The 110,650-nt window shown below is 38.2% G+C and overlaps 10 protein-coding genes, 1 long non-coding RNA gene and 4 other non-coding genes across 33 annotated transcripts; 6 read left to right on the forward strand and 9 right to left on the reverse strand.

Moving 5' to 3' along the window:
* Positions 1–2,563: 2,563 nt before the first annotated feature.
* LOC131330632 (uncharacterized) lies at positions 2,564–7,278 on the reverse strand. 3 transcript variants are annotated; one of them, XR_009201161.1, is made up of 5 exons: positions 6,845–7,263; positions 6,088–6,464; positions 4,143–4,676; positions 3,820–4,024; positions 2,564–2,732 (listed from the first exon to the last, which is right to left on the reverse strand). XR_009201161.1 is itself a non-coding variant. In XM_058364269.1 (4 exons), the coding sequence occupies exons 1-4, from the start codon at positions 7,230–7,232 to the stop codon at positions 3,914–3,916; spliced, it is 1,410 nt and encodes a 469-aa protein (XP_058220252.1). In that variant the 5' UTR covers positions 7,233–7,278; the 3' UTR covers positions 2,896–3,913. The 3 variants fall into 3 exon arrangements, 1 of the variants encoding a protein (XP_058220252.1); XR_009201160.1 differs by having other exon boundaries at positions 2,564–2,796; XM_058364269.1 differs by lacking the exon at positions 2,564–2,732 and having other exon boundaries at positions 2,896–4,024; positions 6,845–7,278.
* A 13,967-nt stretch (positions 7,279–21,245) lies between these two features.
* Positions 21,246–26,853, reverse strand: LOC131330633 (putative zinc finger protein CONSTANS-LIKE 11). Of its 11 annotated transcripts, none has more exons than XM_058364279.1 (7): positions 25,493–26,845; positions 24,842–25,066; positions 23,356–23,627; positions 22,699–22,900; positions 21,991–22,123; positions 21,740–21,866; positions 21,246–21,658 (listed from the first exon to the last, which is right to left on the reverse strand). In XM_058364279.1, the coding sequence occupies exons 1-4, from the start codon at positions 26,075–26,077 to the stop codon at positions 22,717–22,719; spliced, it is 1,266 nt and encodes a 421-aa protein (XP_058220262.1). In that variant the 5' UTR covers positions 26,078–26,845; the 3' UTR covers positions 21,246–21,658; positions 21,740–21,866; positions 21,991–22,123; positions 22,699–22,716. The 11 variants fall into 11 exon arrangements, with proteins under 11 accessions (XP_058220262.1, XP_058220255.1, XP_058220257.1 ...); XM_058364272.1 differs by having other exon boundaries at positions 21,991–22,097; positions 23,356–23,702; positions 25,493–26,843; XM_058364274.1 differs by having other exon boundaries at positions 21,754–21,866; positions 23,356–23,702; positions 25,493–26,842.
* An 883-nt stretch (positions 26,854–27,736) lies between these two features.
* Positions 27,737–30,632, forward strand: LOC131330634 (cyclin-U1-1). The gene is made up of 2 exons (XM_058364281.1): positions 27,737–28,238; positions 29,779–30,632. The coding sequence occupies exons 1-2, from the start codon at positions 27,832–27,834 to the stop codon at positions 30,026–30,028; spliced, it is 657 nt and encodes a 218-aa protein (XP_058220264.1). The 5' UTR covers positions 27,737–27,831; the 3' UTR covers positions 30,029–30,632.
* A 5,374-nt stretch (positions 30,633–36,006) lies between these two features.
* LOC131330635 (peroxisome biogenesis protein 22) lies at positions 36,007–45,594 on the forward strand. 4 transcript variants are annotated; one of them, XM_058364283.1, is made up of 9 exons: positions 36,007–36,315; positions 38,178–38,396; positions 38,481–38,528; positions 39,857–39,913; positions 39,991–40,092; positions 40,832–40,897; positions 44,015–44,116; positions 44,926–45,054; positions 45,154–45,594. In XM_058364283.1, the coding sequence occupies exons 1-8, from the start codon at positions 36,211–36,213 to the stop codon at positions 45,028–45,030; spliced, it is 804 nt and encodes a 267-aa protein (XP_058220266.1). In that variant the 5' UTR covers positions 36,007–36,210; the 3' UTR covers positions 45,031–45,054; positions 45,154–45,594. The 4 variants fall into 4 exon arrangements, with proteins under 4 accessions (XP_058220266.1, XP_058220268.1, XP_058220267.1 ...); XM_058364285.1 differs by having other exon boundaries at positions 44,926–45,050; positions 45,127–45,594; XM_058364284.1 differs by having other exon boundaries at positions 44,926–45,050.
* A 2,745-nt stretch (positions 45,595–48,339) lies between these two features.
* On the forward strand, positions 48,340–60,276 carry LOC131330636 (histone-lysine N-methyltransferase ATXR2). 4 transcript variants are annotated; one of them, XR_009201163.1, is made up of 16 exons: positions 48,340–48,522; positions 48,609–48,684; positions 50,206–50,291; positions 50,391–50,758; positions 51,854–51,966; positions 52,062–52,093; positions 52,756–52,895; positions 54,649–54,736; positions 55,599–55,647; positions 55,794–55,848; positions 56,038–56,107; positions 56,191–56,260; positions 57,076–57,242; positions 57,352–57,486; positions 57,890–57,966; positions 59,544–59,604. XR_009201163.1 is itself a non-coding variant. In XM_058364286.1 (15 exons), exons 1-15 carry the CDS (start codon positions 48,436–48,438, stop codon positions 59,861–59,863), a joined length of 1,479 nt encoding a protein of 492 aa, XP_058220269.1. In that variant the 5' UTR covers positions 48,342–48,435; the 3' UTR covers positions 59,864–60,276. The 4 variants fall into 4 exon arrangements, 2 of the variants coding, with proteins under 2 accessions (XP_058220270.1, XP_058220269.1); XR_009201162.1 differs by having other exon boundaries at positions 57,076–57,486; XM_058364286.1 differs by lacking the exons at positions 57,076–57,242; positions 57,352–57,486 and adding an exon at positions 59,753–60,276 and having other exon boundaries at positions 48,342–48,522; positions 59,544–59,600.
* A 537-nt stretch (positions 60,277–60,813) lies between these two features.
* On the reverse strand, positions 60,814–69,425 carry LOC131330638 (zinc finger CCCH domain-containing protein 13). Its single transcript, XM_058364288.1, has 11 exons — positions 68,991–69,425; positions 66,544–66,654; positions 65,662–65,695; positions 64,011–64,152; positions 63,826–63,882; positions 63,143–63,240; positions 62,891–62,962; positions 62,540–62,751; positions 62,212–62,384; positions 61,313–61,525; positions 60,814–61,131 (listed from the first exon to the last, which is right to left on the reverse strand). The coding sequence occupies exons 1-11, from the start codon at positions 69,115–69,117 to the stop codon at positions 61,072–61,074; spliced, it is 1,299 nt and encodes a 432-aa protein (XP_058220271.1). The 5' UTR covers positions 69,118–69,425; the 3' UTR covers positions 60,814–61,071.
* A 1,329-nt stretch (positions 69,426–70,754) lies between these two features.
* LOC131330639 (uncharacterized) lies at positions 70,755–74,701 on the reverse strand. Its single transcript, XR_009201164.1, has 2 exons — positions 72,583–74,701; positions 70,755–72,464 (listed from the first exon to the last, which is right to left on the reverse strand). It is a non-coding gene; the product is annotated as an uncharacterized LOC131330639 (long non-coding RNA).
* Positions 73,522–73,645, reverse strand: LOC131331666 (small nucleolar RNA snoR80). Its single transcript, XR_009201468.1, has one exon. It is a non-coding gene; the product is annotated as a small nucleolar RNA snoR80 (small nucleolar RNA).
* On the reverse strand, positions 73,822–73,931 carry LOC131331588 (small nucleolar RNA Z152/R70/R12). The gene has a single exon (XR_009201403.1). It is a non-coding gene; the product is annotated as a small nucleolar RNA Z152/R70/R12 (small nucleolar RNA).
* Positions 74,032–74,120, reverse strand: LOC131331587 (small nucleolar RNA R11/Z151). The gene has a single exon (XR_009201402.1). It is a non-coding gene; the product is annotated as a small nucleolar RNA R11/Z151 (small nucleolar RNA).
* On the reverse strand, positions 74,244–74,342 carry LOC131331716 (small nucleolar RNA Z157/R69/R10). The gene has a single exon (XR_009201515.1). It is a non-coding gene; the product is annotated as a small nucleolar RNA Z157/R69/R10 (small nucleolar RNA).
* Positions 74,702–75,685: 984 nt separating the features above from the next.
* Positions 75,686–76,450, forward strand: LOC131330640 (polyubiquitin 8). Its single transcript, XM_058364290.1, has one exon. It carries the CDS (start codon positions 75,686–75,688, stop codon positions 76,448–76,450), a length of 765 nt encoding a protein of 254 aa, XP_058220273.1.
* A 4,342-nt stretch (positions 76,451–80,792) lies between these two features.
* LOC131330641 (APO protein 4, mitochondrial) lies at positions 80,793–86,186 on the reverse strand. The gene is made up of 2 exons (XM_058364291.1): positions 85,858–86,186; positions 80,793–82,293 (listed from the first exon to the last, which is right to left on the reverse strand). Exons 1-2 carry the CDS (start codon positions 86,106–86,108, stop codon positions 81,567–81,569), a joined length of 978 nt encoding a protein of 325 aa, XP_058220274.1. The 5' UTR covers positions 86,109–86,186; the 3' UTR covers positions 80,793–81,566.
* Positions 86,187–89,307: 3,121 nt separating this feature from the next.
* LOC131330642 (protein translation factor SUI1 homolog) lies at positions 89,308–94,761 on the forward strand. Its single transcript, XM_058364292.1, has 5 exons — positions 89,308–89,479; positions 93,323–93,436; positions 93,537–93,742; positions 94,279–94,332; positions 94,470–94,761. The coding sequence occupies exons 2-5, from the start codon at positions 93,400–93,402 to the stop codon at positions 94,512–94,514; spliced, it is 342 nt and encodes a 113-aa protein (XP_058220275.1). The 5' UTR covers positions 89,308–89,479; positions 93,323–93,399; the 3' UTR covers positions 94,515–94,761.
* A 1,091-nt stretch (positions 94,762–95,852) lies between these two features.
* LOC131330643 (MYB-like transcription factor ETC1) lies at positions 95,853–97,306 on the forward strand. The gene is made up of 3 exons (XM_058364293.1): positions 95,853–96,388; positions 96,738–96,825; positions 96,997–97,306. Exons 1-3 carry the CDS (start codon positions 96,217–96,219, stop codon positions 97,082–97,084), a joined length of 348 nt encoding a protein of 115 aa, XP_058220276.1. The 5' UTR covers positions 95,853–96,216; the 3' UTR covers positions 97,085–97,306.
* Positions 97,307–110,650: the final 13,344 nt, after the last annotated feature.

Consider the following 110,650-nt stretch of genomic DNA (forward strand, 5'->3'; position numbering starts at 1 on the left):
ATTACTTCTCAACTTCTAGCAAAAAAAAAAAAAATTTGCCCACCTCATGGCCACATTACTGACGACTACGGCCACTTCAAGTGCTCTGGCACCAAAATAATTTGGAGAAAATCATGGTCACTACACCCAATTCTCGCTACATATCATTCAATTCCCGATATGTGATCCGCTACCGCTATTTAAAACATAACATTGGATGATAGTCGTTTAATCGGGTTCGAGTCAATGGCTTAGGTGGAGCTATTTTCAATAACGTGCAATAATGAAAACGATGAAAGCTGGGACTTGCGTGAAGTGAAAGTATTTGTGTCGTCTTTTTGTACCGAGTCTGTCACGGGTTGCGACCAAGAACATGAATTTAGACTTGGAGACTTTCCCTGTTTGGTTGCCAACTTGCCATCATATCATGTGGAAATCAGATGCTCTGATATTGAACTCTGTGAAACTTTGAAGACCCACCAGAAAGTACTTAACTCTTGTGGGTTACCAAGCCAGGCTGAAAGTAAGCAAGATTGAAAAACTAAAAGGCTCGATGAAAGGTTCAACTATTAGCTGCACAGACATCTATTCAAAATTCAAATCAAAGAGGTCCAAAATTTGTAGAAAAACATATTGCTGGAGAGATGAAAATGATTGATGATCAAAGATGTATTAGATGAAGGGATACAGGACAAAACAAACAGTAGAGAAGAAAAGAGTGTCTTAACAGGATACTGGATCTTCTGCTAAATGAGTTGCCTCTAATTGAACCCACGCCCATTAAGAAATCCAAACCTATCTATTAAAAAATAGACCCAACCCAACCCATTTATTGGTTGAGTTAGAATAAGTCCAAACCCATCTAACCCATTTATTATTGGGTCTTAATTAGATTTCAATTTGGTCAACTTAAATATCCAATGGATCATGAACATTACCCAACAAAAAAACAGAACTACCACATAAATGAATAAAACAAAAGTAAACATGTTACGTGAAGCGAACCTTTTTCTTGGTCAAATCAGGTGACTCAATTTGAACGGTTTCATGTTACGAATTTCAGTTACAGTACAAGCCGAGTCGAGAGCCGAGTTTTGTAGTGAACTCGTACACTAAACGAACCAAAAATTCGAACTCAAACTACGTTTGTTTGTAAACAAGCCGAGCTTATACAAAACGAGCCTATAATTTTGAGCCGGAACGTGGAACACCGAGATGGAGTATGTCGGGCGGTTCGGCAAAAGTTCCAATGATAACATACGACAATATTCAGTCGAAAGTTGAGAGAGAGCGAGAGGCGTACCAGGTGAGGGAGATGATTGACGGGGGAGACTAAAAATTCTGAACCAAAAGTCCAACAAATGACTGAACCAAAATTTATTTGACAACGAAAAGTTGTTTTGTGACACGACAAAAACTCGTGTTTATTCTGTATCTTTATCTTCTGCAAAGTATGAAGTAATTATTCCACACCAAAACTCTGAACTGTTAAGTTCAAAAATTTCTAAAATTTCAGCAGAATTTTCATTCGGTTCAATAATTTTAATATACAATGATAATTTGGTCATTTTAATATATAAGGGTATTATGATAATTTTAATATGCAAGGGTAATTTGGTCATTTACATGTACAAGGGTGATATGATCATTTCAGTGTATTTAGGTATTTTAATCATTATTAACTTTAATTGGATTAATGGGCAGGCTAAGTTTGATTTTAAATAAATGGGTTGGATTGGATTGGGTATAGGTAATTGGACTCCTAACTAATTGGGTCTAGTGGGTCACTAATCTATTAAAAACTCAACCCACTTGCAACTTATCTAATTTGGCCCAAATCCGCCCATTTGACATCTCTACCTCTGTGTGAGGTAGGCTCTTATAAAATCCCGAAGTACTATAGAAGAAGGAATGTTCTCTATTTGTAAGCGAACTACACCAATATCTGCATCCAAGCGAACCAATAAAATCTCAAACACATGCTGATACAAAATTCCTTCTGTAGCTTGTGACGCGATCTGTCACAAACACTACCTCCTTTCCTCCGAGTTTTGGGCCTCTGAGGAGGGTTCGGCTCCCATCCAGTGACGAATATGATCATTGAAAGAACTCGACGTTTGCCCGAAAAAGGCCGACTGGATGGTAACTGTCACTGGACGAGAGCCCTTAGTGTTACGGGTTCAGCTCCCGTCCAGTGACGGTTACCGTCCAGTCTGGGCCAGTCGGCCTTTTTCCGACAAACGTCGAGTTCTTTCAATGATCAGATTCGTCCATATTATAGATCTCGTTGAGACGAATAACTGTGTCAAAAATCATGTCCATCCGATATCGTTTAATATGCTATTGTAATCAATTTATTTTTAAAAAAAAACATACCTACACTGGATTGGAACCCCTTTCATCTATTTCTCAAAAATAAATGTGTTCCTATTGGGTATTGAACGATATCGGATGGACATGATTTTTGACACAGTTATGTGTCTCGACGAGATCTACAATATGGACAAATCTGATCATTGAAAGAACTCGACGTTTGCCGGAAAAAGGCCGACTGGCCCGGACTGGACGGTAACTGTTACTAGACGGGAGCCCTTGGTGTTACCTGCTAAAGCTGCAACGCCTAGGACCGCATGGGACTCGGTTGCTACTGCCCCGGGCATTAGGACCCTCTCTCACAAATGTGACGCTGGCACGTGTTTATGGCCAAAAAATCCGTGTGCCCACTCAGGAGGTGGCACGTGGCGGTCGTCAATCTGGCCCAACATCAAGTAATTAGATGACTAACAACAAGGGATTGCAACCCGGGAAGATTCAAAACTGTAAAATAGTGTTTAAAAAAACGGAATATAAGCAGTTGCTACTGTAAAAAATCTCCAACTGACTCAAATAAAAATTGGACCCTACGAACAGGATATAAAAGAACAAAATCCTGAGAATTCCCATCTTACACAATGTACACCAATTAACCCCACTACAAAAAAGTTCAATGACAGCTGAAAACCAGGAAAACCTTTCAGTTCGGGACATGTTTCCAAATGTTAGCATCATCGCGGAAAAAGAGTGTATCCCACTACACTGGTTTTGCACTCAAAATCAAATCCTTCCTAGGTTGTGGCAATAGTTATCAGCTGGGCACAAGATATGGAGTCTGTTTGTGTCTACCTATCTTCAAATTCCTCAATTGAATGAAAGAAGAACAAGGCTTTTGCAGTTGCAATGGAAGAAAGATACAGCTTCACTTGACCCAAGTATGACTGGAGAGGAGGGGTTCCTCTAAAGTTCTACTCTTAAGCCCAAACAATCCTAACCCAAGATATGTGATGGCTTCAGGCTTCACCCAACAATCCATCATCATCTTCAAGCTAGTAAAGACAACTGGAAGGATGCGGAGAAACTTTAGACCACCTTAACAAACCACAGGGGCCTCGGTGCAAACTTAAGATGACAACAGGTTCATCCAAAAGGTTTTTGGACAATAACTTTATCTATCGACAATTCCAGAGTGTACAAAAGACAAAGCTAAGTAAGTAGTAACCCACCCAAGTTAAATAAGACGAAATTTTGTGATAAATTTAACCAACACCACCTGTCCTCCCAGGATAAAAGGGAAAACGTGTGCAAAATAGAAAATGACAAAATCAAAAGCGAGTGAACAGGATGCCATACTACCCTTTTACAGCAGAAAAAAAAAAAAAGAAATGTCTCTCCTGTACTCGGCCCAGAAAGGCATCAAAATACAAAAAATGCACTGAAAAGGCCACAGTTTCAGACAACCCAGCATACTCTTGGAAGCAAAACAAAAGGCAGTAACTAGATCAGTTCGGTATTATAAGAAATTACCTTTGTGTTTATGTAAAGCAGTATCAGCAAGAGGCTAAAGTGGAAAACAACTCCAAGTTTCTTAGTCTAGTTAGCAGCAATTCCAACAGAGTTTCTATGTCTGCATTGATACCAATTCATCGACTCCGCATTGTCTGATATTAATAACCATCGATTTACGGAAAGATGGTAAAATATCACAGCATTGACGACGGAGAACCTTCACCTGAAACCGAATATTAGACAGCACTGACAATGAGTAAACAAGAAAGAAATGCATATGCATCTCCAACAAAAACTAGTCAAAGAACTTGAGACGTATGTCCCAGCCACTGAAGGAGTACCTCTCCAACATCCAAATCTAGCTTTTGCGAGAACACTCTGATCTGTTTCAAATCATTCACTGCCCTGGTTCTAGAGCAATTTCCAACAACGCGCCTGCTGTAGTCAGTATAGACATGCTTTGAACGAGAAACAGCACTTTTCAGAAAGAAGACAACAGGTCTTTTGCATGGATCACTAACATACTCACTCGTATCGAACATATAAAGTTTTGATAAAATATCCTTATTCCTTCTCCATGGACTAAATGTCCTCTGCTTACGAAGAAGATCCGGAAGATAATAATTGCCTTCAAACACCTGAATGGCATAACCCCATGCTACTGAAACTGTCAATGAGTTTGACCGATCGTAACAGACAGTTTGCTGCAAAACTCTGCCAGGATCAACGTTCACAGCTTTGAAAAGGTGTCCCAAAGCATTAGTCCTGGTCATGTTAGGAAAAATGGGGTCCACGTGATCTACGTGATGAAGAGACAACAAAGGTGATAGCGGATGGGCTGAAAGCATTCCAAAGATGTCTCCTCGAGCATCAACCTGATATTGGTAAAACAAAATATTGGAAAATAGGAAAATAAATTCACAGTATGTTCAATAAGGATGTAGCTTGTAAAACAAGCCAACACTACGGACAGGGTGAATATAAGGATAAAAAGACATCCTGCAACGGGAATTACGGTCCAACTTTCGATTCTCAAGTCTAAATGCCTCAGCAGTCAGCACAAAGATGAAAACATCAGCTTATTTTCCAAGGATTTATTTGCCGGTTGAACATGACTGAGTTAGAACAAACATATTTTCGAAAGATGTACACTAGTTTAATCATATGACATATGGTAAAACAAATTCCATGCAACTGTCTCACATAGCATAAAATATATCCCGTGATTCCCAGTATAAATGTGAACAATTTAAGCTATACGAGTACAACTGTATAAACTATGGAGCTAATATGTAGCCAGTCAACTGTCAAGGAATGAAATTGCAAAGAAGAAAAAGAAATCTATCGAATTTAAGCTCCAATTGCAGCCCAAAATCATGTGTAGTTGTCTTTTTTTGTTTCTAAAAATGGGATAAACGACAGAATCCATAAGAGCATCTCCCGTAAACTTTAAGCTAATCTTCTTAAAACCAACTCCAATCTTTGACTCAATCTTATACTCCTATGAAATTGAACTTCCACGAAATTTTAACTCCAATCAAGGAAGACTCAAATTTACAACTATGCCCCGCAAATTTACAACGATGCCATTAATAGATCATTCACTCAAATTTATGCTTAGGCTAAATTACAAAGTTTCATCACTCAAATTTATGCTCTATCAATAGAAGACACGTGAATTATTTCAAATCAGAACCATTGATCCCAAGGTTGAAATTTGAGTTTGCCCATTGGAGTACACTTTATACCAAGGAAGCTTTTACTCAAAATTTAACTAAATTTAATTTAAGGCTTTGAGATGCTCTAACAATATACGTCCTCCGTCAATTCTGTTTGTTCATTTTCGATCTCCGTGCCATTTTATCATTGTTGATTAATTTTAAAAACTTTGTATTATAGTTTTAATCGAGAACTATCAAACAGTATCCATATTGTAAGATACAAACGATTGAAAATAGACACGAACACCAAATAGACATACAAATTGGGATTGATGGAATATGAGAGAGGAATAATATCATATCCAATCTCAGTATCGTTGATACCAAGGTTGCATTTTTTAACAGCAGAATAACAAAACAATTCCTCAAAATTTCTAACCCCGATGGATTGACCTGGTAGTAGTCAAGGCCTGGGATTTAAGGATTTAAGAATTTAAGAGTTTGCTCTTCTAAGGTCTTAGGTCCGAAACTTCACTCCTTAGGAGTCAATACATACGAAGCAATTGCTTCAGCTTTAATTAGGCTCCCTATAAGTGGGCAGTGGGACTGAGCTCCAAATTTGTACCTGATGAAACCCTGGTTCACGCGTCAACTCCACGCCGAGCTCCGCCAAGCAGGAGAAAACCCTAGCATCACTCCCGTACAAGTGCGAGTACCTCATCAAACACGAGTCCAAGACCCCAGCCAAAACCCTCGCCAGCGACGCGCTGATCGCGAACCCTCCCCCTCCGAACGCCATCCCGAACGAGTTGTTCACGTTCGGCTCGTACCCCTCCGACCCGCTCCCGATGTAGTACCACTCCTCGTGGTCGTACTTCGACAGGGTCCGCACCAGATTGTCGGTGAAGAAGACCGTGTCGTCGTCGCCGAACACGAACCACCGCACGCCGGAGGTGTCGAGGCGGGAGACGGATTCCTTGACGATGCGAGCGATTCGGACGGCTGTGGAACAAGACGTTAGTTTTTGAGCAATTTCATTGTCTAAGATAGTGATTACGAACAAGATTTTTTTTTTAAAAAAATATTGAATTAAGCGAGATAGCTTTTTACAACCACCAACAAAGAGTCATTTTTAGAGAAAGTTTTTTTCTTTTTTTTTTTTTTTGGGTGCCGAAGGCCCTCGGCAGGGCCACTAACTGGAGCCGCCCATATAGCGTAACCCTCCCAGCGGCTGAAGCATACCACCGCCCCAACCGCCATGTACATTCTGGGTACCACCCGGCGAACCCTGCCATTTTTCCACATTATATGAATAACTAAATTCAAGTACGGTTAATTAATTAGACAAGGAATATTCGGAGGAGGAGGAGAGATGACTATACCGGAGCGGGAGCCGCGGGGGAAGGAGTAGGGGAAGGAGGAGGTGGGGGAGGAGACTAGGGTTGGGGGGAGGGTGGGGTCGGGGTGGGGATTGGGTACTGTGGGTTGGTCTAGGAAGAGGTAGGTGCGGGTGGTGTTAGGGGAGTGCCAGAGGCGGAGGAAGGGGGAGCGGGAGGGGAGGGAGCGGGATGAGGAGGCGATGGAGAAGAGGAGGTGGTGGAGGGAGGTGGGAGGGGTGGGTCCGGTGGGAGGGGAGGTGGGGAGTTGGAGGAGAGAGGGGGTAGGGGGGGTGGGGCGGTGCAGGAGGTAGAGGATGAGGAGAGAGGAGAGGAGTAAGAAGAGGTCCTTGATGCGGGTGGGAGTTCTTGGGCAGAATTTGGAGATCAACATGTTTCGGAGAGAGAGAGAGAGAAGGATGAGAATTTACGAGGACTACAGAGGAGAGGAGGAGGGGGAAGAAGAAGTAAAAAGAAGATGGGAAATTTCAAAATATCTCTCAATTCTTACACCAAAATTCAATTAGACTCCCAATTTTTTAAAAACTTCAATTTTACTCCCATTGTCATCTTTCGTTAATCAAAACGTCACCTTCTGTCCGAATGACTAACGGATTCCGTTAAATAGCGTCCCAATTGAATTTCGATGATCTGAGCCGCTCAATGTGTTCAAAACGTGATTTTAAGGGTACCCAAAAAAAAATAACACGAAAGGGCTTCATCTGAATAGTTTTTTATTAAATAATTCGATAAAAAAAATATTCAGATGAAGCCCTTCCCGATCATTTTTTTTGTTGATTTCTCACGGGTACCCTTAAAATCACTTTTGAATCATATTGAGCGGCTCGGATCATTGAAATTCGATTGGGAAATGGGAGGTGCCGATCGATCTAGATTTTGTTCAAGTTCGGATGTCCGGATTTTGCTTCAGTATGCACCTCCCATTTTCCGATCAAATTTCGATGATCCGAGCCACTCAATGTAATTATAACGTGATTTTAAGGGTACAAGCGAGAAATCAACAAAAAAAAAATGGTAAGGAATGGCTTCATTTGAGCAGTTTTTTATTGAACAATTCAATAAAAACTATTCAGATGAAGCCCTTCCCGGTCATTTTTTTTGCTGATTCTCTTCGGTATTTTTAAAATCTCGTTTTGAACATATTGAGCAGCTCGGATCATCGAAATTTGATCGGGACGTTATTTAACAAAACTTTTAACGGAATCAGTTAGTCATTCGGATGGAAGGGAGCGTTTTGATTAACGGAAGATAACGTTGAGAGTAAAATTGAAGTTTTTAAAAGATTGGATGTCTAATTGAATTTTGGTGTAAAGATTGGGGGTATTTTGAAATTTTCCCAAAGAAGAAAGACAGTGACGAGTGACGAGTGACGACATTGGTTACTGGTACCCGGCGACCACTTCATAATTGATGAATTCTGTAGTGCGTCAAACCCAAGGCAGCATTTTTGTTTCTTTGAATAGAGTATAATTTTGGAACTTCAACACAAACTTGGTATAACTGCGACTTGGTATAACTGCGACTTTAAGGTTCAAATGGAAAATAAGTATTTATTTTTTAAAAAAATAATTTTAAGTTTAAAAATTATATGCTTACATAAATAATTTTTTTATTAATATGAATCTTGTTTGATAGATTTTATTGTGATTTTTAATACGGTACAAAAAAATTAAAAATTTATTTTTCATTTACAGTATATTATTTTTGAGTTTGAAAATACGAAATAAATATTTATTTTTTAAGAAGATGTTCAAGAACGGGGCCTAATAGTATTGCTCTTGTCTTTTTAAGCTATGTGTATTTTGAATGTTAAAAAATAAATAGTAAAGTATAATTTTCAACTAGGGAAGTACCGAAATCAATCACGTGGGTGTTTATGAAAAAATTTTTTTTTTTATTTTGAAGTTCTAGCTTTTCAAAATCGATCTTGGAGTACTTATCAAAAAATCTAGATAACAAAAAAAAATTGAATTTTACAGATTTTGAATATCTAAAAAAAATGAAATTTTGAAAATTTCAAAATTGAATTTGGGTGGCTTCCAGTGGGGTGGAGCCCGTGGAGGTAGACTTCACAGAGTGGGTGGAGGTCTTGAAAAAAGATGCTCCTGACATTGCAGCCGTCGGTTTAAATTTTGTTATCTATATAAATCCACATGTCAATTTGGGTCTAGTGCGTTGTTGTGTTTGTTTTTTGTGTTTTTTTTCCCTGCAACAATACAATAATACAATTCAGATTTTAAAACCTATGAAATTTCTTTTCTTTCAAACTTAAGTCATACCACAGCGAAATAAACAATCTGAAAACAACAACACGTATAACGTTCTAATTGATTGACCTGTATCTATAAATTTTTAAAGAATTCTAGAACCTGTGGAATTTCTTTTCTTTCAAACCTAAGTCATACCACAGCGAAATAAACAAACTGAAAACAACACATATAACGCCCTAATTGACCTGTATCTATAAACTTTTAAAGAATTCTCAAAACCTATGGAACTTTATTTTCTTTCAAACCTAAGTTGTACCACAGTGAAATAAACAAACTGAAAACAATAACACGTATAAAACCCTAATTGACCTGTATCTATAATCTTGTAAAGAATTCTCAATATGATATTTGTATCCGTATGCATATATTCACAATAGAGTTCCAGAAACCACATTGAAAGCAACAAATATTATTTGAAATAATGAGTGATCTTATAACGGGGCCGGAATCATTATGAGGAGAAAAGAAAGGCAACCTTGTATTTTGACAGTAAATTGCTAATCCCCCCTGACACAAACCACCACCACCACCCCCCGGCCCCACCGCCCTTTCCCGAAATTACCCCCCCTCTCTCTCTCCCCCTCTCTCTCTTCCTTTTCTTTCTTTCTTTCTTTCCTTCCTTCCTTCCTTCCAGTTTCTTCTTTCTTTCTTTTTTTTCCCTTTTCTTTCTGGTTTGATTTTTATTTTTTTTTTCATTTTCTTTCTTTCTAGTTTGAATTTTGTTCTCTTTAATAATAGATTCAAGTCTAATTCTAGGCTTTGTAAAGTAATTGAGAAAAAAAAAGTGTTTCAATTGATCATGTTTATCCGACTTTTTTATTTTTATTTTTTTGTCCTTTATAGATTAAAAAATATAGTTACTAAAATAAGTATTTCAATTTTCAATCCGTTTGAACCAGTGCAAAGTTGTTATTTTTCTTATCATTTCATCCTAAATGATCCTAATAAATTTTTGGCTCCAAGGCCTTTCAATGGACAAATTTTTGGGAAAGAGTAGTTTTGCGTAGTACTACTAAACAAGTAGTAGAGAGATTAATTAGGATTAGTTCGTGTTCTTGTAAATTTTTTTATGCCATTTGGTTACTGTGATGCCCTTTATTTATAGGTGAGAGTCGTGTGACTTCTCGGACTCTAATCAGTATGAACAAAGATAGAGACAAGGGTACACGCGATGAATGGTTTCAAAAAATGTTCTTAATCTACTAGAATTATTTTGAAAACTTATTACTAGAAATCCATCAAAACATCCTTTACCAATCATAGCTTGTAATTCATCAATATTTTAGTAAGAGCTACTATTGGATTTCTAGTATTAAATAAAATTAAGGGTGACAAATTAAACCCAAACTCATTCATTAAAAATTAGAACGGTAGAGGTTAGTGGCCATACATCCTTCACATGCTTGTCCAAGTTCATCTACTACTCCTAATTGATTCTGTCAATCACATCACATCATATTGTTCCTTGTAGGTTTTTGTTTATTTAAAATTGATCTAAAAAAGTCTTACCATAATCCTTCCTAGCATTCTCATTTCCGATATATTTATTTTATTTGCATGTTTTTTTTTTTTTTTAGTAAACCAACACTTCTTGCCCTATTCTGTAATCAGTAAATTTGTTACTCTAGAAGGAGGGATTTAGAATGGATCGAACAAGTGTTTTGGGACGTTTGGAGTCATTAACCCAGAACTGAGGGACTACATTGTTAACACTAACAAATAAACTTGTATATGAAATGGGAATAGGAGGGGTGGTGGTGTCCCCCTCCTGTTTATTTTTAATTTTTCGGTGTTCATTTTGTAGAGTTTGGCGAGAACATTAATCTTGCCAAAAATCATGTTCATTGGATTTTAGTAGATACATTATTGGCACACATAAAAATTGAAGAAAAACAAAAATTGGATAAAAAACACACTAAATCGGAACCCAGTTTTTGTTTTTTTTGCAATTTTTACGTATGCTGATCATATATCTATGTACTAAAGTTTGATAAACATGATTTTTGGCAAGATCTATATTTTTGCAGAACTCTATAAAATGAACAAAGCCGATCATCAAAGTGTGCTCAGAAAATGGCCGAAAATTTGAAAACGGACCTGAGAGGGACACCACCACCCCTCCTATCCTCGTTTCATATAAAAGTTTTTCTAAATTAACATGCAACTACATAACATAGCCGGCTCAATTTTCTATATCTATAACGACCATCAGTATTGATAGATTTTTTGGGAAAAAAATACATTATTTGAAGGAGTGTCAACCGTGTTGATTTAATATATAGAATAAACAAGCGCGTAATGCGGCATGATCTTCCGTAAGCACCAAGACGTAGAATTGTTGGACTTAAATTTTTTTTCTTTCAAACAAAAAATCTTCAACAACAGCTATTTTAATCAAATATTCATGATTTTGAATCAAATTTTCTGAGCAGCTATTTCATCACAATATTTTAATCAAAATGTTTCTAAAAATGAGAAATTCTTGAATTCTTCACTATGTATATATACGTTCCCTAAAACGGTGGTATGATTACTTTTTTTTTTAACTATAGTACAATTTTATAAATTTGTTAACCATTATTTAGCATAGATCCTCCTCTTAACTGATTCAGTAGTATGTTGCTTCAAATCACGTTTATACTCCATAGGATTACAAATGGATGGTTTCTATTTTTTTTTTTTACTAAAATGGAAACATTTTAGGGGCTACTATGTCAATAGGGGCAGCAGAGCCCCCGGGTCTCCCATAGTTTTTAATTTATTTTTTTATTTAAGTACTTATATCTTATTTATTTAATTTCTATAAATACACTCTTTGTATATTTAAAAATTTAATTCAAGAATTAAGTGCTTTAATTCTCAATTCAATTAAATCAGAGCAAAGATCATTTTTTTTATTATTTTATTTTAAATGGTCATAATGAATTTTTTGATTTAAGGCTTTTCAACAAACACCCTAAGACTCATTATTTAGTTTCAAGACTCTTTTAGGGTGTCCATTGAAAGGTCTTGGAGCCAAAAATTTATTATGACCATTTAGGATGAAATGATCAGAAAAATAACAACTTTGCACCGGTTCAAACAGATTGAAAATTGAAACACTTATTTTCGTAACTATATTTTTTAATCTATAAAGGACAAAAAAAGAAAAAGAAAATAATGGGATAAACATGATCAATTGAAACACTTTTTTTTCTCTCAATTACTTTATAAAGCTTAGAATTAGACTTGAACCTATTATTAAAAAAAGAAAAAAATTCAAACTGGAAAGAAAGAAAATGAAATAAAATGAAAAAAAACTGGAAAAGAAAAGAAAAAAAAAGAACAGAAGAAGGAACGGTGGAACGAAAGAGAAGAGAGAGAGAGGGAGAGAGAGAGAGAGAGGGAGGGGAGGGGAGGGGGGTAAACTGGGAAAAGGGAGGTGGGGCCATGGGGGGGGGGGGATAGCAGGTCTCTCATTTTGACATAGGAATGAAGTGTGACTAGTTTTTGTTGCCAAAAAGCAAAAACACAAGAAGTGAATGCTGAGCTCTCTACCTGAGGTGCTACCGTGCTAGTCACTTGGTTGGTATTCAGTCAATTTTTGTAAGAAGCATTGTTAATAAGGGGACTACCGTGACAGCAATTTATTTATTACTTGCATGCGTTTTTCTAACAAGCAATCGTTTAATCAACTTACCACTGGTTAAACTTTCATGTCATTTGGATGTATTATTTGTCTCATCAATGTGCAACAATTCTTTTTTTCAGGTCTATTAGATACACACAGAGTCGGCTCTAAGCTAAAAAAAGTGTTGTGGTCGCTTTAGGCCTCCTAAAAAATGCGAATTTTAAGGGCCCCTCGTATTTTAGTACCCCTAGGTATCTTGAAATATTTGGTTATTGTTGTAGGTTATTTCATATTGATGAATATTAGTATTTGTTCTTGGAAGGGTAATTTACCTACTTACATTTTGTTCATTAAGATTTCAAAAAGGGCTTCCATTTAGTTTTCGCTTTAAGCCTCCAAAAAGTCAGGACCGGCTCTGGATACACACGTGGGTGATCCAAAACCTGAGGCACCAACCGCAACTTTATAAGCTCGCTTGACTGAATCATGAACCAAAACTTCGTTTCACAGCTATTTTGCACAAAAACCTTTTTTATTTTGGCAAAGTAAATTGGGTGCCCCAAAGAATTTTCCTCGTAATGGAACACCGAACACAATTAGATAATCTTTTTAACCCCTTCGCTAACTATTTTCTAATTGCAAAACCTAGTGACGACAATATTAATTATGTTCTCCTTAATTACACAATTAGAGATGGCCCCGATATAACTCTTTAGCTAACAGGTCAATCGGCATACACAATGGCTTCAATGAGCAGGATTGCTTCTTTTGGATTTTCTTAATCTTGCTTTACATAATATATTTTTGTTTGAATAAATTAATCAATAGATTACAAGATCCATTTCCGGATCGATCATGACATATTATATTATATCCTATAACTGGGACATCTAAGTCAAGTGCATATTTGTGAGACCCATGTCTTTATTTAGTAGTTAATTAAAAGTATTGATGGTAGGTGTTGATTTTGCAAAATTTACCAATACGAGGGGCAAAGAGCAGCTTGAAAAAGAGCTAAATTTTTCTAGTAGGAAAATAAAATTGCATGCAAGGCGTGGCATCTTTTGGGTGGTATATGCACGTGAGAGATTTGTGTGAGGTGTATGCATATACGTTGTACTTTTTCTATACTATTTTAAATGTCTCCCACAGAAATTCGTGCATTTTTTAACCCAAAAAAAAATTTATTTTCACATATTGTTTACACTTAATTAAAGTACTCATTGAATACTTTAATTTAGAGTAAAAAAGGAAATAATATAAAAATATAATTTTTTGGGGTTTAAAAATGCACGAATTTCAGGGGATGTTTAAAGTGGGATAGATGGAAGATATATGTGAAGGACATGCACAGTTCAAGGGAAAAAAAAAAAAAAAAAAGAAGACATGCTCAAATAGTAATTATAGGAATATGTTTATAAAAGGCCTTTATATCAAGGAAAAAGAAAAAAGGGGTCTGGTGGTGGGGAAAAGGGGAAATCCCTCACGAAGCTAAAACAATTATGGAGGCGGCAAAAAGAGAAGTTCTTAATTAATAAAGCTTATCAAGGTTCAACCAAGCGCTAAAAGCTAGCTACTGTAGTTTTCATATGCCCACTTCCAACCATACCAACTCTACATGTGCAAATGAAAAGAAATTATGAATCATTCTTGTAAGGACATACTCCGGAATCTTTTTGAATTGGCGATTCCGTATGACAAAACACATACTACTAATTAAATTGGGTTGTAATTTTATTATTTTTTAAAATGTCTATTTTGGGAGTAGAATGAAATCAATAATTTTTATAATGAGCAAATGAGAGTTTGGTGTTAGCCAAGAGATTCGACAAGCAAAGGCAAGTGTGCAAGTTTCCAGAAAGTGGCTTGAGTCACTGCTGAGCCAATTGTCCAGCCTACAGTTTGATTGGAAGATACTCAACGAATGGCTTGAGCCAATTCTGATCGTGTTGGATGGCTTGAGCGAAAATAGTGGTGAAAAGTGTTAGTTTTGTGAATTCCCATGGACACACAACTCATACATTTATGAATATATATATATATAAATAGAACCTAAACAATTGCCTTGGGTTGGGGATACCTATTAGCAGGACCGCTTTATAAATTAGTAGTGTTTACATTATTACAGCAGAAGACAGGCCCAATTAGCCTAATTAAAGCGGCCTTTTTCTTTGGGTCACTGAGTAGAGGGCTGATGAAAGAACTTGGGTGTCGCATTTGTTGAAGCCCAAATCATGTTTATAGAAACTTGTGGTTTCCCACTGGAGACCACTCCAAAATGACGGCCTAGGACGTGTTTTGATAATTAATACTCGTTAAGGACAAGCTAAGAATATTTATTAATACTGAAAATGTCCTTAGCGGTTATTAATTATCAAAACACGTCATTGACCGTCATTTTCCATGGCCGGTCCCATTTTTTGCTTGGAGTTCTATGCAAATCCCTTTTTATAGAGCTATCTCATCCAACCCTTTTTAAAGATGCTTCTTACTATTTTACCTTTGGCACTTTTCAACACTCCTAGAATTCACACCCCACAAAATTTATACTCCAAAAATTCACACATCATAGAATTCACACATTCAAGAATTCACACCCCTTTACAGAATTCACATCTCATTTTTATTATTCATTCCCTTTTGCAGAATTCACACCCATTTACAAGTATTCACACCCCCGAATTGACACTTCTTTGCAAGAATTCACACCCATTTGCACTATTCACGCCCTCAAAATTTTGGTGTGAATTCTAGATGTGTGAATTTTGCAAAAAATGTGAAATTTGACTTTTTCAAAGGTGTGAATTTTGCAAAAAAGTGTGAATTCTTACTTTTTCGAAAATGCGAATTCTTCATTTTGGTGTGAATTCTGTATTTTTCGAACGTGTGAATTGAATTCTTGGAGGTGTGAATATTATAGATGGAGTGTGAATTTTGCAAATGAGTGAATTCTAAACAAGTGTGAATCCACACCCTCAAGAATTTACCTTCAAAAAGACACAAATGAAGAATTCGCAAGTTCGATAAAAACAGAATTCACACGCAAATAAAGAATTCACACCTAAATGAAATTTGAACCAAATCATCAAACATCGCTTTAAAAAAAAATTATATAAAAATTGCTTTAGTAGCTTTCGGCTTTTCAAAGAAAAAAAAAAGCAAAAAATACATGCACCTTATACAATCATCTCAATTACAGCCTTACAGGATCGGTCATGGGGTAAGCCCCGCAAGCCTTTGGGCTTGGGCAACCAAAAAAAATACTCCTTCTGTTTCAAAAAGAATGATAATTTTTAAAATCCGTGTCATTTTTCATCAACTATATCTTTTAATCCATAATAACACGAATTTTGTTTCCACCTTCGAACAACCACTTTGAAAGAGAGGTTAATTAGTTTGGCTATGATCTCAATTGAAAATGAGGCGCCGTTCCACTAAAAGCATTTTTGGAGATTTGGGGCTTTTTTAACTTTTTTCGCTTTTCAAGATGGACTATTCTCTTCACATATATGATATATCAACTAGACAACCACTGCCCAGCGCAGTTGGTTTGTCATCTCTCCCCTAAGGGGGAGGTCCTGGGTTCGACCCCTACTGGGGCAATACCCTGGGGTCCCAAGCTATGGATAGCTTCTGGACCCCTGTGCTACTCTAACACCTCTCACTAACCCCGCTGATGTATGACGATTGTAAAAATAAAAAATAAAAAAAATAATATATCAACTAAAAAGCCCAAAAAATCAAGTAATAAAAAATTAGCGGAACAGGCCCCGAGTTCTTGGATAAGTAGAGTAGAACAATTGAATTGACAAATTTACTTCAAAAAATGCAAGGAAAATTTATTTTCTTCGAATCGGATCGTGCTAATTACAAAGTACTATAATTGGAGTTACATTACGAATTGATTTTTTTGATGTTATTCAAGCAAAAGGAACATTGAAAATTTGATGTTATTTTTTGTACTTATATTTTTATTTTATTTTGTGTGACTTAATAGTAGGTGAGCAAAAAAGCATGAAGTTAGGCTTGGACAATTCAAATGCCAGAGCCGGCACTGCTCAGTTATACGCTCTAAACTTAAAAGACCGACTCTATTTTTGAGTACTGTAAACAAGAAACATATTTAACGAATACTACGAAGAAAATCGACCCATCCCGATCGGATGTCAAGATGGAGAGATCAAGATCGGCAAGACCTGTACGATCTATCATCGTTTAACCAAGGCAACCATTTTATTGTTGTTTATTCCAAGCCTAACTTGTCGTCTCCATCAATCAAAATGGAAAGTCAAGAGCGAAGAGTCGATGAAGCTGGTGGAGAGGTTGGAATCAGCCGTGGGGCGGCTGGAGGCGCTTTGAGGTGTGTCGCCGGAGGGTGGTGGAGAGTCGCCAGAGGGTGGTGGAGATGTGGCAACGGCAATGACGGCGGCAATGGATCCATCGATCCTAGCATTCGACGATCTGATGGAGGAGTACGTGGGTAGGGTTTCGGCTGCTGCGGAGAAGATTGGGGGACAAGTTGTGTTCTTGAGAAAGGTCGTGACCTATGCAGAACATTCTGGAGTAATAAAAGTGGGGGTATTTTGGGTACCTCACTTAAAATGGGGTTTATGCAGGAAGGATTTGACATGAAATGGACCTGTACAGATGATGGAAGACAAAAAGGGGCGACCCTAAGAACCCTTAGGGCCACGTGAGTCCTCTGATAATAGGCCTCTGAAATGTGACATATCATATTATTATATACTCCTATGTCAAGTATGTAATTAATCGACAAGTAGTAGTCCTGTGGTAAGGTGTGCGTGTTTTAACTATGAGATCTGTGTTCGAAAATTGGTGTCCACACTTTTTAACCCTAAAAAATGGTTTTGATTTGGTGGTATTGATAGTCAAACTCACGACAAAAGATACCAAAAGCGTGTTTCAAGCCATCTCTCACTGAACCATAAGGCTCCCTTGCTTCTCATATTGAATAACTAATATACATACAAAAAATTGAGAGGTCTCCCTTCCGGACCTCGCTTAGGGTCTCCTAAACCACGGAACTGGGCCTTTATACCAATGTATGGTCCAGATTTGGACTATTCTGTCTCGTACATATTGAGGATTTGAGAGGATCTAATTCATCGATTTCTCTAAGCAAATTTGAACCATTGATCATAGATCGTTCATACCAATGTATTGTCCAAATTGAAGACTTGAGAGGATCTAATTCCTTGATTTAGACAATGCCTTGAGCCCTTCAGGTAGGCATGACCTATAGTTTCACAGCTTAGTCAGCAACTTATGGCTATGAATATTACACATAATCAATTATGGCTTATAGATTTGCGTATTTTTTCGTTTTTTGGTCAAAAAATTTAATATTTTAACAAATTTTTTGACTTTTAGAATAGAAGTATCCAAAAAGTAGAAAATTTGATAAAAACAAGTCACTAATAAAGAAAAAAACACGGATGACAAAACAATCAAAAATTTTAGAAATAATATTTTTGATACGGGAACCAAACAAAGCGTTCATTCCATCATCTCCTAACATTTTTCAATCAAATTTTTTTTCAAAGAAAAAACTGATCAACTTATAGCCCACGGGCCTTCTTCCTCCACGCAGCATTTTCTCAACAGTACCATGTACTTAGCTGTGATATTTTTAGCAAGTACAATGAATGCCCCATATGGATTTTAATAATTAAAGAACGCGACGGCCAGTGGGAACAACCTAACAATAATAAGTGGCACATGACGATCAAAAAAAAAAACACAAAACCAATATAAGTGGCACATAGGACTTTAGAAAAAGGCTTCAGGCCTTCCTACCACACAAGTTGACTACCTTGAGGACGCAAGACTTGCCTTTAATTCCTGGCCATACAAGTTATATCTTTCCCTCACTAACTAACCAAAATTTGACTTGGTTACCACTCAACAATGATATAAAAAACAAAAGTCATGGCTTATAAATAGCACTCCGTCAAATCAAGCATCTCACAAAGCGTAAGCTTTACTCAACCTGTACGTGATTTATATCCTATGCTTTTGTGTTGTCTCTCTCATTAGCTAAACGTGTCGCTACTTGATTTGCAGTCCGCGTATCGTTAATATGCACTTGTCTCAGTATTTACCTAACAAAAGTGTTTCATGATGTATCCTCTCTTAAATTTGTCTCTATGGGATTTATTGGGAGCACCGCGTGAACAGCGCAACATGATACTTTAGGAGTGTTATGTAATTTCTATGAGTACGGCCGGGATTTGTGGCTCTAGATACGCACATATATATTTTATTGGAGTGAGAAGTATTACCATCAAATTAATTAAAATTTACCATAGGAACATAAAAGGGTAACCCATTATTATACTTCTATTGGAAATCATGTACTGTGGACCAAAACCAAGTGGAATTTACAGTTTACTTTAAACAGAGGATTCTTTTAAAAAAAAAAAAACATTTTTTCTCTAAACATAGGAGTTCAAGTTTTTTTAGTCCACGAGGACTTCAAAAACTGTCATAGCCCTAAACTCCAAACCACTCCTCGTGAAACTTGAACCATGCCTAGCCTGAGAGGAAGATGTACCAACAGAGCTAAGAGCTCATTGGTGAGGAGTTCAAAGTTCACAACATACGTTTTGTGGATAAAAGACCACATAGAAAAAGGCAGGGCAGCAGCGATCGATAGGAAAACATTGGTAATTTTTCATGTAGTGCGATAATGGCATTTCTGTCATTTCACCAAAACTATAGTCCAAATTATTTTCCTCATCAATTGCATGTTAATGCTTTCCTTTCATACCACCAGGCACCAGCATTGCTATAAAAGGCTCTTTAACTTCCGAACTTCTTGGTCATGCCATATTGTCATTCTATACTTCCAAAGAATGTGCAGAGGTACCGAAGAAGAGCGAAGCCGCGGCGGTTTCCAGCGGACGGAGATCCATAAAGAGGATGTTTCCACCTACGACACGGTGGCTTGCGCGCTTTGTGGGTCCCCGGCCTCATTACACTGCCCAGCGGACAACGCTTTTCTATGCAGAAAATGCGACAGATGGGTACATGGAGCCAATTTCCTAGCTCAAAGGCACATCAGGTGCTTTCTTTGCAGTTCATGTCAAGGTCTCACGCGTCGGCATCTCATCGCGACTTCAACCGAGGTGATACTTCCAGTAATTGTGAGTCGGGGCGAGAAAAGACGGTGTGATACGAATGTCCAAGCAGAGTGCTCAACAACACCGGAAATGCCGTTTCTGTTTCTTTGAGTCCTTTTTCCCCCCTTTCCTGCTATTGATTCCTATATGTTTGCTTGAATTAAGCCAAATTGATTGTTTTCTGGGAGATGTTTGGAATCCGTGTTTGCAAGTTCAAACCCAGGGTTAGGAGCTTAAAGTTAAGAAGTATTTTGGAGTGGAGTATGTACTGAGAACAAGTTTTAGACACAGAAGTCTTTTGTTTTGAATAAGTAGTGTGCAATTGTTATGCTGTAATCTAAGATCCTAGTTTCTTAACCCGCCGTATTATTCTGAAAGCATGGTGTTGTTTTGTGTCCACTGATGTCGAATCGATCTCATGTTGTACGTTAATGATCTTGCTCGGTTGGCTAGTCTTAGAGCATCTCCAATCCATACAAAATAGAGGATGGATGTAACACATTGAGGGGAGATTTTGTAATTTATTCCACTTTTTCTTCACTTTTTCTACTTTTTGGGAGAATCTTTGAGGGACCCACCGTCCTTTTTAGAGTTTGGTCCTCCAAAAGTAAATTTGGTCCTCTAAAAATGGAGGACCAAAAGTAAATTTGGAGTACAAATTTCCTCCAAACTCTAAAAAGGACGGTGGGTCCCTCAAAAATTCTCCCAAAAAAGTACAAAAAGTGAAGAAAAAGTGGAATAAATTACAAAATCTCCCCTCAATGTGTTACATCGATCCTCTATTTTGTATGGATTGGAGATGCTCTTAGAAGATAAATGGCTTGCATCACAAGTCGGGTCCGTGCTGGACCAGCCCGAAGCCGATTACGCGGTGCAATTTATTAAGTAGAACGCAGAGAAGCATGTACTTCATATGCTAGGAAATTTCCCCTCATAGTTGCGTACATTCCAAACGATTGTGTAGCGCACTTAAGTTCAGTAAAATCACCGATTCAATTCCTAGAGAAAGGGAGTCGAGACCTTCATTGATGTGTTATAGGGGTTGAGGTAATATAGATTCTTCGAACATATGACAGAAGAAAAAGTTGAGTACCATTCCCCCTGAGACCGTATATATAGTCGTCCACAAGACAACGTGACTTCATGTTACTGTCTTGCGAAGCTATCGAGCTATGGCAGTACATTTTTTCCCCCCTTTGATACTTGTGCATATAGGCCAGCTTGCGTGAACGTGAACTGAACTAATCATTAACCTCAAGTTAATGACCGGGTTACCTCCTATGACCCCAAGAGTTCTTTTTTATCGAAACGATGCTCAAACCAGTTACATGCTTCAATTTACAACATCCTATTCAGTAAGAATATGAAAGAAAGTAGTGCAGACAGACTTTATTACGCACAGGGATGGAAGCATGAAGGAGAGTTCTTTACCTTTCATGTCACAAAAGACTGGAATCAACTGAAGCTTATTGCTTTACGACAAGAAACCAGTCGATGCTATATACACGCAATTAACCAAAATTGACTTGCAATGGGGGCAGCTGAAGCTTATTGCTATATAACAAGAAACTAGACGATGCTGTTAACACTTAATTAACAAAAATTGACTTGCAATGGGGGCAATGACTCGAGGCAACATTGGCGGTGCTGATGGCAGAAGCAAGACAAGGATCAACTTTAAGAGAGACAAGGCAAAAGAGGACTTCGGAATCAAGTTATCACCATGAGAACCTTCACTAGGTGCAGGTCACAACTGAAATCCTTCAAAATTCCGGGACTGAATAAAAAGAATGAGAAATTGGTCAGTAAATCCGAGAGGGAAATTCGTAGTACGAGAATTAAGACCAAAGTACTTCACCTTTTAGAACCTACATTACGTTGCAAAACAGAACGATCAACCAGGCTGCTGAGAATTCAATGTAGCTGTGATATGTTGTTCCAATGATCATCACCAGGTCGGCAGCAAGGGACTACCACCAATTAATCTGTAATTGTATAGTCATGTCGTGATTTATTTGAGATTAGTTTTAAGTTAATAACCAGCAGGTATGCCTAATGCTGAAGGTATGCAATAGATGGGGGCACGAGACGTAGTTCAGCTTGGTTTACTTTGGTATCTGTAATGCTGAAATGTAGATGTGCATGGGGTGGGGTGAGATGAAGATGAGTGCCCTTTTGAAAGGATGAAGATCCAGATTAGGTTGAAGAATTGCTTTCTGAAATCAGGAAGGAACCATTAGACCTGTGAAGAGAATCAAGATACTGAAATCACGTGTAAAAACAAATAGAAAGACTTTCTGTTGTATTTACGTGAGAGAGTACTTCTTATTACCATTAAAGAAGCACAAAAATGACGAATTGTAACACCTTCGAAAAGAATGTGATTTTCTTCTTGCAAAACGATGCTACATAGCCAGTCTACGACACTAAGCACATTGTTAATACATTATTATCAACAACAACCAAGCAACGAAAAGATAGCAGGTTTTTTTTGGTATGAATCAGGGTTGAGTGCCGAAGTTCAAAATCGCATTGGAGAATTCTCAAAAGCTATACACTGTGGTCTGAAACTTCGATTGGAAATTTGGAACCTCATCAACTAGAGGTGAAAATCTAAGTGAGAATGCAAGCGGCATGTAGAGAGACTCTGACAGTTCTGTGCTTGCCTAGTTTTGTATTTAGTTTTTCGTATATAAGTCTAATCCAAATCGATAGAAAGAACTATTGGCCATGGCTGACTTTATGCATATCTCCATAGCCTTGCAGGCAATACTGCAATTATTGGAGAATTACAAGTACAAATGGACAGCTCAATACCTTTTTTGTCTTCAGGCCTTAATATGCACGGGAAGGGAACCGGTGATCTGGCTCAGAAGTTCCATGTTTACCAGGATCATAGTCATATGCTTCACCAGCCTTCACAAATCTCCCTTTCACACGTTTCCTAGTGTCAGCTCTTGCTTTACGAGAAGCATATCTTATTTGCTTACCAAACCTGCAGACCCCAAACATGTAAAATCTGTTCGGGAAGCAACAGAGACATGATGAAAATGAACCATAAATGGCATCAAATGAAAACATGGCTTGACTCAGTATAATCATAAAATGGTTTCTGAGCTTTCAGCTAAATATTGTCTCCTTCTTACTTTTCTTTTCTTTTCTTATTTTCTGTGCATGTGGAATGCATGGAAATGTTGGATAATATGGCAAGGCAAAATGAATGAAGAAAAACAGGATTACTTAAAGCAGAAAAGAATCTTTTCAATAATCAGCTGCAAGGAAAGTTATAGAAACTCCCTTGACTATGCTCTACCTTGGCAATTGGCATGAAAAATAGAAAGTTTTCTTTTCTTGGGTGAAAATTCAAAAACCTTAGAAAAGAAACTTGAAAAGTGGCAGAAAACAACGAAGATACTTAGGATCCGGTGTGAATATAAATTGCAGATCCTACATGTAGAAAGTTGAACCACATACATTCGTGTTTTCTTCTTTTCATTGTATCTCATCTTAGCTTTATCCCTGGCCTCTGGGCAACCGACTTCCAAGTTCGAATCCCACGGTGATTCACCTGTTAGAAACATTGGAGATAAACCACAATCCTGGTAATCAGTGACACTACTTTCACCAGTGATGTTGGATAGCGGAAGTGATATGTTCGAGTGTACTGGTCCAGTTGGAAAGCCCAGGTTGATACTTCTGTTGCAGCTGGGGTTTACCAGCATGCCATTAGTACTGACGCTTATTGCCTGCACCAAATTAGGTGATGCTGCAACATGTGAGGATTGGAAACCCATGCTCTCTTGTTGTCCTGATGATGATGTCTATAAGAAATTCACAAGGTTAACGGTCAAGGTAAAAAGAATATGCACAATTTCAGTGCTGCATAGTGTTTGATCTACGTAGTGAGATTCATATTAGTGAAGAACCATTTCTTGTGTAGTTGTATTACTGCAAGATGGGGGATGTTAATGACAGCTACCATATGACATTTTCTACAAGAAGAAATAAACCTACAGTGGTTTTAACCCTTAGTGTTTTGTTGTCATGATCGGTAGAGCACGTTACTTTGGTCATGATGCATCCAACAAGACAATAAAGTAGCATCAGTAAAGTATTGATCGCCAAGTTCTATTCTCCTCCTTTTTTAGCTATCAAAAAAGGCTGCATCAAGAAATGAAGCAGACAAATAAGTATGCTTATCTTTAGGTGAAAGATTTTCGGTATATGAATCACATTTGTGATGGTCTGGAAATAGATAAAATTCTGAACAAACTTGTTTCACCAACTAGCTAGGAGCTCTGGGTTATGCTATATATCTTCGAAAATGATACATGTACCGACCAGGGGGAGAGAAAACGTACCGCCGGCCGCCGGCGGGCCATCTCCGGCCAACGGACAGCCGATCCGAGCCGTCCAAAAATTCTTTAAAAAAAACCCGATGGGGCTTTCGTCCGAATCAACGGCATCCGAGGTGTGTAGGGTGCTTGATCCAAGTACCCATTTTACGTGTATATATGTATACACGTGTATATACATGAAAAAGGGGTACTCGGATCAAGCATCCTACACACCTCGGATGCCGTTGATTCCCGCGCATGCCCCATCGGTTTTTTTTTATAGAATTTTTGGACGGCTCGGATCGGCCGTCCGGTGGCCGGAGACGGCCAGCCGGCGGCCATCGGTACGTTTTCTCTCCCCCCTCAGTCGGTACATATAAAAAACTGAAGTGTAGTATTGACTTCTTAATAAGAATTTATAAACCAACATGGTACAAGCCTTTTGTGTACTGAAGTTTTGACACTAACAATAACAGTTTTGGCATTATCATTTTCCCCATTTAAACGGATAATAGAGGAAGGAATCAAGGAACCGCTGTCAAATAAAGATGATTGCAGATGTTGCAGAAAGAAGGGAAAACGCAAGAACAAGTTACGAGAAATTATGGATCCGGAAAAAGAACCTCTAGAGCATTTTCGTCATGACCACTAGATTCAGTTAGGGAGGCATTTTTCTCCATCAGTTGGCAGTCTGTTGCTCCATTCTCAAAATTGAAGGCGCTATGGCTTCGAGAAGAATCAAACATCTCATCACAGCTCCCAAAGTTCAATGCAACATCATCTATGTTGAGACCTTCACAGAGATCTTCACCTTCATGAAGTTCAAGATTCCTGTAACTAGAAGGACCCTGGTCCATTCGAAGCCAAACCAAGGCAGAGCTCACATTTTAGAAATCCTATATGGTCTCACAAGCTCAATGTTAATTTTCTACTACAAGGGCCTTAAAACACAGTTCTGTCAATTCCCATTTCATTAGTTCTTGCACCACCCCTTTTGGATTTTGATTCTTTCCATTTCTTACATGGGATTGAGATCTCCATTTCAATGCATAAAGTTGCAGAAAATCACGAAAAATCAAGGGTATTAATGTAACTATATCGTAAGTTTTAGAATAACTCTCATCTGTTTTTGAATGTGAACTCTAAGGTAATTTATCGATGTTCATCAAACGGAGATCTCCATTCCATCTGTGTAATGGGTACGAGTCGGATCCCCCCCTATCCCATTTACCATGAAAATGACAAAAACTGGCACAATATTTAAGAGATATCACCTTACTCAGGTTTGATCCTTCTGGGAAGAGACTTGTTTGATCTTTACTATACTGGGGCAAGAAATTGAGGTTGGGTGTGATCAAAGGACCAATCCAAGGTTCGAATTTGGCACACCGATTTTCTAACTCATTCAACTTGCTTGCCACCAAACCAACCGAATTCTCGTTGCCAACAATGTCATTCATAGGCAGTGCACTAGTCATGGGACCCCAACCTCCACAGACACCGCCACCAACAGAAGACGAAGGCGGCACATCAAGAACAGAAGCCCAAATCCTTGAGAATTCAGCCAGGGAAGGACATCCTGAATAACAACTCAACGTCTGGCGCGAATGTCCCAAGCCAGAACACCCATTTCCATTGCTCCAGTCACAACTCTGGCACAGAGAGATTTTCTCGTCCATGCAGCGCACTATCGCAGGCTGCGAATTGCACTTGTCGCATATGAGCGAACGGGAGTGCCTGCGTGCCAAGTAGTTGGCAGAGTGAACGCAACTGTCGCAGCGCAAGCAAAGCCTGGCTGAATCCGGTTTGCAGTAAACTACTGCCCTCACCACCCCACAAAACTGACATAAAGGCTCCATACTACCTATCCTAATCTTAAATCAAGTTTATTATTCTCCCCGTACTAACAACATAAAGACTCGTGGCGGGGATTCGGGTTTATTTGTTCGGATCCTAAACAACTAATGTAGCCTAATCAAACAAATCAACAAAAACTTTACAAGAACACCCATGAATCGAAAGGACGAAAAAACAAAACTTAGTTACAAATGTCCTGGGAAGAAAACACCGAATCCCCGCCGAAGAATTATTAGGAAAACAGGAGAAGGCAGAGAGAAATTAACCCACATCCAGGAACAAAAAATCCATTGATGCAAAACAGTGCAGAGCTGATTGACAGAACTGAATAGAAAACGTGGGAGACGAGGGAAATAACGCTAATGCAAGAGAGAAACACCTAAACACACGTTTTTCTGTTGTGATTGAGACATTGGTGGGGGAGTTTCAGTAGAGGGTGGAGCAGAAGCTATATATTGAGGCAAAGGGTTTTCGCCACGTGGTGACTTGCCGATACAGAATATGTACACTTGAGTGAGAACATCTTCAGTGCTCCTCAGCATGCATGAGCCCTCACTTTTCAGCGTACGTTTGTGTGAGTTTCGTACACTGTGCGACTGACTCAGAACAAAATTGTAGGTGGTAAACGATGCTCTAGAAGCACTGAATAATCTTACGCGATTGATGAGGTGGACGGTTTCCTTCCACATATGCAAAGAGGGTAATTTGTTTTTGAACGTTTCCTTCTCTCTCTCCCTCTTTCTTTGCCTACAAACTATCATCTCTTCCTTATAGGACATGTGGGGCTCTATTATGCCGGTCAGTTGCAGAGTTCTCCTCATCCTTGTAGTATCCTACGTGGATGTGGATTACCTTCTTTTTAAATTTCTTGATTTTGTCTATTTAAGATACATAGTCAAAAAAACTCTATGAAAGATTGTTAATATGACGGGTTGGGTTCATGGCCTCAAGGACGGACTGACGGGTATCCAGGCGACCGCCCAATCTAACACCCATCCATCCAAATCTATTACAAATATGAATCGTCCAACACAAAATTGGTATTTAACAAATTAAATACCATATTATGTATGGTTGTGAGCTTCCTTGCAAACGACATTTGGATAGATTTGGGCTGCTCAAACGGGCTCCTAAACCATGGATGCATATTTACATTACTCGCACTAAAATCCATTAGGATCAAGTTCAATGCTCTATTCTTAATGTGGATCCGCTCCTTTTGAGCGGGTTTCAAGCGGCCGCTAAAAAGTGTTGCTAGAACATTGTCACGTGGTGCTTCAGTGACATCTTCGCACATTCACATTAGAATCGTATACTTAGACATCTTGGCCTCCACCCCATGTGAATGTGTGGTGGTAATCTGGTAGAAGTTTTCGGAGCACCAAAAGAAAGTGATTTCCCCGTACAATGGATCTATCTACGTGTTTCTAAGGGAAAAGAGCCTCCAAACGTTGTCGAGAGTCAATCTCCAACTGACCCAATACTAATGACTCACTAAATCAAATGCATATTCCTTTCTTATCATCAAAATTATCTACGTGGCATTTAACATTCCAATATCTTATCTTGTTTTCTTCTGACCATGGCTAACGACACGTGTCCCACACCCATTGTACCCTCCCCAAACCAGATAGATAACCTTTCACTCATTACAGAAAGTCTACTGTTCACTCATTAATTAGCCCACCAAAATGTCTCAATATCCTCCGTTTAAAAACCAACTTCCTCTATAACCACAAAAACTATGTTACCGTAGATGTTAGCCGGCGGCGACGACACCCAGCTCTGCCGACCGGAGCTGAGCGAAGCCGAGCCCACACCCCGAGTCCTCACCATCTTATCCTTCGTCTTGGAAAAGCTGGTGGCTCGCAACGACCAGCTTACAGGGCAGCCGTCGGATGGGTTGGGGTTGGGGTTGGTCTCGGCTCGGTTCGGGAAGACACTGAATGGGTTCCATGGGGTGAGAGCGCCGAGTATAAGCATAGCCAAGTATTTGGAGAGGATATATAAATTCACCAATTGCAGCCCGTCGTGTTTTGTGGTTGGGTTCGTTTATATAGACCGGGTGGTGCATAGACACCCTGAGTCGCTCGTGGTCTCCCTCAACGTGCATAGGTTGCTTTTGACTAGCGTCATGGTTGCCTCTAAGATGCTCGATGATGTGTAAACTCTCTCTCTCTCTCTCTCTCTCTCTCTCTCGTATGGTAATTGGTGTTTAGTTTCTTTTTAGAAAAAAATTTAAAATGGCACCTGAATTTTGTATCAAATGTCACAGAGATACCTGAACTTAAGTTTATTTCAATTAAACACTTGCACTAACAAAATTTCCAAATTTAGACACCTGAATTTAAGTTTATTTCAATTAAACACCTGTACTAATAAAATCCCCAAATTTAAACCCCCGCCGTTATACTCCGTCCCAAAAATTGCTGATATGACATCTCCAACCCGTTTAAGTTGCCCCATTACACATGTTTCCAATAGGGGACGATGCACCCAAGCGAAACCCATCATTAGAAGTATGCCGAGCAGAAAGAAGAACTGGGTTTGGGCAAAAAAACATGTGCAATGAGGCAACTTAAACGGGTTGGAGATGCCATATCAGCAATTTTTGAGACGTAGTATAATGGCGGGGGTCTAAATTTGGAAATTTTGTTAGTATAGGTGTTTGATTGAAATAAACTTAAGTTCAGGTGCCTAAATTTGGAAATTTTGTTAGTACAGATGTTTAATTAAAATAAATTTAAATTCAGGTGTCTCTATGATATTTGGTACAAAATTCAGGTGTTGTTTTGAAATTTTCCCTGCTTTTTATCATTTTGGGTGTGGTAATGTGGTTGGAAGCAAATCGCGTGTACCAAAAAATTCCTTTTGAACCTATTGTTTCGTGTAATTTTAGTCGCCGAATTACATAGAAAATAGATTGTTGTGCAATTTTAGTGCTAAAGTTGGATGAAAACAAAGTTACGAGGGAGGTAAATTACAAGCATATCTTATACTCCCTCCATCCCTTTTTAAGTGTCCTGCTTCGTAACTCCAACTTATTAAAAAGACATCATCATTATACCTTTCACATCAACTTTTTCCTCCACTTTCCCTACTTACCCATCATCATTACACTTTTACTCACTAACTTTTCAAAATGGAATCTACTTTTAAGGGCAAAATGAAAAATTCACCAACTTTTACCCATTAACTTTACAAAATTGACACTTATTAAGGGACAGCTCAAAATAGAATACTGGACTCTAAAATAAGGACGGAGGGAGTACTAACTTTAGACAAGCTTAAGCATATTTTATAATTTTAGACAAACATATATTCATTTACGTAATAAACACACATAATAGACAAACGATAATTACACAACTTTTCCAAAGCAATCACGACATTTTGATAGATATTGCCAAGGGAGATTGCATGTGTTCAGCATTATTCCTTTCGTTTGAAGCAATCGTGATGTCTCATTTCTCAATGGTTCAGGACGAGAATTTAAAATGTACAGGTGACCTGTTGCCAACGTGGTTGATGTTTTTATAGCTGAACGTGTGTGGTTGGTGTTGGATAACAACTTTCCTCTTGTTCCTCCTTCAATTGGGTTCTGTCCAATATTTTCTATATATTCATTTAATCCCATCTGTTTTGGAACTGAATTTTTGGGTAGTGATAATCCTTTGTTTTTTTGGTGAACGTACTATGCTAGGCATTATAACAACGCATTCTATGCGCGAGTCGGCGGAATAACCAACGTTGAACTGAACAAGCTGGAATTGGAGTTGCTCTTCTTGTTGGATTTCGGGGTTACAGTCAGCTCTCGGGTTTTCGAGAGCTATTGCCTGCATTTGGAGAAGGAGATGTTGTGGAATAACAATGGCACAGCCCAGAAGGTTGAAAGGCCAATAACATCTAACTGTGTTGGCGATGAGACCGAAATATGTGTGGAATTGGAATAGATACACAAAGTTCTTCACCCCCTCAAATATAATGGCAGAAATAACTTGATTTCATTTACTTCTTTTCGTTTACTCTGTTTTTTTTTTTTTCCTTGGCTCCTTGTGGTCTAATGGGATGATCTGATTTTTGCATTTTGATTTGTTTCAGGTAATGATCATGTTAACTGTAAAAGGAAAAATACAGAACAAGGGAGGAAAAAATTCAATACTCCATTATTCTACTCTCATTGTTAAATGTACAACTCCAATGAAGAAAACTTATAATTCCCTTGGAATAATAAATATTAACACATTCTCGCATTATAAAATTTTAAATTTGTGTGGAATTGTTATAAATAATTTATAAATTACATCTATATACATTTTGACATTTAACTGGATTCCGTATGAGTCTCATGCATTAAATTTTGTCACATATTTTATTTCACATTGGATACTTTTTGTTATGGATTATCTAATTAGGCGAATTCAACACATTATCAGATTCCATGCATAAATCCTTTCACCAAAGTCATTAATAGGCACCCATTCTGATATTTAACATCATCCATACCACATAGGCAAATTATATACGCATGTATGGTGATTTTACCAGAGGCAGAGAGCGCGTTTCGCGTGACTTGACCGCCCCGCTGCTTCTATTAATCCTTTTCTCCATTAGTACTCTTGTTGGTTATTTGGTTGCTTTTATGACTATTACTCGTACCAAATATGCCAGAGACAACTTCAGAGGAACTAAAAGACCAACTGAAACAACTTATCGCAGAGGCTATGTCAACTGAGCTATATTCGCAAGGCATCTTATACTTCAGTCTTTAGATTTTCGAGAGATTTTCGCCAAGGCAAGGAAAAGTACGTACGAACCAAGAAGAATTGCTATTGGCCCCTTGCATGTTAATGATATGAATGTGAGTTGCGTAAATCACAGAATTGGTGGAGTTAGAACAGAGAGCTCGCGCGTGCATGCTACTTTCCAGATCAAATGGTTACTAATCTAAAAAAGCTTTGAGTTCTCGAAGATTATGACACTTGATATATAGTTGCATGGATTTCATGGTGGCGATATGAGCCTACCCAACTTTGTCCTCCTCAATTTCTTGGTTCGTTTCTTGCGCTACACACTTAATTTGTTGAGTTTGGACAAACCAAACTAATTATACACTTTTATTGAACTAGTGATTTGCCACGTGCATTGCACATGGTACCTTTTCTTACCCCTCCGTTGGCATTGTAATTTTGTTTGGAGCAGGTTGTCTCAATGAGATAGGAGTCATTAAAATTAAGATGCAGTAATGACTTTGTTATGAAGATCATATTCCATGACCATCATTATGAATACCACATTCCACAACCCATTCAATCAAATTTGCGACTATAATTTCGCTCCTTCGTCAATCGGTCCAGTTGGTGGGCCTAATATTTGAGCTTTTATTGTTTCAACAACACTCCATAATTCATTGTGTACCAATTGGTTTTGGGTTTTATGTAGGTTTTAACTTTGTTGTACCTTTCTTGATAACAAAAGAAAATAGTCCGACAAAAGTAACATTGTGGAAGAGATGTCATTGGAAAATAAAATCAAGATTCATGAATAAAGAAGAACAAACAAATGTTTAGAATTAAGCTAAAGTTCAATACGAAAAGGTCATTCTTGTCCAGTTCTCCTTTTTTTTTTTTTGAAAGGTCCAGTTCTCCTTTTACGATCAGGCGTTTTCATCTTCTTCTTTGTACATTACGATTGCTCAGCAACGTTACTTGCAAGAATAAGTAGTATACTTTATGTGAATTTTTGTATTATATATACATGTTGAATCACGGATGCCCTCTTTTGTACCATTAGTCAAATAATAACAACACATAAACGATCAAAACTCCAAAAAAAGAGTTCAGCTTGTCGTAGAAAAAGCATTCTCAAAGAGATGGTCCGCGAAAGCCAAGAATCAGATAAGATCCCATAGTATACAACAATAAGGGTATTTACATTGGCAGCCATGGTTTTATGTGACGAGAATCAGATAAGATCCCATAGTATACAACAATGAGAGTTTTTACATTGGCGGCCATGGTTTTATTTGCCTCGTCACATAAAATCATTATTGCCCATTTGATTGTCCCATTTTTAAGGTCAAATTTATCTTTGTTCCCTTATTTACTCAATAGCCTATAGATTAGAACTTCCATTTTGAAATAATATAGAAGAAAAAATGCCCTATTTCTTTATAATTTCAATACTTACACAAGACTATGTTTTTCAAACAGACATATCCGCTAAACTTTTTCCATGCATAAACACTGCCAAACTACCTATAGGATTGATCTACACTTTTTGTTTTTCATCAGCAATTGATCTACACTTTAGAACCTTCTCTTGTACCGGTTGTAGTGCCTTCATTTGCTCCATTAATTTCCATCTTGTGTGACTTTCTTATGAACTTCTGATATATTTGTCGACGGTCTCATTGCCCGGAGATAACACCATACATGATAATCTATGTTTCGAATGTCGAAGCCTACCCATATTGGGGAAGCCTACCCATATTGGGGAAGCTCAAGAGGAGGACCATGAATCCTATGAGATGGTGAAACCAACTCCAAAGATATCTATACTTATAGTCTTTGACCGGCCTCATCACTGAATAGAGACCTATCAACAAAAAGAGTAAAAGAACTTTGGTTAGCACAATACAATTAGAGTGAAAAATAATTAGAGTGAAATTGTTCAAAATTGGCGGTACTTGAGTACAATGATTTTGGATATCTGAAGTAGTCCAAGACAGAAAAAAATGATTCCAATTCCCATGTGGCAAGGGTGACAAACAACAGAGCACTTGATGTGAAGGTAGAGCCCGTTTTTTGAGTAAATATTCAAGGAGTATAAGAATGATGTGAATATAGAACCAGAGCTAGAGGGTCTTCCTTTGAACCTACAACCTTCAAACACCTTGCCACCATTCCCAAACTAACAGTGATTAGCACTCCTTAAATCTGCGAAGTTAATTAAAAGTCATATATTCATAATTAGAGGAATTCGCATTGTTTGTTGTAAGTAGTTTTGGAAAAGCATAACCAGACTATATTATTAATCAAGTTAATATTATAATTTGAAAAGGGTTTGAGTAGTACGATCATATGTCGGGTTTTGGAATTCCCTCCGTGAGATGCCGATGCTTGTCTAGATGGAAGATGGAAGGTCTGCATTAATGATCAATTGGAGATAAGAGAAATGTTGGAGATAAGAGAAATGTCATGCATTCCAAGATTACTGTCAAAGACTGGTCCATCTTGCCAAAAAGTCATCAAATTACACTTTCTTCAGCAGTTCCACCAATGAGAACACTGTTTCAATAGTACTATAACTAGTTTCAGAAGTTGAAAAAGTAGTTCTAGCAATATAAGATTACAAAGTATACTCACACTCGACACTTCACTCCCACCCTAGAGTTTATGCCTCCACTCACTCCCTGTTACACTTACTCTTGACTCTTGAGTGTCTCCCACTTGCACACTTACACTTTGTGCTCTCATCACACCTGCAGAATATGGAGCCCTCATCTCTTATTTACAGGGAGCCAATGAACTTATAGAATAGTTTAACCCTAGAATAATTGTAAGACTTTCTAGAGAGACCTAAACCATTCTATCATATTCTAGAAGATCTAGTAGAATCTGAAAAATTATAGCATAACCCGAGACATTTCATTAAGATCCAGAACCTTCTAGTGGAATCTGTAATATTTCGGAGCAATGTGGACGATTCTAATGCAATCCGAAATAATATTTCGGGAGCATTCGGAGACTTCTGGAGAGTCAATGATGACTCTTAACACTATTGACTCGGATCAGACCCACTTTCCTTATTTCTCACATATTCGATAAGGAAGTATTTCCTATGTGACAGCTGAGCCGGAAACTTGATCACATCCATAGCTTCCAAATCATGCTCTTTGGCGCATTCATCTCAACTTTCTATAATTATGCAGGCATCAACCTTATACAGTGATATTCAAAAAAAAAAAAACCTTATACAGTGTGATTTCCATGTACAAAGCCTTGCTTCGAGCATATCCGTAAAGTTCACTATCTCCTTCCTACGAGCTATTCTGGATAACATCTTAATTGTGGGGAAATAAGTTCACCACTTTTTTGTTAGGAATGAAGAGAAACCTACCGTATCCAATGTCTCCATCAAATAACTCGAACTCAAGAAAAAAAAATTCCCTCCTGAATTCGAGAATTCCACCCAAGCCTCCCTCAATCCCCTCGTATTGTATCCCGTAATGTTTGGGGTCTAAAAGCGGGATTGGAGTGTAGATGCCGATCACATCCGGTGGTACCAAATTGAACGGGTATTAAGTTTAAAAGTTAAAACTTTCCAAGTGCTATCAAACTCTTTGGGCTAGTTCACTGGGACTTGACTTTAATTCATTGCATGAAAAGGTATTATAAGATTAATCAAAGTGCATGTAAACTACCCAAACAATCCAATTATAAAAATAAAAAAGAGACCGTATAGAACACTATTAGTGTATACTCCATAAAGCAAGTGGGTGACATGCAAACATCATATTAAAAAATTACAAAGAAAGACTGCAAACATGGACAAATTTTGTCTCTGTTTTTTTTTTTTTCAATAATCAAAGGTGTCCGAAACAATTTAGGCACATCTCAACTAATTCCTTCACCGGTTGTCAAAGGCCATTCACACCGTGGCTAAGAAGTTTATAAAAAATTAATTTCTTATAGTCTTATAGTCTAATCTCAATATTCAAACCTAGTCAATTGCGTAAAAATCAAATCCACCAACCAACCTTATAGTGTGCTCAAATTTTGTTGATTCGTAACTCTAGAAGGGGGATTGACATCCTCTGTCCCCATATACTGTTCCCCATCTCCCTCATGCTGCCACGTGTTCTACTTTAATCTCAACCCTCCATTGAACTAAAAGAAATACTGAGTGTAAAGAAAATAAAAAAAGAAAATATCCTTAAAGTGTATATGAACGGTTCAGATGCACTGCACAGTAAATCTGAACCATTCATATACACTTTAAAAGTATTTTTTTTGCCAATTTTTTTGGTCCCTAATGCTCCTGTGGAACTAAACCCCTCTCTTCCTCTGCAGTCCATCTCCAACAAACTTCCACGACATCACCAGCTTCCAGCCACGAAATTAATTAATCACCTCGACTTCTCCATCGAACACCGCAACGATGGCAAATGCGATGTTTACTGAGAAAATCAACGACTTCGGGGGTTTTTTCTTCATGTTCCATCTCATATCATCATAGTTAAAAAAGGAACTGAGGGTAGTTGGATCCGCCTCGCTACGCTTTCTTTCAAAATAAAAAGAAAATAATTTTAAATTTAAATATAAAGAAAATAAAAAATAATTTTTTAATTTTTTTTACACCGTTTAAAATTTTTTAATGAAATCTATCAAATAAGATCTATATTAGTAGAAAAATTATTTGCTTAAATATATATTTTTTGACTTCTAAATTACATTTTTTTTAAAAAAATTTCTTTGAATTCGATGACGAAGGCAATGCGGGGGTGGGGGAAGGCCGAAATAGGTATTTGGTGTTGAAAATTCTTTACGTGAAGTCTGTATGAAATTAGGGAACGGTAAAGTTGAAACTTGTGGAAAAAAAAGACGAGAAAGGAAATGGTGTTGTTTATGATCAACGAAATTAATGCTCTGGTGCAGTAAATTGTGATGTTGAGGAAGGGTGATGGTATCGTGGAAATTAGCGGACGACGATGAGTGGCAAAGCGGGAGATTACAGACAGGTTCGCTAGGGAGGGAAGAGTGAGAGAGGGGTTCAACGGAAGGTTGGGATTAAAGTAGAACACGTGGCAGCATGAGGAAGATGAGAACAGCATATGGGGACAGCATATGGAGACAGAAGATCTCGAGCCCCCCTAGAAGAAGTAGAATTTTCGTAGGAAGCTTCGGTCAATGTTGAGTATTAATTAATTATACCACTTCTTTCCCGAATCGTTGTTTTTTAGACTGCGCGATACGCCTCCATCCGATATACCCTCGACTTTCCCTCGTTGCCGAAACACGACCAAAAAGAACGTGCAAAGACAAATTCTCTCTCTCTCTCTCTCTCTCTCTCTCTCTCTCTCTCTCTCCCGTCGGTGGACGGCAAGATCTAAGACTGATTACTTCTTTCGGCCATGGCTGATAACTCCAAGGAAGATTTAGTACAGCTGGTCAAGCGAATTGCTGATTACCTCACTATCAAGCTCTCCAGTCTCTTCTCTCTCTCCCTCGACAGTCTCGTTCGTTCCTCTCTCTCTCTCTCTCTTCAATTTACGTACGCATTTTGTATCTATATAAATGTTGTATTGGTTGTATCGCGGATCTGAGTGATTTCTGGTGTCAAAGTGAATTTCACTAATGCATTGGTATTACGTGATAATGAAACAGAATAGCGTGTGAACCAAGTGAAGTAAAATTTATGAGAAATTGGGAAGGAATTGAAGGTTGGAACTTTGTGTTTGATGTTCCTGAATTAATGTTTTCAACTGATTGGCCCAAACATATTGGAACCGAAGGGGAGGTGTGTTAATGTTTTTCTAAGTCAAATTTCAACCTGGAAAAGTAAACAAACTAGAAAAGAATAAGCAAACAAGGCTCCTTCTTATCATTTTCAGGTTGGCTACTGATTGAAATGTTACAGCTGAGGCCACATGTTTTAGTGAATTACACACAAAATGCATACCACGATGGAGAAAAACAAATCGTTATTCATACTTACTCCATTTGGACAATAACTTAGAATTTTTATGTCCGAGTTCATTATGGTCCTCGTAGTCGTAGCACTTTTTCTAGTTGAACTTGAGAGAACGCCTCTCCTGTCTAGCACAGTTGTTTTTTATCATTTCTAGCCATCTTTATGCAGTCTAGAAACCTTGGATTGGAAGGAAGTCAGATGTCAAGCTTTATCCTCATTTGTGGGCAGAATGGTCATTGACAAGGCTCTTCTTTGAGTACTACATGCGAAACTTGAGCTCTGTCTCGTGCGTTCCAAAGCCGTAATTTAAGTGATATGTGGAGACCCGCATCACAGAACTTCGTCAGACGGTGGGTATGATACGGACTCCTAGATGACAAGAGATGTTTGTGATATATTTTCGAATGCATTAGATGTTGGTCAACAAACACCCCCACCCCCCCCCCCCCCCCCCCCCCCCCCCCCCCCCCATATTCTATGACCGGTCAATGCGGGGCTCCCCTTCTGGAGGATGAGTCTTGACAATCCTTTTGCTCTAGCCTCTAAACCACCCGTGTCATTTGGTCCTGAGCAAGATACCTAGACCTTGCTCCTACCTGGGCTGTTGTCAGTTGTGAAGTTGCCAGGCTCATCGGAGCCATGTTTAGTGTTTAGGTAAGTAAGAGATTTCATGAGAAGAGTATTAGTAGTAGTGTGAAGGCTTCATGGAGGAGTCCTTGGGTAGAGACATGGAGTGGCACTTTTGGAATGAGGAAGGATATGGTTCGTAAAGGACTCCCTTGTCCTATGAAGGGTTATGGGTCCAGGGGTAAGTGCGACGTCGTGCAGTCCTTCCGCATACCCACACTTGGAAGTTTCACCACTGACCACAAAACAGAAGACCTGTCTTCAAGTATCAACCATCAATTTGCACAGAAGGCGGCCAAACATCGGCATGAACCATGAAATCGACATGTCCATTTTTAAAGTTACTCCTATAGCGGTGATCCAGTTTCCATAATGGTCTTTTTAAGGCCATATCTATGCTTATTTCTATGAGTAAATTCTACTTTTGAATTTGGCCAGCGCAACTCACAACAGTTAAGTTCTTTTGTGCTTCTAGATTGAGACAAACGTTAGAGCCGAATGCAGCCCATTATCATCCAAACACGTCCACATATTCTGGTTATAATCTGAACAAATATCAACAATCCAAAATCGAAAAAATAATTGGCTGCCAAACACTAAGTTAGCTACACAAATTCTACAACATTTGCCCTATGGATCCTAACCTTTTCAGTGTATAGTATTGAAAACTTATTGTTAGGAAGTAAATAGCCATGCATAGATGATGCAACTTATTCTAGTTGTGGATAGTCTGCATTTGCTGCATTATGATGCTTTTTACTTCTTTGCAATTGGTTGCAGGATTCACAATCTATTGTGGCTTTAGCAGGACTTGCCCTTGCAATACTCTTTACCTGGAATCTTTTGAGAACACCTAGTGGACCGCAAAGAAGGCAACCCGAACGTCAGACTCCTATTCCTAGTAGTTCTGGCTTAAGTACTTATTCAAATGCAAATTTGACATCTGCAGAAGATTCAAGAGTACACAATGTTATTGATGAGTTGTTCCAGCCCATAAAGGTTACTTGTTTCTATTCACTTTTGAGTTGTAAATTGCTTGACTGTTATTTAACTTGTGTTTAACTGTCTTCTTCTCCCCTGCAGCCAACTTTAGGACAAGTAGTTAGACAGAAGCTGATTGATGGAAGGAAGGTAATTTGTTCGTGCACGTGTGCCATTATTTGGTGCATGCCCTGCGTGTTTAGTTCTGCTTGTAATGTTGTTACTTTGTAAAGATAGCTTGTTTATTAAATATGATGTTATACTTCTACTGTCCAAATCATTTTTGTTCTTTTTGTAAGAGGAAGTTTGATACTTTTCTCAACCACTAGAGTGTGAATTCTTTTATGAGATCACATTATGTCAGTTTTCTTGGCTTGAGTATGAACCTGACATATCGCGCGAGTCAATGATCTCAGTACTCAGTTTTCCTACTAAATTGGTCGTTTTCAAATGATGCTAGAGTTTGATGAGTTTGGATAAGTTCAGTTCATTATGGCAAATTATATTCAACATCATTGTTATATTCTCAAGTCAGAAATGTAAAATGTTATCCTTTAATTCCTTGTATTTTTTGGAGTGAAAGATGTTCAAGAACACGCACAGTCACTTGATCCCAGAAGGACATGACATGGACATGCCAACATGCCAATCTAAAATAAGTAAAGGACATCACAGGCTAAGGCCATGACGAAAATATGGATTTTATGGATTTTCCCTTGATATATGTTTGTGGCTATGACGATAGACAAGTGTGTTTATAAAAACTACAAAGTGCAACTTATCACACTTTCCATGATGTAATCATTTATATTTTATGCACAAAAGTTGTGTTTCATCTATTTCAGGAAAAATTGTTCAACCAAGGTGGCATATAACATCTTAAGTCTTAGCACAACATTCCTATTTCCTACAACTAAAGCCTGAAGGACAAGTGTTGAATACTAACAAATCTCCATGTCTTTTGCTTTATCATAGTAACTTGTTTTTTCAAACTGTTGTCCTGTTTTGGTCTGTGTCTAAGTGCCATGTGTGTCCCTCAAGTGTTCAATGTGTATCTGGCTCTCAAAAAGTAAAAATTTGGTTTGAGTAATTCAGACGGTTGTCTGACATATCTTGAGAATGTCCGATTTGTGTTGTTTTGGTTCCGACAGGAGTCACAAGACACACCCCACTCTTAGATGTTTCAGTGCTTCTTAGGCGTTCAAGCATTTGTTACTGCTGGTTTACAAAGTTTAATAGTACTAAAAGCATATTTGGAATTGAGGTTCCTGAATGAAAATTTTGGAGTACTAAATCTTTACAACGCTATCCTTTTCTGAAATCAAAGTGTTCTTGGTTATTATTTGGACTCGCCTTTGTTGGTTCAAGTGTTATTTCCTGCATTATTATCTAATTTCTCAATTGAGGAAGGCTTCTCTATATGAACGTATTTCAATTGTACAACTTATGAATCACTTTTGGTTTAATTTTGATTCTAGGTAACATGCCGGTTGCTTGGTGTAATCCTTGAGGAAACCAGTCCAGAGGAGCTTCAGGTGTGACATCCTCTGTAAAATAATGTTGCTGCATGAATTACAGATGATTGACATTGTGGTTATCTTGTTCTGGGCAGAAACAAGCGACTGTGAGATCATCTGTGCTGGAAGTACTGCTGGAGATTACAAAATTCTGTGATCTTTATCTCATGGAAAGAGTTCTGGATGATGAAAGTGAAGTGAGTTAAAACTGTCTTCTTGTTCATTTTGTCTATTAGTCATTGTTTTTTTTTGTATTGCTGATATGTGTTGTATGACATGTGCTTTATCGTGCCTGAGCAAGCCATGCATGTATTCCTCTGGAAATAGTTGATGTGCACATTGCCACATTCTTTTTAATCATCCTCTTTTCTCACTATGTAATTTGTTGTTTGGCTGACTTATTGGTCACTCGATTACAGTTAACAATTTCCCGATTAGTTTGAATTCGTAGGAGAAGTGAATATGACATCAAATGCTCAAAACGATTGGTGTGTTTACATTTCATTTCTTGTGGATGAATTCTAAGGTGTCATAGTGGGAGTCTTGTTCATACTTTGTATTGAAGTCATGTAAATGACAAGCTTAGACATATTTATGGCTATACAACAAATTTGCTATTGCATCTAGCATTTGGAGGGTAATTCATCAAGCATAGCCTGCCTCATCCGTACGTTCGATAAGCATTGCCTTTTGGTAGCATAGCCTGCTTGATGATTTCTTAGTCTATGCTGCATGCTCGTACCATTGGCAAACCAAACCAAATTAAGCTCATCCCCTAGCATGTTATGTTCGGCTACAAGGATCCTTTTTTCACCATTAGTAGCTTGACATAATTTAATTTTTGCACCAGTTCTTTGTTGTGATTTTCATTTGGTCCGTACTCGTCAATTGCAATAAAAAAATCCTTATTTTCACGGATAACACATTTTCATGCAGAGAAACGTTCTCCTTGCTTTAGAAGATGCTGGGGTTTTTACATCTGGTGGCTTGGTCAAAGATAAGGTAATTTTTGTATTGATTTCTGGTAGTATTTTGGAATATTACCGTTCATATTTCCAATTAATATCCTTGGAGATGTGATACTTCTTAGCTTGGTTTAGAGTCATTTTTCCTCTTCCATTATCAAGTGACATGCCGGAAATTATAATTTCTTTACTACTGATTGCCAATGAAACAAGCGATGTCGGCATAGGATATATTTGTGTGAAGTTGTTCCTCTCATACAGGAAAGGCTATTCCAGCTCTTTCATTGGAGTAGAAGAACTTACCGTTGATCTAGTTTGGGTAGTAGCTAATCCCCAATTGACCCTATAGTTCTGAATACAATTGTACCTTGAATGTTAATTTGCATGAATTCAAACCCTCTCAATGGTGCAAGATACCCTTGGGTAAAGCATTTTAATTGACTCTGTAAATTGAGGTTCAGATAAAGCTAAGACTAATGAACCAAGATAAAGCTCTGCCAAAACATGAAGTCTTAGCCCTAAAAAACTAACCACCCTTGACTCTTGGAAATTACAGTTACGAGCACTGAAAATGTGTAGATTCTTGTCTTCCAGATACTCCCAAGATTTGTAAAAAGTAGTACCTTAGCAATCTGTTAATGCAACCTTGAACAATAGGATATGTTTGGATGAGTCCCAGGCCTGCAGAGACCGAAAGTAAAGGTGGCCTGCCATAGCTGCCGAGAAAACGTTTGGACAGATCATATCTCTATTAAATAAATGTTAGACATAGGCATTGTCCAGTGTATGATTGATCATATATTTTAGTATAGAAGATTATAAAATAATAATGAATGCCCCACTGTGTAGGGCTACAAACAAACCGAGGTGCTCACGAGTAGCTCATGGCTCGGCTCAACCCGTTTAGTAAATGAGCTCGGCTCGGCTTGCAAAAGCTCAGCTCGTTTAAAGGGGCTCGTTAAGTAAATTAGCCAAGCTTTGCTCATTTGTAACGAGCCGAGCTCAAGCTCGAGTGCCAAGCTTGAACACTACGAAGCTTGGCTCGGCTCGTTTACACCCCAACCACTATGTATCCTATATTGACATTATTTGTCATTCCGTCAGTCCATCTTTCTAATTTGGGATATCTCAAAATGCATGTTCAATTTGGAAAGTCCAAGAATAAAACTTCTTAACCTTTCAACATCATTCCTTAAATGGTTATAAATACTTTTAAAAGGGTGGGATAAAAAGGGCAGTGTTGGAATACCTTTTGATTTGAGTATGAGTGCAATAAATGCATGTTCCCTTAAAAGTCGGTACTGCCAAAAGGGACTAGAATTTTGAGATGAAGTATACTGTTTGGTCAGGGGACTAATTAGGACAAGCTCTGGACACCTTAGGAGGTCAAACTGCAATACCTAAAAGCAGGTGTGGTCCGTGTGGATGCCAAGTCTTAAATAGTTTTTTAGGGGACTTTGTTGTTTTAACATCATCATGATGTTAATATTGATTATGACATTCTTAATCTGATATAACCAGTATTGCTTAGATAGGAATTTGATATATGTAAAATATCTATCTTTAGTAATGTATCTATTCCAATTGCCAATATAAAAGCAAAAGGTCATATTTTGAATGTGTACAAATATATTTATATTCAACTTACGCCTAACAGGTCCATGTCCTAATTTTCTGTCAAATTTTGGTGCACATGTGTCCGTGTCGTTTTGCGTCGTGTACCATGTCCGTCTCCATGCTTCTTTGAGGAGAATAGTTGAGTCTTGCAATGGCACTCCTCAGTCCTCACCTATGATACATGGATCCGTGATTTTGGCTGGAGTACCTGTGTCGACACAACACAACACGACACGGGTGCGGGTGTGGGATCCACACCGGATTCGTCCAAGAAAATTCAAGACACGTTAATAAGAAGAAGAAGAAGAAGTAGAAGAAGAAGGGGAGAGAGAGAGAGAGAGAGAGAGAGAGAGAGAGAGAGAGCCTGCTGCTGCATCTGCGTCGCCGTCGATCTGACGAAGAAGAAGAAGACGAGAGACAGGGTGGGCTGAGGCCAGGTAGGGAGAAAGCGGCCGTTGCACTGATAGGAGTATAATCGAATCTATCTTTCCTGTCCTTGAGGAGCTGGTTAAAGAGCTTTGGCAAGAGCAGCTTCAACTTGGGCGTTGACAAGACTTGGTTACGTGGAGTAGACCTCACTGCTGAAGACTCTTTAGGGTTAATTCTTTAATTACTCGGTGTGGGCCTATCTACTATTTTATTTGTAGGTCTTGGGCCTATGTGGGCTTGGGTCACTAATAAGAATGTGTAATGTTGCATCTTTAATTTTGTCTTGGACCAAAACTTGTTATAAGGCTTTTCTTTTTTTTTTATCTGGCCCATTAAAACATGATATATGACATGTTTTGTTATTTATGAGATAAATTAATCTCAAATTAGTACTGTATAAAGTGAGATAATTTTTATATTTCTATAAATAATATAAAAATTTCTATATATATATAAATATTTAGCGGATCCCTGTACCCGTATCCAAATTCGGATACATATCCCTGGATCCTCTTTTTTCAGCTTTGAGGTGTCTGACCCTTAGATATGTACCCGCACCCGATTCACATACCCGTGTCTGTGTAACATAGGTCCTCAGTCCTCACTGTGCATGTGCTTTGTATCACCTCTTCACATTTATCCCGGTTGCTAAGAGAGTATGGACAAGGAACATGGTGATAATACAGTGATAGATTGAATGCTTCAAATAAGATTTGCTGCTCCTCTTCTGACGCTATAAATTATGATCTGTTTAAAATTGTAGTCTTTGGTTTTTGTTGAGCTTTTCCAAATTTTTTTGAAAAGGAAGTCTAACTTGTTAGTCACTCTTCAGATAGGGCGAAAAATCATAAGATAGATTGTGTTGTGATTGTAAGTTTGTGTTCTCGTAGTTAAAAGTTTGAGATATAAGATCCCGACACTCTCTGTTGAATCCTCATTTAATTGATAAGTCCTTCTCCTCGTTAGAAAACCCTGGTAGATTGATGCTGGGTTGAATGGATAGGGTAGCTGGTACGAGGAACTTAGCATTTATTTTTTTGTACATATGCATTTTTTCCTCTCTTTTTTCGCTATATATTGTCTTCTCACTTACCCAATGCATCCCCAGGTTCTCTTTTGTAGCATAGAGAATGGCCGGACATCTTTTGTTAGGCAACTGGAGCCAGATTGGCATATTGAGTCAAGTTTCGAAATCGTCTCCCAGCTAGCGGTAAATTGCAAATTCTCTTACAGTGCAGTTTTTAAACTGCCTATTATTTCTTGAATCATACAGATTCAAGTTTCAACATACTAACTTATTAGATAAATAATGAGAAGAAATCTTGACTACAAAATTCAAAGAATGTAGTACCTAACAAAACACCTTCCGCTTTTCGTAGAGAACATCAAAACACCATGATCAAGTTGATATTTTTCTCTTCATATATAAGGGGATAGTTTATTTTGATAAATCATGATCAAGGAGACATATTGCACAAAATTTGACAATGATTCCTTGCAGATAGAACCTTACATCCCAAGGAAAAGGGAAAAGATAAGTGGAGGGAAACATGAAAGTGAAATGTAACTCTATTACTGCCTAATTGTTTGATCAACTTGGCACGACAGCATTAGCATTGAAATGTCAAACTGTAAATTTTGAGTTTGCAAAATTTCTCCACCAGTTTCAATTTAATGGCAAGATTTTCATTGATGTGAAGGGACTCTGGTAAATGTCATTGTATTCTTTCCATGAAGAGTTCCTTGTTTACGTAGAGGCAATGTGTGGAATTGTGGATGTAGGTAGTATGTGGTATCCCTGTTTGTACCATGTCGGTTGTGGAATTATCGAGATTTGATGTATACGGTGCTTGTCAACCCATGTGGAAGAGATCACATTGATGTTTTACATTTTGTATTTGTACTATTTCAAGAACCCACATTCTGTAGATTCCCTTAGGGAGTCCGCCAATATTTAGTTTGCTACATATTATGGTGGCCACTGACTTTTTCTCTTGCTCTTTTGTTGACCAATTGCAGAGGTTCATCAAATATCAACTTCACATTTCACCCATCAAACCCGAGCGAGTTGCTGCTAATGTTTTCAGCTCGCCATCCTTGGAGCAGTTCTTTGGATGTGTTTGACCCGAAAACCTTTAAAGGATGTAGGTATCTTTTGTGAACAAATGGTATTGTTTGTTTTTTCTTTGGGTTGAAAAAACGTTCACACCTAATGTCCAGCTCAATGTTCTGTGTGTTATTTAACAGGTGTTGATTCTTGGATGAGACGCTGAACGTGCAATACTTCGCTAATTCAAGCAAAAAAGTTCCATCTTCGGCTTTGTGAAATAGATTATCTTACATTTAACCAACGTTAACTGTTAAAGATGGTTGTCTGGATTTCATCCCGGTTAAATTTTTTTTTTTGAACAGCTTCATCCCAGTTAAATATATGTCTATATGTAGGCAATTTGAGCATGATATTTTGATGATTTGTCTTCTCTTGGAAAGTTAGAAATTTGTCAGAGTCCATTGCTTATGGTTGAGATACCTACAAAATGAAGTTATAGTGCCGGAATCGGCTTGTGTTGTATTTCTTCTGCGTTCTTTTGATAGTATTTGAACCAAAGAACTTGTAATATTTTGGACCTCACCAGTTCCTGCAAAGTTGTTCAGGCTGCAATCAGCATCTGCTGATGATTATCCTTATTGAGTGATTAGTGTTAGTGATGCTAACCATTCTTTCCCTGTTTTTTTTCATTTTTTTGATCGGCCATTCTTGCGCTGTTTGATTACTAGGATTTCATTGCCTGGTCAAGAATCAGTACAATACAAGGATTTGGATTCGGGTGGTGCCAGTGCAGTTACACATGTTTGTCATGATGGTGAGTAGGGGTGTGCAAAAAACCCGAGTCCCCGACCCGACCCGACCCGACCCGACCCGAAGGGTTTCGGGAGGGGCTGAACATGTGGTTCGGTCGGGTACAGGTTCATTTTTTGAAAAAAATCAGTTTTTCAGTTTGGGGCTCGGGGTGTTGTTTTTTTAAATCCGGCCCGACCCGGCCAATTTATATAGACCACTTCGGTTTTGGTCGGACCCGACCCGACCAAAAAAATCGGTTACGCAGACGGTTATTCCCCCTCCTTCGGTTCGGGTTCAGGGCCCAAAAAATTCGATAACCGACCAGTCGGGTTCGGGCCGAACCCCCGACGCGTCTGACCCGTGCACACCCCTAATGGTGAGTGATGGAGGTTGGGGAGGGTGACATGTTGTGCCCCTGGGGCAAGGACATGTGGTGCTCCAACACTTCTTTCCATCACATATTTCTATGAGCTTCACACACATTGTGGGGTCCACACAATGTACGGTAGAGAGAGGGGTTGGGGCACCACGTGTTGTCGTGTTCTTACCCCTGGGGCAATGAATAATTTTCCAGTGTTGAGAGAGAGAGAGAGTGGTGGTAAAAAGAGGGAAAAAGTTTCTTAGATCAAATGAAGTTAATGAACAGAACAGATCCGATCAGACGAGGGAAAAATGCACAGAACTTGCCTGCTCTCGTCTTCCTTGCGGTAGCCTACCTATGTCGCTTCGCCCTTCTAATTTTGTTAGATTTGTACTATTTGGATAGATCATTCCTTGAATAAAAATTATAAACTAAACCTAGTGTTGTTCCCGATGGTTGGGTTACCCAAGCCCGACCGACGACCTCAAGCTTGACTGTCTACTTATTAGTCATAAAAATAAAAAAATACGGACAAGTCAAAAAAAAGGCAAAAATCAAGGTTACATATTGTGTTTTCAGCTTGAATTATATCATAAAAATCATAATATAAATATAACTTTGGTTGTACAGCTTTTTTTAGCACGATTTGATTCAAAAGGAAAAATTTCAAAATAACACATGACCTTTCACACAAATAACACATAGACACCTGACTTTTTAATATTATAAAAAAACACCTGACCAATTTAAAAACTCATCAATTTTTCATCTGCCGTTAACTTCCCATCCAAAAATAGACGGAAATGTTGAAATGGCCTACACCTGGCAATTTGGAGGGAAACCAATATACATTTTGGAGAAAAACACATTACTTTACTAATTTCTCCCGCCAAAACCCACCTGCGGGGCCATAGAGTCACAATAACAACTATTTTACTTTTTCTATAACTTTTAGTTTAGTTTTTCTTTTCTTTTTTTCACGTTTGTTAGTTTTGCGCCAATCTTTTGTGACTTATTGATTCATCTCTACAAGACGAATCGAAAAAGTATATTTTATTTTTTACTTTTACCCAAATATTTTAAGAAATAACCACTTTTAAGTCAAAAAAAAATTGACTATTTCCCAAAATATTTGGGTAAATATATAATTTTTTTTTGCTTTTTTGATTCGTCTTGACGAGACGAATCAAAAAACCAAAAAAAGTGAGGTGCAAAACTAAAAAATACGGAAAAAATTCAAATAAGAACAAAACTAAAAGTTATAGAAAAAGTTAAGTTGAATGGGGATGTTCCAAAATCTCCAAGCATCTCCAAACTTCTCCTTCATTTGCCTCACACCATCTCAAGTTCTGCAGAAAAAAATGACACAAATTTGATCCCCAAAATGTGCAATAACCAGTTCAAAGTACAAACAGTTACAATAACCAAGATAAAGTCTTATAAGCATTACTCCCATAACAAACCATTGGAACTCCATGGCCCTACAGGTGAGTTTTGGCGGAAGAAATCAGTAGAGTAATGTATTTTTTTTCCAAAATGTATATTGGTTTCCCTCCAAATAACCAGGTGTAGGCCATTTCAACATTTCCATCTGTTTTCGGATGGAAAGTTAACAGCGGATGAAAAATTGATGAATTTTTAAATAGGTCAGGTGTTTTTTTTTATAATATTAAAAGGTCAAGTGCCTATGCATGATTTGTGTAAAAAGTCATGTGCTATTTTGAAATTTTTCCGATTCAAAAAGAACAACTTTCCCATGGTGAGGGTTGCCTTTTTCTTTTTGGGCTTCTAATTTTTTTTATTGAATTTACGGAGTTTATTTTATTTCTTGTTGCTCCATGGCAAAGGTTATCCAAAATCGAGGTCTTGTGAGGCTTATCCCGGAGTTGGCTTTGACTGAACCAACAAAAAAGGCACTAAATATTTGTTCATTATTTTTTCATTCAATCTTTTTAGAATTTTTGAAATTTCGGTTTATGATTTCATACTTTATAAAACTCTCTCGTACTGAGGGATGATTAATCTCAAAATTTTAACAAAAAAAGGGTCACTAAAACCAAGAAATACTACGTATCAATTATCATATTGATGTTTGCCGCAGATAAAAGAGAGATGTTTAGTGAGAATTTTTTAAGTATTTTGTCAAAAGTTTTGGACAAAAATGGAAAATATGCAAGAAATTTAGAAAATAAAATTTCTTTTTAGAATTTTGTTGTCAGGACTAATTTCTTTTAAAAAAAAAACAGAAAGTGAAGCCAGACTGGGCTTAGAGAGACAGGCGCAGGAGACCAACAATTGCACACACTGAAACTTTCCGGAGTTCCTAATGGACACAGTGTTTTGCCCAATCGACGCCCACTTCGCTGACGAAATCTCCGCTCTTCTTCAACCTCCTCCCTCTGCTCAAGCTCAGGCAATCTCTCTCTATCTGGTACAGAACTATGCATATATCTTGCCGAGGGAGATTTTCAATTTTTTCCTTTTTGTAAAACCCCCCAGGAATACTTCGACCAGCTTATAACAACCAGAGGATGCACTGGACTCAAAGTAAAACAAAATGGGGCGCATGGCAAGGGTATGTTTTCACATATTTCCGTTAGCTGTAAATTACTCTGTTGACTACCCATTTCTTGTTTGGTTAGTATTTATTCTCCTGTTATGCTTTGCTTTCAAACTGTTGGGGTGAGAACCATCAACCATAGGATTTCGTGCAGATTTTAAGACCAGTTGCCACTTGCTTGTTGCATACCCATTGTTTGATTCTTGTCGTGAAAGCGGGCCCAAGATTAGTCGAGGTGTGTGTTAGCTGGCTCTGACACTTGTAAAAGAAAGCTGCTTTTTTTTTTCTTCAAGTTTTTATCTGAATGGAAGACTAGTAGTGCAAATTTTAGTTGAAGTGCGACTATTCTTAATGGGAGTTGACAAATTGACAAGCACAAGTTCAGATATAAGGGGGATAGACAAATTGCTTTATGCTGCAGTTCATTGTATGTCACTATATTGTTTTACTGTTGTACTCTTGTGGCCCATTTGATTGGCCCGATTAGGCATGGGATTGTGTGGGGCTCTGATTCACCGGTTGGAGCACCTCTCGAGTGTTTGGGTTAGATGGTTCGAGCCTAGCATCTTCACCTAACCTGCACAAGCCAGCACGGCTAAAGAACCACACTGGAAGGACTCCGGGATGGTCCTCCAGCATACGGATGAGAGAGTACAGAGCAAGTAGGAAAGGGCTAGGGTTTTAAGAGTAGGAGAGCATGTACCTCTTTAGTTGATCTTGCTTCCCTTTTATAGAACTCCTTTTACTTGCTCCCCAAGTACGTCCATGTGCTTGGCACGCGTCGGCTGACGTCATCTGACGTAGCGGATAAGGCCAGTAACAACCTTGTGTATGAGCTGTCATTCCCATGTGCGCTCATGATTATTCCATTTGGCAACTGTTTGGATGACGTCATACTTGTCACTCCGGATAAGGCGGTTACTCGCACATGAGTGAGTCGGCAATGCCTTATTAGGCCAAGTCCTTAGGCCAAGTCCAGTGACCGAACACTGGACCGACGCCTGTTGGCACCGGCATCGCATTGAATGGGCTATCAGCCCTGTTAATGCCGGACCAAATGCTGAGCTATGGCACCGAGCCTAAGAGCTCATTTATCGTTTGCCGCTTCCAGACGAATCTACGGGTCATTGGGCTCGGCCGTAACTCGAGCATGGTGCCCTGGTCCGAGTCATACAATCCGGCCCACTATAGATTGGACTACAAATTTGAGGCGATCACATTTCTTGTATTTGAATGCAACAAGTAATGGTGGGGTTATTTCCAGTAGATACCTGTTGTACTATTGTATCAAAAAAAGAAAAAAAAAAAGACGGTCGTGTAGGACAATGTAGTAATGGCTAAACAAGGAAGGAATGTTGGAAGGAATAGAAATCTTACTAATTCTTGTAAATTATGACCAATTTGCAATTTCAAATTTAGAGGCAGGGTAATCATAGTATGGTCACTCATCTTGTTTTTTGAATTGTGATGCTACTACCTTTTATGTTTTTATCTTGATGTACATTTCATGTTGGCATTGAAAATGGTGAACTGCAGGTGTCTATGCTGATGTGGATTTCAGAGAAGGGGACCTTGTTTTAAAGGACCAAATGCTTGCTGGTTCTCAACATTCTGCTAATAAGGTTTTGGAAATTGAAGATATCAACTTGGGATTTACTTTCTTAGTTTTTTTCTCTCTTGTGGTTTTCAGGTTTCCTTTTGTTTTGTTTGTTGTTCTGCAGATTGACTGTTTAGTGTGTAGTTTCTGTTTCCGCTTCATTGGCACCATAGAAGTTCAGATTGGAAGGAAACTCTATTTGCAAGATTTGGGGGTTGCAGCGAACAATGAATGTGATAGGCAGACATTAGCACATATCCCAAAAAAGACATGCCAGATCAATTCATCTGACAGTGAGGATGATTCTTATGTTAAAGATCCCACAAGCACGGAAGAATGTGCTTCTACTAGTTCTAAATATGGAACCCCTCTTCCTAAAGAAATCGTGGAATCACTGATGAATGGTGAATTGGTTCTGCCTTATTCTGAACAGTTCCCATTGCCGTCAGTTATTTCTTGTCTTGGTGGATGTAGAGAAGCTTTCTACTGCAGGTAGGGTTCATAATACCTGCCCTTACTTGACCAAAAACAAATTCTATTTACCAGGTTTTGAGTAGCAAATTTTGTTTCTAACGCTAATTTTGTATCAGAGTTTATTGCTCTAGAAAGCTGCGACCTTAACTGTTAGGAATAAGCAGCAGTAGAATTGATCCTGAGAGGCTCCTAGAATTTGAATGTTTCTTCTTCTTCTAGGGAAAATGCTACAATGTACATCGCTATTTCGGTGTGTACATTATGCACCCTTTCAATTTCCTTAAACTCATAACGTTTTGCATAAAAATTTATGACATCAGTCTTGAATTCTTAACCATTTTTTTTTATAATATTTGGACATAACTTCATAATATTTATTTTGAATTCATAACATTTGTATGTTATGAATTCTTAAACAAATGTTATGCAATTCTTATAATGCTGTGTATTTTTATATGAAATGTTATGAATTCAAAGCGATTCAAGGGGGTGTATACTTTACACACCGAAATAGGGGTGTGTATAGCAGCATTAAAGATTATGGTTTTCAGGTTTGTAATCTATTTCCCCTTTTGGGAATCTTCTAATAATGTTGTCAAATAAACAAAGTGATTGTAGAAATGAAGGATGCTTTAACTGAGTGCAATTAAGTGCAAAACAGAAGATGATTCAGTGGCTCCATTTTAAGTTTTAACTAATACTCAAATAATTAGGCGGATCATTTTACTTGTACTTATTTGCAATAATTTGACAAAGACAACAGATAATGTTATTCTGTCCACACGAAGATGAGGTGTCTGAGTCGAAGGCCTAATAATATTATGACTATGAAAATCGAGAGGATTGATTTAGCAATAGCGGCACTGCCCGTGCCATTAGATTGACAAACGTAGTTTTGAATGATATATCGGACTAGATTATCTATTGTAAATTGTAATCTGTATGTGGATTAGTAAACCCACTGATACTACTTAACCTGCCCCTCTATATGGCTGTTTCAAGGGTGCAGTTTCTCTCTCTTAGTATGCTTAAAGCTTTTTCATTTTCTCACTTACACCAATTATTCAGTAATTTCAGTGAATCAATTCTTTCATTGTTGCCAAACTGTTGTAGCCAATTATGTGCGGAGGCTGATTGGGATTTGTTTCATTCTTTGCTTTGCACGGGGGCGAGGTCCAAATCATCTGATAAGGAGGCACTACTAAAATTTTTGCAACATGCTAATGGTAAGGCTCTAAACCAGTACTTAGCTGCAGCTAAGGAATATTCCTTATGCCAGATTCATTGAGTTTTTTCCTTTCTGTCATTGCTTTTCCTCCAGAAACGAATGACATCTTTCTGCTTGCTGCCAAGGTATGTAAGTATCTCCTACTTTAGATAATCTTTTTACCTGATTACCACACATACTCCATAATGGACCTATACAACTACAAACCAAATATTATTTAGGATCTGGACACAAGTAGCATTTCCCAAGGGCCTCAGCTTAAAATTGGCTTAATGAAGCTTTTAGTTGTTGCATTCTGCATTCTGCGCTGGGGCAATTGGCCTTCATTATTCATACCATGAGAATAGGTTGCAGTCTACTAAAAGGTAAGATGTCAAGGCCTAAATCATGAAGAAAGCAATCTATTATTTAACCTCGCTTACTTTGTTCAGCCTCTGTTTGACAAGAAAATTTTGACTCTCAAAATTAGTGCATAGTATGCTTGGGCCATCTTATTCATGTTTGCAAGGAACATTTCACGGTCACGTAATTAATCAACACAACTAACAAGTACCATTCCATGTCATTGCCCCTTCTGTCTCCTTAAGGAGGCAACTTTCGAAAAACCTGATGCATCCTCATTTCCAGTCTCTGGCAAGTATTAAAGTTGGCTTACAATGGTACTACGGACTACTTGTAACAGTGACACGCAATGGAAGTCAGTTCCTCAGAACTATTTATTGTTGTTACATATGTATGATATGATAGTGATCTTCTGTTAGCAAACTTTGTTGATTTTCTTTTACAGGTGGTTTCTTTCACCATTTTAAAATACAGAAAGTTAAAAGCATCTTATCCTGAAGACCAAGGCAAGTGCACTGCAGACAACTGTGATCTTTCTTTGCTTTCGGATGCATGGAAGCCTGTATCAATGGGATACAAGATAAGGTAGTTGTAATTGCTAGCGCTGCCTCCTTTTTTTAATCACAGCATATGAAGTCTTAACTAGTTTATCATGCAAAATTTGTCCTATGCTTTCGCTGGCAGGTACACTAGGCTATGAGTATATGATGATTGTTGAGGATCGTGTAAATTTATTTCCTTTAACTTGAAACCATACTTGTAATGGCTGTTTGAATTTGTTGTCTTCATGAAGCGTGTGCAATGGGCAATACGCTTGGATAGGTTTGGTTCGTGTGAAGCATGTGAACTTTTACTAGCCTATAGGCCCTCAACTGCTCAACAACTTTGCAAAAGCATGTAGCAAAGCCACATCAGTATGAAGATCAGGAGATTCATAAAAAGGTCAAAATGTTGTTTAGGACGACAGAAAATGTCGTAGAAGAAAGTTAATAAACAAAGTCATCTTCTTAAGGCAGGCATAAAACCCTAAGTCTCTAGATGATAAAGAGTGGAGCTCTATGTTGTACACAACAACTTCCTGTACTTACAGCAATAAGACACCAATGTACTTTGATCTCCATTTATGGAACACAACAGAACCAAGTTATTCTTTTGCAAACTTGACAGAGGATCATGGAAGGGCAACTTTCAGGATGCATACAGCACAATTTAATGTCAGTTGTAAAACGATTGTTGCGATATTGCATTTGGTTGTCTTAGTAACTATTGACTTAACAATGTACTGGTAGGACTAGCATAGGTTGGCAGTTTCATGATCTGATGTAATTCCATAAGGTAGATGCTACAAGAAGAAGTACATTGCAACCCTTTGAAGATGGTGGTAGCCTTGTGGCACTGTGGGAGTGTGATACAATTCTTCCTCTGGTTCTTCCAAACATGTTGAATCTGATCTGATCTCTCTCCTGACGTACCTAGGCCTAAAAGCAACCACCAGTTAGTGCCTAATCGGCCGTATGCAGCTGGAAGGCACTCCCCTAAGTCACAACTCCTAGGAGAAGAAGTATAGAGCTCTCAGTAAGATAGTAAAAGCGTACAAGGATATATCATGTACCTTCTGTAGACAGGCTGTACTAGGGTCTCCAAGCTTGTAGTAGGCACATGCCTGATGAACCCAAAATCGTCAATCCGAATGATGTCATGTATGACACACCGAGTGCCACATAGACAGAATCCTGTCACCAAGCAATGCCACTTGGCATCCACATTGAGCCAACCTGGCTGCTGAGCCACGGGTCTGACCAATGCCAGCCCGGCCACACAACTAGCTCCAGGCCTCCACACCCATACCAGCTCTCGGCCCAACGAGGCCTGGTTCGACCTATATGCGACCTGGATTGTGTGCCTGGTCTATTTTGTCTGGCCCAAACCTTGCTCGGTTCGGCCCACTACAAGCACCATGGAATCACTTCATTGACATTGAATGTACTTGGTGGAAGCTTTTTGATTCATTTGCCTCAAGGTGGATTTGATGTTTGTGGTGGAAGAAGACCGTCAAGTCAGCTTTGACCAGTATTCACTTGAAAGTGGCTTACCTTGGACCCACTAAAGAGAGCTTGAGCAAATAAGGCATAATAGCACTTGGCCTACTTGAGCAATAAGGCATAGTAGCGCTTAACCTACTAGAGCAAAAAAGGCACAATAGCACTTAACCCGCTTGAGCAAATAAGGCATAATAACCATGACAAAAGTTCACTGAACATTCTTTTTAATAGGCATCCATTTTTCTGCAAGGCATTTATTATGACAACTGGGACACTAACTTGCACTTTGTCAATAGGTGGTGGGAGTGCATTGCTTTGCCAGATGACGTCGATGGTTGTGACGAAGCTGCATTTAGGATGCAAATAAAAGAGCTGGCATTCACGGTAAAATATGTCCATCTTGACAGTTCTTGTAGATAAATAAAGTAGAGGATACAAATGATATGTTGCTATACTCAAACTGTAGATAATGTTATCTTCATTTTTGTACCTGGAATCTTCCACTCTAATCAAGAATAGATTTGATGCTTCCATTTTAAATCTTAACCTTTGGGCCGAGCTATCCCATTCAGTTAACTGATTAAGCATAATAGAATTTTCATAATTATGCCTTGTCTGAGTTGTTTAGTTTCACGTGTAAAAGTCCCCTTTGAAACCTGTCTAGTTCAATGTCCAGTTAAAGCATAAGAATTCAGGGATTCTTTTTGGCCTTTTCGTCCCTGCACTAATATGACCTAGAGGATATTAATATGGCCTCATGCTGTACTGTCATGCAGAGTTTTTGGTGAGCTTCCGCATAACTTTGTTCGGAAAAAGGGAAAAGATCATTTTTATAGCCTACAAGTTCATCGCATCAAACTACCTCCATTTTGTTGGAAGCTGACACATTTGCTGTTTGCTTCATTGACTTTTCTGCTGCCTTAGAGTATCTCCCTTTTCTAAGTATTGCAATATAAGTATCGCCCTCCACAACAACATGCATTATCCATATCTCTCTTTTCTTAGTATTGCAATGTAAGTATCGCCCTCCACAATAACATGCATTATCCATATGTACAACATAGGTTTGCATGAATTAAAATGTATACACTTTTCCATGCAGTTGTAAGGGTATGATAAGTGCTCTTAGACCAATTATTTGATTAAGCAACATCTATTGCTGTAACCTGTTATTGATGTGTGCTTTGTGCAGCACTGGATTAATCTGGCAACTTAGCACTAATGATTCAGTTTGAATTTTTTTCAGTCCCTGCAACTCTTGAAGGCAGCAATCTTTGACAAGGAATGTGAACCATGTATCCTTTTAAGTTTTGTTTCGTTGATAATCCTCTGTAGTTGGTTTTGTTTAATATTTTCCAGTTCATGATCACTTAGCAGAAAACACAGAAACAAAAATTAACTTGGTGGTTCTTGATTTTGTAAGGTTCTTAACTCTTCTAAGTATTCTCCCTTGAGATCTATGGGCATATTATCGGCATGTTTGAGCTAAATAATCTGTAAGTATTTTTATTCACCATTCAAGGTAGCCTTCTAGGCTTTTGCTAGCCAGCAAGTGTGCATGCAAAAAGTACAATGCTTGCAGTGGCCTTCTTCTAGCAGTTGAAGACAAAGTTCTTATGTGCTTCCTGAAATATATCACATGGCACATCTTCTTTCCACTTAGATGCTGCATTTCTGTCAAACAGTGATTTGGTTGTTGCATCACCAGTGGAGGATTACTTTCTGTACATTGATGATCTTCCGCAATCTGAAAAGGTAAGCATGCAACCCCAAGACATTCTTATAGTTTTTACTATATGGACAGGTTCTCTGCAAATTTCTTTATGGTTTCTTGGCAGAAAGAAGCAGAAAGAGTTACACGCCCTGCTCTGGATGCACTCGGTGATGACTATTCCATTTGTTGCCAAGGTGTGTCTAAATTGCAGAATAGACGCAGTAGATATTGACAAAGTAATTTAATAATTATGCTTGTAAGCTTGCAATTTATGCAATAGACGTATTTTTGTTTATGGAACTACTAAAAAGGGCTGAGCTATCTTTGTGAAATATTGAGATGAATGCATGTGTATGGACAATTAGAGTAGAGGAAAACGAACCACGGCCCACAGTCAAGTTGTTTCTGGAAGATATCTTGCAGATGAGCTTGCTGGATGTCTTAAGGAAGGCATCCGACAGTTTATGTTTCTTGAAAGTTTGAATTTAACTCTGAATGGTGAGAGTTGAGACTGGAATTATGGAAGATCGCTTGAAAATCTGAATGTTTCTGAGGACAAAGAAAGACGGAACTCGGAACATATGGGATACCATCATCTTTTAACTAGGAATACGAAAATAGGAATTGGTGTGAGGAAGCTAAAAATCTATGTGGAAGGATATGCCTGAGGTTCGGAAGGGAGACAGGTGAGAGTGTATGAAGTTGTGGTTGGATGATGAAGCGAGATATCTAATGGTGTAGGGTGATGGTTGACTGTAAATCAAGTGGTATGGAAATTGCTGTTAGTCGGCTATATGGTTAGGCATGTTTTGTAATTTGTAGTGAAAAATTAACACGCAAAAGTAATTTCAAATTTGGACATGAAATTACTGAGATAGATGAATTGCTGAAAATGAGATGTATGATGTATCCCATATGAATGCAGGAGAGAGAAGCAAGATGTGGCAATTTAAGCCAGGATGATGAAAAGTCACCTAAGATGACTCTTTCATGTCATGGTATCATGTAGAACAGAGAGCTATGCCAGTGAGGATTGGTTTGATTCAAGGGAAATTTTTCAAGGACTCATGATTACAAGGAGAAGGTAAAAATGAACATGAGTGATGCAAGAGAGAAGCTTATGACTGGACAGAAGTTTTGCTATTTTTGGACGGTTAGACTATGGAAATACAGCAAGTAAGTCGGATTAAAGCATTGAGGTTGGGTTGTGACTTTGAAACATATTGTGTCGAAGTTGACTGCTTATTGGAAAAGGTTCCTTGTACTAAAGTTTGGCTGAAGGCAGGAAAACTGGGAACGAGTATTGTCACTTCAGTTCCACTGGATTGGTACTTGCAGTGTTCAAGTTTAGAAGCCTGAATGAAGAATAAGTCTTTTAATTTTCCCGAAGTTAATTTCACCCGTTTTTGGAGAAAATAATGTAAGGGAACTTGCAAAGTGCACGCCCTTCCTCTTTCCTCTGTTGTGCCTTGTACTTACATTTTCCATACTGAATTCTGTGATCTGTACTTCGTGATTATAATGTGTCTGATATAGTTTCCGCAATTGCCAATACAGATGTTTCTTTTTTGTTATAAAATAATTGGTTGAGACATAGACTGTCGTTGCCAAAATTATGCATTTTGAGATAGCATGCTATGACTTCAGAATGTGTCCTGCATATTTTGTCAGATGCATTAAATGTATACTACTGATTTTTCAAAGTGAGGGTGAATTTTTTGTGTTCTATGTTTGTCACGTTGTACTTTATTAGTTTTTCGATTACTGAAGTGTTTGTTACATGCCAATGATCAATGAAAATCAACTATTATCATCATTTGTAGGCACTGCTTTTTTCCCTCTTCAGAGTTGTATGAACCACTCTTGTCATCCAAATGCAAGGGCCTTCAAAAGAGAGGAGGTAATAATCATTTCATACTCGTGAATTTGTAGTTGGATTGTTTCTCTCATCTCTCCCTGTAAAGTAGTTTTGATTATTCAAATTACAAAAGTGTGCAATTTGATGCAGATTTACTTTTCTCCCAATGTTGACTAATTTGAGTTTTAAGTGAAAGACCTTCGGTTGTTTTTGTTGCATATACACACAATACGTCATTGACTTATGAACTCTGTATCTATTTATTGGGAGGGAACTTCTATCATCCTCTTTTTCATGAATGCATCTGAGAACGTATGTGCCTGGCTGGTAACAAGAAAGTGGCAGACTGTATATTACCATTATATAGGTGCATTATGCTCATCCATTAATGTCCTTGAGCCACACGAAGGTATAGATAGTATGCTTAAATTGGTTACATGAAGGGGAATTTTTTCGAGTCTTGTTTGTTTGCTGGGAGGATTTCCCAATGGTAAAGTTGGTGGAAAGAAGTTAAACGTGCAAATCCTTGGGCTTGTTAGTTGTTACTGTAGCATAAATTTTTGTGCTTGGGAAACTATTTTTGGCAAATAGCTGGATAGTTGGTATATGACAGATTGACCTGTATGAGAGTTGAGCAACTTTAGCAATTGTAAGAGGATGGAGGTTAAAAGCACCTTAGCTGGGGAGTTGGGTAAGTTGGTTGATCTGAAATAGATGGCTGGGATACCTGCAGACTAGTTTAAGCTTTTAAGCCCTCAAGGCAATGGACACCTAATGGGGAGATGATGGCTCCATGTTCAAATTTATTCGTCAAATATTTATAAGTTTCTTTCACGTTGCTTTATTTTCCCCTCTTCTTTGTGTTTGGAGTGGAGGTAATTAGGATCCCCTCAAATCAGACTTGGAGAGCTATAAGTAGTAACTGGCATGTGCCAAGTTCCAAGCCACGAGTGATTAGTTTTCCAAGCGGTACTCTTAAGACAATAGGATCATTTTCCCCGGTGTTTGATGGGAGTTCAGTTGGGAATTAGATTGATTATAAGTAGTAACTGGCATGTGCCAAGTTCCAAGCCACGAGTGATTAGTTTTCCAAGCGGTACTCTTAAGACAATAGGATCATTTTCCCTGGTGTTTGATGGGAGTTCAGTTGGGAATTAGATTGATTTATGATGTGAAGCAGTTTATAATGAGTCAATAACTAACGGCGTCTTAGTAAGTATTGGACTCAGCCTTAAATCCTTGCTATTTATTTGCTCTATAATTTCATAAGGCTCTTTTTGTGTTTCATCTGCGAAAGTCAGTTTTGTTAGAATGCTTTGCACCTTGGAAGAGGAGTTGAACTCCTAACCTCCATTTTCCCCGTTGGACCAAAGGCCTCTCGGCAATTTCATAGAAGCTCTTAGTCTTAAATGACACAGTAAGATGCAGTCTTGCTCACCACCTAACAGAAAGGAAGAAAATAATTCCTTTCCATTCAAACTGCTAGGTATGGCATATTGGCATCATCACGTTTATCAAGATCACAATGCAAATACAGCAGCAATGGTTTTAGGATCGGCTATGCTTGCAACTAGTTGCTTCACCCCAATATAATGATTCATCTATGTTCATTATTGCAGGACAGGGACGGTCAAGCAACTATAGTTGCTCTTCGGTCAATTAGCAAGGGAGAAGAGGTAAAAATCTCGTCAGATTGGCATATCTTAGACACAGTGCCTCTATCTATTAAGCTCCACAATGGCGGTCACAATGTGGCTTTCTTTTGAGCTCTATTATCATATACCTTGTGATCCAAACGTACTTTTTTGGCATCCTTGAATGTTTGCAGGTAACCATATCATACATAGATGAGGACCTTCCTTGTGAAGAGCGACAAGCTATGCTAGCAGACTACGGTTTCAGATGCCGGTGTCAGAAATGCTTAGAAGAAGAGCCATAACAAGCCCAGGAAGTAATCTCCTTCAGATCAAAGACTTTTTCCAGCCCCGAAGTGAGGCATTTAGCCTAAAACATCCTTCAGTGATGATGGTGGTGCTACACACAGCCATGGGAAACAATCGCTTGCCTTCTGATATTGACAGGATTTGGACATCATCCAGAAGCGTTCCACCTTTGTTTAACTTATTGCGTTGAAGAACATTTAAATCAGTTTGAGACTTCATCCATTGATTGTTAAGTTTCACATAATATTTATTTTGGTTGGTTGTAATTTCCCATTTTGCTGGGGAAGGTCTGCTTTAGATTTATATAATTCATACAACAGGTCCAAAGGTTGTATCTAACATCTCAGTACTAATCCCTCCCATGGTAATGCCTCCTAACTAGATGAAAATGAAATTTAATTTTGTTGAAGCATTATTTCTTCTTGGCTGTAAACAAAGGTACAAACACTTCAGGTCTATATGATTCATTGACGTATTACTTGAGCATGACCAGTACCGAACAAAAATTCCAGCAAAACAATATGCCGAAAACTAGGGTTTTTCACACTTTTTTGGTAGATCAAGCTGATAGATTATAACGATCCGCCTTCAATTCCATATTGCTTTCTTTTTTCTTCCCTTGCCAAATACAAAATTAGGAGTTCCAAAATACACCGTAATCTCTGTTCCATAAACGTGAAAAAATTGAGCAAACCACCACAATTTGAAAGCATGAATTGCAGAAAATGAAAAGCCAGATACCATATAAGTTCATCTGTTTCCATGAATTGCAGAACCTCTCACCCTTCTTAGTGAGCCCTTCAAGACATGCCAAGACATCAGTGTCAAAGTAAGAATGATCTCCGTTCAAAAAAAAAAAGACAGTTACCAAGTTCATGCCAGCATTACTCTCAAGTGCCCCCCCTACGAAAATGCACATCCGCAGACAAAAGAATAAAAGGGGAAATAGGCATCAATCTACTTCCTATTCAAAATTCCCTCGTTTTGAGGTTTTTCCATTCATTACAAGCTTTCAGCACACAAAAAAACTCTCAACTTTCTCCGAATTCCAAGCATTCTACATAAACAAAAAGAAAAAAGAAAAAAAAATTTGAGGAATGTTAATTACACCTGAAAACACCAGTCCTCCCAACCTACATGATTATCAAAGAAGGCTAGAGTTTTAGGAACTGCGAAACGAAGACATTCATGATGGTGAAAAACATTAAACAACGTCCACTTCTACCATCTCCTCCTCAAGGGCCTTCAAATCCTCGTCCTTGTACTGCAAGCAAAACAAATAGTTCATCTCAGATAACAACTAAACAAGCACCACAAATAGCAGTTTGAATCCAAAACTAGCATACTTAATATTGTTAACAGAAGCAGATGCTATTCTGAGAACTAAAACTTGCTAGCAGCAACGCAGATGCGGGTGTCATATGCTAAAAAATAAGAAAGGTAACCTTTGAATATGCATGGTGAGAGAGTGGAGGAGGCGGTGGCGGCAGAGGAAATGGCAAGCCTGGCACCCCATATGTAGCTCCTTTCTCAACTGCTGTCGAAGCTGTTTCAAAAACGTCAAGATCGCCCTCCACTTCCATCGTTTCGAGACCTTCATCAACTGCATGAGCAGCCATGCCGGTTGGCGGCACCAAGCCCTGTTCAGAACCCTTGGACTGCACATTTATAAGGCAAACATCGGAGTCTATACATATATGGACTTCACTTGCTCACAGAGAGAGAGCAGTTCTCCAATTTGGTAATCATGTAAACTATGTTTTCAGCGACTTAAAAACCTCATACATTAGAAAGGACCTTGAAAAGGGATCAGTATTTATAGGAAGGACCTAGAAAAATCCTCCAGACACCACTGACCTAAGTTCTGTACTTTGTATGCAGTATGCTTAATACTTGGTGCAATAGTGAAACACTTGGCTACAATGACATTGTGACCCCTTACCATGCTGCCAACCAAAAATTCTCTGAAGTAGCAATTTCAGAGCAAACAGAATCAGGGGCTCTCTACTTTGTATTATTCTAGCGGATCTGCAGTTGCTAAGTGCCAAAAAGAAGGTTTGATGAAAACCATCATATCCATTGGACAAGAATAATCAGTTTGGGATTGAGGGTTCTAGCTATGTTAGACACCTTATCTGATTACAAAGTACAGAACCGAGGGCACTTCGTGTAATGAATACCATCTCACGGTAATAAGGTGGTTATTCGGAAGGAAACAAGATTGGGTGTCCCCACAACATATACTTCCCCTCCCTTTCTTTGTGTTCATATAGGTTCTCCTTCCTTTTTCAATTTTCGTATGACAAGCAACAGAAATGCATACCAAGACCAAAAAAACATGTACCTTTTCTGCAGAGGGAACATTCGCAAAAACAATCTTCCCTCGTTTAGGAATGGCTTCATTGGCGACAGTCCTATGATCACCGGTTCCATTATAATCTACCTCCCCATCCCTCGTATTGTTAAATTGAGCATGTTGCTCATTCCACCGGGAATGCTTCACTGATCTTGCCACTCCTGTCAAAGTTCCTTCTCCTTTCATCAGATTTGCGGGTGTAAGAAGAAAAATATCAGGACAACAAACACAAGCACAAGCTTGAAGCCTGAATGCCTTCGCATAGCATGATATAAAGCGTAAAAGGATACGCAGTTGCAATGTTACAGGAGATTACCAGATTTCAACTCCTCGGCAGTTTCCACATTCACTCGTAACCTTTTCTTGTTAGGAGAAGCAATCTTTTGCAGCTCATTCAGAGGGCTCAACTTTAGATTACCAGTAATATCTCCTTCACTTAAAATGTTGATGCCTGAATCTTCCTCATTGACAAGCCTAGTAGCATTTGAGGCCAGCTCTTCCCCCAGCTTTTGAAGTCGGTCATGCGACCTTCACATTTCAGTTAGTAATCATATTACAAGATACATTGAACCCAATTTAATTTATCTGACAAATGATAAATACAACTAAGCATGCAGAAGAGAACAGAGGCAAGAAATAAAAAAGGAAAAAAAATGTTGAGGCTTGCCTCTTTACTTGATCTTGTAAGCCTTTGTACTTATTATGCGCTTTAACGAACTTCCTAATTGTTGAAGTAATCCTACATCCCAGGGAAAAAAAAGACAAAAGATGTCAAGAAAAAACAAAGAGGAATCTTTCATCACCAAAGAACACTTCAGAAGAAACGCCTGTTAGCAGATGACATGAACTGAAATCAAGTTATATATGTTATCCAGAAGGATTTTTTCTTCTATTTACTACAAATGATATTTGCTGGTACCTTTTGCATTCCTCTTTCTCTTGGCCCAATTGCATCTCTAGCTCCTGGATTCTTGAAGTAAGACAATCTACTTCTTGGACCCTCTCTTCCAAGTATGTCTTCCAACAACCCCAAAATCATATAATAAGATACTAAACCTTGAAATAAAATAACAAAGAATCTAAGAAAATAGAGGGTCTCTTACTGAAAGGGAAAGAAAAGAACCAACAAATGTTACAAGAACTGTGTGGCTTCAAAAAAGAGGTGGTTAAAAACAAAGTAATAGTTACAAAACCTAAGCCCAGAATTCTTGCTTTTCTTTGAATCGAACTACACATAGCTGAAAAGGAAAAGAGGGGCTTAGACAGCTTTAGTCCCTTCTCTTACATTTTTTTCCTTTTCTATATCCAACCAAAAGCAAGAGCAACCCTTCCCTTCCCCTTTCTTTCCCTTCTCTCCTACCTACACTTCCTTATCTTCCCTTCATCAAACCAGAGAGGAAGGTTTTCTTTTATTGTGCTTCATAAGTCTTTTTTTTTTATATATATTTTTGCACAACCCCTTTCATTCCGTATAATTGATTTTTGAAGGAATGAAACTACGCTGAAACACAACTCATTCGCAAATATTCCATTTTGAAAAATCTAGATAGCAAACCCTGCACGCTTGTACAATGTTTCAAACTGCAAACAGAATACACGAACCTGAAGTTCAGATTTGTGACTACTCAGCATGTTGATGTCTGACTGCACTTGTCTTAACTGCTCATAGATCAAAAGAAGAAACAAAATCAAGTCCTGATAAAAGAGAATTGGGAGCACTATCATCAGCAAATTCAGACCAAATATTTACTGTTCCACTCCAGTGAACCAAATTCTTCAAACCATACCTGCTCCCTAAGTACACCTTTGGAATCAGAGGGTGTCAGCTTTCTGTCTTGAATATGATCTTCAGTCCCATCTGAAATTTTCCCACTTCCAGAAAAATCACTTTGACCATCCAGCTGCTGTCTATTTCGACGCTTTTTCTCACTGGCATAAACAATACATGACAATTTCAACTCATGTTGATTTACAAGGACAGGACAGCAACATAATGATATAAGCAGTAGTTACCTACTACTAGTTCTAGCTTATCGAATAAGTCTCGATACCTAGCTTACTGAATAGAAATTGATCATTTTTGTTGTGTCTAATGACAACTGTCGTATGTACTCACATTTGACAAGATGAAAACACCAAAACCCGTACATGCAGATGAACATCGGGGAAATTATTTTGAGAAACTTTCCCAATCTCATGAAGTTATCCACCATCCAAGATCATAAGAAAAATGGAGGAAATAGAAAACTATGTTTTCAAAATCTCTGTCGCTATCATCTCCATTGAGAAAACAAAATCAAGAACAATAGAGAATCAAGAATAAATGATAATACAAAATCTCTATGAGAAGAAATACTGCCTCCGTCAACTAGTGATAAGTGATAACAAGAAGTGTACACGTTCAAAGGGAAACATTTATGGTCCTCGCAGAAATATCAACTATGCAAAAATCAGATATTAAACCGAAGGGCAGTGCGCAACACCTTCTTCTTAGAACTTGAAAACAATCAACAAGAGTGGCTACATGCCCTCTGTTGGATATAGACGTAGCAAGCCCTTCACTGTGAAATTGCTGTAGTTTACTTCGAGGGTCTACTTTGTGTTATGAAGCCAAGAAGCGGGACAATCCAAATTATTAGTTAGACTTAAAATCAATGTCAGTCTCCAATGTTCTCAGTAGCATGACATGTCAAATACACATATGAAAGAAGGACCCACTCCAAATGAGATGTTACGGCCGAAATCAGTGTAAGTTTCTGATGTCCTTGGTAGCATGACATGTCTTAAATCATATATATGAAGGTTCAAACAACAGTAACACACATTCAAGCCTCCCGAAGTTATAAAAGATGGCAACGGGTACGCAAAGCCAGTTGTACCATTGTAAACCAGGATAATAGTAGTCGAACGTAACGATGCCCCAGGCAGAAGCCAGCTCAGATTTCAAATCAATCCAGCACCAAAAGAATAACCTCAAAATTGGTATTGCTAAGTGAAGAAGAGTAAGCTGTTTTCATTACATGTAGCTCTTAGTTCATCTGGTTGTATCCCAATGTACACAATATTGCCAAAAAAAAAACTGTTTTCATGGATGCCAAATTCGGGAAATATGTAAAATTGTTGATCTACTTTCTTGAGAAGGGAACAACAATGAAACCGGAAATACGGGATAGAAATTCAACTGCTACTACAATGCAAAAAGGTGAGAAAAGTTTCTCTTTAAGATTTGTGTTTCCCTCCATAACTTTTGGTTTTAGATTTTACTGTGTCATTATTTGAAATATAAAGGTTTTACATGAGATTTGATACTCTCAGTGTACATTATCACACTCTCTCCCTCTACAATGAGTGCAACTGTGTTGTAACCAAATTGGCACGGAATAATTGACATAGCAATACAGAAGAAATTAAAATCCAAGTTAAATCTATTCAAGTTACCTCCTTTTCCCAGGAGAACTGCTGCGACTGTATCCTACAGACAAAACCAAAACAAACACATTGAGAGGAAGAATAATCAGTAACAGGAAATGCAAAATAGAGCGCCACAACCATCCATGACCATATATATATATATACATATATATATATATACATATATATATATACATATGTATGTATGTATGTATGTATGTATGTATATGTATGTATGTATGTATGTATATATATGTATGTATGTATGTATGTATGTATATATAGTCCCCTTCAGGTAAGGGCGTCCTCATTTTATATATAGTCCCCTTCAGGTAAGGGCGTCCTCATTTTAAATAAAATGCTGACGTCCCTTTTTCTCATCTTTCCCGATCAAATTTCGATGATCCGAGCCGCTCAATGTGTTCAGAACGTGATTTTAAGGGTACCAGCGAGAAATCAGCAAAAAAAATAACCGGGACGGGCTTCATTTGAGCAGTTTTTATTTGAACCGTTCGATAAAATATAAACAAAAACTGCTCGGATTAAGCCCTTTCCGGTCTTTTTTTTTTCAAGGTACCCTTAAAATCACGTTCTGAACATATTGAGCGACTCGGATCATCGCAAATTGGTCGGGAACGGGACGTCCTTAACACGGTAAGGGCGCCCTTACTTGAAGTTGTGTGTGTGTGTGTGTGTGTGTGTGTGTGTGTGTATTGAATGGCAACCATCCATGACCATAATGAGTATAAGATATAAACTGAAAGGTCAAGAGCCAGTATATTCCCACAGCAATGAAAAAAAACCCACTCTCACCCATAGAATATCAATCAAGAACTCAAACTAGAAAATAATGACACTTGTAACACAGCTAGAGAGGAATTTCCCGAATCATCAGGATGAAAATTCTACCGCGTAGTGTATGTCGACCTCCTGCATCTCGACCAGGGGAATACCTCCGCCGTGGAGAATGCCTTCGGTCGAGCCTATTTCTGAAGTCATTGCCTCGATAGTCACGTCTACCTGAAATAAGAGAAGCATTTCTAGTATGGTCAACAGACTGATTAATTAATTTCAAAGCGAAAAGTAAGCAGAGAGCCCATCGCTGGTAATGAAGCTTGGCTTACCATTACATTGTACAACATGAGTAACATAATAAAGAACATATAAATTGCCTTCTTGCCAGTTCCAAAGGGGCCATGGAAATTAGCGCTCTCATACAATAGTTAGATATAGCTATACCAGTGATTGAGCTTACACCAGTGGAGAAAACCACTTGAATGTCATAGGTAGAACCAACTGATATAGTAGATTTTCCTTTCTTCTTGATCAATAGGTAGCAAAGAACATGCAAACTGTATGGTACAGATTGGATCCAAGTGCCACATCAAGATATAAAATAATCGACCACACAGGCAATGAATTGGCCTTTCTTTGAGCACATCCCCCATCCAAGAGATCCAATTGCAATGTCATTAAAGAAGAAGTCACAGATGAAGAATGGAGAATATACCAAATGCTCCACCAATATAAACCGCAGAAGTTGGTAGAGAAAAATAATTGGATGTTCCACCGAACAGCTTCTGATATATAGATTTGGAACAGATTATATTCCACAAACATCTAATTCTGATCCTTCGTACAAAACTGCTGTTTCTTAGATGCATAGGATAGACCAATTAGAAGTTTCCTCAGAAATAATACCATGAGGAACAAGCAGCATTAAGATAAACCCAACCAGCATAATCTGATGAGAAATTACTAAAACTGTCAGTCAACATGACCTTCTACTGATTAATGGCATGCCCAACCCGTTGAATACCAACCATAAATAATAGAGTTCTTCCCACACATATTTCGTGATAATCCACACATTTGGGTGGCACCTTTACACGACTTATCACATATGCAGAACTAAAGGTAGATTAAATAAAATAAACATTAGAATTACTAATGGGTGGAAGCCAAGACCACGGAAGGTAAAATGAAAAGGTTAATACAAGACCAGTGCGCCTCCTGCGGCCAACCTGAAAGACTGAATGACGGGTTTGAAATATGTAAACATAGCCCTTGACATTGCAGAATGGCGAAGAAACGATTCATGCAGCTGATCCATTTAATATAGCTTAGAGAATTACAGTCTATCCAAAAAAGAAAACATTGGTTTGAAGATTTGGGGAAGGAGGTCGACTATTTTATTCACACTGGGAGTCCGGGAGAATAGATCAAAGCTCATGTAAATGCTCGACTTCAGCTTCTCACTCTTGTAATTTCCACATTCATTAACTTTCTAGCAATATTGGGACAATTTGGCAACCTTTCAATTGTGGACTGAATCGACAGGGAATAAGATTATGTTATTCATCCCCACGAAGAAACTAAATTAGAGAGATAAGGACAATTTGGCAACCTTTCAATTGTGGACTGAATCGCCAGGGAATAAGAATATGTTATTCATCCCCACGAAGAAACTAAATTAGAGAGATAAGAAAATGGTAAACCAAAAGCGAACTCCCATAAACATAAAATACAAAAAAGAAAGATAAGGTAGCGAATATGATTCTAAAAGGATTAGACGTTGATCAACACATCGAATACTATATCAAAATTCTTAAATCCAAAAACAAAGAACATGGGATGTAGGCATAAACGGTAGAACCAGTAATACATGATAGGATAAACCTAAGGGGGCCACTTAACCAAACAAATCAACAGTACGTCCATCTGCATTAGCGACCTCTAGAGGTTTAATGGTATTCTAGAGAATCCATTTAGCTATCAATCAGCTACATTAAGTGTTGCCGTGCATTGTAGGATATGCATTACTTCTTTGATTACATATCTGTCTCAAAGTACCGTTCAAGCAATCTTTGGAAATTTTTGGCAAACCTTAAAATTGTCAGACTGAATCAAGAGGAAACAGAAACACCTTATCTTATTCATACTCAATAAGAAATTAAACTACAGAGATAAAGAATGGTAAATTGGAAGTGAAACCAGATAATTCTAAATACATGCAACGAAGATAAAGCAGTGAATACGATTCTTTGATTTCCCAAGTCTTTTCTATCACAATATCAGCTTCCATAGCGTGTGTCAGAACAAGTACACCTATGCATACATACATACATACATACATATGAATAATGTTGAAGGAAATAAACAGGGTCGAACATAGCCAGTAACGAAAATGGGATTCATTAATCTAATACTCCCTCCCTCTGTCCTATTTTCTTTGCTTCCTATGAAAATTCGTGCCATTTTGACCTCAGAAAACATGCTCTACGCAGAGAACTCAATTGAATAAGCGAAACTGGACACTAACCATAAAGAAAACAGATTAATCGCATCGAAATTACCATTAAAGGAACCGGAAAAGCGCCGAAGCTCAGCATCTCCATGAGCAAAGGAGCAGGTCTGGCGATGACAATGACCTTTCTGATACAGCACGCATAGCTTCGTCTTGAATAGCTTTCGCTCCACCATCGTCGCTGTGTATGTATATAATCGCGGACGACCTTAAATAATCAGAGAGAGAGAGAGAGAGGGTGAAATAGCGCCGAGAATAAGGAATCAACACCTCGTTCGTAACGCTACTGTGAGAGAGCAGTCCTTTGATCGAAACGAGCCCTAGAATACGAGTTCGAGTGACGAAGATGATCGAGCAGTTCGTCCGATATATGCCTGAATTACGAGCGCAGAAGAAACCCTAATTACAAGAGGGATAGAACGAAAGTAAACCCGGCTTTCGAATGGAATACGAGTTGCCGGCTTGTTTGTTTGGAAGAAGTCGTGGAAAGGAAGGAAGGAAGGAAAATCAAGATAAGAAAGTGTTGGGTCCTTTTGACTAGAAAGAAAAGAAAATTATGTTGGGAAGTAAAAATGAGAGAAAATAGAATAAAATAAAAGAAAGTGAAAAGAATTTTATTTGCATACATTTGTTTGGTTGAAATGAATTTTTTTTTTATAAGAATCTTGCAAGAAAAAGAAAATTACCAACTTACCCTTAGCATACATAATGGATTATGATAGAAAATAAAAAGTTATGGACATAATTGAATCTGTCATAAAATGTGGCAACTTTATGAGCTATGTACTCATGCTTTAATGAGTTGTACAAGAAAATTCACTTTCTTACACTTTTTTTGGATTTTCATGCTAATCAAACACCATCAAAATGTAGGAATAATTATTTTCTTTTTCTTTCATTTTCTGTCACTTTCTACCATATTCAAACGGACCCTTAAGAATTACTCCCTTTTTTTCCTTTCGTTAAACATAATATGCTCTATCATAGGGAAGGATGAGTCCTTACGGGAGTGCAATTTTGTTCACCCTCCTTAAAAGAGGGTTAAATATTATCTTCTCTTTTATTGGTTGAAATGGTATAGGTCTCACCCCTATAATACATTTTTTGGTAAACATAAAATTATTTTTGTGGTGAGATCCACACTATTTCAACTAACTCGTGCTTACGGGAATCGAACTTTACTCATGTGCATGGGTGTTAAGAATTACTCTGCTCAATAAATTTTTGTTTTGTTACTTTCTTGTTTTTTTTTTTCTCAGTTCAAACAATGAAAATAAAATATTATAAAATTATATCATTTACAAAAAATATATACTTTCATGTGTGCATAGAGCCCTAAATGACAACAATTTATCAAAAAAATTCCAAAGATATAAAAATTATGCCAAAAAATATATAAAAAATCATACCTCAAGACCACGTTTACGATTGGGATTTTTAATCCAGATTCCACAATCGATGGTATCTGTAAAATGGAGTGACAACTTCTGCTTAAATATGTTGGCTTCTAATTACATTTTCTTTCTCATTGGTTTTCTTCATCTTAGCTCTAACGGAACAATAATCCATTCAAATTTTTAACATGAATTCTCTTTAATGGCTTTCTCTTTTTCATTTTCTACTTCGTTTTCAACGAGGCTTTTTCTTAAATTTTGACAAGCACGGGTCATGTGAAACACAACACGGTGAATAAAATCATCTATTGCGAATTCTGAGAACACTTTCAAATACACTTTTTATCACAAAGTGAACCTCCTCTTGTGATATACTTTTTTTGTTCCCTTTTTGTACAATCCATTTTGCGCTCTAGATGGCCAAGTTGATACACGAGAGCTGCAGATAATGTCAAGATCGATTTTTCCTAGTGGCTAAAGAATACATATCACTACAGGTAGTTGATACAGAGAACTAGACAGACCAACAAAATGCTTCCAAAAATTAACTTTTCTGTTTTTCAAGACAATTTTGGTCTATAGTTTCGTAATCCGTACCGCATCCCCTGAATTATTGAGCATACATGCAAATCCGATATGCCCAGCACATGCCACTAGTGTTTCAGAGGCCTTTCACGAAATTTTCATGAAGGAATGAGGACTGGAAATCTAGGGAAGTCAAATAGTTGGCACACCAACTCTCATCCAATAGCCTTCTGCGTTGTTGAGCCATTTGTTGGACGACGGCTTAATCGTTTCCTCAAGGATTCCAATGTAAGCATCCTTCCTTAGGATCAGACCATGTTCGAGGAGACTAGCAAGCAACATGTAGCCACTCGAAGAGTACACTCTCGAGAACATTTGGGAGGTGGGTCGGTCTCATTTCACTGTCATAACTTTAACAACGGATATACCAATTGCATAGCTTTCAGCTCCTGATAAGTTATATCTTGCGCTGAATTTTGGGAAAAGGCAGGCAAGCGTGACTCACAACAGGTTTGTTCCTCTAATCCAACACAATTGTAAAAGAATTCCCTTTCTGGGCTCTGGCTGCTAGTCAATAAAATCAATGTTCGGAACTTGACAAAGCCACATCACAGGTCAACCAGTTAAAAATGCCATTCAGCAAGCCCTCAAGCAAAACTCCTTGGACTGTCCAGTTTTACCGCTACATAGCTTGACATCTATGGTTGATAGCACCACAGTTCTTCAATGCTGGACTTACCTGGTAAACAACTCCCCGTAAGAGCTACTTTAGACAAGCCACTCATCCGTTTTTGCGAGGATCACTGCAGATGGGAACAAAATTGAACTTCTTGTCATCATCGGCAAAGTCTTCGAGCAGGCATGCCCATCAAATGTGGTGTACTTCATGAGAATATAGCTTTCGTGAGATAATCTAATAAAGGTAGAACAATATGCAAAACTATACATACAAAAGCATAACGATTGGGGGTGAAAATGTCTATAGGCCTTGATGCAATTGGTTGCGACTTATGATACTTCAAGTTTTCAACACACTTCTATCCCAAGTGAGCCTCCTCTTGTGAAACTTTTTTTTTTTTGGGTACATCCTCTTGTGATACTGTGATAGTAACAAATGGACCTGTCTAATAGAGAAGTTGATATACAAGAGCCTCATGTATAGTCAATGTCAAATTTTCCTAGTGGCTTTATGAGTTACGGACGACAACAAGTAATTGATACAGAGACCAACAAAATGCTTCATAAAATGATGAACCCTCTTTTTTTAATACTCCATAAAAGTTTATAGCTTGTAGCATAGTGATCCTTTAACTGTATCCCTTGAATCCTTCAGCCTAGACCAAGTCCGATATGCCCATACATGCCACTTGCACTTCAAGGCCTTTCGTACAATTATCGTGAAGGGACGACTGACGAGGACTGAAAATCAAGGGAGGACAAAGTGGTATATCAAGTCTCAGCAACACCCTTACGCGTTGTTGAGCCATCTGCTGGACAAAATTTGCCGGATGGTAGAATCATTCATTCAAGCATTCCAATGTAATCCCTCTATTTGAAGGTGCTCAAGGTGACAAGGTGTGACACACAAGCATTCCAACGTACTCCTGCATTTAAAGGTGTTCAAGTGTGAGACGGGTAAACTCATTCCTCAGGATCCAACAAGCAACCGGAGCCTTGCGAAGAATACTGAAACCATACTCGGAGGTGGGTTTGTCTACTTACACTGTCATTAACATTTTCTCTCCTGCATTTAAACATATTTGTGACAAAAAAGCATCGACTCCACAGCTTTAGGGTCGTGGTGAATGACAAGTGCCAAATAGATAAGAAGTTTTGGAAAAGGCAGGCAGGCAGGCAGGCAAAGCTTAGACTCAACAAATCAGAGTTGTTCCATTAATCAACGCATGTGTAGAACAAATCCTTTTCTGGTTCTGGGTCAAGTGCTACTCAAGAGAAGGGTTTTGGAGCTTGACAAAACCACAGCAACGGTTCAAACAGCAATTGACAATCCCATTGGGCAAACTACCAAACAACACTAGTATCTATTCCCCATCATAGCTACTTGAGATCGGGTCATCAGGACTTTTGTTTTGCATATAGAACAAGAATCAATTCCAATTTCAAATCTCAACACCCATTTCAATAAGAGGCCAGGTACATCAAATGGGTGCACTTCAGATGAATTTAGCTTTCGTAAATCAACTCAGGCATCAATACCCATTTCAATAGGCTTCAGTTTTCTCCATCTGCATTTTCCTCAGGAGCTGTTAAGCGTCCACCACTGATCATAAATTACCAGATTGCAACTATGCAATTAGCACAAGGGTCATAACTAGATTTCTTGTCAACTTATGTGTAACAGAATTCGTATATTTAGCAGATACTGTAACATTTTTCCGAATTTGCATTCGACGGGTTACAGACCAGGATTTGGGTACTTGATTCATGTTAACAAATTCTCCAATTCTCAATATCAAGATTTTTATTGGACATTCTCCACATCACAGATGATTATGGTACATCATTTTCAATTGCCAGTTCATCTTAGAGTGCTGAGATCATTCCGAGAAACCAAAGAGACCAACCAAGTATACAATCAGGGATCTTCAAAGAATTCTCAAGGCAATAATCTTAGACCATGAAGGATAGAATCGTAGGCAAAAATTTATGTGGTGTTTCCGGGATCTAATGGCATTGAAGGAGCCATCAATCAGGATGGCCACAAATCTGAATATCGCGCCCAAGCCATTACACCAAGAGGAACAAATTATCCCCCAGAATTGGTAATGGGCGCAAATAATTGCCCTTTTCACATACGTAAAGGAACAGAAAATCCATTCACCTATACAAAAGTATCACTAAACAGATTAAATACCGATATGGAAAACAACTAAATTTGCAATAGAAGTATATTAAAAATTGAAAACTAATTTATTAGTTGGGGAAAATAGGAATGGAAGGGATGCTCAGTGGAAGGAGAAGTCGTTTATAAAATGGGATCACGGAGAGCAATGTTTGCCTCTTCCACTACCCTATAAACACCATCTGGTGCCTTGCCTCATCACAGCAGACAATTCCTTCCACATATTTTCGAATCCTTTTATAAAAATCGATAATAAGCTAGATGAATATAAATCAAAAAATTAAAAAAATAACAAGGGGAAAAAATCAAGGCTTCAGTGTGTGTAACAAATCAGATCATTGATTAATATAACCTCACTGAAATCCGCTAAGATAATTGAATTTATCATCATAAGCCCCATTGAATGAAAAGATTTGCAAACAGAGGGTTTTCGGAAAACACCCATATCTACGTTCATGAATTCGAAATAGATATAGGGGAGGAAAAAAGGGAAAACAGCTACTAGTAAGATTTAGAGAGAGAGAGTGCTCAGACAGCCAAGGGTTAGTCGTCAGGTTCTGGGATCCAGACCCAGATCAGAAACTCTAGTCCACATAAATTGCTTCATCACCGCACACCCTATTCATCAATACGTAAACCTATACATACATATTTATGAAGAAGAACATACAAAAATAACAAAAACCCTGAAAGCAGATTTCTTGATCAGAAGATGAAATCTCAATACGATGGACCGAGGACAAGAAGGTGAAGTAATAAGAGGAGGCAGAATCTAGCGGAAGAGATGATGACAGAGAGAAAAGAGGTGAGAGATATATATAGGGCTTGATGCGATTAGTTGCTAGGGTTTCAGAATTTAGGGTTTGGTTTAGGATTTGCCCGAGTCGGTGTATCTATCGGGGAAGTTATGGGCCATACTTTACTGGGCTGGGAACCGGTCTCCAAAGTTGGCCCAATTAACTCGAGTCATGGAGGCCCGATTCGCCTTTTTAATCCTTCTTTAGAGTAAATTACTCTAAATAATAGGCCTCAAAATAAATTATCAGGCATATGAATAAATTTGTTGTTTTGTTGTAACGGAAGAAGATATTCTTCCTTAACCAAGTCAAATCAAACCAAGTCAATTCTCGGAAGCTTCACGAGTGCTTATATTTGACAGGGAGATAGCAACCACTTAGACGTGTCAATACTTTGTAGGTTACAGCAAAAGAGAAGAGCAGAACAAGGGTTCTCCTTGAACAATTTGCCAACAATGGTTTTTCAGAAAATTTTGTTTTAGGATCACAGACTAAAGTTGCTAGGTTTTTTTCCCCCTACCAATACAAACCCCCTCTCTCATTGCATTTAATTACTAGCATATAAATATTCACGCATTGTGAAATCTACAATATTGTAATGCCTCTCTTTCTTATCAAAATTGGGCATGTTTGTGGGACCTGAATCAACAAATTTAAATCAATGGGACCCTCCCCATTTAGTTAGCATATAAATATTCAAGCTTTGTGAAACCCGCTATATATTATATAGATTATTAAATGCGGCATAACAATATGGGATTCAAGAAACATAATTTGATAGTCACTATAAAGAAAAGTACGATGGAAGCAGGGGCGGAGGTGTGTAGTGATTTTGTTTCTGCTAAATAATATTAAAGCTACATGAATCATCTTGTAGTGATTTTGTTTTGAACAGAATTTCACATGCACTCATGCAATAAAGCAAAAAATGCTTTCAGAATGAACACGACACACACACCTAGAGTGATAGTAATATTCATTCATTCTCTATGCATGACTTTTACTACTTCAAAACTTCATCCAATGGGTAATTGCACATGACCAGAAAGGCTCAGAGTTAGTGTCCCCTGCATGCGATTTAACAAGCACTAGTTAGTTTTTAAGTCTTTCAGAAGTTCGATCCAGGTACATACTGGTCGAGCTCACGCAACACCTGCAAAAAACAATGAGGGTCACCCTTGTAGCAAGAGGAGCAAGTGAATTCACCATTGAGGTGAGTCTGCAACAAACAATTCTTGAAATCAAACAGATAATACAACAGGTATTAGGCGTCCCGGTGACTTCGCAAACTCTCACTGTATCCGGGTGGGAGTTGCTTGATGGACTCGACTTGGAAGATTATCCGATTGTCACCGAAGGCACAAAGATCGATCTCGCAATGAAATGCACCACACAACCTCATTTGGAAAACGGTAGTAAGATTCTCATTGTCCTTGAGTTTTCGTCGAGAAAGATTAACATAGAGGTTGATCATCGCACGGAAACAGTTCGGAGCTTGAAAGAGAAAATCCACATAATCGATGGCACCCCTATAAAAAGAATGGCTCTGTCCTTTTCCGGTAGAGCAATGGATGAAGACTTCCGGAACTTAAGTGAGTATGGCATTTGCGAATTCTCCGAAATCGCTGTGTTTCTTAAACCGATGAGTCGGTTAGTAGCGGATCCTCCTTCGAGAAGGCTAGGCTTGGTGGTGCAGACTTCTTCGAGTTTGCTTGACGGAGCCAGCATTCCTTTGGAAATGAAGGACTCGAGCACGGTTAATGAACTGAGGCAAGTATTGTTGGTTAGAAAGATACTTCCTATGGATGATTACATATTTATCCATAAACAGAGGATCATGAGGGACAATCGTAGCCTCCGGTCGTATGGTGTCGAGAATGGGGATTGCCTTTACGTTTTCAAAGGGACCGTGAGTCGCGAAGGATATTGAGATCGATGCGTCGACATGTATACATACATATATAGGAAGTTTCATTTAATATGTTTTTCTCTACTTTTTTCTTTAATTCTTTCTATTTTTGACATGTTTTTTTAGACTATATCTATTCTCTCCTTATTAAGATATTTTTATAATTTGTCACCAACACAAAACTAGGAGACCAAACATTATATGAATCTCTTTCCTTCCATGGTAGACTGGTAGTAGTAAACTTTAGCTTCTTTTTTTTTTTACAAGAAATAAAGATGTGATCATTGATATCTAATTGCATCCTTCAAAAACAAGAATAATACTGTACGTAGTTAAATTTTGTTTCAACATCAAATCATGGCAAGTTGTATTAATTGCATCAAGAGAAAATCTTATTCACGGAGGAGCCGTAAATAAAGTTTATGGCACTCAATCCCGGTCGTCCAAAAGTGTTCTGAACAATCTGGATTAAAAACAATCTATTGACGGTAATAGATTATTTTTAATAACTATTATCGTTAATAGATTGATTTTAATTCGGATTGTCCGAAACACTTTTAGAGGGTTGAGATTGCGTGGAGCCGGCTCCGCCGTGAATAAATTTCTCTCATTGCATCAAACCATTTGGGACTTTGATAAACACACTGCGCTTACTGCACAGGTGAAGAAGAACATACGGCAATAGCGGATCACCGGAAAAATCACATCTTCATGAAAGAAAACGAACAGGTCTTTGATAATTGAGCATGAACAAAAAGTCTTTCTTCATGAAAACAGAAGGCCAGAGCCATCTAAAAACAACGAAATCGTGATTAGTCCTAATTTTCACTTCCACCGCATGGATTTTTTTTTTATCTTGAGGTGATTAAATTTAGTTGAGAGTGTGTGTGTTTTTGGGATTAACTGTACCAGCGGATCTGCCAATCTAAAAAAATAAAACTATACTAGCAGATCTCCGTGCTTAGAAGGCACGTTAGAACGTAATATAGTCCTAACTTAAAATAAATTATTGCATTCTCTAACGAGAAACGAAATCTACACATAGCGTCATGAGTTACCATCTTAAGAAGTTTTCCTAGTTGATCTTATATAAGTGGCTACATTTTAATATGGATACATTACTTTAAAAATGAGGAGAGAGGGAGGGGAGAATCGATCTTCTCTGTATTTTCCATAAATGAAAGTGATCCGACAGCAATTTAACGAGAAATTTTTGATTGGATAGCTATGGAAGTCACTTTGTTTTTATGTCTAGACAAAAGCCGCTCTGATTTATAGCCTAGATATTTCTCGTCTTTTCTCTAAGTCCAGTTTTGGAATTAAAAATCCGTTGTTTTTTCCCTTCTTGAAGAAATGAGTTTTCCGGTGACCCAGATCCCATCAATTGCCGTTTTTTCTTCTTCCCTGAAGCTTCTGTAACCCTAATTAGTAATCAAACAAGAGTTTTTTGCCATTAATATTTTTAACCATAAGTAAAGTGGGGCCCATTTGATTTTAACCCAGGTTTAATTAATTAAAAATGGTGTTCATAATAGATTTCTTTATGGTTTCAATGAATGGAGAAAAGAAAGAGAGAAAGAACACATGACTCTCTAACAAAACCAGCTAGCGTTACACGATGATTGTTTCAGTACTCCAGTTGTTTTCTTCAAATAGGGAAGGTGAAAGAACATTGTTCGAAGACCCATCGCCGATCAGGGGAGCAAGAATGAGGTAGACATGAGACCAGTCTCGCATGCCATAATCAACGAGAGAGATATCGTTTTCGTTCATCAAACGGGTGAGATCGCCGCCAAGGATCAAGATGAGCCGATCGTGAGGTAGATTTTCCTGGGCTCCAATCTCTCTCTTTAGATCTGCAACCGTTGCATTATCGCTCACTTGAACGAAGAAGAGTGTTCCGGTCAGCATCTCGACTACCACCTTCATTTCCATGCGGAATCTCAAGAAATAATACCCAGAGTGGGAGATCCAAATAACCCAGACAGTAGATGATATTTCACCTCTACCGTTAATAGGTCTATTCACAATACAAGTATTTTTCGAGAGAGAGAGAGAGAGAGAGAGAGAGAGAGAGAGAGAGAGAGAGAGATTTTTAAATAACATGAAAGGTAGTCATGTAGGCTGCATTCTCGGTTGTTGGTTTGCAGTTTTATATGCATGAAATTGTATGTATAGGATGCGGTGGGGTCTCTTACAAATAATAACGTGGTATGACGGGGCAATACTCTCTCGTGGGGTCCCCTACAGATAGTGGTGTGGTGTGACGGGACAATACTCTCTGACGGAAGTAAAGGGTACCATAATTGCACCTACATTTTAAGCACTTTAATTGTATGTATGGTAACTACAGGTGTAATTAAGACAGGGTATTTAGCGCTTAATTACGTTCATGCATGGTTGAATTGGTAAGTAGATTTAAAAGCAAATTTATTAATTAGGTAGTCGCAATTACATTGGGTGATTCGGTGTCTCCTGATTATGGTAAATTTTGCACTTGACTAGATTCAAGCATGGCAGAATTGGTCGGCAGATTTAGAAGCAAATTAAGGAGATTAATTAGGTGCATAGCCTTAATTAAATGTGGGTTAGTTTGTGTGTCGTGTATTAACGGGGTAATTAAGACGGTGATATAACGACATATCGCACTTGATTACATTCATACACGGTTGATTTTATTTTTTCTCCCTCGGCGAAAGACTGAGCTACTGCTCCATTCGCTTCATTTACGATTGATTACGGATGACCTGTCTGTATGGTAATTACAGTGTAATTAAGACAGTGTATTTAGCACTTAATTACATTCATGCTTGAATCGGTCAGTAGATTTATAAGCAAATTAAGGTTTTACTAATTAGGTGGTCGCAATTCATTGGGTTATCCGGTGTTTTCGTAATCGAGATGGTGAATTTTCCACTTGACTAATTCATGCATGGGTTGAATTGGTCAGTAGATTTGGAAGCAATTTAAGGAGATTAATTATGTGGTCCTAATTTTGTTTTTGTTTTTTTTGCCAAAGTTTAGGATAGTTACATTTGATAGGAAAAGATAACAGTAGAACATCATGGAGGGAATACAAGACAAGTACGCACGCACCCTACTGCATTCTGGGCTACATCATACGCCTCAAAATTGTTACCACTTTGAAAACTGACTGCCATCACATCAAACACTCGACACAGCCCCCAAAGAGATGAGAAAGTCTTGCGAAGGGGAGGAGAATCCCGCACAGGGATAGAATAACCAATGAACAACGACCTCCTAACGGTGGCTCAACAAAACAAGAATAAGAATTCCTATGTTATACAGACATTACCCAGTATATTTATAAGCAAAACTTAGGTGCTTGTAAAAAAAATTTGATTCTTTGGTTTGTCAAATGGCAATCCAATAGGCAGCCAAAACAGAGTTGAATGCATGAAATTTGGGCTCAAATTCATTCAATTGCGTTTCATAGCTAACTGCAATGTGAGAATTTCATTTCTCTTGCCAATTCGAATAAGAATTGCAAGCAGAATCAGAGCACCTTGACCCGTTTAGTTGCACATATATAAATGATGATGAGAAATGATAGAAAAATCAACTTTCCTGTAACATTCTGTGTGTTCAGTTACCAAGAAAGTTATGGAATCCACAGCTTCAAGTTTTCATACTGGAAAACATGTTCTTACAAAATAAATTCTGCCAAAAAGGAAGAAATTTTAGTTTTCTTGGAAGATTCTTTGTCAAGAAAAACAAATTTCATTTTCTTTTACTTCAACTCACTTCATTTTTCCTAAGAATCTATTTTTGATGTAACGTTGCCGACAACCAAATGGGGGTACAACACGACTCATGAGAAACGCAGGACAATGCACCAAAATTGAGAAAATACTAGTACATTTTTACAAAATCTTTCCGTCATATAATCTTCCTTTAAAACGTGAAATATTCATAAACATTCTACCTCAGAGGCAGAGGAGAGAGAGCTCCATATTTCGATTCATATTTGTTCTTTTAGGCGCGGAAGTGAGGCCAGTCGTTTCGATCTCTACCTCCAAAACCTTTCGTGAGCTCGAAAGATAAAAGGACTATACCGGGGTTGAAGTTTTCAAGCAAACTCTGAGGTTTCGGACATCAGAGCTGAAAGAGTAATAGAATAGAGATCATTACGGTTTCAGAGATATGATGATAACTGTATATCTCATTGTCCAGCCTACTAACCACAAACTTGAACATTTCAGACTTGGCATCGGCCATGGGATACAAACTGGAACTCGAAGTCAAAGAAACCGACACTGTGCTAGCGCTGATGAGCTGAAACAAATAATCCAAGACTGTTGGAACCATGATACAGAAGACATGGCACTTTGGCACTATCACAAATCAGCACAAGAGCAGAGGAGTTCCAGATTCAATGGATTAAGATATAATGTGTGTGTGTTTGTGTGTACAAAGTCAGGATTGTCTCTCCATTTAGAGCTACCGTAAAGAGGACAAAACTTACAACCAAAGATCTACATTGTATTAACAACCAGTAGGACTGTAGGAGACGAATAAGGGAAAGGAAGAGCTCGTAGTGGTGAGGCTTGAACCTGGCATCAAACCCGATAAACGAGAGCCTCAAACAAGAAGCCAACCCTTCAGTTTCCAATGAAAATCTAGAGTTTTTTTTTCTCACAAAACACGAAGATAGTGCAGCAGTCAGTGGCGACTGAGATGTACCCAATTATCCTTCAGCCTTCATGAACAGTGAGTTTATTAAACTCCAGCTTGAAGGGGTTGAGAGGACTCTCTAATTTTCTGTTGCCTACCTTGAAGCCAAACCCAACTACAAAAGTACTAGGAACAGAGTTCTCTCCATAAAGGACTCACAGTCCAGTTTTCCATTTTGTGGCCTCACTCCAGACCTGTCTCAATGATCTGAACCATTCAATTTTTGTAGTTTCTGAGTACATCGTTTTTGAAAAAAATGAATTTGGTCGGACACTGGTGGCCCTACGAGTGAACCACATTCGCCTTACACAGATAGAACGGTTCAGATCATGGGGGATGAGGCAAAGTTGGGGCCAAGTGGACTCACAAAATGGAATACGTAACATAATGAGAATCTATCTCCAAAAGTATTACTCAAAAGTCGAAAGCAACAAGGTTGCACTCAAACAGATGCTGATAAACCCTGCACCTTCATCATGCAGAAATATTTGGATGGAGCAATAGTACCAGCCTTCACACACAAATCCACCACTGCTGGGGCATGCCCATAAAATTCCCTCCCTTCATCCAGAAGAACCAGAGGATCCTGAGGCCGACGGTACCAGGCAACCTTCGGAGGCACCAAATCATCCACCTCTGCCTTCTTCCATAAGTGGGCCCCACGCCAACTCTCAAACTTAAACACTCCACAGAGCCGAGCCCTGTGTCCGGATGGCCCTACATGAACTTCAGAACAATGCTTACAAACCTTTGATGGATAAACCATCAATAGCTTTTGCACCCCGGACCTGAGGATCTCCCAAGCCCTCAAAGTTCCCCTAGCTATCAATCTAAGATCATCAGGTGACAAAGACTCAGCACCAATGACCCCAACTCCAACACTATCCTCTGAATTCCATCTGCCAGGATTAAGACTCTCATCCTCTGGATCAGCTCCTGCTTGCCAACAGAGCTCAACAACTGCTGGGACCCTTTCAAAATCGAACCTTTGGTGGTGTTTGATTTCACCTTGGAACATTTTATCCAAGTGAAAAGTTTCTACAGGGACGAGTACGTCAGTCAGTCTACCATTGATCCACTCATGCACCTGGTTCTTGCCATGATGCCTGTAACCACAGCAAGTTTGAATTAGATGGCCTTGCTCACCTATATATACCTCCGGACAAAATCTGCACATAAAGGAGATCAAATTAGCTACAGCCTCCACCCAAAAAAACATGGTTCTATACTCCAAACAAATAGCTAAGCAACAAGAGAAATAAATCGAACATCCATCGAGACTAAATTATGAAAGAGAAACATCAGACTAAGGGGGTGTTTGGGAGCTTATTTTTTGGCTTTTCATTTTTAATTTTTTGGCTTTTTGATTTTTTGGCTTTTTGGTCAGAATGTAGTTTGAATTTAGTAGAGTGTTTGGAAGCCTACTTTTTGTCTTTTCATTTTCAGCTTTTTACCTTTTCAGCTTTTTGAATTATGGTCAGAATGTATTTTAAATCTGTAGTGTTTGGATGAATATGTGCAGAATATATTTTATAAAATGAGTAGTGTTTGGGAGATATATGATGCATATGAATTATGGGTTGGTTTTTTACCATGTTGCTCTTGGTTCTTTATTATTATATATAAAATTGTCATAAGTAATGTTAATTACAAATTTATATTTATATTTATATTTATATAGTTTTTGGAAAATAAATTTATGCAGTCTTTAATTTTTATTTGCTAATACAAAAAAATTAAATATTATCGCGTAAGTTTCATAGAAATAAGAGAACGATTAAATTAAGGAATCGCTAAAATAATAAATAAAATAAAAAACCACACAAACTTTATTATTAGAATAAGTTCTGTCCGGATCAACCAGACAAGGGGTTGTCCGGACATTTTTTAATATATAAACTCAACTTTTGACATATCTATCGATGTCCGGACAAGTTAATTTTTTGCGTTGATACATTATTTTGCGAGTCCTACAAAATGGACGGTTCGAATTTTTAAAAAAAATACGCGAAGGGAGCCCACACGGGGCTGTCCGGACAGCCCCTTGCCCCGTTTATCCGGAAAGAACTTTTTCTCCATTTACAAGTACCAACCAGTGAACAAAAAACACACACGGAGGGTTTGGATAGAGACAAGAGTAAGGTGAAGGTATAGAATGAAATTAAGGTAACTCAGATTAGGGTATTTTCGTAATTGCATGTAAAATGAGAAAATGGGAAAAGCACCTCCGGACCTCTTTTTCACTTTTGCTCTCTAAACCAAAAATTGGCAAAGCCATTCTGGCTTAACTCATTTTAAAAAAAGCTGCCAAACACTTGGAATGTAAAAACTGGAAAATGAGAAAAGTAGCTAGCAAATATATTCTCCAAAACAAATTTTAAAAAGCAGCAACCAAACACCAAAAATGTAAAAACCAAAAAATGAGAAGCTGAAAATGCAGCTTCCAAACACCCCCTAACTGGTTATAACATGAAAAAAAAATGGTTGTGTTGAATGAAGCAAACCCATGCACACTAAAATTTCAAGTTTTGCCATTTCAAGCTAGAAGTGGATGCTTTTCAGTCACTCCACGAGTCCTTTTCCGAAAACGCATGCACGCTAAACATTTCAAGTATAGTATTTCAACTAGAAGGGGATGCTTTTTAGTCACTCCATCAGTCCATTTCCAGCAAACCCATGTGCACTAAAATATTTTAGGTTATGCTATTTCATGCTAGAAGGGGATGCTTTTTAGTTGCTCCATCAGTCCATTTTCCATCTGTTTTTAAAAGGTTATGATCCTGTTGCTATTTTCTTCCATTTCGGCATGCAGGTATAAATGTATAATGCACCAAAGATTTAGACCAAACATTGGTTGAGTTAAAGCTTAACCACGATGGATAAGGCATATAAACTCACAAGTCTGAATTTATATGAATGCAAGCCCCTAAAAAGTGTCAGGAAAGAGTAGCACCCCAGCACAGTACAGCTGCAATAAGTGACAAACAAACAGCGGTGGCTCTAGGAACTGGGATAAAACCTTTGTAACAAAATAGAACTCATGGTGTCCATTCCATATTTATAATTCAACAAAACAGTTTAGGCTTCTCAGATTTTTAACAAAAAGATATACAGGTCAAACACAATATAGATAGAACAAAAGATTTACTGATTGACCACAACTAGTTTTGTAGTTTGGAAGCTTTGCACATACCTTCATTATGAATAGTAGTGAAAATAGAAAAACCAATATCATCCTTCAATTTTCTCTTATTAATGCCTATAAAAATGGTTAAAGGAACATGCTAATATATCATGGTGAGTCATATGAAGAGTAGGAGGACAAAGCAGAGATTATATTTTAAGGGAATGATGACAAAATGCTAGTGGGGCCATGCAGTAAATAGAGTAATTTAAATAAGTAAAAGTAATGAGCAAATAATAAGTTTTTAACTGTGGGTTCAAGCCTCATCTTCAGTGGTGTCATGTGATTGGAACTTTTCTGGAAAAGGATTGATTAGTAGAAGGAATGAAAGGAAACTTTCATTCAGTGGGTTCATGTGACCCCAGTAGTTCTTAACTAGCGTTGCCCCTGCATACAAGCAAGGTAAGAATACAATGCATGACTTTGTGATCTACCGACAAAACTCTACAACAGTTTTTTCGTGAAGGAAACCATCACATAGCAAATCCTGGAATTTAATGCATAGATGAGAAGGGACGAAAGCTTTATATAGCAAAGCATTATGTTTAATAGCTAAGTTTACGCCCCCACAGGTTCAGTTGGATGGAAAGACCCTTGGAATGTTATTCTAGGGATGTCAGTTTCAACTATTGGCAAATTTCAAGGCCTGCTTTTTGATGGTGCTGGGATTGAGGTTCTCAGTACCCCCGTCTGGGTATTGAACTCCCAACACTGTAATTTCCTTAATTCTTCTGCTTGAAAATTAACCAGACACTGACATGAACTGTCATTCTCAACAGAACTAAACGATTTAAGTCAGATGGAACTTGTTTTGATTGCTGGCATTTGCCGCAAACCTATTATCCGTTGGAGAGCAGAGGTAATTCGATTCTGCACCAACAATCTTTAACGCAGTTCTAATCTTATATTTATGGTGTGAAAATTAAACACCCCCATAGCAATCAGTAAAAGCCAGTGAAAATATAGTTGTCAGTGTCCATCACACATCCAACTTGCAAACATTACAGTGAACTTAAAAACACTAAGGAAGCACGATTCCTTGACAAGAGAACAGTATCAAACTAAATGGTCAAGGGAGGTCAGGCTACTTAACAGAAACCAGGATACTATTAAAAGACAATAGTTGCCTTTTTATTATTTATTTTCCAAACACAGTGGCATCAAGAATGGCAAGCAGCTTCTGAAGAGCACCATGTAAAGCTGTAAAAAGCAAAAGAAATCTGAAATCAACCATCTACCAACTGTGGATTTATTTCTAAGATCATTCATTTATGTAGGTTCACCTCCCAAGTGGCAACATATTTGTCACTAATTCCTCTTATTGTCCACACATTCGGTTAAAATCATGGGTCCATCCTTATCCCAACCCACACCCAAAATCAATGCAACAATCAAACTCACGATTATAACAAAATTCGGGACAAAACCCACAAACAAAATCGATGCAGAAATCAAACCCACGATTACAAAAAAAAAATTCAGGACCAAAACCCACATCGCAATTGAAGAGAGAGAGAGAGAGAGAGAGAGAGAGAGAGAGAGAGATTACTTGCAAGACAAGACAGGAATGACTTGGAGAAGGGTAGAGACGCCTTGGATGAGGAGAGCTCTGGCCTTCAGCACATCTTGGGCTACGGGCACCATGCCTTTCACCGGGTAGTCCTTTGCCCTATCCTTGATCCTCTTCAGAATCATCGGCCTCAGCTTTTTCAAGTCTATCTTCCGATTATTCGAACTGTAGTATCTGGAAAATCTGACTAACCCTTCCAAAAGAGAAATTTTCCGGGTACAGAAAGCCATTTTTGGGGTGGGTATTCACAGACGAATCGTTGGAGAGAGAGAGAGAGAAGCAAGGGACCGTTGAAGAAGACGAAAGAAGCAGTAGTCGTTTAATTGGGAAATGGAAGTGGGCCTGGTTTGGGTCTGGGTTTAGTACTTGGGCCAGAGAGAGGGTTTTGGGCTGGGCTTAATTGTCGGGTAGACCGGAGACCCACGTCGGGAAATGGAAAGAGGAGTACATGCATATATCACGTCAGAAATTGTAATACCCCTAATCTTTAATTATAATTTAAGTTAATTATTTGATGTGTTTTGGGCTTAATTTGCTAGCTAAATGAAATTGGAGCATAAATTGGCATATGACACACACACTCAATAATTTTTCCTAAGCCTGGTAAGACAAAATAGAGGGTTCTACGTTCTTCTTCTTTTATTCATATATCACAAACGTAGGGAGAGAGAGAGACCGACTAAGAGAAGAAGAAGAGAGAGAGGAAAAATTAGGGAAAACCTTGCATGGCTTGAAATTGAAGATTTAACTTGGTAATTCTTACATTTCCTACTTGAATTCATGTTTTGTATGTTGAATTCCATGCTTTAGTAGTTGAATTTCATGTTTAGTTGATGAATCTTGCATATATTAGATGAATTTCGGTTTGGGGAGGAACACCACTTGAATCTCTTGAATTGATGAGTTTAAAGCTTGTTTTGATGCATGAATTTGATGTTCTTGAAGTAGCTCTTCTATATCTATGAGGTTGAGCATGATTAGTGAGGTTTTGATGTGAGTTAGAAGTAGTTTGGAAGGGTTTAAGAGTTGAAAATCACAGAAAGAACAAGAGGTGATTTTCTGGAAATCTGCTGAATTGAGAAACCTAGAATCTGTCCTGATTTTGGGAAATTTTTTTGAGGCAGTTCCTAAACTCCAAAAATTATGAAATTTTTATTGAGAGTTCCTCTATGAGTCTTTTGTCTATGGTAAAAATTTCGAGATAATATTTGAAGTATTAAATTCTGTAGAAATTCGTAATCTAGCAACGCGCAGTTTCGGACTGTGCTAACTGGACAGACATGTGTTGGGGAAACGGCTATAATTTTGAGCTCGAGCGACGAAATAACGAACCGTTTCTTGATTTTGAAACTAGACTCATAGACCTAAAAAATTGCATGAAGATTTTGTCTTTGTTATTTCTGTGCAAAGTCAGATTTTGAGCTGAAGTTTGAGCTACAAATTATGTTCGTTTAAAGCTAGCTACGTAACTTTATAATTTTACCCTAGGATCTTGTGTTCATTAAAAATAGACTTGTTCGACATCCTCTAACCATGTTTTGTTGCCTAATTGTCTTAGGAGGTTCGGGTGACACATGGATACGAGGTGAGTGATTAATACCCAAAACACATGGTTTGTTATAAGCTTTTCACTTCACTGATGTTTTATACTTTGATATGAACTCCATGGAATATCAATGAAAGGTGGACATATTTTATATCTATTAATGGCATCCTTCCACGTCCCAGCTTGCTAAGGGACACGTGTTAAAAGGCTAGCAAGACATGGCTAATATATCGGATAACGAAAGACGTCTTAACTTATCCACTACCGGGGACGCTTGGTAGACATGAAATGAACAGAGAATGTGCATTACTATGCTATGTTGCTATGAGAAATGATTCGTTTTTAAATGGTTTTATCATTGTCCATGGAAAGCATGTGAATTGCGTATTAATCATTCATACGAGCTTTGGCTTATGAATTTTTCCACCTTTCAGGCAACGGGGAATATAATGGTGACGTGCAGTCTTCTTTTGGTCGTGCCAAGTAGATGTGGACCTGTAGATAGGGAGTTGTTCTTGGTGAACATTTTTGCATGTAAATATGCACAGCTCTGGGTGGTTTGCAATGTAGAGATCCTTGTAAAGACTTCTACTTTTGGCATATGTAATAAAATGGATTTGTTTCCGCTTGTCGTTAATTGAGTCCCTTTAGTCATTTGTTAATGAGATGTTTAACTTTTGTATGGACTTAGTGATCAAATCACTGGCGCTTTGTTGTGATTAGAGCCTTAGGGGCGGGCTAGGGTTGTGACAGAAATAATGGTAGCAGAGAATACGTCAATTGTGTGTGAGAGTCCAGATTAACCTAATTAATCTCAATAGACAAATCCACGAAGAAGAACATCCTACACAAAAAGAAACAATGATCTATTATTTGTGTTTGACAAAATTTGACCCGCTCATCCTGCAGTTGAAAATTTCAAGGGTGCGAGTGTCCACCTAAATCTATTACTAATTTACTCTCTATTCAATGAATAGATAGTGTTTCATTATGTCAAAAGCAGTAGCATGTACAGTACTCACTTTCTTCATAGTTAGGGTTCTTATCTTGGTCGAAGAATTTGGTTAATACGAAGGGGATTTAATTGGGTTTGAATTCCGTTGGATTTGGTTTAGATACACAACGTACTTTGGGGCTGACACTTTTTACTTTAAAATGTTGGTTTTCCGATTATGTTATGATTATGAAGTCATTGGGGCTTTTATGTATTTTCATCACGCATTAAGGGGTGTTTTGTATTTTTTTTCTATTTTATTTACATTCTAAATCTATACTACACACGAAAATGGCAAAAAGAAAGCGAGGAAATGGACGGGAAATAAAGATACAAGTAAAGCAGAAACACTGTATCACTTGCTGTAGGTGTAGATTAGTTTCTCTGGCCTAAGGATTAGTTCGATTGGTCGATGGTTTTGGTCTTTACGCAATTGATCAAGTTTATTCTTATTTCAATTGGTCGATTGTTTTGGTTCTCATGCATTTGATCAAGTTTATCCGTATTAGATTAATAAGAAAGTAGTAACTGGCTTATTTTGACTGTAACGAAAAAGAGATTAGTTAATATGCGTGAAAGTTGGCACAGACATCTGTAAAAAAGGGGGTTAGTTTGGCTTTCCAAAGTCGCCCAATCTAGAAAAACCAGTTTCTGTGCCGCAATCCTAACCATCCGTCCTACGTCGTTATAAACATCGTACGGTTCCCACGTTGTCTTCGAAGGTTGACTTCGTGTAGTTGAATGGTCCACGTGGGTACAGTCGAATCTTACTATTACCACCCAAAACTATCTCCCACCAAATCAGGATACGCCGAACATTAGCACACCGTACTACAGTTTTCCAGCTCGTAGCTGTCAAAAGCCCGTTTCTTGGCTGGCAATAGGAGTTTCCATTAATCTTTTCGGGGTTCTCAATTTGTGCGGTTAAGACGTTCTTGTCCCACGCCCACCGCCTATAAGTCCACCCCCAAACCATCGCTCATCCCTCAAAATTCCTCTCTCTCTCTCTCTCTCTCTCTCTCTCTCTCCTCCGTCTTGTTCCTCTGTCAAATTCGTAACAGGTATGTAATAGTCTTGAATTCTTTCATTTAATTTGATTTTTACTAGCATTACTCAGCCAAAAAAAATTCCATTTTTAGCATTGGGTTGATCTTTGCTTACGTATGATCGGTTTCAGAATTTGATTTCCTTTCTCGCCCTTTACTTGTTGGGTAATTAATTGGTTGTTATGTTTGTTTTTCTTTGATGTTGCGTTCGGTTTTGTGGGGCTTGAATTGCTTTGATATCTCAATTGAATTGTTTAGATCTCTCAAAAATCGATACTTTTTTTTTCCCTCAAGGAAAAATAGGATTTTGGCTTTGGGTTTTAATTTCTGAGAGGGTTCCCGAAATGTTTATTGATTGTCCATGTCTGCGTTTTGTATAAGTTTCTGATTTGTTTACAATAAAATCTTCTATTATAATTGGGTTCGGAAGGGGGAGAAATCTTTCATTTGCTTATGTAGGGATGATTTTTATGGAAGGATAACCATATATATGTACCGTAAACCGCTGAATTCTGTGTTGAAAGCCAAGAACCCCCGTTTAGCAATCACCAAAAATTAGTGTCTAACTTGCAGTGTGAGTTAGGAAATGGGTTATTCCTAAGTTGTTGTGTCTAAGGAACAGGGAAAGACAAGAACCATCTCCTTGGAAACGGGTCTGACATGGGTCACTTTGCATAAGTTTCTTCTCTTAGTACTCTTACTATGGTGGGTCTTTGAAAATTGTAGTTTGATGGGTCTTCGAAAATTGTAGTTATATAAATGGGTCTCTTGGTTGCGTTCGTTGTCGTTTTACCATTACATAGAATTGATTTTCGAAACTCGACAGCTTAAGTCAAACTTGTTCACTGTTCACCAAACTTTCAATAAAAGTAGCCTAATTTTTTGAAAGTAATCTAAGTGGTAACATTGAAGTAAAGAAAGGCACCAAGGGATGCCACCCATATAAGTATGTGGCATAAGTCACGTAGCCTATAGAACTCGATAACAGCCCACACAATACCCTGAACTGCCAGCCTCTACGAAGAAAATCCAAATATTGGTTGAAGGATTAAGCTGCTCGAGAGTCGACCATGCTAAAAGATAGAAAACTACTTTGGAGTCTGTAGATTGTTATTGTATTTCCATGGAAAGTGCCTATATTGAGTGATGGTCGACCTGTACGAATCAGTTGAGATTATGTAAAATTGTAAATAATGCTTCATATTTCCAGATTCAAAGTTGGACAAATAGTGCTCTCTTGTTTTGTCATTTGTTTTCTCTAAATTTCTTCTTTCAATAGTCAACTTTTCGGTAAATGAAAGATGGATTCCATGAGCTAGTAGTTGGGGCTCTTACTGAGTGGCAAACAAGCTCTAACGGTAATAGTGTAAGAGGGATCATTAGGTTTCTGAAACTTTGATGTTAGGCGTTGTTTCATGTTGACCTATCTAAGCCTTTAACTTAGAACGAGTAGCTTTCCTTTTTTATTAATAATTTTCTTGGTTTGGATTCTTAGCGTTAGTCATTATGCATTAACCCCGTGAAATCAAACCAAACCGAGCCTTGTGTCCCTGTGAGGAAGGTGAAAATACTGCGTTTATAACAATGCACACTGGTCGGCTGGTTCATACTCTATGGTCTGTATTTCTTCTTGGTTTCTCTTTGCGTAAATCATCATGAGTTCAAATTGTTCAAGTTATACCTTCTCTAATCTTGTTAGCACATTTCAGCTGTTTGAGTCGGATTCTCTCCAACTTGTGAACTTGCACCCACTTTTCTACATTTGGCGGTTCCAACAATGAGATAGCAAGTCGTACAGATTCTAACTACCATTTCATTATCTTTTCTTTTTGTGGCCACCATTTTAACTTCTCAAGGATCTGACCTCTAGGATGTGGCCTCTTATGTTTCAGCCATTTTGTGTTTTCCTGTTACAAGGCTGGTGTGATATGTTACAATGGTTGTAAAAGTTACTGGTCATTCTCAATGCTAGTTGCATGGCTAATCATGGATATGAGCGACAATTTGGAAGTGAACATCTTGATGAGGAACCTGATTGTACTGTACCCCAAGATGTGTCTCCGATGTAATAAGGGTACCTTGGTGATTTTACTAACTCATAACCTTAACAGTATATACGGATATATCAACTTGGATTTATTCTGCATACGACTGTGGACGTATCGTGGAAGAGTGAGGGCTGCCATCCATCTGCCCATAGAGTCGGCTTTTAGTGATGATCTGCTCATATGTACCATGATGGGTGGCAAAAAGCGGCTTCTTCATCAGTTAATGGTCAAGTGGAAAAGGACCTGCAGCTTCTTTTCTTTCTGGAGCATAGCCCACATTGAGTGAACCACTTAAATCTGGTGTTCGTGTGATTCTGCAATGGGTTTCTTTATTTTCTGCAATCTCCTTGGGCTATCACTATTTCTAACGAATTGTGCTTTGGTCATGGTGTCATCATGTTTTATTTAATATTCACCGATATTTGAACTTGAAGGCTTACTCAGCAATGAGTACTTTGTTTTTGCAACCCAAATTTCTGTGTGATCATCAGTGCTGTGAATAGAAGCTTGCTTTGTCATGCGCGTACAACTAGGCAGTATAGTATCCTTTGAGATGGCTATTGGGTTATGGACCTGAATGTAATCAGTCTTTTTACCAGGCAGGGGTTGGCAGTAATAGATAGACAACAACTGTAGGTGGTAGTAGTGAATCTAGTGATGGGGCCTTTAGTAGAGTATCAATAGACATTTACTGTTGTCTGAAACAGGTGAACGTTGCTAGATTAAGGAGCTCGTGTCCCATCTTATTATGGTCACAGATAACCTATCGTTACTCTAATTCTTCTGTCATTACTATCTCCTCGTCAGAGGGGGTTTCCACCAGTTGGTTTCGGTTTGAGAAGGTCAATATTTCTCTACGTTAAAACTTAAAAGAGGTTTCCCTTCATGGACAGAATGATATCACAGTTATCACCCATCACTTCTAGTATAGGCCATCATTTTGTTATTGCTTTAGTATGTTTTCTACCGGATCATGAAAATCTTCCTTAGCCAATAAAGCCTTTGGAAAGCGTATGATTGGATTCATAAGGAAAAAGGTTTTGTGATTTAGAGGAAGTAGTATTTCTGTATTGGGGTTGGTAACTCATGATGTTATGAAAGTTTTTAGCAGATGTTCTGTAGTTACGTATGATTCCGTTGGTTTTCAAATAGAAGGCCTTGATTGTGCACATTGCACTATGCTCATCAGTCAATTTCCTCTTAATGGTAGGGTAAGGTTGTTAAGTATTGGGATACCTTTCTTTATCTCTCCCCACGAGTGTGCACACACACAAACATTTAGTGACGAGTAAAAAATCAAGTTTTGAGTACCGGTACTTACCAAATCGACTTCCATTGGCATGTGCCACCACCACCCTTCATATACCTCTGCCCCTGGTTGGCGAATGAAGATAGGTTATGAACACCCTTTAATTATTTCATAAGCTGTTACGTTCTTGAGTATGGGTTTTGTTAATGCTATTATGATTGTTATGGATAGATTAAGTTTTATAATCTAAAATATGATTGATAAGGGCCAATCTTATAAAGACAACAAGACCATCTTTTCGGTTCCACATCAAAGCAAAATACACAATATCATGACTCATATAATATCATTTTGTAGGCTGTTATATATTTTAAGGACTATTTTTGAGCCTCAGGAGAATTGCATTTGCTGATATTTCTTCAACTTCTATTCATTTGAGGGCATGGGTGTGGGTTTCTTGGGGATTTTCTGTACTTCATATTCCTTAATCCTTCCCTATTTAATCTCGTCCAGATCTGTATAGATTTCGAGTGGTTGAGTTTTGTATTCTATCTGTTTCAGCTCTGATCATTCTGAAATTTGACTACGATCAAAAGAGGAGATCTACAGCTCGTACTCTTCTATTTCGAACAACTTTCATGTCTGAACTCGACAACCAGCTTCCATCTGCTTTTGGTATATTCCTGTTGTACACTTGATGGTTTTGATGAAATTGAGAAGCCATTTATGAATTAATTGTCCTGGTTTGTGGGTGGCTTTGATCTTGTTTGAGCAGATCCCTTTGCTGATGCAAATGCTGAGGATTCCAGTGCTGGAACGAAGGAGTATGTGCATGTGCGTGTACAGCAGCGCAATGGGAGGAAAAGCTTGACCACTGTGCAAGGGTTGAAGAAGGACTTCAGCTATAACAAGATACTCAAAGACCTAAAGAAGGAATTCTGCTGTAATGGTACTGTAGTTCAGGACCCTGAGTTAGGCCAGGTGTGTTCTTAACCCTGTCTAAATGCAGTAGCTTAAGGAAATCACACTGGTGGTGCAGAAATCGTTTCTTTTGTACCCAAATTGTTTCCTCAAAAGGGGGTTGAATAGACTCCATCGTAGGAGAGAAACTTCAATGAACCAGTGATTTCACGTCATCGTTGACTGGTGGTACCACCAACAAATAGCAAACTACCTATGACCTACCCTTCTGATTCACTATCATTGTGCAACGTACAACCTCCCCGTTTCGATGTACAGAAAGCCAGGATGCAAATGTAGCAGTTGACGGGATGACCATTGGCTTAGAGAACGAGTAGTTTTGTTGACAAATTGGGGTTCACATCCCTTATGGTGGTTTAATGGATGGTAATAACAAGTAGCAATGATAATGGATGTGTGAAGCTTTCATTCATGAAGAAACGTTATGCTTTCATTTCCACCATATTTTTTTGTTGATCGGCATTATTTCCTCCATAATTTTTATTGTTCTACCAAAATGAACGATGGGCCTTAGTGCTACTTTTGTTTTGATGTAGGTGATTCAACTACAGGGTGATCAAAGGAAGAACGTCTCCACCTTCCTAGTGCAGGTGGGTTTAGTATGTGTGCTATTAACAAATTATATGTGTCTAGCCGATCAAAAAAAAACACAAACAAATTATATATCTAGGACTTATAACTCACGTGAAGCTTTTCTTTTTCTTTTTATTCTTTGTCCGATTAACAGGCCGGGATTGTGAAGAAGGAAAACATCAAGATTCATGGTTTTTAAGCAAGCAGCAGATCAATCTCATATGCATCTTTAGCCTGCGCCGACAATAAGAAAATTATCCGAAACTTTTATAGATTCCCACTTAGGTCTACTTCTGCTATCCTTTCTGGTACATGTGTGATTCATCGGCTTGATACATTACATTGTGGTGTTCACTGGTTCTGCTACCTGTTGTGTGATGTATAAGGATTATGGGTTATTCCAAAACCTTCACCTATATTTATAATAAATTTGTGTTTGGACATAAGGAAGACACTGATTGACTGATTGTGGTGTTAATAAACCAATTTCCGAGTACCAGGCCCTGCAGCGGTGAAGTAGCCGATGCCATACCCTCACGAAAGATCGAACGACCTTCAACAAAATGGTGCCTTAGTCAATCCTTACGGGAAAAAATTGCAATCCAATATTCATTTGTGTCTTCTGAGTAATCCATCCAAATCCAAATGTAAAACAGAGTCTGGGATAGCTTCCCGGAGCCTCTCTCCCATCAGGCCAAACTCTCGTTGTAGGAAAGTCATGCTCTAATCAAAGACGATAATCAACATTTGTAAGATAAGTATTTCAATTATATAGCAGATTAATTGGGACCACAGCAAATGCAAAAACAAATGCAGAGTAAGTTGGCTACAAGCCTATAACAAGGACGATAGTCGACATGTCAAATAAGTTCAAAATGGGGGCATAGTGCCAGTCACTCTCTGGTTTTCCCCTGATATGAATATTGTGCTCTATTTTTTCACTGAGCATTGACTAGTTGTTGGAGGGTTGTTAAAGCAATCTAGTAGTATATTATTGTGGATCGTTGTACATTTCTCAAGTTGCACATGATAGACATAGGGTCCTCAGATGTCAACCCAAGTAAACAATGTGAGATTGCATGGGACCACGAGAGAGAGAGAGAGAGAGAGAGAGAGAGAGAGAGAGAGAGAGAGATTCCTCCACTCCCAACAATTATTCCAGTAGTTGTTTAGACAAATACGTCTCTATCTGTTATTGATTTTCTGGCCAGTAGGGCCACTATGTTTGTCTTTGTACTTGGCTTTGTGTTTTCTATCATCAGGAAATAAAGGTTCCCAGGGCAAGGTTTCTTTTGGCTTTTTCTCAATTATTTCTAAACCTTATCCTCGGCACCTAATAATCCCACCAATCATACCCCCACTTTCATTAAACAACAAGAAGAAGAAAATCCTTTTCCTCTAGGGTGTACACATATTTCCTTCCTTCCTTCTTTTTTCTTTCTGGCAAAAATGGACATGGAAGGGACTACTTCAAGTATTACCCTAAGTACCGCACCGTCAAACGCAGTGAATTTGATTGCACCTATGTCAGAGTCGAGACTCACATTGTGTGCTATGATTGCTACAGAGTACGCTTATGTCCGCCAAACACTCAAACAATAACAAAGACTTGAACTCAAACATTAAGCTTAGAAACTAGAAATTGGTATTCCTTGCCGACTAGGTACTAGGTGTGCTAAATCAAAGTTCATGTCTCGCACGCCCAAAAAGAATCTGTCGCAACCAACAGCTTATGCTAAAGTGAGTTCAACTACCCATCAAAGTTGGGCTACCAAACCTCCTTGGCTGTCAACTACCATTCCTCCCCACTTGATTTGCTAGTTTTTCTCTCACCTCACATTCTTCTTCCAAAAGGGTCCACACAGTCTTCTCCCCATTGTCACTTGTAGTACTACTTATATATGCTTTCTCCCACAACCAACCTCCACCAACTCTGGCCTTATTTTTTTTCCCATTCAATAGTGAAACTACTTAAAAGAGTTTTCTTGAGTTTTACCCTTCTGATCCCTACTACTAGTATAATGGCTGACTTTGAACACTCTTACTCTGATGATGCCTCTGTGGACTCTAGAGGTACCCTTTTCAGATTTCGTTGTTGTCTTCTTTCCTCTTGGTCTTGCATCTAGCTCTCTGTTTCCTTCTTTCCTCTTTAAGTGTTCATTCATTATTAAAAAACAGCGCCTTGTGAGTTTCCTTTGTTTTGGATTTGGCTTGACATGTTTGCCCTACTCGGATTTGACAAAAGTGCAAAGTAAAAACGATAGGTGGTCTAATTTGGTGTAGTGGCGCCATTGTCGTAATGAATCTGAGGCACACGTGACATCTATATACGTAGCATTGCTAGCTGGGATACGGGCTGTTCATTTTATAGTAACCATATGAAATAATCCTCTCTCTCTCTCTCTCTCTCTCTGTTTTGCAGCAGAGGACACAAGTCAAGAATCCAAGATTGAATTTTCCGAGGATGAGGAAACCCTGATCACTAGAATGTTTAATCTGGTTGGAGAAAGGTGGGCTTGTTAACCTTCTTTTCTCTTTTCAAATGTACTAGCTCCCATCTTTAAAAAAAAAAAAATGCATTTAATTACCTTCTCTAGTTTCCTCCCCACCCCCCATTTGAGTTCTTCAACTTTGTATGTGCTTTGCTAATTAGTTAGGCAATGTTGCCAATGATGCCTCAGGTGGTCTCTGATTGCTGGGAGAATTCCTGGAAGAACTGCAGAGGAAATTGAGAAGTACTGGACTTCAAGATATTCCACTAGTGCATGAATGAAATGCCCGGAAAATCTCCGGTGCAAACTCGAAAGAGCAAGAAAATTTTGGACTTCTAGTAGTAATATTTTAGTTGGGTGGGATTGGTGGTTATGAAATGCATCTCTAGTTTCTGGGTTTGAAAAAATATGAACAATGGTTCAACCTGCTACTATTTGTTTGGTATTTGGTCGTCCATATTCCCTTTCTGTGCAATGAAATCTATTGTTATGGCCAAAATTGTGAGTATTTCTTGGTTGCATCAGGGCATTAGTTGTCCAAATGGATAGGTAACTCCTCCTTTCGTTATGTTGATTGTTTTGAACATAGAAATTTCATTTCAAAGCCAAACAGAAAACCCATAAGCAGCCCAAGCAATCAAGAAGCTAGTTCATGCAATCCTTCAATAACGTATCTCCGTTGGCAAGCACGCGCTGCCTATGTCACTGCAGCACACACACTCTTTAGTGGATTTTGACTTCCCTAACCACCATCTTGTTGTCTTAATCGACCAACATCCTTTGAGAGTTCTAGTTTAGGGCGCAGTTGGGACTGTTCTGAAACACGGACCAAAAAGTAGGACATGTGTACGAGTCAGCAAGCGAGTAATCCCGTAAGGCGTAAGGAAGCTAATTGGTGGAACCGACAAGGATTTCAATGTCCAATAGAAAATGCTTAATTATCCAATCGAGATCACAAAATCATATTATGAAACACAAGAATGAAAAATCAACACCTTATGATCTATACGCGAGTTCATAGCATTCATGTTGAATTCCATCACATGATATTCATGGTGTTGGCATGGCTCAAATTGATCAGGGCAAAAATTGACAAAATTGATCAATTCATGAATGAAGAATTGCCCTGATGGAACTCTCTTCCTCAAAACCTATCCAAAACAGTAGCCCTGGTTTGCCTATATAACCATTTGTCACCTGCCTTCGTAATGGGTAGCAGAAATCCGAGGGGTTCCCGAGGTGATTATACATTGGGTTTGAATATTTGAGCGTTTGTAAAACACTTCCAAAATAGAAATTCGCTGGCCGGAGAGTAAGCGAATGTCGAATCACGTGTACAGTCATCTTGCTTCTGTTTGTTTGTTTGTTTGTTTGTTGGGGGGTGTGAGTTTCGAGAAAAAACAAATTGTCTCATCCAGATGCCGAAAAATTAAAAAATGTTAGCTTACATGACACTCGGTTCATGAAAATTTCCTATCATGAACCAAGTGTTATGTACCATACCACTCCTCCAGAAAATTTCCTATCCTCTAATTTTTTATTTAAAAATGAAAATGAAAATGAAAACTACAGCTCTGAATTCTCCATTTAAAATAGCAAGACAAATTCTAGGAATCCATTCTGCGTGGGCCAACCAGAACACTCCGAGCCGAGCCGAGCCGAGCCGAACCGAATTTTGTCAAGCTTGAGCTCGGCTCGTTTATTAAACGAGCCAAAAATTTGAGCTCAAGCCTTAACGAGCTAACCTTTGACGAGTCAAGCTTAGTTATTTACTGAACGAGCCTCTTTAATTAAGCCGAGCCTCTCGTAACGAGCCAAACTTTTGTCGAACTAGCTGAGCCCCCCACTCAGCTCATTTACTAAATGAGCCAAAAATTCGAGCTCAGCTCATTTCGAGCCGAGCTGCTCGGTTTATTTGTAGCCCTATGCGGCAACACAGGTGAATGTTGAAGTATGTTCACCAATACAACCAAAACTAGAATGTTGAAATATGAATTTATACCGGATTATATTTTAGGCGCCCGTGCTATTTAACGTGTAAGAGCATTCACAATGTAATAATCAAAATAGAAAGATTGTGAAAGTTAGCAATACGTGCTCAAAAAAATACTTACATTGTAATAACCAAATTTAGCAACTTCTTAGCAACTCATCAAATTTTGGCTTTTGGATAATTAAAACTAGCAATCTTTTACCTATAACCAAATTTAATAGTCCTTACATCTTCTCAATCAAGTACAACCATCATGGAAAAGTAAAACTCACTCTCGACTTTGGCAAGTGGTTGTGCATTTAACAATACTGATCGCTTTATGAATTTTAACAAAGGCTTTTCCACTTTCACTTATTTTTCTAGAATGTCATTCAATGTTGACCGTTAGATTTGAATTTTTGCCAATTTATTTTGATTATGGGCTAACAATAAACAATGTGAAATTTGACAGAGTGCAATTTTGTTCACCCTCCTTACAAGATGGTGAACATTACTCTCTCTCTTATTGGTTGAAATAATATGGACCCCACCACAAAGTGATATCATGCTTACCGTGCAATACACTTTTTGGTAAGCATGACATCACTTTATGGTGAGGTCCACATTATTTTAACCAATAAGAAGGAGGGTAATGTTCACTCTCTTGGAGGGTGAACAAAACTCAACTCAATTTGACATTGCTAACTTTAACAACCTCTCAATGAATAATCAAAATCTGATGTGGCAAATTTCGATTATTCTCTTTTAGTAATAATAATTACATTCTGGATTTCTAACTCGACGAATTGCACAAAACTAAACTTTACGGACAAACCCAAGTGACCCCCACTTGATGTTATTTTTTATATATCATGATAATATTTGAATTGTTCGGATTTGACTTAGGTTGGTGGATTTTTCTTATCCATTTGTGGCAATTGCATTTTACTTTGTTGTGTAGCTCCAACCTTCAAAAGATTGTACAAAGTAAGGGGTGTGCAAAAAAAAAAAAACCCGAGACCCGACCCGAAGGGTTTCGGGCGGGGCCGAACATGTGGTTCGGTCGGGTACGGGTACGATTTTCCAAAAAAAAAAAAATAGTTTTCGGTTCGGGGCTCGAGGTGCTGTTTTTTTACCCGACCCGACAAAAAGCAAAGGAATTCATATAGTTTACTTCGGTTTTGGTCGGACCCGACCAACCCGACCATAACCCGACCCGACCCGACCCGACCAAAAAAATCGGTCACACGGACGGGTATCCTCCCTCCTTCGGTTCGGGTTCCGAAAAAGTGATAACCGACTGGTCGGGTCGGGTTCGGGGCCGAACCCGACCCGTCCGACCCGTGCCCACCCCTAGTACAAAGAGTATTTCTATTGTTTCTATTTTTTTCCCTTTCAAAGAAAAGCCCAAATAAAAGGCACTTCAATGTCGGCCCAGTAAGGGTTTGCTGGGTCCAATTCCAAGTAGATAGTCGGATAGTCCAGACACCAGACATTTATTTTCTTCCAAAATTCAATTCTCACAATGAAGCTCTCAAAACTTTTTTTGGAACATAAGTTTGTTTTTAATCCTTTTTTTTTTTCTGGATCAAATGAAGTAGAAGTAATCGAAATTCTATGCTTTATATTTTTCTGATTGTTAGTTTGTATAAATCGATGAGAAGAATCTAAAGAGTCTAAAATTATCGATAAAATTAAAATATTTTTGAATAAAGAAAAAAAAATCCAAAAAATTATTATTTTTGGATTTTTTTTTGTCTTTACTGATCTTTCTAAAGATTTTGATCAAAATTTTATACTTTTTAGTTTTCTCTCATCGAGACAAACCAATAATTCAAAAAAGAAATTGATGCAATCAACAATTAACTACACATGATGACCAAAAAAACTCTTGGTGTAAGAAAGAGTAAGCAAATGCTGTTACAACACCACATGCACAGCCATGAGCACATCATACAATGAAAGTATAGCTGATTTTGCACCACATCATGAAAGATAAGAAAAAGGGCACTACAACAAAAATACCCTATTAGGGAAGTAAAAAATGCCTCAACATGGTTCCTAATGGGGCAGTTTAGTTAATAGGCTAGTACAACGGGGTGCTGCATGTATCGGTGCAACGAAAGATCTACGGGGTACTTTGGCACATCGCAAAAAGCGTTTAAGGAGGCACTTATAAAGTGCCGCATAATCCATGTATTGAGGCAGTTCATGGAGCTGCAGTAGGATTTTGGGCATATCCAACTTAACCACGGTTAACAACTATTGATGCATTTATAAGTGGCCCCATAGCGTATTGACAAGGCGATTGCAAATGCCTTGACAGGTTGGGCATCGTGGCACTTAAAAGTGCCCCAAAAAAGCTTTCTGCTTTAAAAAAAATAATGACCTGCCGAATTAGTGTTAAATTACCCATTCAAGCATCCACCAATTAGTAGTCTAGTACTAAATTGCACATTCTTTTTTTTTTTTTTTTCCAATCGATAATAGGTTACCTTTATTACTGCATCAAAGAAACATCAAGAGAGGCTTTCCTAAGAACCCAACTTGGGTAATCCCGTAGCCAAGTTATAGGGTTCTCTAGAAATACGGCATATTTGGCTAAAACATTAGCCACCCTATTGCAATTACGAGGAACAAAATTAAAAGATCAAGAATTAAAACGACTAACAAAAGACAAAGTGTCTCTAATAATGACATCCAAAGAAGCTTTTATCTGACTCTTCCCCTGTAACATGTTGATCACAATTTGCGCATCTCCTTCCACATAGTATGAGCAATCACCTGAGCAGATAAACCAACAATTGCGCACCAGATAACAACATAATCCATAAGATTTTAGTATAAGAAGAGCCAATGCGCAGAGACAACATCAATTCAAATATACCTAGCCAAAACAAAAGAAAAGCATACCCTAACAGTAGAATTGAAATTAACTAAGAAGCTTTAATACAATTAACCACAAAATGTCACTAGGAACTTGTCGTAAGGAATATCTCACCACCGTCAATAGCTCCGAGAAGATCATCAAAGGCTTAAACTGCACAAGAAATGAGATTGAAACCAGCTTGAGTAAACATCTCACCACTGTGCAACGCCATACAATAGAACAGTAGGAGAAGGTGTGCTTGAATGCCCCGCTCAAGTGATTTGTTGCTATTTGATGAGCACTCAATATTGTAGATATTTGGTGCGCCTAGTCTTGTTTTATGTCGTTTATCTTATGTTTATCTGTCGTTTTTAGTGATTTTGCGCGTAAGATTTTCCGTTGAGCATTTCAGGTGATACTCAAATAAGAGGGTTAGTTTTGATGTTTTGAACAACTCTTGAGGGTAAGCGAGTACGCGAGGCCTTGAAGAATACAGCCGTCAGGTGTCAGATTGGGGCACGAGGGACTTGATCTGGCAGGAAGCAGTATGTATCGATAAGGGCAATGGAGTATCGATACGGTTTCAAAACAGAAGGAAATCCATCTCTCAGTGTATCGATACAGTTTCTTGCATGTCGATACGGGTCATCTACGAGGAATCCTGGGTTTCAGAGCAAATCCAGCTCAGTATCGATACGGCTATGGAGTATCAATACGGGAGGCTTACCAACTTACTTTTTGTTAGCTTTTAACTTTCCATAAGTGGCAACTTCCCACTTTTTGGATATTTTACGATATTTTGGAGGAGAGAGAGAACCACTTTGTATAAAAGGTTCCTCTCTCTCATCCCTTTGGTAGCTAGCACATTACACTTCTAGGTTTTTTCTCCATTAATGTCTTTCTAAGCTTTGCAAGTGTAATTTTCATAGAACTCAAGTAAGTACTTCTTGTTTGTTCAATTCTCGTTTATTAAAGTTGAAGCTACGACTTGGATCCTTATTAATATCAAGTTTATTTTCGATTTCATTGGTTAAAAGTCAAGTCTCATTTTTATGCTATCTTTTGTACTTTAGCTATGTGTGAATAGTCGTTTGGCTAAGTCTTGGGGTGTTCTTTCCCGAGAACTTAGGTGGTTATTTAGTTCTCAAACCTTCGGGCTTAAAAGCATGATTTTCGGAATAGGGCTTAACTTGCATTTTTGGTCTAAACAAGGGGTGTTAACTCCTTGGTAAGGTGCTTAGTCAAGCGATCTTGGCAAGCGGCTCACTGAGGGCTCGTGACCTCCTATGTGTTCGATTAATTTGTCAAACAAGTTGGTTCGCCTTCGTTTAATCACATCTTTCGATAAACATAGTCGTTAAAGTTAAATCTTCCGGGTGTGAACACACGGTCGTGTCTCTCGTTTGAGTTATAATTGAGAACCGGTTACGGCCTTTGTCAAGGGATAGAAGATTCCTAAACTTGCCTCTAGTTTATAAAACTCGTTTCTAGTCTTTTCTATTATTACTTCCACCGATTAAAGCAAAACCAAGTTGGCCGTCTTAAATGCCGAAATCCTCCATATAAAACCTACAATTCAAACTAGCTGTATTAGATTCCCTGTGGTACAATCCCAAACTTTCCGGTTATTATGCTATCGACGACCTAGCCCTATGCTTGGGGTATCTCGAACCTTGCATCTAAGGCAAATGACTTTTTCGGTTTAACCTTATATTTGAAGGCGAGATTACGGAGTTAAGCACTCTCCAAAAATCCTTTCCCATGACTTTCCAACGTTAGTTCGCCAACACTTCCTTCTTGCGAAGAAAATACCTCAATCTAGCGTCTCATGAAATCTTGATAAAGTGCAGAATGAACAATTATTACAATGTTTAAGCATCTTTTATTTATTGAGTTAGTGATCAGATTTTTACTCTGGTTCTGATAATATCCCAGGCCCTTTGTTTACTCCACACTCCAAGTGGTTTCGATCCCTTCCCTCTCGGCTCTCTTGATAAACCTCACTAGATTCCATGACACTTCAAGTTTGAGTGTATAATTGCAGGTGTAGCACTCTTGTGAATGTAGTCGAGGCCTGATGCAATCCCTCTCAGAATTTTAATCATTTGAGGCCATTGTAAACCTGTTCAAACAGGTTCACTCCATTGTTAATGTACAAAAGATTTTATTGAGTATGGAGGCAGCGAAATGCCACGAAAGAATACATCTTTTATTGATTACAAATGTTTTGTACATGTTTCTCGTTCACATACAATGGACTACTCCCTCCCAATGAGTAATCTCACTCACACCATTCTAGGCACCTCTAACTCTTGACACTTGCAACTTAATTCTCATATCATATCTCTAAATGTGCTCCCATGAGCATTCACCGAGGTGCTCCGATGTGCCTTGGTGCACTCCTAGTGTGGTTTCACATGTGAGCAATCTCCAAATGATCTCATCCTTCTTTTATATGGCCATCCACTCTTCAATGAATGGCTAGGATTATTTTTATCTAATGGTTCACATTCTCCTTCTAGAATCCTCTTACCCAAATATCTTTTCTTTCTCTTTATCTTCATGACATTCTAGAATTCTCCATACAACTCTAGCTTATTATTTGTATAGATATCTATAGGAAGAAAAAAATAAAAAAATAGCACGATATTTCTTTACCTAAAAATAACACGATTTCTCAAAAAACATACAATAGAGGTATCGAAAAGAGTGAAGTATGTAGTCATTAAAAGTCTCTTCTCAAGACGTATTAAATAATCAAAATTAACATAGCTTACAACTAAAAAATTATTTTTCCACAATAAAATAAGGCTTTAAGATTTCAATCCAAACTGTCAACATTTAATTTCAGGAAAAAACAAAAACTTATGGGGAAGGGATATGCTTTTTCTGATCAAATATGGGGAAGGGATAGATAGGGCAGAGCTGCATTTTGATAGAAACTTCTTGCCTTGAAGTGCTCACCAGGCGAAATGGATGACTGTTCATCTCTCTCACATGACTTAAATGAATGAATGGAGAAGTTTTTGGGTGCCGGACAGGTACCACACACGTGGTATCCGGTCGCGATTCTAGCTGTGCAGACGTATTTTAGACTATTTGAATTTTAGAGAGAGAAAAAAAGAAAAGACAGTGGTCAGATGAAAAGAGAGAAAGGAAATAAATTTGGACCGTTTAAAATATATTTAGATGGCTGGAATCGCCAATGAATACCGCAACGTGCTAGGCACCCAAAAATTTCTCGAATGGAGGAGTCGGCTCCCATACAAATTTGGCAGATCCCAATAACAACAATACACCAGTCTCTTCTGGGTGACTCTTGATTTGTTCTGAATCCTGATATTGCTTTCCCACCGTTCCTCAATCCAATATACTAGAATTTTTTCATTTTCCATGTACCATCTGTCTCTCAAAATTTCAGGTTAATTATAAAATATACTCCCTCCGATTCATAATATTTGTCCGGTCAGCAAACGAGAACATAAAAATAATACATTTTTTGCAAAAAAAAAAAACTCTAATTTTTTTTCAACAATTCACTAGATATCGTTGAGTTCTTTAAATTTATAAAAAAAATTTAAATTTTTTCTTGAAAGAAATGCATTATTTCTTACTCCTCATCTTGCGGACCGGATAAATATTTTGAGACGAAGGGAATAGAACCAATTTTTTGAATGGAAATAACTATTTTTCAATTTCCAATTTTATATTTGTTTGAAGAACTGGTTAATATTTTCAATTTGTTAAAAAAATTAAATTCAAAATTACTTTATTCTCTATCAAATTATTCTCTATAAAAAAATTGTGTGACTTATAATAATGTAATAATGAGACGGATGGAGTACGTAACAGTCCAAAATGTATGTGCAGTTAATTTGTTACATAACCGATACCACGAAGTTAACATGATGTGCGCTAATTGTGGGGTTATCTTTTTTGTCTTCAATATATAATAATTCCGGCCTAGTCCTGGATAGATCATTTTTGTAGCATTTTCCGGGCGAAATTATATACTAGGGGTTATACTCGGCCGTTACCTTTGGGACCTCGGAATCAGTGAAGGAGTCAGGAATCTTGTTCAGAGGGACACTTTTTCACAACAAACTAAGAAAATTCACAATAAAATATAACGAAGAGATACTGAGCACAAAAATTTAAATATATTCTCTATTAGACACAATAGCTTGTAGCATAATGTATTCAAAAGCTTCAAAACATAAACACAAAAGTCTAAATATTCGTTGCTAATTTTTTTTACAATCAACCCCAATGAGTTTTTAATCATGAGAAATTTTTAGTAAATAGCAGATTGCATGACAATAAATGTATCGAGTTGATATGCAAATCAAATTTTTCTTAGAAAAGCTAGAAAATGTGTTAGATGGGTTCAAACATGCCACAAAAAGTAGCAATTTGATATTTGCATCGGTGAAACGAAATTCTCGATGGGGTGCATTGATTTATTTAAAAACTCATGACAACACAATAAACAATAAACCCAATCCCCCCAAAACTTCCAATTCTCTAAAATCTTTTGGATAGATGTATAAAAAGAAGGAGCAGGTGATAATTTTCTGGGGGCACTGACCCCTCAGGCCTTAATTGGCTCTGTCTCTGTGAATGGAATTAATCGTGGTGTGCGCAAGTTGACTTGAACATCTATTTATAAAAAAAAATGCGATGCATGATAGATCTCTCCTTAATTACGTCTCCAAATTCCACTTTATTGTTCCATTCGAGGCTGACGATACTCCAAACCATTCAGCTCCAGCTCGTGACATGCTGAGAAGAACATATACATAAGAAAACCGGCTTTGACTTCCATCGATTGGCACATGAAATTTTAGAAAATGAAATACTTCCAAGTTTAAAATTTTATACTAAAAAACAAAATGTCGAGGCTTTTGATTGGGAAGTTAACTAGCTAGCAATCAAGAGCCTCGTGAAATCTTTCATTACATCGAGGTTCGATTTTTATTCGCGTGCAATTAGTATTCGTATTGCATACGTAGCTCATCCGAATTGTCCTGGCTTAATTGGACCAAGACGATGAAATAAAGTGCACGTTTCTATTCTTAGAGCTAGGTAATTTGCTGATGAAATCAATCTCCAAGAATGGGAGACAAGCGGCAGCGTCCGAGTCCGATCGAGTCCAAAAAACAAGTCTCTATCTTGTAAAACTGGATCATGATCCTGTCCAACGATAATTGCAACAGCCCATCTTTATCTCCATATATTCACGATTTCCCTGACGTTCTGTTCTGCATGCATGCCTTCCCATACCCAGTCCTCCGCTACACGACACTTTCCTCTGTCTTTGCATTCGTGTCTCTCTTCAATAAGGCTGCTGATTCCTACAAGTATTCTTAATTTGCACATAATTTTTTTATAACTGGATGTCCGGGCCAGCTTGCGTGCATCTCGACTAATTCCAAGGCCCTGAAGGTAACGACCGGGGCACATTACTCTTAGTGTTCCCAAGGTTTGGGATGATTGGCCTCCGTAAGATTCGAACATGCTATCTTGTAGTCAAACACTTATTGTTTTGTCATGCCCATTTTGCCAACCCCTTGGAATTTCTTTGCACATAATTTTTACAACTTCTTTGTATCAAATTTCCAGTCATAGCTAGTTGCAATGCTGTTCTATGAATTCTCTTAAAAGTTTCCGAAAATTTACAAATGTCAGGGGCCCGGCCTCCTACTTTGGAGCATCACTTTTAATCTTTGTTTATGTCCCCGAAAAAGTCGTGTAGGACCGACTTTGTCATTATGTGAAATGAAAGAGAGAAGTTTTGGACGATCCAAATTAAATACAATCTATTACCGTTGATAGATTATTTTTAATTTGGATCGTCCAAAATATTTTTAAACGGTCGAGATTGAGCGTCGCCGTGAATAAGATTTTCTCTATGCGAAGAGAAATAGGTCAAGATAATAAAATGGAGTTAATTCTTACATCATTTTTTTCCTGTACAAAATCCTCCATAAAGTCAAGGGTATGTTTACATTTTTTTTCCCCCAACTCAAAAGGCTCTACAGATTCAAAGATTTGAACACACACAGGCCTAGATGAAAGGGCTTGGGAATAGTTGTTGAGGGCTCGGCTATAACCAGCTTGAAGGCAGCACGATTCATGCGCAATAGTCCAAGCAAGTAACCGTTCTACTAACATGCAATTTATATTCTCCCGGACTTTGCTCCTGTACTATAGCCATCTGTAACCCACCCTCACGTCGGTTAGCCTAAGTGCTATTGTACGGTCGCTCGTGTCTTAGACTTTGAGAGTTTTGTTTCACTACTGAATTTGCGATGTAATCCTTGCCTTCGGGCTTTTGAAATGTAATGAAATTTGTTGTTGATTAAAAAAAAAAAAAAACCTCACGTCTCATTGATCCTAAATCTCACCTATTTTTCAGTAGTTCCTTCATTGGACGTAAAATGAAGTACATCAAGATATTATTCAATGGTTCAAGTCATTCATTTTTTCAATCAAAAAACGGTAGGGGAAAAAACCAAGGTGACGAATAATATCGCGATATTCATCTAAACAAAGCATATTCGATTGTCTATTTCTCTTATTTCGAATATGCATTTCGACTAAACTATGACCGATTCCCGATCAACCTGATTTAGCTAGTAAATGTAATCAAATCAAAATGTACAAAGTATAACGGTTCGGATAGTTCAATGGGACAATCTTTAATTAATATTACGTCACATAAGAAACCATAAATGATGAAATGATCTTGGTTGTAGAACAGTGAGGTGGATTAATTCTGCTCGAAATTCTAATGCAACTGTTCAATTAATTGTCAAAAAGTGTGTTATTTCAGCTTTTTCTTTTCTTTTTCCCTTCTCATGAATTGGATAAAAAGCTTGCGGAATGGAGTAGTCATTTTAGGTGGAGTTCTGATCCCTACTTATCCGTTTGTTCAAACGTAAGAGACTTTCAAAGCAGTTTGTTTCGTCAGCACTGTTAGAAACCAGACCCTATACACCGGAGTACCGAACTTGTTCACACTCTCCTCCTCTACGGATCCGGGGATCCTGTATGGCGGACTGCCTATGGAGTTGTAGTGTATCACGCCAATCGTCTATCTCAGCAATCAACTCTTCCCTATAAATGTTTGTTTAAAAATCAAATGTTTGTTTTAAATCCGGACCATTACAAACACTTTTGGACGCTAGAATGATGCATCACAACCCCTGTAGTGCACGATTTCCGAATCCTCCCCCACATTTGATGATATGAGTCGTTCATTTTGCATAGCTGAATGTGGTAAGTGTCTGTTTAAGAACCCAAGTAGATAGAAAAATACATTTTTTTGAACGAATCATATTTGCCAAAAGAGTAATGTGCAGTCAAACTATGATCATTCATTTCCTTTAATAGAACTGTGATTCGATCAGGCCTTGATCGATGTCCGATCATCCCGATTTTTGGCATCACTGACAGGCACATAGACGCCTACAAAATCAATGGCTTAGACCGTTAAATGAGACTGTAATGTGTATCTTTCTTTTTCTTTTTTTTTTTTTTCACTCGAGAGACATATAAAGAACAAAAAAAAAAAAAAAAAAATACTTTCCTCAACTAAGCCCCTTCGCGACCCTTCAACTAAGCCTGGTTGGGTGATATAGGATTTGGCTCTTTCCTCCGTTGCTATATATAACAATGAATTTTCTTTGTAGCCATATCGCTATATCTAATGAATTTTTGATGGATAAGAAAAAAAAAAGTTGGATCAACGGCTAGTTAGGGCTGTGCACAGTCCAGATTGGAGTGGATTCTTATGAATCCAATTCTAATTCATGAGTCACGATTTTTAGAAAATACAATCCATGTTTGGACCAAAAGTCTCATGGTTCGGTTCCAATCCTCAAGTCATGGATCTGTCCCAGTTTTATCCACGAATTATATCAACCAAACTTGGCTATTTGATTTTTCAGACTCCAATAAAACCAAATCTTACATTATTTTTTTTGATCGGCGAAATTTTTTATTAGGAATCTTGTCAAAGGTACAACAAGAAAGGGAAAGGGGAGCCCAACCAAAGGTTGGACAAATACAGCCAAGGGCAAAAGCCCAATCCACTGGACAAGCCCGAAAGCCTAAGGCCTAAAATGCCAAAATCAAACAATGAAGCTCAAGAAAACCCCAAAGGCCAAAAAGCCCAAATATTACAATTAAGCCCAATCTGATGGCCTAAAGCCCGAATATACAACAAAGCCCAATCCAGAAGCCCAAAACTAAACCCTAAAGCATAACCACATCACGACCACCCGCCGCACCACCAGGTCTTGACAGAACCACCACTAAACTGTCGGAATACTCCTCCACCCCAGCACGCCACCAATCAGCAACCCATGGAGAAACACACCGGCCACCAGACACCACTGCCGCGGAAGCACCCATTGCCGTTAAGCTAGAACCGTGAAAGCCCAAGGGACGGACACGGCGGGAGACCATAACGCCGCCGCCTTCCACCACCGCTCAGCTGCCATGCCGTTAGGCAAAATCCAGGAGAACCCAATAGTTACTCAGACTGGAAGCAAGAACAGGAGGCTAAGGGACGAAGAAACACAGGAAAAGGGGCGAACGGCCGGCTATGTTCTGTAGTAACGAGGGTTTGGGGTTAAAAAAAAACAGAGGGGAAAGAGATAGACAGAGAGAACGAGTAAAACATACCACCGTCGATTCTACGTAGCGTGACTAAACCGATACGTGGTCGCCGAACAACAGCCCGAGAAAACGACCTCGAAGAAGCCAGGCGTCCAAATCCCTGACACTAACACAAATCTTACATTATTACAGCAAATAAAAAGGAGAGATAAAAAATAGCAGCAAGCAAGCAAATCTGTGTCTCAACTTCATTTAGCAAAAGCAAATCTCTGTCTCGAACATCATTTATTTAGTGATCACAAGAATCTAGTACAATAACAAAGCATTCATATCCCGTAGGTAAAATTATAAAATAGTTAAAAAGAATTATAAAAATG

This window comes from Rhododendron vialii, chromosome 6a, assembly GCF_030253575.1.
Source record: "Rhododendron vialii isolate Sample 1 chromosome 6a, ASM3025357v1".
In the NCBI taxonomy this organism is placed as follows: Eukaryota; Viridiplantae; Streptophyta; class Magnoliopsida; order Ericales; family Ericaceae; genus Rhododendron; species Rhododendron vialii.

What these genes read in the sequence shown, in the direction of transcription:
- LOC131330632 (XM_058364269.1), bottom strand. Translation starts at nt 7,232, where the DNA reads ATGTTGATCTCCAAATTCTGCCCAAGAACTCCCACCCGCATCAAGGAC. An exon ending in CCCCCGCGGCTCCCGCTCCG is followed by an intron (nt 6,465 to 6,844) that starts GTATAGTCATCT and finishes CTTGTTCCACAG; the next exon opens with CCGTCCGAATCGCTCGCATC. An exon ending in GTGAACCAGGGTTTCATCAG is followed by an intron (nt 4,677 to 6,087) that starts GTACAAATTTGG and finishes TACCAATATCAG; the next exon opens with GTTGATGCTCGAGGAGACAT.
- LOC131330633 (XM_058364277.1), bottom strand. Translation starts at nt 26,077, where the DNA reads ATGGAGCCTTTATGTCAGTTTTGTGGGGTGGTGAGGGCAGTAGTTTAC. An exon ending in ATGACGAAAATGCTCTAGAG is followed by an intron (nt 23,703 to 24,841) that starts GTTCTTTTTCCG and finishes AATTTCTTATAG; the next exon opens with ACATCATCATCAGGACAACA. An exon ending in GAAAAGAAGAAAACACGAAT is followed by an intron (nt 22,901 to 23,355) that starts GTATGTGGTTCA and finishes CTTCCCGAACAG; the next exon opens with ATTTTACATGTTTGGGGTCT.
- LOC131330634 (XM_058364281.1), top strand. Translation starts at nt 27,832, where the DNA reads ATGTTAGCCGGCGGCGACGACACCCAGCTCTGCCGACCGGAGCTGAGC. An exon ending in TCTAAGATGCTCGATGATGT is followed by an intron (nt 28,239 to 29,778) that starts GTAAACTCTCTC and finishes GTACTATGCTAG; the next exon opens with GCATTATAACAACGCATTCT.
- LOC131330635 (XM_058364283.1), top strand. Translation starts at nt 36,211, where the DNA reads ATGGCTGATAACTCCAAGGAAGATTTAGTACAGCTGGTCAAGCGAATT. An exon ending in AGTTGTTCCAGCCCATAAAG is followed by an intron (nt 38,397 to 38,480) that starts GTTACTTGTTTC and finishes TCTCCCCTGCAG; the next exon opens with CCAACTTTAGGACAAGTAGT. An exon ending in AGCTGATTGATGGAAGGAAG is followed by an intron (nt 38,529 to 39,856) that starts GTAATTTGTTCG and finishes TTTTGATTCTAG; the next exon opens with GTAACATGCCGGTTGCTTGG.
- LOC131330636 (XM_058364286.1), top strand. Translation starts at nt 48,436, where the DNA reads ATGGACACAGTGTTTTGCCCAATCGACGCCCACTTCGCTGACGAAATC. An exon ending in AAATGGGGCGCATGGCAAGG is followed by an intron (nt 48,685 to 50,205) that starts GTATGTTTTCAC and finishes GGTGAACTGCAG; the next exon opens with GTGTCTATGCTGATGTGGAT. An exon ending in CAATTAGCAAGGGAGAAGAG is followed by an intron (nt 59,601 to 59,752) that starts GTAAAAATCTCG and finishes GAATGTTTGCAG; the next exon opens with GTAACCATATCATACATAGA.
- LOC131330638 (XM_058364288.1), bottom strand. Translation starts at nt 69,117, where the DNA reads ATGGTGGAGCGAAAGCTATTCAAGACGAAGCTATGCGTGCTGTATCAG. An exon ending in AGTTCTCCTGGGAAAAGGAG is followed by an intron (nt 64,153 to 65,661) that starts GTAACTTGAATA and finishes TGTTTATGCCAG; the next exon opens with TGAGAAAAAGCGTCGAAATA. An exon ending in TGCCGAGGAGTTGAAATCTG is followed by an intron (nt 62,385 to 62,539) that starts GTAATCTCCTGT and finishes GAACTTTGACAG; the next exon opens with GAGTGGCAAGATCAGTGAAG.
- LOC131330640 (XM_058364290.1), top strand. Translation starts at nt 75,686, where the DNA reads ATGAGGGTCACCCTTGTAGCAAGAGGAGCAAGTGAATTCACCATTGAG.
- LOC131330641 (XM_058364291.1), bottom strand. Translation starts at nt 86,108, where the DNA reads ATGGCTTTCTGTACCCGGAAAATTTCTCTTTTGGAAGGGTTAGTCAGA. An exon ending in ATTCCTGTCTTGTCTTGCAA is followed by an intron (nt 82,294 to 85,857) that starts GTAATCTCTCTC and finishes CTTTATGTGCAG; the next exon opens with ATTTTGTCCGGAGGTATATA.
- LOC131330642 (XM_058364292.1), top strand. Translation starts at nt 93,400, where the DNA reads ATGTCTGAACTCGACAACCAGCTTCCATCTGCTTTTG. An exon ending in AGGACCCTGAGTTAGGCCAG is followed by an intron (nt 93,743 to 94,278) that starts GTGTGTTCTTAA and finishes GTTTTGATGTAG; the next exon opens with GTGATTCAACTACAGGGTGA. An exon ending in TCTCCACCTTCCTAGTGCAG is followed by an intron (nt 94,333 to 94,469) that starts GTGGGTTTAGTA and finishes TCCGATTAACAG; the next exon opens with GCCGGGATTGTGAAGAAGGA.
- LOC131330643 (XM_058364293.1), top strand. Translation starts at nt 96,217, where the DNA reads ATGCTTTCTCCCACAACCAACCTCCACCAACTCTGGCCTTATTTTTTT. An exon ending in TGCCTCTGTGGACTCTAGAG is followed by an intron (nt 96,389 to 96,737) that starts GTACCCTTTTCA and finishes TCTGTTTTGCAG; the next exon opens with CAGAGGACACAAGTCAAGAA. An exon ending in TTTAATCTGGTTGGAGAAAG is followed by an intron (nt 96,826 to 96,996) that starts GTGGGCTTGTTA and finishes ATGATGCCTCAG; the next exon opens with GTGGTCTCTGATTGCTGGGA.